General features: G+C 39.7%; 3 protein-coding genes, 1 long non-coding RNA gene and 1 pseudogene across 11 annotated transcripts; 3 read left to right on the forward strand and 2 right to left on the reverse strand.

Moving 5' to 3' along the window:
• Positions 1-15,682: 15,682 nt before the first annotated feature.
• On the reverse strand, positions 15,683-61,037 carry CUL4B (cullin 4B). Of its 4 annotated transcripts, none has more exons than XM_070365384.1 (21): positions 60,938-61,037; positions 46,997-47,542; positions 44,826-44,941; positions 35,631-35,735; positions 34,978-35,046; positions 34,111-34,184; positions 33,038-33,200; positions 32,671-32,760; positions 32,349-32,431; positions 31,660-31,727; positions 30,072-30,190; positions 29,281-29,473; positions 28,124-28,228; positions 27,522-27,632; positions 26,980-27,065; positions 25,120-25,227; positions 24,206-24,319; positions 23,423-23,528; positions 22,288-22,460; positions 20,060-20,212; positions 15,683-18,077 (listed from the first exon to the last, which is right to left on the reverse strand). In XM_070365384.1, exons 1-21 carry the CDS (start codon positions 61,014-61,016, stop codon positions 17,982-17,984), a joined length of 2,757 nt encoding a protein of 918 aa, XP_070221485.1. In that variant the 5' UTR covers positions 61,017-61,037; the 3' UTR covers positions 15,683-17,981. The 4 variants fall into 4 exon arrangements, with proteins under 4 accessions (XP_070221485.1, XP_070221484.1, XP_070221487.1 ...); XM_070365383.1 differs by having other exon boundaries at positions 26,974-27,065; XM_070365386.1 differs by lacking the exon at positions 60,938-61,037 and adding an exon at positions 48,295-48,422 and having other exon boundaries at positions 26,974-27,065.
• A 4,527-nt stretch (positions 61,038-65,564) lies between these two features.
• On the forward strand, positions 65,565-66,320 carry LOC102281231 (insulin-like growth factor-binding protein 3 receptor pseudogene; annotated as a pseudogene).
• Positions 66,321-68,675: 2,355 nt separating this feature from the next.
• On the forward strand, positions 68,676-81,822 carry LOC138986321 (uncharacterized). Its single transcript, XR_011463148.1, has 3 exons — positions 68,676-68,710; positions 81,364-81,468; positions 81,662-81,822. It is a non-coding gene; the product is annotated as an uncharacterized lncRNA (long non-coding RNA).
• Positions 81,823-82,404: 582 nt separating this feature from the next.
• Positions 82,405-90,322, forward strand: MCTS1 (MCTS1 re-initiation and release factor). 4 transcript variants are annotated; one of them, XM_070365514.1, is made up of 6 exons: positions 82,405-82,770; positions 83,924-84,115; positions 84,651-84,748; positions 86,401-86,534; positions 88,486-88,553; positions 90,089-90,321. In XM_070365514.1, exons 1-6 carry the CDS (start codon positions 82,760-82,762, stop codon positions 90,168-90,170), a joined length of 585 nt encoding a protein of 194 aa, XP_070221615.1. In that variant the 5' UTR covers positions 82,405-82,759; the 3' UTR covers positions 90,171-90,321. The 4 variants fall into 4 exon arrangements, with proteins under 4 accessions (XP_070221615.1, XP_005891587.1, XP_070221614.1 ...); XM_005891525.3 differs by having other exon boundaries at positions 82,409-82,770; positions 83,963-84,115; positions 90,089-90,315; XM_070365513.1 differs by lacking the exon at positions 82,405-82,770 and adding an exon at positions 83,099-83,414 and having other exon boundaries at positions 90,089-90,322.
• A 12,184-nt stretch (positions 90,323-102,506) lies between these two features.
• C1GALT1C1 (C1GALT1 specific chaperone 1) lies at positions 102,507-106,625 on the reverse strand. Of its 2 annotated transcripts, XM_014476926.2 has the most exons (3): positions 106,395-106,624; positions 105,640-105,760; positions 102,507-104,231 (listed from the first exon to the last, which is right to left on the reverse strand). In XM_014476926.2, exon 3 carries the CDS (start codon positions 104,224-104,226, stop codon positions 103,270-103,272), a length of 957 nt encoding a protein of 318 aa, XP_014332412.1. In that variant the 5' UTR covers positions 104,227-104,231; positions 105,640-105,760; positions 106,395-106,624; the 3' UTR covers positions 102,507-103,269. The 2 variants fall into 2 exon arrangements, with proteins under 2 accessions (XP_014332412.1, XP_005891585.1); XM_005891523.2 differs by lacking the exon at positions 105,640-105,760 and having other exon boundaries at positions 106,395-106,625.
• Between the last annotated feature and the right edge of the window lie 37,554 nt (positions 106,626-144,179).

Consider the following 144,179-nt stretch of genomic DNA (forward strand, 5'->3'; position numbering starts at 1 on the left):
AGCATTGCTCACAATAGCCAAAGTATGGAAACAATCTAAATGTCCATCAACGGATGAATGGACAAAGATATGGACAAATACATGTATATGGACATATATACATTTGTCCATATATAATGGATATATATATATATATCTCATGGAATATTATTGTTATGATTAAGAAGTAAATTTTCCCATTTGTGACAATATGGATGGTGCTTGAGGGCATTATGCCCTGAAGAGAAATAAGACAGAGAAAGGCAAATACTATATGGAATCACTAACATGGAATTTTTTTTAAAAAGTCAAACTCAGAAGCAGAGAGTAGAAAAATTGTTTCCAGGGGCTGGAATTGTTGGTAAAGGGATACAAACTTTCCATTATAAGATAAATATGGTCTGAGGATCTAATATAGAACATGGTCACTATAGTTAACACTGTATTGTATAATTAAGTAAATAATGAGGTGATGGATGTGTTGGTGGAAACTCCTTCACAATATACATATATATGAATGGCGAGATAACCCACGTCCAAGGTCAGTAGTGGTGGCCGTGAGGTGATACCCCATGTCCAAGGTAAGGAGCAGCGGCTGCGCTTTGCTGGAGCAGCTGTGAAGAGATACCCCACGTCCAACGTAAGAGAAACCCAAGTAAGACAGTAGGTGTTGTGCGAGGGCATCAGAGGGCAGACACACTGAAATCACAATCACAGACAACTAGCCAATCTGATCACACGGACCACAGCCTTGTCTAACTCAATGAAACTATGAGCCATGCCATGTAGGGCCACCCAAGATGGATGGGTCACGGTGGAGAGTTCTGATAAAATGTGGTCCACTGGAGAAGGGAATGGCAAACCACTTCAGTATCCTTGCTTTGAGAACCACATGAACAGTGTGAAAAGGCAAAAAGATAGGACATTGAAAGATGAACTCCCCAGGTCGGTAGGTGCCCAATATGCTACTAGAGATCAGTGGAGAAATAATTCCAGAAAGAATGAAGAGATGGAGCCAAAGCAAAAGCAACACCCAGTTGTGGATGTGACTGGCAATGGAAGCAAGGTCCAATGCTGTAAAGAGCAATATTGCATAGGAACCTGGAATGTCAGGTTCATGAATCAAGGCAAATTGGAAGCAGTCAAACAGGAGATGGCAAGAGTGAATATTGACATTTTAGGACTCAGTGAACTAAAATGGACTGGAATGGGTGAATTTAACTCAGATGACCATTATATCTACTACTGTGGCCAAGACTCCGTTAGAAAAAATGGAGTAGCCATCATAGTCAACAAGAGTTTGAAATGCAGTACTTGGATGCAATCTCAAAAAATGACAAAATTATCTGTTCGTTTTGAAGGCAAACCATTCAATATCAGGGTAACCCAAGTCTATGCCCCGACCAGTAACACTGAAGAAGCAGAAGTTGAATGGTTCTATGAAGACCTACAAGACCTTTTAGAACTAACACCCAAAAAAGATGTCCTTTTCATTATAGGGGACTGGAATGCAAAAGTAGAAAGTCAAGAAACACCTGGAGTAACAGGCAAATTTGGCCTTGGAATACAGAATGAAGCAGGGAAAAGGCTAACAGAGCTTTGCCAAGAGAATGCACTGGTCATAGCAAACACCCTCTTCCAACAACACAAGAGAAGACTCTATACATGGACATCACCAGATGGCCAACACCAAAATCAGATTGATTATATTCTTTGCAGCCAAAGATGGAGAAGCTCTATACAGTCAGCAAAAACAATACCGGGAGCTAACTGTGGCTCAGATCATGAACTCCTTATTGCCAAATTCAGACTTAAATTAAAGAAAATATGAAAATCACTGGACCATTCAGGTATGACCTAAATCAAATCCCTTACGATTATATAGTGGAAGTGACAAATAGATTCAAGGGATTAGATCTGATAGACAGACTGCCTGATGAACTATGGATGGAGGTTCGTGACATTGTACAGGAGACAGGGAAGAAGACCATCCCTAAGAAAAAGAAATGCAAAAAAGCAAAATGGCTGTCTGAGGACGCCTTACAAATAGCTGTGAAAAAAAGTGAAAAGCAAAGGAGAAAAGCAAAGATATACACATTTGAATGCAGAGTTCCAAAGAAAGCAAGGACAGATAAGAAAGCCTTCCTCAGTGATCAGTGCAAAGAAAGAGAGGCAAACAACAGAATGGGAAAGACTAGAGATCTCTTCAAGAAAATTAGAGATACTAAGGGAACATTTCATGCAAAGATGGACTCAATCTTTATTGACAGAAATGGTATGGACCTAACAGAAGCAGAAGATATCAAGAAGAGGTGGCAAGAATACACAGAACTGTACAAAAAAGATCTTCACGACCCAGATAATCACGATGGTGTGTTCACTCACCTAGAGCCAGACATCCTGGAATGTGAAGTCAAGTGGGCCTTAGGAAGCATCACTACGAACAAAGCTAGTGGAGGTGATGGAATTCCAGTTGAGCTATGTCAAATCCTGAAAGATGATGCTGTGAAAGTGCTGCACTCAATATGCCAGCAAATTTGGAAAACTCAGCAGTGGCCACAGGACTGGAAAAGGTCAGTTTTCATTCCAATCCCAAAGAAAGGCAATGCCAAAGAATGCTCAAACTACCACACAATTGCACTCAACACTAGTAAAGTAATGCTCAAAATTCTCCAAGCCAGGCTTCAGCAATACGTGAACCGTGAATTTCCAGATGTTCAAGCTGGTTTTAGAAAAGGCAGAGGAACCAGAGATCAAATTGCCAACATCTGCTGGATCATCGAAAAAGCAAGAGAGTTCCAGAGAAACATCTACTTCTGCTTTATTGACTATGGCAAAGCCTTTGACTGTGTGGTTCACAATTCCCTTGGTATCTCTAATTTTTCTTGAAGAGCTCTCTAGTCTTTCCCATTCTGTTGTTTTCCTCTATTTCTTTGCATTGATCACCGAGGAAGGCTTTCTTATCTCTCCTTGCTATTCTTTGGAACTCTGCATTCAAATGGGTATATCTTTCCTTTTCACTTCTCTTTTCACAGCTATTTGTAGGGCCTCCTCAGACAACCATTTTGCCTTTTTGCATTTCTTTTTCTTGGCGATGATCTTGATCACTGCATCCTGTACAATGTCAGGAATCTCTGTACATAGTTCTTCATGCACTCCATCCATCAGATCTAATCCCTTGAATCTATTTCTCACTTCCACTGTATAATTGTAAGGGATTTGATTTAGGTCATACCTGAATGGTCTAGTGGTTCTCCCTACTTTCTTCAATTTAAGTCTGAATTTGGCAATTAGAAGTTCATGATCTGAGCCATAGTCAGCTCCCAGTCTTGTTTTTGCTGACTGTATAGAGCTTCTCCATCTTTGGCTACAAAGAATATAATCAATTTGATGGCTTATCTTTTCTTTAGGGCTTCCCTCGTGGCTCAGTTGTAAAGAATCTGCCTGCCAATACAGGAGACCCAAGATTGATCTCTGGTCTGGGGAGCCCACGTGCTGTAGAGCAACTAAACTTGTGCACCACAACCACCCGCCCTAGAGCCCATGCTCTGCAACAAGGGAAGCATGGCAATGAGAAGCCTGTGGACTGCAACCAGAGAGTAACCCCCACTCTCCCCAACTAGATACAAGCCTGTGCAGCTATGAAGACTCAGCAAAGCCCAAAATAAATAATTATATAAAAAATTACATAATGTAGTATACCCTCCCTCTTATTGTTGGGTGTATTTATCCTTGAAAACAGGCAGGAGGGACTTCCTTGGTGATGCAGTAGTTAAGAATCCACCTTGCAATGCAGGGGATGCAGGTTAGATCCCTGATCAGGGAACTAAGATCCCACATCCATGGAACAACTATGCCCGAGTACTGCAACTACTGGGCCTCTGCTCTGGAGGCCGTGAACCACAACTAGAGAGTCTATGTGCTGAAACTAAGACCTGACACAGCCAAATAAATAAATAGTAATAATAAAAAAGACAAAACAGGCAGATCTAGAAAAGCAGAGAAAAATTAAAATAAACTATATGATCCAAAGCTTGAGAAATCATACAGTGATTTATTCATGGGTCCTAATTTATAACTCCTGGTTTCTTGCTAATAAACTACTTAGACAATTCAAACTATTAACTGAAAGTCTTAAAATAGTATAAAATTATATCCAGAAAATTAATTTTATTGGCTCACTTTAGAATTGTTTATAGATCAGAAACATTCTTTTTAGTGGCAAGGGATCTATACATAAAAATAAAGCCATTAAGAGACCCTCTTATTTTTACGATTTATCTAGCCACATTGGGTCTTATTCATAGCACATGGGCTCTTCCAGCTCTTGGTTGCTGGCACACAGGCTTGGTTGCCCTGCAGCACGTGAGACCTTAGTTCTCCAATCAGGGGTCAAACATGTGTCCCCTATGTTGAACGAAGATTCTTAATCACTGGACTCCCAGGGAAGTCCCGAGACTCTTCTTTTAAAGTTGAGTTGTGGAGATTATTTTCTTGTTATCACCTATTGGTTTGTAACCTAGATAAATGCTACCTGCATTAATGTTTTAAAGCAAGAAATAAATTATTCTATTAAATATTTGCCATGTTCTTGAATACTTCAAATTTGAATACACTGTATACTGAATAATCTGAATACATTGTATAGAACAATGTAGTTTATAACAGTTAAATATCAGATGTATATGATCATTGAATCATTTTATCTTAAGATGGATCCATTTGCAAATGACAGCAGTGATCCTTAACCCAAGTCTTTAACAGCTCATTTATTTTTGACCCATTTTGAAATATAAATTGAAAACTGTAATAATAAAAACTGCTTTTGAAAATAAACAAGCAACAAACAAAACTATCCAAAAGGAAATATAAAGGGACTTCCCTGGCAGTCCAGTGGTTAAGACTCAAGAGTTTTCAATGCAGGGGGTGAGGGTCTGATCCCTGGTTGGGAAACTAAAATCCTGCATACCTCATGGCCAAAAAAAAAAAAAAGGAAACAGAAAAACAAGACCAAAAAGCATAAATGAACTGTGAGACAATCTTAAATGGCCTAACTGAAGTTCATAAAGGAGGGAGAGAGCAAGAAAATTTCTGAAAAAAAGGCAAAAGAGTTTCTAAACTTTATGACTACTATAAACTCACAGATCCAAAAAGCTCAATGAACCCCAAATTACAACAGGAAGAAACACCACCACAAGGAACATCATAATGAAACAGTTCAAAACATGTGGCAAACAAAAAAACTTAAAAGCAACCAGAGAAAAAAAGAGGTTTTGTACACAAAGAATGACATCAGATTTCTCACTGGAAACCATGCAAACAAGAAGGCAGTGGAATAAAATACTGAAAGTACTAAAAGAAAAAAACTGTAAACCTAGAATTCTATATCTAATATCTTCCAAAAATGAAGGTGAAATATGTTCAGACATAAAAAAAAAAAAAAAAAAAAACAGAAGTCATTACCAACAGATCCCCCACCACAAGAAATGCTAAATGATGTCCTTCAGACAGAAGAAAAATTATGCTAGGTGGAAATCTGGATCTACATAAGGAATGAACAGCTCTGCAAATGATAACTACATGGGTAAATATGTAAGATTTAAAAAATTTTTTTTTATTTACTTATTTAGCTGTCATGATTCTTCCATCTTCGTTGTGGCTTGCAGGATCTTTCAGTGGCGGCACACAAACTCTTAGTTGTGGCATGTGGGATCTAGTTCCCTGACCAGGGACTGAACTCAGGCCCCCGCATTGGGAGTGCAGAGTCTTAGCCACTGGATCATCAGGGAAGTCCCAATATGTAACAGTTTAAAAAATCATTTAAATCTCTTTATATTTGATTTAAAACAAAAACAGTAACAGCATTTCATGTAGTTCATAAAATATGCAAATAGAATGGAAGAATACTATTGTGTGATTCTTATAGTATAAATGAAGTGGTATAGTATCACCCAAAAGTAGAACATGACAGGTTAAAAATGTGTGGCTATAAAATCTAAAGTAACCACTAAAATACCTTCAGAACAGTTAATAAACCAGTGACCGTGGTAAAAATAATGTTCAGTTAATATTAAGTCTAGTTTATCACTTTTTCCATTTATGAATCAAATCACATTTTGATTTTATCTGAGAACATTTTAGCATACGTCCCCATAGATTTTTCCCTGTTTTTTCCCAAAAGTTGTATAGTTTTACACATTAAGACCATGAGAAGATTTTAAAATTGAAACCAATTTAAGAGATCTCTGGGATAACATTAAGTGTATTGCATTTGCATTATAAGGGTCCCAGGAGGAGAGAGAAGATTGAAAATGTATTTAACGAAATTATGGCTGAAAATTTCCCAAACCTGAAAAAGGAAACATCTGTACAGGAAGCACAGACATCCCCAAACAAGATCCACACCAGGACATATCATAATTAAAATGGTAAAAGTTAAAAATAAAGAGTTCTTGGGACCTCCCTGGCGGTCCAGTGGTTAAGACTCAGTGCTTCCACTGCAGGGAGCATGGGTTCAATCCTTGTTTGGAGAAAATTCTGCATGTTACATGCAATGAGTTTTAAAGGAAGCAAGAGAAAAACGAAGAGTAATGTACAAGGGAATCCCCATAAGGCCATCAATTGATTTCTCTGCAGACACTTTGCAGGCCAGTAGGGAATGGCATGATATATTTAAAGTGCTGAAAGGGAAAAACCTCTAACCTAGGATACTCTACCCAATAAGCTTATCATTTACATGGATAACCAACAAGGTCCTACTGTCTAGCACAGGGAACTCTGCTCAATGTTATATGGCAGTCTGGATAAGAGGGGAGTTTGGAGGAGAATGGATACAGGTATACATATGGCTGAGTCCCTTCACTGTCCACCTGAAATTATCACAACATTGTTAATCAGCTATACTCCAATGTAAAATGAAAAGTTAAAAAAGATTTATCATTTAGAAAAGAAAATGAGATAAAGAACCTTCTAAGACAAGCAAAACCTAAAAGATTCATCAATACTAAACCTACCCTGAAAAAATTCTCTAAGTGGATAAAAAGAATCTACAAGAAAGGGAAAATCCCACTAAGAAAGAAGGCAATTATACAGTAAGGACTGAAAATCAACCACTTAAATAGGCCAGTATGAAGACAGAAAGACAAAAATTCATAAAAACTAACTAAAACAATTAAGAGATAAGCATGAAGATATAAAATAGGACATCAAAAATACAAAATGGGGCAGAAGGGAATAAAAAAACATGTTATCTTTTAGAATGTGTTTGAATTTAAATGACTACCAGTTTAAAATGAATAGATATACACATTATAGGTCAACATATATGAACCCTATGGTAACTATAAACTAAAAACAATGCTGCTAAGTCGCTTCAGTCGTGTCCAACTCTGTGCGACCCCATAGATAGCAGCCCACCAGGCTTCCCCGTCCCTGGGATTCTCCAGGCAAGAACACTGGAGTGGGTAGATATACAAAAACTAAAAATATACGTACTCAAATATACTACTAAAGAAAATCATCAACCACGCGGGATAAAACAGAAGAAATAAGCAGAGAACTACAAAAACAACTGGAAAACAAGTGATAAAGTGGCAATAAGTACACTGCTGTTGTTTTAGTTGCTAGGTTGTGTCCAACTTTTTTGCAACTCCATGGATCAATAATTACTTTAAGTGATAATAAATAAAGAGTTCTTAACCACATCGAGTTCTTGCCAATCAAAAGACATAGGGTGATTTGATTAAAAAAAAAAACTATATATTTCAATATGCTGCCTGCAAGAGACTCACTTCAGGACTAAGGGCTTCCCCAGTGGCTCAGATGGTAAAGAATCTGCCTGCTAATGCAGGAGACCTGGGTTCAATCCCTGGGTTGGGAAGATACCCTGGAGAAAGGCATGGCAGTATTCTTGCCTGGAGAATTCCATGGACAGAGGAACCTAGTGGGCTACAGTCCATGGGATCACCAAGAGTCAGACATGACTATAAAGACACACACAGACTGAAAGCTAATATTCCTAACCAGTAGACCACCAGGGAACACCCTATATCAAGCATTTTCCCCCCAATCATAATGGCATGAAACTAGAAACCAGGAAGAAATACAGGAAAAAATACTAGAAATACAGGAAGAAAATGGGAAAAGTACAAACAAGTGGATACCCAAAATGTTATTCAAAGAGGAAATCAGAGGGAATTCCCTGACAGTCCAGTGGTTATGACTCAGCACTTTCACTGCCATGGCCTGGGTTCAATCCCAGCTTGGGGAACTAAGATCTCGCAAGTTAAGTGAAGTGGCAAAAAAAAAAAAAAGCCCAAAACAAACAAAAATTAAAAAAAGGATAGGACAGACTATCCATAAGAAAAATGGCAAAATATTTGAACACTACAAAAGAAATCTGTATGGCTAATATATGAAAAACATGCTTAACCTTATTAGTAATCAAGAAAATGAAAATTAAAATCATAATCGGGATGATAACAAATATGCAAGGAAACAAACCACCCTCAATGAATCAGCAGAAATAATAAACAACAAGTACATATCCCTCAAGTGCTTTAGATATTGGAATTACCTGATACAGAAAACAAAGTTGCTAATGTATAAAAAATATTTAATTAAAAGAACCACAAAAATGAGCCATCAACAGCAGACTATCGAAATGATCAGGTAGATTTATAAAAGAAGCAAACAGGATTTTTAGAAATTAAAAAAATGCAAACTGTTTAAAAGTTCAGTAGATGAATTAAACAGAAGATTGGGCACTGAAGACAGAATTAGTTTACTGGAAAACAGTTCTAAAGAAATTACCAAGAATGCAGCCTTACGGTTCGAAAATATGAAAGAGAGAGAGACATGGTAAATAAAACAAGAAGCTTTATATGTCTGACTTAAGTTCGGGGGTGAAAGGAGAAAGAATGGAGGAGGCAATAGTTGAAAAACAAAATAATGGTTGAGATTTTTTCAGAACTAATTTAAGACCTGAATTCACATGCAAATGAAGCACTACTATATGCCAAGGATAAATAAAAGCAAATCCACAGTTCTCCACACTGAAACTGCAGAACATCTGCTGCAAGAGGCAATCTAAACCGTAATCAGCCTGGTAAGTCGTGATCATCTGTAAAGGAAAAAACTGAGGCTAACAGGCAGATTCTTTATCACAATAATGGAACCTAGGAGGCAGTGTGATGGTATCTTCCAAGTGCTGAGAAAAACCAACAGGCAACCAAGAACTGTGTGGCTTGAAAAATAACATTTCAAAACAGAGTTGAAACAAAAATGTTCTTGGTCAAGAAAAACCAAATTTACACAATATACCTATACCCAATACATTTCTTTCTTATTTTTATATTGTATTGGTTTTGCCATATATCAACATGAATCCGCCACAGGTATGTACGTGTTCCCCATATTGAACCCTCCTCCCTCCTCCCTCCCCATACCATCCCTCTGGGTCGTCCCACTGCACCAGCCCTAAGCATCCAGTATCGTGCATCGAACCTGGACTGGGGACTTGTTTCATATACGATATTATTCATGTTTCAATGCCATTCTCCCAAATCACCCCACCCTCTCCCTCTCCCACAGAGTCCACAAGACTGTTCTATACATCAGTGTCTCTTTTGCTGTCTCACATACAGGGTTATTGTTACCATCTTTCTAAATTCCATATATATGGGTTAGTATACTGTCACCCAATACATTTCTAAAAGATGTACTTCAAGAAGGAAAGAAAATTAACTGAGAAAGAAGCTCTGAGATGCCAGGAAAGATGGTGAAGGAAAAATCTGACAAGTATATAATCTATACTTGGTATAAAATAAATTGTTCATTTATTTAGTATGTATTACTTATCACCTATAATGAAAAGGACATCTTCTTTGGGTGTTAGTTCTAAAAGGTCTTGTAGGTCTTCATAGAACCGTTCAACTTCAGCTTCTTCAGCATTACTAGTTGGGGCATAGACTTGGATTACTGTGATACTGAATGGTTTGCCTTGGAAACGAACAGAGATCATTCTGTCGTTTTTGACACTGCATCCAAGTACTGCATTTTGGACTCTTTGTTGACCATGATGGCTACTCCATTTCTTCTTCTTTTTTTAAATAATTTCAAGATACTTTTACTTTACAATATTGTATTGGTTTTGCCATACATCAACATGAATCCGCCATGGGTGTACACGTGTTCCCCATCCTGAACGCCCCTCCCCCACCCCCCCACCCCCCGTACCATCCCTCTTGGTCATCCCAGTGCACCAGCCCCACCATCCTGTATCCTGCATCAAACCTAGACTGGCGATTCGTTTCTTGTATGATATTACACGTTTCAATGCCATTCTCCCAAATCATTCCACCCTCTTCCTCTCCCACAGAGTCCAAAAGACTGTTCTATACATCTGTGTCTCTTTTGCTGTCTCACATACAGGGTTATCATTACCATCTTTCTAAATTTCATATATATGTGTTAGTATACTGTATTGGTGTTTTTCTTTCTTCCAATTTGCCTTGATTCATGGACCTGACATTCCAGGTTCCTATGCAATATTGCTCTTTACAGCATCGGACCTTGCTTCTATCACCAGTCACATCCACAGCTGGGTATTCTTTTTGCTTTGGCTCCATCCCTTCATTCTTTCTGGAGTTATTTCTCCACTGATCTCCAGTAGCATATTGGGCACCTACTGACCTGGGGAGTTCCTCTTTCAGTATCCTATCATTTTGCCTTTTCATACTGTTCATAGGGTTCTCAAGGCAAGAATACTGAAGTGGTTTGCCATTCCCTTCTCCAGTGGACCACATTCTGTCAGACCTCTCCACCATGACCTGCCTGTGGAATGCAAAAGTAGGAAGTCAAGAAACACCTGGAGTAACAGGCAAATTTGGCCTTGGAATACGGAATGAAGCAGGGCAAAGACTAATAAGAGTTTTGCCAAGAAAATGCACTGGTCATAGCAAACACCCTCTTCCAACAACACAAGAGAAGACTCTACACATGGACATCACCAGATGGTCAACACCGAAATCAGATAGACTATATTCTTTGCAGCCAAATATATGTATAGGAGAAGCTCTATACAGTCAACAAAAACAAGACCAGGAGCTGACTGTGGCTCAGATCATGAACTCCTTATTGCCAAATTCAGACTTAAAGAAAGTAGGGAAAACCACTAGACCATTGAGGTATGACCTAAATCAAATCCCTTACGATTATACAGTGAAAGTGAGAAATAGATTTAAGGGCCTAGATCTGATAGATAAGAGTGCCTGATGAACTATGGACAGAGGTTCATGACATTGTACAGGAGACAGGGATTAAGACCATCCCCATGGAAAAGAAATGCAAAAAAGCAAAATGACTGTCTGAGGAGGCCTTATAAATAGCTGTGAAAAGAAGAGAAGCGAAAAGCAAAGGAGAAAAGGAAAGATATAAGCATCTGAATGCAGAGTTCCAAAGAATAGCAAGAAGAGATAAGAAAGCCTTCCTCAGTGATCAATGCAAAGCAATAGAGGCAAACAACAGAATGGGAAAGACTAGAGATCTCTTCAAGAAAATTAGAGATACCAAGGGAACATTTCATGCAAAGATGGACTCAATCTTTATTGACAGAAATGGTATGGACCTAACAGAAGCAGAAGATATTAAGAAGAGGTGGCAAGAATACACAGAAGAACTGTACAAAAAAGATCTTCACAACCAAGATAATCACGATGGTGTGATCACTGACCTAGAGCCAGACATCCTGGAATGTGAAGTCAAGACGGCCTTAGAAAGCATCACTACGAACACAGCTAGTGGAGGTGATGGAATTCCAGTTGAGCTATCTCAAATCCTGAAATACGATGCTGTGAAAGTGCTGCACTCAATATGCCAGCAAATTTGGAAAACTCAGCAGTGGCCACAGGAATGGAAAAAGTTAGTTTTCATTCCAATCCCAAAGAAAGGCAATGCCAAAGAACGCTCAAACTACCACACAATTGAACTCATCTCATGCGCTAGTAAAGTAATGCTCAAAATTCTCCAAGCCAGGCTTCAGCAATACGTGAACCGTGAACCTCCTGATGTTCAAGCTGGTTTTAGAAAAGGCAGAGGAACCAGAGATCAAATTGCCAACATCTGCTGGATCATGGAAAAAAGAAAGAGTGTTCCAGAAAAACATCTATTTCTGCTTTATTGACTATGCCAAAGCCTTTGACTGTGTGGATCACAATAAACTGTGGAAAATTCTGAAAGAGATGGGAATACCAGACCACCTGACCTGCCTCTTGAGAAACCTATATGCAGGTCAGGAAGCAACAGTTAGAACTGGACATGGAACAACAGACTGGTTCCAAATAGGAAATGGACTACGTCAAGGCTGTATATTGTCACCCTGCTTATTTAACTTATATGCAGAGTACATCATGAGGAACGCTGGGCTGGAAGAAGAACAAGCTGGAATCAACATTGCCAGGGAAATATCAATAACCTCAGATATGCAGATGACACCACCCTTATAGCAGAAAGTGAAGAAGAACTAAAAAGCCTCTTGATGAAAGTGAAAGTGGAGAGTGAAAAATTTGGCTTAAAGCTCAACATTCAGAAAACGAAGATCATGGCATCTGGCCCCATCACTTCATGGGAAATAGATGGGCAAACAGTGGAAACAGTGTCAGACTTTATTTTGGGGGGCTCCAAAATCACTGCAGATGGTGATTACAGCCATGAAATTAAAAGACGCTTACTCCTTGGAAGAAAAGTTATGACCAACCTAGATGGCATATTGAAAAGCAGAGACATTACTTTGCCATCAAAGGTCCGTCTAGTCAAGGCTATGGTTTTTCCAGTGGTCATGTATGGATGTGAGAGTTGGACTGTGAAGAAAGCTGAGCGCCAAAGAATTGATGCTTTTGAACTGTGGTGTTGGAGAAGACTCTTGAGAGGCCCTTGGACTGCAAGGAGATCCAACCAGTCCATTCTGAAGGAGATCAGCCCTGGGATTTCTTTGGAAGGAATGGTGTTGAAGCTGAAACTCCAGTACTTTGGCCACCTCATGCGAAGAGTTGACTCATTGGGAAAGACTCTGATGCTGGGAGGGATTGTGGGCAGGAGGAGAAGGGGACGACAGAGGATGAGATGGCTGAGATGGCTGGATGGCATCACTGACTTGATGGACGTGAATCTGAGTGAACTCCAGGAGTTGGTGATGGACAGGGAGGCCTGGCGTGCTGTGATTCATGGGGTCACAAAGAGTCGGACACGACTGAGCAACTGAACTGAACTGTACTGAACTGATCACCTACTATAGTAAGCTGAATAATGTTCACCCAAAGATATTAGGTCTTAATCCCCAGAACATGTAAAATGCCACAACTCATTTGGAAAAGGAGCTTTTACAGATGTGATTTAAGGATTTGGGGTTATCTGGGTGGGTCCAAAATGCCATAGGCTTCCCTTGTAGCTCAGTAATGAATCTGCCTGCAGTGCAGGAGACCCAGGTTCAATCCCTGGGTTGGGAAGATCCCTTGGAGAAGGAAATGGCAACCCACTCCAGTATCCTTGGCTTGGAAAATCTCATGGACAGAGGAGCCTGGTGGGCTGCAGTCCATGGGGTCACAAAGAGTCGGGCACAACTGAGTGACTAACACACACACACACAAAGAGAAATTACACACAGAAGTAAGTCATGTGATAGAAGCAGAGTCAGAGAAAAGATGCTGTGGAACCAGCTTTTAAAGTGGAAGAAAGGGATATGAGTCAGGGAATGTAGCTCCAGAGGGAGTGTGGCCCTGCCAACACCTTGATTTCAGCCCAGTAAAGCTGATTTCCAACTTTTGGCCTCTAGAACTGTGAGAGAATTAATTTCTGTTGTTGTAAGCCATGACATCTGTGGTAATTTGTTACAGCAGCCACAGGGAACTAATGCACCTACCATGGCTAGAAACTTCCCTAAGTGTTTGAACAAAACAAAGGTCTCTACCCTAACAGAGCTTAAACTCTATTCTCAACAGATACTATGCCATGAATATCATTAGCAAGTAAACTGCATAGCATGTAAAAGGTGACAAATGATACGTGAAAAAGGCAAAAAAGTAGGGTGAGTGTGGAATTGGTAGTGTGTGGTAGGGCTGGTGGGCAAGTTGAAATTTTAAATACAATGGCTATGGTAAGCTTCCCTGAGAAGGTGGTGTTTGAGCAGACTGTTTTAATTTGTAGTATTCATTTTTAAAAAAGAGGAGAAAACTAAAGCACTGGACAATACTGTGTAAGTTGGGGAAGAGGTGATCAGTACTAAAGTTTTCTAACATCTTTGTATTAATTGGGAGGAAAATTTAGACACTCATTTTAGATTTTAAGCATACATACTAAGATATCGAAGGTAATCAGTAAAAGAAAAGAAATAGAATATATAATTTCCAAATAAGTAGTGGGGAAAATGGAATAAAAAAGTATACAAACAGAACTCAATATATGTGTTTTTTTCTTAAAGCTGAGAAAGGAGAAAAAGCAAAGAAAATTCAGGTAGAGAGCAACCAGTAAGATGTTAGAAACAAATGCAAATAGATGTAATTTTCCAGTTAAAGGACAGAAATTGTCAACCATATTTCAGTAAAAAAAAAAAATTTAATGTATATTATAAAAAAAAAGGACAAAAATTGCCAGATTAGGGGAAAAAATGAGAAAATTCATCTAACATGAAGAGACTCACTAAAATATGAGAATATAAAGAAAGGCTATTAAGCAAATACTAGACAAAAGTCAGAGTAGTTATTTTACAACAAAATCTAAAACCAACTCAATAAGAAATAGAAAATCAGATAAAAAAAAAACTGCTAAATGGAGAGACTGAATCAATAATAAAAAAATTCCCCATAAAATCAAGCCCAGGACCAGATAGCTCCATTGGTGAATTCTAGTAAATATTTAAAAACACCAATCCTCAACTTTGAGGACTTCCCTGGTGGCTCAGATGGTAAAGCGTCTGCCTAGAATGTGGGAGACCTGGGTTCAATCCCTGGGTTGGGAAGATCTCTGAGAAGGAAATGGCAACCCACTCCAGTATTCTTGCCTGGAAAATCCCATGGACAGAGGAGCCTGGTGGGCTACAGTCCATGGGTCACAAACAGTCGGACATGACTGAGCAACTTGACTTTCTTTCTTTCTCAACTTTGGGGCTTCCTCAGTGGCTGAATGGTAAAGAACCTGCCTAACAATGCAGGAGATGTGGTCGGGTTCAATCTCTGGGTCAGGAAGATCCCTGGAGAAGGAAGTGACAACTCATTCCAATATTCCTGCCTGGAAAATCCCATGGACAGAGAAGCATGGTAGGCTACAGTCACTCCATGGGGTTGTAAAAGAGTCAAACATGACTTAGTGACAAAAACAACAAATAACTTTTCAACTTTAATCTAGTTTCATATTGACTTTATAAACTATTTGACTTTAAAGATTTGGATGAAACAACGTTTATACTTGTGCTTGATTTTTCTAAAACAGGACAGTTAAGAATACTCACCTTGAGGATTCCTGGAAATCACCCATTACCATCCTTTCCCCTCTACACTCCTATAACATTATCATCAAACCATCACAAAAATAAAGAGAAATTTAAAAAAATAACACTGACAACTATGAATTCATTAATCATTAGGAAGGTTTTAAGTTCTGTGGTTTTATAACATTCTTACAATATCTGAATTTTAAAGATCTTCTCCAGAAATTTTTTTTAAATAAAAAGTTTTATTGGAGAAAAATAGAACCACCACGTACACAGGGAAAAGAGCACAAAAATTCAACTGATACAGAACTGAAAGTCACAACTACCCAATGTTGTTTGCGATTACTTTTCCATTTCTTAAATGGCTTCCCTCAATTTTTAAAATAGTCTTACCAATTTTTTTCAGCTGAAATAGCATCAAAATTTCAAAACATTAAGAGCCTCAGCGAAGGGACCAGCTTTTAAGATAACAACGGTGACACACCACGAGTCTCCTAATAGGACCAATTCTACCGAAAAATTCCTGAAGCACGTAACTACTGAGTGTGGTAGAACAGTAGCTCAGAGACCATCAGGGATTAGTTAGAACACTGACTTAGATTAGACGGTCCAGTATGCAGAGAGAGCAAACAAAAAAGCTGCATTTCCCTGTCAGATGAGTTCATGTAAGAAAACCAAGGAGGTGCTAAGAAAATACAGGCAATGTCTGCTCAAAATAATTAAGGCGGCATTCTAAATACCACATATTATTCGACAACAGTGTGTAAAGTGATGCAATTAGAAAACAGCCAACTTAAAAACAAATATGGTCACAGGTCCTTGAGAACTCAAGAAAACAATCAATAGCAAACACAAGAGCTGAAAGTCTTCTCAGCTGAGGGTTAGGATCTAGGTATTCTTCCCAATAGCTTCAAATAGTCAAGGAAATAAACTGCTGCAAAAAGCATTATAGCAGTTCTGATTTTTTTAAACCAAAACAAAATTTCTGCTTCTCTTCCAAGATCAGTTCCCTTCAAAACTTCAGGAAAAACAAACAAGGAAGCAAAATAAAACCCCAAATACAAAACCAAAAACCACTGATGGTAAAGAGAAGCTTTTCACTCACATTATCAATTTGAAAAAAACAATACTTTTGCTGTTTTTCTATGTATGAACAATCCTAAGACATTCCTCTGAAAAGCAGGTGTCCAGTGGCTATGAGAACTCTTTACCTTCAAGCAACTTTGCAAAGAATAAGATCAGCATAATACAGAATTTGAAATCCCAATGAGGGGGTATGTAGGGAAAATGAGGAAGGATCTAGTTCTATCTAGGGCTTTAAGGAAGTTAAAATAAGGATGACAGGAAAGACTAATATGCCAACAAAAAGGAGAGTTGCTGCTGCTGCTAAGTTGTTTCAGTCATGTCTGACTCCTAGCAACCCCATGGACTGCAGCCTACCAGGCTCCTCCGTCCATGAGATTTGCCAGGCAAGAGTACTGGAGTGGGGTGCCATTGCCTTCTCCAAAGGAGAGTTGAGGTGCTTCCAAAAAAAACTTTGGTAGAGAAAATAGGAATGCTAAATCCCAGGAAGCCTGTAACAATCTACAATTGGTCCAAGTTAAAGACAAAACTGTCCAAACAATTTTGAAGTCTAAAGGCAGTTGAAAACTAGTTTGTGAATTTTTGCTCTTGTAAAAAGTTACAAAATGTGGGTTTGGTCTCTTTTGCAATGTTCATATTATATTCATTTTTAATATGAAGAAACAGTTGGGTTTTTCTCTCCTACCATGTTCTTCTAGCACAACTGATCAGCAATTTTCTATTTCAGCTATTTTTATAAGTACCTGTTAATCAGCACAGTAAACTCAGGGCTGAACCATATACACACATCTCATAAATCGAACATTTTAGGATATGTGTATACAAGACAATATGTAAGCAACTGTCCCTCTACTTGAAAACTTGTTTCCAAATAAAAATTTTAAAAACATCCCTTTCAGTGTAACAGAACATTACTTAGTAAAATATCAAGAGCTATGACAACGTATTTTTCTCTTCAAGGGAAATCACAAAACAGGTGAACAATCAAGTCCAGGGTGGTTTTTCTATTTGATAAATACATCCAGAACTCTGTACAGTAAATAAAGTTTGCATGCAGTTTAAGTATCTTTAAATGACATTTTAAGCAAATAAACCTTTTGCTTCATAATTAAATGGTGTATAAGAACCCCCTCCTCCTTCTTTAATAGCCATAAGGACCTCTTCCCCAGTTCCAAATAGGAATCATGAAAACCGGGTACTTTCTTAAAGAGTTTTCTGCACATCATACTAAATAACATGCAAGGAGTTCAACAACATTCTTCTTAAAGGTAAGTATTACTCTTTAAATGGGCATGTTAACCACTGAAAAGTCACTCAACTATTCCCATTACACTGCTTCATTTGGTCATTGGTAGTATAAAATAATTCAAACAACAACAGGTTAGTTTATCCACTGGCTATTGTATATGACAGCAACTGCTTCAAGGCCAACAACGTTTTATGCAATGTAATTGTACTGGTTTGGATTTTCTTTGTCTCTCTCCATGTAGTCCCGGTCAATTAGGGATTCTATTCTCTTCTTAAGATCAGCAGGCTGTAAGAGAAGGCAACTTTTCAGTGTTCATAACCCAATGGCTCAAGCCCCTTTACCAATACTCGATTTAAAAGAAAAAAAAAACAAAAAAAACAACAGCTTTGGCTCACTCAATGTATTTAATCTCCTTAATATTTTTTTTCTTTTTCAAATCTCCTTAATTTTAAAGAGGAAAGCATGATGAAAATAAATCAGGTTAAAAATGTTTTTCTACTATACCTATACTGTCATATCTTGTCCTACTGTTATATAGTACATTCTCTATTTTAAAGAGGTCTGCTAAGAACCAGCGATTCTCTGCACAAATACAAAAGACCATCATAACTTCACATGAAGAACATGTTATAGTTTAAGGAAACAGAATGCTATTTAGTTTTGCCAAGATAGTTTGAGAAGATAACTAGATCCTAAATTTGGAAAAAAGCTGGTTCTCAAAGTCAGGTTTTGTTGCTGCTGTTGTTGAGTAGCCAAGTTGTGTTCAACTCTTTGAGACCCCCATGGACTGTAGCACACCAGGCTCCTCTGTCCTCCACTATCTCCCAGAGTTTACTCAAATTCAAAGTCAGGTTGCATTTTTATAAATTACAGATATACTATGGAAATCACTATTTACAAGATTACTACAACAAATGGCTTGATAAGTGAAGTTATCATCTCATAATTCAGATCTCTGTATTTCAGGTTTAATGTAAGATTTAACTGTTACTTGCCCAAAATGATTTGAATTTTTAAACTCTACTTGTTGAAAAATCATTAAGAAAGCTTATAGCTTGTTCTCAATTGCATTCTTAGCTGTTGGGCAACAGAAGTCCACTGTCTTTTGTATCTAGCCTTAAAGAGAATATAATCTTGCTTGCTAACAGCTTTTCAGATTGTGTAAAATGCCTACTTGATCAAGAAACTTAAAGAGGGAAAGTAGTTTGATTGGGCAGTCAAAATTTCAGTGAAATGTGAATTCCAAGGTTTGAAAATCGAATGACTTGCTCTTAATTATGGCGAAAGACCAAAAATATCAGCATATTTATTATAGTGGTCCTAATAACTTCCTTAGCTAGCTAGTATCAGTGGGCTCTCTGGCTGGAGGTGAAATGATTGTTAAGGCATAGGATGAGGGTGAGAGTGTGGTCATGAGCAGACAGTATCGACAGCTAACAAGCATTTATGTGTCAGGCCCAGTGCTAAGTTTTTACAAGTATCATCTCATTTATGCTTCAAAATAATCCTATGAGGTAAGTACTATTATCATCTCCCATTTTACAAAAGAGAAAACAAGCTCAAAAGGTGAAACAGCCGAGAGTCTATCCAAAGTCTAACAAGTATTTATCATCACAAGAGTTTGGGAATCTTCTACAACATGAGATACAGTCCAGTACACCACCACATTGTCAAAGGTGCTTTATTACTGGGAATTTATATTGAAACACATCCATGTGATGACTAATTTTAGTTTGCCAGAACTATCACTAAATTTTACAAAAAGATGCCTAATGATGACATTATAGAGTTTTATTAAATTGGAATATAATTGCCTGTATGGTTTTTTTTTTTTTTTTTGCCTGTATGGTTTTTAATGGACCCTTACACAAGCTAACTAAACAGAAGACTTAAACAGAAGACTTAATTAAAATAACCACATCTATCAAATAGCAAGGTATTCTTAGGAGGAAAAAAAACTTTTTAAGTAACAAAGAAGCTAAAAAAAATTAAAGTGAATAAACTTGAAAATTTCAAGTTTCAGGTATAAGAGCTTTTATAAATTGTTTTCCCCTTTTGTCACAGCTGCCCACATATGCCAACAAAGGTTGTTTTTTTTTAATCATATATATGAGCACGAGAAATGAAAACTTTTGTCCCTCTAAATGGTCTTCAGGTTTTAGTCAATGTTTGTAAGATTTGTATCTATAAAATCTAATTTATATACATATAAAACAATATAATTTTTATATATAAGCAGCTCAGTAACAAAATACTTAAATACCTACCTTGACTGGAAATTTCAACTGGTTGTACACTTCTGAAACAAGGAGATTGTGGCTAAGTGTCTTTCTCATCTTCATAATTCGAACAATTGCAGCATCAATTTGATACTGTCTATCTTGAAATACTCTTTCTGTGGTACTAGCTTGTTCTTCAACCTAAAAAAAAAAAAGTTTTAAACTTAGAAACTATACCTGAAGTGAAACCTGATTACTTACACAAACTGTATGTTTTAGGGCCATGACACAATTAACACTTTAAATATGCTGAATTATCAAAAGAAACCTCATAAATACAGACAATGACAAAAAAAACCCCCTACAAACATAATTCCTGTTTGTCCTAGTGTCCTGTATCAATGAAGTAATGCCAATATTAGTTAATAGAAAAATACCATCTTGGTTTTTCTAGAGAGACAGCTGATGAAGAATGTATCATTTCCTTTTACTCTGTTCTCGTAATCTTAATGTGTCACAAGCAGTTGCTGACCAGATTTCTGTATAACATTAGCTTTATCTGTAAAAGTGACTGACACTGACATCTGACTCAAACAAAATATGGTACCACCCAGCTAAGCTAATTAGAGTCAAACTTCAAACTTTAAAATTTATTTTGTAATACATAAATCAGAAATGCACAGTTTAAAAAGCCAGTTAACCAATTTTAATGTTACAGCTAGCATGTTCCTCTTTAGTACTTAAATTAAGAGTAGTTTGGGCTTTTTTATTTTTTGCCACACAGTGCAGTTTGTAAATTCCCTGACCAGGGATCGAATCCATGCCCCTTGAAGTGGAAGCACAGTCTTAACCACTGGACTGCCAGGGAAGTCCCTAGTTCGGGCATTTTGTAGTCAGCTTCTTTCTGATACAGCATACATGTTTTAAAATGACACGGTAATTTAAGGGAACATCACACCTTTGATGTGAATGTTAACAAGACAGGAACTTGTCTGCAACACTGACCTTTGTGCTATGCTAAATCACTTCAGTCGTGTCCGACTCTTTGCAACCCTATGGACTACAGCCTACTAGGCTCCTCTGTCCATGGGATTCTCCAGGCAAGAACACTGGAGTGGGTTGCCATGCCCTCCCTCCAGGGGATCTTCCTGACCCAGTGATTAACCTGTGTCTCTCATGTCTCCTGCCTTGGCAGGTGGGTTCTTTATCACTAGCACCACCTGGGAAGCTTAACATGGACCTCTGAAAGTCAAAGTGAAGGTCATTCAGTCATGTCCAAGTCTTTGTGACCCCATGGACTATACAGTCCATGGAATTCTCCAGGCCAGAATACTAGAGTGGGTAGCCTTTCCCTTCTGCAGGGGATCTTCCTGACCCAGGGATCGGACCCAGGTCTCCCGCATTGCAGTGGATTCTTTACCAGCTAAGCCACAAGGGAAGCCCAAGAATACTGGAGTGGATTGCCTATCCCTTCGTCCAGCAGATCTTCCCAACCCAGGAATTGAACCAGGGTATCCTGCATTGCAGGCGGATTCTTTACCAACTGAGCTATCAGGGAAGCCCACATTGACCACTACCCCATATAAGAACTTTTTCTCCAGTACTACATTAAACCTTGTTGGGATTGAAACCAACTGGTTTCAGGAAATGCTGCAGTTGCTGGTTTCCTTAATAAAAGTCTCTTACAAACTCAAATGACAAAAAAAAAATATTTACTGTTGATCAAAAAAGTACTAACTAAATCATTTCACTTTCACCAAGGAAGCTGGCAGACAAAGAAAAAGAAAATGAAAATATAATCTTTAGTGCTGGCGAGGGCACAGTGAGACAGGCACTCATGCTATCAGTGTAAATCAGTCCAGTCTTTCTGGAACACAAAATAGCATAATAAATTAAGACTCTTAAAATGTTCACACTCTTTAACCCAAAAGATCTACTTCCATGATAAATTTATAAGGGAAGATCAGAAAGATTAAGATTTAGGTACAGAGATGTACCTTGCTGTTTTATTTATAATACTAAGAAGTTAGCCCACCAGGCTCTGCCATCCCTGGAATTCTCCAGGCAAGAACACTGGAGTGGGATGCCACTGCCTTCTCCCCTACCCCCTGCAAAACCCTGCAAAATCAAATACTGAAATACACTGAGCTAGATACAGGCCCAGATAATATTAAGGATGCTGGTGGTATTCTATGCTAAAATCTTCTTTATAAATCTTTACTGTGAACACATATAATTCCAGTACATCAGGATGAGGAGAATGCAAAAAAAAGTACCGTTTCTTTCATCTGAATTTGATTGATCTTTATCCTGAAAAGTTTGTGCTTGAAATCATCATTACAAATGAACTTGTCACCATCTTCGATATCTTTACCCTTTGGATTTTTCGCCAGAACTCTGGCTTTGCCACAAGCCAATGACTGCAATGTTCTCCTTAACTCTCCATCCTCTGAAGAAGAAAGAGTGGTTTAGCTATCTGTAACTAGCACATCAACATGGACAGCTGTAGCTCAGTCTAGCTTCTACCCTACCCATCTATTACAATTGTTTCCTTTTTCCTCAAGGTTCATGAACAACATCCTCTTTATCCCACCGAATCGCTTTTTTCCTGGTCATCCTCTAAAGGCTTCAATTATCATTCCATGTGGATAACCATCACACCTTCAGAAATGACATCCTACTTTTCCCCAGTCCCACATTTAAAGGCTACCTCCACCTGGCTTTTATATGCTCATCAATTTCAGTATGTCCAATATTTTAGTCATCATCTTCCCTATAAAAATGCATCTTCTTTCCAATTGTTAGTCATGAAGCCACCAACCTACTCTGGTGAGAAATCCTGGAATCATCTTTTAACTCTTTCCTCTCCTTCATCCTCCATGTATCTAGCAGTTGCTTCCTTAGAGATGCCTTGTCTCTCTTCTCATTGGCCTCACTGTAGTCTAAGCTCTTTGTCACTTTACGCCTGAATTACCCCACGAGCTTCTGGCCTGGAATCTCTTCAACTTCCAAGCTGCCCTACTATCTACTGATTCTAGGCAAGCTGCCCAAATGACTCCCACCGAAGGTGTGCTCATTCCTTTCTCCATACCTTTTCTCATGGTGTTTCCTCTTGCAACATAACTAAAATCTGAAGGCCCAGCTCAAACCCTACCTCCTTCATGAAGGCGTTCCCCACTGTGCCAGTCCACAGTGATCTCTTGCTTCAATGAACTAACACACTCCATCAGTACCACAGACTGGTACTCACTGGTTGTGAAATTATTTTAAGTGTCATTTCCCCTTTTCCCCATGGTTCTAAGTGCTGAGGAGAGGGATTATTTCTTTAGAGTCCCCCAGACCACTTAATCAAGTAGGGTGCACACAGTGGACACTGAATAATGCTTGCTAATCAACTGATTCAACACAAACCTATTCCAGTAGCCTGCTTGATCTCTTCTAAACTGAACTCCTCTCCCTCATTAAACATTAGCAGCACCAGTGTTTGAAAAAGAGAGACCTGGAGTTCTTTTTTACCCTGTTGGAGAAACAACAGTGTTAAGCCATCATTTTTTTAAAAAGCACATGAAAATTAATCAAGTAACTAATCTCTTACTGGAAAGCATTTTTCAATTAGTGGATTTAAAAATACAGGTTAACATTATCCAGAAAAGCCAGTGTGTTCAGTGGAGGGTTTAGGTGTGATCCTACCTAAAATAGGAGGAAGGATTGAGTGACCTTTCTACAGGTCTTTTTTAAGCCTTATAATTAAAACAGAACAACAAACTAATGAAAATTAATAACTCAGCTTTATGTGTCATTACAGATATTTATTACAAGCAGTAAGAAATCACTATTTCAATGCATTTTCAATTTGTCTGATTCAGATTAGTCATGAAAAGCTGTAGGATTTTTTGAAATTAGATATGAGAACTGTTCCCCTTAACACCCACTCTCTTCTCTAGCTCCCAGCAACAAAAAAAGAAGTTTCCTGTCAAAAGTGGCAGCTTGAATTTTGCATCCACAGGTGCAGCAGAGCCCAATCAAATGTGGAAAAGACCACAATCATATACACAGAGCTGTGACACGCTATCACTATGTCATGCGCATATATAAGACAAAGTTATAAAACACCTTAAAAACCTTCAAGTTAAGAGGGATGATCTCAGTATCAAAGATGAAGATGAAAACTAAGTTGGGGGAATATCTACTTACCTCTTTAAACTCTGCCTTTAGTACGCAGTGCCCTAGAGTTGATTGCCATTGAAGTTTCCTGCCACTATGTTTGCCAAGGTAAAATGTCTTGAAAATCTCCTGAAGTTTTACCATCTACAACAAATAATGCTTTATTTAAGCTCTGTGTCCAGTATCACATTCACTACTTTTTTATATTTACATGTGTAAAAATGTATGGAAGTTTTAAAGACTATACCCAATAGGGCCACTGATCACTTTGATGTAAGGTAATAACCACCAAATTTAATAGCATTTATCAGATTTACCCTCTCTGATCTGTCTGCAACATTTTATCATCCTCTCCTTTTTAAAAAATATTTATTTATAAACTTAGTTGCAGTATATGGTATATAGTCCCTGACCAGGGATCGAACCTGGGCCCCCTGCATTGGGAGCCGGGAGTCTTAGCCACTGGACCACCAGGGAAGTCCCATCCCCTCTTCTGAAACATTCATCTCCAATGCTTTTTGTGCCTCTGGACCTTGCTGGTTCCTTTATCTCGCTAGTGTTTCTTCATTGGTTTCCTTCTTAGGTTACCTCTTCCTACCACCTACCAATTGTGAGCCTTTTTCAAAGTGTTGCCTTAGGCCTGTTCTTGTTTCCACATTTTCTCTCTTAATGAGGGATTTACTCAAGTATCCATCACTCAGCAATCCCACCCTCTGGCCCAGGTAATATACCATCAAGAATTTTTGAGAGTTGGGCAGTGATGGGTACTAATACAATCTGGGGAACTGAAAGAAGAGTCAAGGACACTGGCCCCAAACTAAGGAACTGGCATCTTAACCTGTGCTCTAATGATACAAGAGTAATATAAATAAAAGAATAAAACATTAAAAACAGTTGACATTTGGTGTGGCTGTGTTTACACAAACTTTTAAAACAACTCTTACCTCTGGTGGTAAATGAACTTCCATAGGCACATATGTTGGCCAGTAACCCATTGTCAGGATATTCACAGTTAATTCAATATTCCCAGGTACATTCTGGTTCTGCATATACTACAATAAGATCAACACACACACTGAGATCTTAAAAAATAAAAATGCATACATTCCATACCATAAAAATGACCCATTCAAGAAGTTCCTCACTACAAAACTACAGGCGATACTGACCATCTTTAAAATAAAAGGCAAAACTATTAAAAGGACTATAAATGAAGCCTATATTAGAAGTGCCAGAGAAATACACCAGGTAACATTTTGCTACAATGTACACAAGGATCAGGTGACTCCTTCAGAGGCATTAACAACTGAAATAATTTCTCACATATGACTGGGCTGTTACAGGATTTCTTCTTCATTCTTTTCCCCATACCACCTGCAGTATCCAGTTTTGGAGACCCCTACATGGCTTGGAAAACCTGGCAGCAACCCCCCATTCCTCACCCCACCAGCCAGCCCAAGTGTCTGGTTTTTCACTTGTTCCACTGTGTGTTTGCAGGGAGTGACCTGAAATGGGGAAGGAAGAAGAAGGGGAGAGGGCAAAGCAGGTAGACCCTATTCTGTAGCTACTACAGGACCCATGATCCTACTAACCCTGATCTTTCTCGAGTCTTCCACCCTCATCTCCCATCACAGCAACATAGTGGTAAAGAAATCACTGTTAAAACCCTAGGAGAGGAAAATCTATCTTGCTATCACTATTACCTATAATCTTAAATGTTTCAAAACTAGCTTCTACCAACATCTGCGAAATATATAGATCTACCATTTCATTCCCAAGGTCCCCAAAGGCCTTATACAACCACTCTATCACCTCTTCCATCTCCATCACTAGCTCTGAACTTGCAACTCACCACCAGTGGTTAGATGCTGCTGCTGCTGCTGCTAAGTCACTTCAGTCGTGTCCGACTCTGTGTGACCCCATAGACGGCAGCCCACCAGGCTCCCCCATCCCTGGGATTCTCCAGGCAAGAACACTGGAGTGGGCTGCCATTTCCTTCTCCAACGCATGAAAGTGAAAAGTGAAAGTGAAGTCGCTCAGTCATGTCCGACTCTTCGCGACCCCATGGACTGCAGCCTACCAGGCTCCTCTGTCCATGGGATTTTCCAGGCAAGAGTACTGGAGTGGGCTACCATTTCCTTCTCCATGTTTCAGTCTTCTACATATGCGTAATAAGCCCTCCCCTATTTCTTTTCCAAACTCATCAATTATTCCAAACTCATCCTATTCCCTCTACCTCTTTCCTAGCAACAGACCACACTCCTATTCCACAAAGGAAAAAGGCAAATCCCACCAACACATGCCAGTCACTGGTGTTTAGCAACCATTCACCAACCTATCTACCCTTTCACAAACCATCCCATCCACTCACCTTTTGTCTATCATTAACCTTGTTTTCCATCCACTGGTTCCTCCATCCATCTACTTATCTTTCCTCATGTCCCGTTCGCTCACTCATCCTTCCATCTATTTGTCTACAGACTCATCTTTTGATACATCAAAAGATGCTAGAAGCCCTGTTTTCACTAGCTACAGCCTTTCCTGTCCTGACTTCTTCTGCTCAATACATTTCATCTCTATTTTTGTGTTATTTTGGGAGTATATTGAGAATACATTTTGAAGTAGGTCAAATATACTTACATTTCATTGGTGATTATTTTCTTCTACCATGACTATCATCTAAGTTGCTATGAAGTATATATAACAAATACAAGTTTCTACTTATCCTCTTCAGTACAAACCAAAATAAGAAGATAACTAAATACATTTAAGTTGGAGGAATTAAGAGTTTAACTCACTTTTACCTGTTTGAACTGAATCATGATGTCTTTAGAAAGTTCCATGTCTTTAAACATTCCTTCAAGTTTGCTGGTGAAAGCAGCTCCACATTCTAGTAAAGATGTTTGTACATTTACAATATTTTAAAGTGGTTAAAAACAAAGAATTTAGAATTGAAAACATGAAATGTAAAACATACTTTAGGATGAAATATGGTCTGTAAGTATTCATAAGAATAAAAAAAGCCTTACCCCAAAGTGTATGCCCCACTAAATCAGAGTCAAATCTTAATCCTGTAGTAACTTTATCTACTTTTTAGGCACAAGATAAATGGGAAATTTTATACAAATGATAAAAACAAGAACAATGTTTTATTGTTTAAAAAATCACGACAGCTCTCCATATGTAAATAGGTTGGAAACCTCATGAGCTTACTCAATTTACGTTTTTAATCATATGAACTTACAACGACTGACAAAAGAGGCAATTGACTGAAAGAGTAGAAATTAAGCTAATATTTTCTCTCAGAAATTAAAGAAGAAAAGGACCAGGAGAATGACAAACATACCATGTTTAAGTTTGGACAGCATTGATTTTTCAGCATCTACAGATGCACTTTTCCCAACTAAAAGGCGCTTGGCTAAATCTTTCTTATAGAAGGCCTCAAAAACATCCTTACCTATGTAAGTAATAAAACACAACTCTTATATTCCAATATAAGGTTTTGACACAATTTACTCAAAGTGCTTAATAAATCACACCATTAACCCAAGTCATTTAAATGTACACGTTTTATCCAAGTTTGCTAAATACAAGAAACATTAGAGGTAGATTTTTGTGCCAGACATTTCAAGACTTCTTTGCTGTAAAGAATTAAGACTGAATTTACTTTTCTTTAGAAAAGCTTTAGTTGACTAGTAATTTTAGCATCAATACTCCTGAGATTAAAATAAGGAGCAAAATTCAAGACTCTTAATAGTGGAAAAGTCGGAGCACAAGGCAATTAAGCAACATTCCTCAAGTACCCCAATAAATTAAATGCAAGGAATTTAATAGAATTTTAAGTATTTAACCCACAAGTAAATATACCTTATAGGTTGATTTTACTCGCCAGTTTCTCTGTTGAGTGCTTTGTTTTAAAAGAACAATATTAAAACAAAAAATACGTACCATATATAAATCTAAATATAATCATAATCTTATCCAACATTTTTTCAAGTTCTTCATCAGTAGCTTCTTTGTTGCCTGCACGAAGCTTTGAATCCACATACTTCGCTAAAATGGGGGAAAAGTTTGTTGTTCAGTGATCATCAGTACCCATGAGGTACTGGTCACTATAAATACCAAACAGGAGTATGATATATTGAGTATTTCAATGTTTTACATGTACACATGCATTTTTTAAAAGTTTCCATATATGATATTATACATGTTTCAATATTGTAAAGTAATTAACCTCCAACTAAAATAAATTTATATTAAAAAAAAAGTTGCCAAAGTCAGGGAGATCAAGCGACTTGTTCAGTGTCACAGAGTTAAAAAATATAAGAGCTTCAACTCAAACCCAAGTCTTCTGGCTCCAGACCTAATGTACTTTCTACCATACTGATGGGATAAGGAAACTCTGGTGGGGGGATGGTGGTGGACGTGTTTACAGCCTTGTGCAGGAGTCAAAGTCACTGAAAGACATGGCATATCTTCTGGAATGTTCATTTTACACTGATGCTAGGCAATCTGAAATACTACTTTTCTACTGAAACAAATCAGATACATTACAGAGAGGAGGCAAAAATTGCAAAAAATTTAAGGGTAAATAGTAAACCAACAAAATTTCATCCTTTTAGTGAAGGATCTTCTCAGGTACCTCCTCCTCTGACCCAGGTGAGGAAACCTGAGAAGAACTGCAGTACACCACACTCTACTCTAAATAGGCCCAGATTCCTAGGTTTATTTTCATCCTGAACATTCTTTCTCACTGGCAACTGTAATTTTGTGCTAGCCTTTCCTGTGTGTGGGCCTCTAGAAAAAGTACCCTGTCCCACCGCTAAATTGCTCTAGGCTTGTAAAACAGCTATCAAGCTTTTTATATATAAAAAGAAAACAGGGTTCGATGTACTGTCTTACAAAGAAAGACCATGTTTGATAATGTGGGCTTTGAGATATTCTTTAGCATGAAGGACTACTCCTTGCATCTGGCTTCTTAGAAACCACCAACTAAGCAACTAGAAATAAATTTCATTGTTATTGAAAGACATGGCACAAAGATGTTAATATACAAAGCCTTATGAAAGAAGAACATTAAATGGGAAAAGGGACTGGAAAAATACCTATAAGTTCAGCAGGCTTGTTTGGTCTTTTGTTAATGAATGTTTCAAATGCTTCTTTCATAGCATTGATAAATTTTTCATTCTTCAGGAAACAGATATCAATTATATGGTCAACCTTATCTTTAAAATCCAGCAATTCTTGAACCATGGTTTTATCCTTTTCAGGATTAATTACAATAGTGCTACCAAATGCCTAAAAAAACAAAAATGTGTTTTTACTAGAATTTAATTATCTGCAATGAAAACAATCCCCCAAATCATATTTTAAGTATATACACATACCCACATACTTTAAAATTTCAAAAAATTAAATACAATAAAGCAGGTTCTGAAATCAAGAAAAGAAAAGATAAAGTGATAAAACATCCAGACTGATGACACTCATCTATAATCACAAGGTAAGGAACAGCCACTGGGTACAAAATATCATAATGGGGTCTTATTGTAGAAGTTTCTAGGGTTTTTTTTCCCACTTTTAAAGTCAGCTTGAATTTTTAAAAAATGGCAATATGCCTTCAGCGTAAGATCAAAGGCAAGAAATTTGGATCCTAAAAAAGTCCTATTCCTTTTTCCACATTCACTACTATAATTATTGGAGGTAGAAATCACATCAGACATCAAGAAGAGAACTGTTTTATTGTTAATTAGCCACATGGCTATCATTCTCAGGTTGACTGCTCTCAAAACTCCCATTACTTGAAAAACAAAAGGATCTAACAAATAAGAAAACATTCATATGTACTCTAGGTGTACAGATTATAAGCCATCAGAGGAAAAAAAATGGTTAATACCTTAATGTATTCAATCCATTGTTGTAAGAGAACCTGAACGCCACCTCGAACTCTACTGAAGAGCTGATACAGGAGAGATAAATCTTGAATTCGGTTTTCATCAAGGAGGTTATTTAAACCTGATTTTTGAAACATTTGGTATTTAAAAAAAAAAAGTGAAGAAAAATGTCAGGTATTTTAATGAAAAAGAAGTTAAAATTATTCTGATACTGGTTTGAACTATGACTAGTCTGTGAATTTTAATATAGAGATGTGCTTTGAATTAAACTCAAAGAGATAATTACCTTTCCAAGTGAAAACTAAATATAGGGAACTTATATAAAAACAAAAATTATATAATGGTCTGTACCATTTAACATAGTAGATCACATGTATAAACCAACTTATAAAAATTGGTCTGAGTAAATATGGTATTCTTGGGCTTCCCTTGTGGCTCAGATGGTAAAAAATCCGCCTGCAATGCAGGAGACCCAGGTTTGATCCCTGGGTTGGGAAGATCCCCTGGAGAAGGGAAAGGCTACCCACTCCAGTATTCTGGCCTGAAGAATTCCATGGACTGTATAGTCCAGGGGGTTGCAAAGAGTCAGACATGACTGAGTGACTTTCACTTCACTTTCAAATACATGTTACAAATACCTTGTATGTGCAATAGCCATATTATATTTGCATTACGGTACACAGTTTTATTTCAGAGTATTGGATAAGGCCTGTGGTATATAAAAAAGGCACTGGCGCCCCACTCCAGTGCTCTTGCCTGGAAAATCCCATGGGCGGAGGAGCCTGGTAGGCTGCAGCCCATGGGGTCACTAAGAGTCGGACACAACAGAGTGACTTCACTTTCACTTTTCACTTTCATGCACTGGAGAAGGAAATGGCAACCCGCTCCAGTGTTCTTGCCTGGAGAATCCCAGGGACGGCAGAGCCTGGTGGGCTGCTGTCTATGGGGTTGCACAGAGTCGGACACGACTGAAGTGACTTAGCAGTAGCAGGCCAAGTTTAAATGAAGTCCTAAAGTATTTGATTTTCAGAATGAAATAAAAGTATAACTGCATTAAAGTTCTAAGATATTTTATACAAAAGATGGCTAGAGAGAAAGGTAAGACTTTTGCCTATTTGTAACACTGTTAAAGTAAAATTTAGGGTATACTCATATATCACTTAGGATTAATAGAAATGCTTGGTTTTATATGCTAGAAACAAAACACTTTAGTGCAAAAAGGAATGCATTTCCTTATTATTTAATATTTAATATACTTAATATTTATATACTTAATTTAATATTAAATACTTAATATTTACTATTTCCTTATTATTATTCCTTAAAAATTAAATTAAGAATCCCCAAATTCCTACTGTTTCTTTACTGGAGTTGGTTAAGACTCCTCTCATCTCACTTCTTGTATCTTTTAAGTTAAGGAAAGAGGCACCTCCTGAAAGTTTACTGTGATGAATAGGGACAAAGCCTTGTGTCCTACCTCAGGAATGCAGTAATCTGCTATCAAACCTTTAAAAAGGCAAGCTTTAAAAATGTTTCAACTTATTTGCTACTATTTTAAAAGTAATCTCTTATTTGTAAATTGCCAATTACCTTTCTGAAGAATCGCTGTTAAGTGTTCTCCTAGAAGTTGTTTTTCCACAGTAGCAATTAATGACTTCCTATAAGGAAAAAAAAAGTTTAGAACTAGACATTTGATTTTGCTGAAAATTTAGTCTCTCTTGGGGGATAAAAAATTTAACTAGCTCACTTTATTTCAATATTCCTACTCTTCTGTATAAATTTATTGTGCTCAGAGTTACTCTACTTTATGCCTAGAAGGAAAACACTGTGTATTTCAGAATTTTGGTATATCACAAAATAAATATTTAAAAGGTCTTGCCATGGCTGGCTTTTCCTAAACGTCTCTGCTTTTACTAGGAAGTATTTATCTATCTGCTTATAGGAATTCCTTGGCTGGTAATATTTAGGAAAGCAGAGAAATACTTTCTCCTATGAACACTCGCTGAATTTTAATCAGCCTGAAGATTTCAAAGATCACATTAGCTTCTAATACTATTCTTTAATTACATGCTAAACACATATGGACAACCAATAATCAAACCCTTGACTAAACTAATTAAGTAGGGAAAATAACAACCTGAAGTTTGCATTATGAAAACAACTGTTAAAGTCTCAAGTTTTACCTGAAAATACTTACTAACACTTGGGGATGCCCAAAGTGCCTTAAGTGATTCCACAGCACAGGTTTAAGGCTATTAGGCTGAGCGTGTAATACTTACTGGGTGGTCTGATCTAAGTAAGTAATAAGTCTGTCTGCTTCTTCTTCTAGACGTTTATTAACATGGTGAAGGTATTCAGGAACCTATAAAGATAAGTTTTTCATATATTGTTTTCCTCCCCATAAATCATTTAGTAAATGTCAAGTCCAAAAGATCCTGGGAGTAGCCCTGTCAAATGTGACAGGGTTGAATCATATATAAAATCACATGTAAAATTATAGCAGCATAACATCTGGAAGATAAATGAAAGGGCAGCTTACGTTCTATAAAGTAGGGACTATTATGAGACACAGTGGATTTATTCATCATGATTTTTAAATACCTCTCTTTCCTGCATTAATTTTTGGCCTTCAGCTGCGTACAGTCGGTTAGTTTCTTCCAAAAATCGTTGTTCAAAAGAATCCTGATAAATCTGGGAGGGGTAACAAAGAAGCTCAATTATTCAATAAATGCTTACTGAATGCCCTCTATGTGAATAGCATTATGAGTCTGGCTTTTTTAAAGTTTTTTTGGCCACACCACGGGGTTTGTGGGATCTTGGTTCCCTGAACAGGGATTGAACCCAGGCCCCTCAGCAGTGAGAGCATGGAGTTCTAACAACTGGACCGCCAGGAAATTCTGTGTTTGTTTTTTAAACATCAGACTAGGTATAGCAATCAGTTCTGTAGTAAGTGAAGTAGTTAACTTACTTGCAAATCAGAGAGCATGCTTAGAAGGCTTCGGAGTAAACTTCTATCGATTGCTTCACCATTCCTCTCCCTCTCAATCAAAAGAAGAATGCCATCAATTGTCTTATTCTGGACTTTCTGATCACTTATAATATGAGCCCTAAATAACTCCAGTCCCATGTCCCTAAAATAAAAAAAATACACAAAATCTAAATTAATTTAAAACAATACCACTTCTGGAGAAGCTTGCTTGACTTCTCACCACATGTTTTTTTTGTTTTTTAATCATTTATTTATTTTAATTTGGCTGCACTGGGTCTTAGTTGCTGCATGTGGGATCTAGCTCCTTGTCCAGGGATCAAACCCAGGTCCCCTGCATTGGGAGCGCAGAGTCTTAGCCACTGGACCACCAGGGAAGTCCCTCACCACATGTTAATTAGGGTTCCAGGCTTTGAAGCAACAACTGTAAAAGTACAAAACCCACATATTTAATTTTAAATAATATTATTAGATTAAAGCATACAGGAAACTCATTGTCTTTAATGAGAACTGAAGCTAAATTCCCATCTTCCTCTATAACTAAGTTTTATTGATTTATTTCCTTTGGTGGATTTCTTCCTTGGTCAAATCAAGAGAGAAAATTAGTTCAAAGCTATAAAATGGTCTTCACTGTACTCGTAATGAAGGCTTAATTGCTCATTTGTCATCTGCCTTCAGTACTCAAAAATCAGTGAATTCTGATAATTGCTGTAGGTAAACGCTAGGCACATGGTGGGGGCAACAGCTCATTATACTCTTCTATTTTTGTGTATACATGGAATTTTCCCTAATAATGTTAAAAGATAATGAGTGAACTCTTGATCGGCAACAAAATGATGCATATTCAAACAGTCCAGAGCAAACTTCAATCCTTTCGCTAACAAAAAAACTTCTTCATAAAGAAGAAGGTAAAACTGCTATAAATACAAGTCTAGAAGCTAAATGTGAGTTTTTAGACTATTCCCTGTATTACTTACTCTCTTCTATTAGTGTAATTAAGATTTGACTATGATTTGTTAACAAATCTTTTCATAATTTTTTTCTTGCATCCTTACCAAATGGATGGTAGCATTGAATTCTGAAGAACATAAGTCCTATCCAGAAACAAAAAAATGCTCCTGATCATGATCTGTCAATGAAAAAAAGAAATCAATTTTTAATATGTTGTGAAGCTGAAATATTTTATAAAATAAGACTGCACGGTTTACTTGTATATATACTAGACTACTAGGATCAAACATACAGATTAACACATCTGAGAATATGCCCATACCATTTTTAATTAAACTATTAATAAATTTTAACTCTTGCTGTAGTTTCTAGGACAAAAAAGACACTTAAAATGGTCTATGACAAATTTTAACTCTTGCTGTAGTTTGTAGGAAAAAAAAAGACACTTAAAATGGTCTATGACTTCTCTGCAACTTGAAAATTAACTAAAAATCAAAACAGAATCAAGGGGCATATAATTTTTCCTCAGCAACAGTTCTCAGGGTGAAACTGTCTTACAATTGTATACGTGGGATTTTGGGTGTGTGGGATGGATTTTAAGATTTTTAACTTGCAGAATATAAGGTTTAAAATAATACCAGATTGGGAAAAAGGAAAGGTTGTGATGTGAATAAGCTAAAGTGCAGGACCAGCAGGCACTTTGCTAGGTAACCAAATAACAGGTGGGATAGCCATTAAGACACAAAATGTAACACTTATTTATAGTGCTACAAAAATAAAAATGATTCTAAGGTATAAGTCATTCTAAAATACTGGTTTACCCATAACTTTACATTTTAAGTAGAAAACTCAACCAAAATTAGTTTTAAGTCCCCCTATTGCAAAACTTTTAAAACTAATATTCTTGTATTTGAAGAAACTTATTTTAACTACAATATTTAACTGAAATGTAATGCTTTTTTCCATCTTACCATCTGTCTACAATGGTTCTGCCAACATCTATCAATCTTCTTGAGAAAAAGAACACTATCCAAAGAGTCTGTGAGATACACGTTAAGGATATTTTAAAAATGCTTAGGACAAGTAATACATGCAATGTTTAAGAGCACATTTGTCTTAAATATGGAAAGCCCTACATACTAAATGAAACTAAATAGTACTTATAGACTATTTATCTATTAACCTATTTAACTATAGGTTAAGACTGCTTTCACTCCAGGGGCCGTGGGTTTGATCAATCTATGGTTGGGAAGGAAGAACCCACGTGCCACAAGGTCAAAACAAAACAACAAAAAGCAAGTCTTAGATATAATTGAGCCATTGTGTTTTCAGCTTATTATTTCCTGATTATCTTTCCTCAAATGGAAATTTGTTAGGACAATAAGAGTAAAGACATAAAGAAATTTTATTTACATTAGTGGTACAATGTAGATTTGGACCCTAATTAGAGGTAAAAAGTGAAATTTTGCTTTTTTGTTTCCCTAGAGGCAAAATGAACAAAAAACAACAAATCTACAAAACATAGGCTTTCCATTTTAAGCTGGTTTAAAAAGTGAGGGACGGAGGGAAGAAAAGATGAAAATACAATAAAACAAAAAAATACTTTTTTGTTTTTAAAAGGATATTCTCTGAACTGATGAATCTGTGCTTTGATGTGATCTTCACAAATCTGTCTCAGCTGTTTGTACAAGTTCGCAGAAATCTTGTAAGAACAGAGATTTTCCACAGCCTGCAAAATTAAACACATACTTTCTTAAGGAGTGAATGTGTGTGTCTGTGTATATATATTTCTTGATTATTTACATCTAATTCCTATTACTTGTTATTTCTACCATGTCAACTTATTAAAAAGGATTATTCATCCATTTAAAACACAAGGTAAAACAACCAAATATCAGTGCAATTAGTGAACTTTTTTCATAACCAGTGCAGTATACCACCCCTCCCCAAATCTGTTTATTCTGGCCGTACAGTTTAAGTATGGGGGGAATCAAGCTAAATTCTCCACTTGTAAAGACACTGAATTTATAACAACTGCTACATATAAATTCTGTCTTATTCATAAAAATGTTAATTGTTTTCATAAGCAGAATTCCATTTTGAGTTTGAGAAATAATTTCACCAATTGTTTATTAAATGGGTTTGGGAGAAGGGAAAGGCTACCTACTCCAGTATTCTGGCCTAGGGAATTCCATGGATTGTATAGTCCATGGGGTTGCAAGGAGTTGGACACGACTGAGTGACTTTCACTTTCACTGGGCAGTCCAACTACCACTTAATTTAAATTTATTTATACTTTCTTTGGTTTTCCTGAACAGAGTAATGCAGAATTTGTTGCAAGCAGTATTATAAGAATGAAATAATTATACAAGGGTTTGTCTCCAACACTGCAGCTTAAGAATATTTAAATAAAGATGTTTTAAATTTTGCACAATGGAATAAATATTAATTACTAAAGAAATACTGAATTTTTATTTCTTCTCAATTGTTGGATTGGTCTTTTATAGTCATATCCCAAAAGGACAAAACTGAGATTTCACTGAATTTCTTCTTAGGTGTATCAAAAGACTTTCAAATTTAATACAACAGGCATGGTAGAACTCTGAAATAATCTATAATTCCAACTAGTAAAGACTTAAATACTTAACACCAGGATTTCTTTCTTACCATAACAGAAGGCAAAATTTTCATTAAAATTGACTCTAAGGGACCATCCAAGTCCTGTTGGTTGGATTGGAATTTTATAAATACGTAGTTGGAAGTCATATTCCCAGCATGCAGGTCCAGCAAATAAACTCATAAATGAAAAGAAAGCTTAAATGAAAGCACTTATACCAAAGGAGGAAAGGTGCTACACCTTACCAGGAAGTAGCAGACCACTTAGATCCAGCAGCTCAAGAGGAATAAGGAAGCTAAGTTCCTGCTGGCCACCACTTACGACGGGGCCTTGGGTCAGGCCACAAATGTCTAAGAGTGCGTTTATTTCATGTGCCTGACTGGTTCACAATGTGCCCCTATGGACTCTCTCTCTTCCTCCTTTAGTAGTCTTCTTATTGTATCTTGGTGTTCCTTTTGAATGATTTTCTCAGCATTTCTTGTTTCCCTGCTTAAATTGTCTTTGTACTGAATCTTCTTCACATTTCCCACTTCAAGTACTTCTCCAAGTCCTACCTCTACCATTCCCTTCTGCTGTGATACCTTCTTCCATACATTAGTTCTCATCCCACCTATTTATCTTCTCATACGGGATACCACATTCCCTTACTACTCAGCTAGGTTCCACTTCTTCCAATAAGCTTTCCTTAACTGTCTCAGCTACCAATGACTCGTATGGCACTATCAACAATCATACCATACTGACTTGTCACTGAATCAACACTGTATCTTTTAAGGAGAGCTGGCCCCCAACTCTCCTTAATGACAGAAAGAGACCACACCATGGGCTCATGTACCTGTATGTTCTTGTACCTGGGCTCTAAACCAGGTGAATATAATATTCAAAAAACTAATGTACTTATAACTAGCAATGTGTCCCCCACACAGAAGGGGCTTACAGCATAAAGTGAAAACCGGTCAGAAGATATGTAATTACAACACACTATTAGGAGCTATGATGGGGATAAACATAGAGGTGAGGTCTCTAACTCAATCTTTATGGCAGGGAAAAGTCAGGAAAGGCTTGCTGAGCAGCAGTAATGAGGTGGAGTTCCAAAGACCCAGAGGGACGTGGATAAAGAGCTTATGGGAATAGTGAGAAACAGAGAATTGGGCCCAGGTGGAGCAATGGTAAAGAATCCACCTGCCAATGTAGGAGATGTAAGAGATGCAGGTTCGATCCCTGAGTTGGGAAGATACCCTGGAGTAGGAAATGGCAACCCGCTCCAGTACTCCTGCCTGAAGAACTCAATGGACAGAGGAGCCTGGCAGGCTACAGTCCATGGAGCTGCAAACAATTGGACACAACCGAGCAATTAATTGCATGTGCACGCACATTATATGCATACGGCTTCACGTGTGCTTAGCTGGAGAGTGGTTTAAGATTGTTCCTTGTTGTTCAGTCACCAAGTCGTGTCCGATTCTTTGCAACCCCATGGACTGCAGCACACCAGGCTTCCCTGTCCCTCACCATCTCCTGGAGTTTGCCCAAGTTCACATCCATTGCATTGGTGAAGCCATTTAACCATCTCATCCTCTGTCACCAGGCTTAAGTTATTAGAAGCAATAAAAGAAGGTAAGGCAAAGGCAGGAGGATCTAAGGTGAGTTTTGAAGATAAAGATGGAACAGAACCCCTTGCTAGTCTCTAATTTAGCCTTGACTGCTTAACATATAGACCAGATCCAGTAATTTTCCATCTTTAAGAACTTTTCCATCAAGCTCTTCAGGTACTGTTATGGAGAAATTCCCTAACAGGTATAAAAAAATACAAAGGACTGAATGGTGTGGTGCTGGATGGTGGTCAACTGTCATTTATATATATATAAAAGAAAATTGAGAAAACCTCCACAGAGCTGTTTTTGCACATATGAAACATTTCTGGAATGATACCCCTAATAACATTTGTTTGCTGGGGGAGGGAGGTTGGAGTGGAAGTGAAACTTTTCACTACATGCTCTCTAATATTTTTTTGGGTTTTGAGCCAGATGAATATATAAAATATTCAAAAAATGTAAGTACTTGCCTCCCCCAATAAAACACTATCTTTCCCACCATCATACTTTCTAGCATGGAATTCAAGGTTCAGTATTACCATTATTTACTCTCATGTCTGTTTATAATCTTCCATACACGCCGTGATCTCAATACTCTGCTTTACTCACTTTCAAGCAAGGTTTGTTTGGAACAATCATGTGTGCCTAAAACAGTGGCTTCCAAAAGTTTTTGACAAGCCACAGTTAAGAAATACATTTTATGTCACAATCCATTGCACATAAAGTAAATTTATGTAAACAAAACAATATCTTCATGAAGCTGCACTTACCATTACTATATGTGACCTACTCCGATATTTTCTATTTTACTTCTTAAAAAAAAAAAAATGCTGGTCATGAACTACTAACTTCATGAGCCTACTAGAATATAAAGACCTCAGCGGCAAGGACTAAGTGATCTCTATATGTCCATGGCATTTCTAGCTTTGCACATAGTAAACAGTCACTGACTCAAGAAGAATCGGGTGTTTACTAAGAACTCTATCCTGTTAGGTGCTGGGACAGAAATACGAATAAGAGTTAAATGACCACTTAGGAGTTTGAGGTAAACTATTTTATTCCAGATCTTTGAAAAGGAATTTTAGAAATGTATTATTTTACACTTCACTAAACACTCTGGAAATCTTTGGAAGTTTGATCTGGTATAATTATTACTAATATAACCTCATTGCACAGGTAACTATTTATATTAAACAATCTAGATAATTCTATTAGACTCTTAAATAAACCTATCTTTTTATTTAAGCTCCCAATCACTAGTTAAATATGCTGCCTTAAATCCTTTTTGCAGGTGTCAGCTATAAAATAAGAACATTTTAATAAGGTTTTAACTTTTATTGTTCCAAATCCCAGCCTCTTCCAAGTTGCATCAGAAACATGTTTATCTGAAGAAAAACAAACAAACAAAACTCCAAAGAAAATATAAATGTGTAGCAAATGAAATGCAAAACCATAGTTCCTGAAATTTGATGCTTTATGGAATACAAGATTTAAGAAACAGCAAAGGCACATAAGCTCTCATTTAGGATGCAGAGTGGAAATGAGGTTAAGAAGATTAGAATTAAAAAAGTGAGGATTAAAACAAGGATAAAAAATAAAGAATGCAAAAATTAATGGTAAGGGAGGAAATCTAGAAAATTTTCTGATTCAGCAACAAGAGACACTTAAGAAAGATTCAATTCCCTCCAGGGTGCTGAACTCTGGTCGCTAATCTAATGAGTTGGGGCTTATTTTTCAAACCATATGCTTAAATAGAAAAAGAAAAAGCACATCACAAAACTTTTCAACTGATACAGCAATAAAACCCAAATTATCTCTTTTTATGTCTAGTAAAAATGGCTAAAATAAAATGATCAAAATATATCAAAAACTGAGAACTGCAGGAAGGAAGCCAAATAATAAAACCTAAATTATTTTTCTTTTTACATCCAGTAAAAACACCCAAGACAAGTTATCAAGGACTAAGAATTTGTAATTGGGATAAATAGCAGGGATAGTATTAACAATTCAGTAAAAACAGGAGTAATAGTAATGTGACAGACTAAGCTTAAAAATATCAACAGTTAAACTTACAGAACACAATAGCTAGTGATCAATACAGAATAATGACCTCTGCTAAGACTCTACCTAGTCTCCCACATCCAATGACTGCTTAAGAAACCCATTTTACAATGGGAAATAAACTACACTTGGATGGATGCACTATTTCTTTCTAGTATTGTGGCCATCCGCTAGATTAATAAATCACTAACTGATTCATTTACAATCACTAATTGGCTCGTTATTTAATATTTATTTCAAAAGAAGCAAACCAAACCAGAGTTTCCATTATTAATGAATTATTTTCATCAGATCTGAAGTAGGAACTAAACTTATCTTCAAAGATAAGAACTAGACATTTATATTAAGAATAAATGTAACACTTTCATATAGAAATAACCAGCCAGCTCCAAAAAAGGCAGCTGATTTAAAAACACTACACAGGGGCTGCCCTGGTGGCTCAGTGGTAAAGAATTTGCCCGCCAAAGCAGGAGACACAGCTTCCATCCCGGATTCAGGAATATTCCACACGCCATGGAGCAACTAAGCCCATGCGCCACAACTACTGAGCATGTCCTCCACAAGAGAAGCCACCTTAATGAGAAGCCTGAGCACTGCAACTAGAGAGAAGCCCCTGCTCGCCCCAACTAGAGAAATACCGGCACAGCAATGAAGACCCAGCACAGCCGAAAACAAATAAATAAATAAAATTATCCAAAAAACCCCCAACAACACTACACAGCTACTCACGCAAGGCTGAGAATATGAGGAAAATAATCCCATTACTTAAAATATTACTTAGTAAAAAAAGTCACACACTAAAACCAAGATTCCAACTATTAAGATACCACATGTAAAAACAAGACACATTCTTGAGAAGTGCAGGGGGACACTGTTCCTAGACAGTTCTCTTTTTCTATTATTTTTTCAGTTTGGCTAATGAGGTTTTCTGATGTACCTTTGGAATGTAATCTATTTATCAGCCAGCTGTTCTGGCCTAGTGTGGATTTAGAATTTAAAAATGTGTGGCTTTAGAGCTGTATAATACAATGTAATCTCAAAATAAAGATATCTTTTTTTAAAGACTCAAATACTATTATCATTATCATCATCGATGACACAGACATATAGCAGGCTGTGCAGTTAAGTACTTTCTCGCAGTATTTATTTACAACCATGCTATACAGGTAGTGTTAGTCTCCCTGTTTTGCAAATGAGAAAACCAAGGCTTAGAGAAGTAACTGACCCAAAGTTATCGTGAGTTGCAGATCTCTAATCTAAGGCAGGCTGATCAACTCAAAAGTCAGTGCATTTAACCATACTCCTATCTGTCATCAACCAAAAATAAACAAGCAGAGATCTCCCTGGTGGTCCAGTGGCTAAGACTTCGTGTTTCCAATACAGAGGGCCCAAATTTCATACCTGGTCAGGGAATTATATCTCATATGCCACAACTAAGAGTTCACATGCCACAATGAAGAATAAATAAATATTAAAAAACAAATAAGCAAACAAACAAAAATATCCAAACCAAAACAACATGAACCACTGCCTCCCTCTTACAGGATTTCAAGGTTGTGGAGGAAGGATAAGTCTCACTTTGAATCACTTTTAAAGGATGACATTTACTTATTGCAAATATACTCAGAACAGCAAGTTCTTTTCTAGAAATTAAAAACTTAAGAGGAAGTATATGCAATCTACACTAGGGAAGACTTCCATGCTTAAGCTTTAAAGCAAAATGGTTTTTCATTCATAGAAAAAAGTTCTGCATAGACATATGCCAAATAAGTATTTACATCAAGGATAGAGAGAGAGGTGGGGAATGAGGAGTCTGGAGAACTTTTGTTTGATATGTTACATATTTCTATATTTTTCCAATTTTAGGACAGTACTTTTAAATTACATTTCAACCACTAAAAAATCAAACAAGCACCTGAAATCCAGATGGTATGAAATAATTTAATTTTTATCCTCTTTTTTGAACTTGAACATCTCAATATAATCTGAGAACAATCCAAAGGAACATTTACAAAATTAAGGTGGAAAACAACAAAAGAGCTAGAAACAAATGCTTTTAAATTTATTATAGCAGAAGTTGTAAAGTATTATTAAAAATGCTAATAGTGAAAAGTTGTAACTGATTTTAGGCTAAAGAAATGCAACTGAACAACACCAGATAGAAATTCTGAAGTATAAGAAAGGAAAAACACACAAAAAATGTGAGCTATGAGCTCCTGAAACATAAAGAGATTTAACAGAAACAGTTTATCAGGAAAAGGGACTTCCATGGCAGTCCAGGGGTTAAGACTCCATGCTTCCACTGTAGGGGTGCGGGTTTGACGCCTAGTCAGGGAACTAAGATCCCACAAACCACATTGCATGGCCAAAAAAAAATTACCAGGGAAAATAGTTTTTAACTCATAAGCTGCAGAAAAATATTCAAAGTAAAGTAAATAGAGTTCATTAGCAACTACAATCATCACAAAGATAAAAATAAGCATCGTATATTAAGGCACTGAACCTAGAAAAATGGTAGTGGACGAACCTAGTAGAGAAGGACCTGTGGACACAGCAGGGGAAGGCGAGGGCGGGATGAATTGGGAAAGTAGCACTGACATACGTACACTATCATGTGTAAAACAGACAGATAGTGGGAGGTTACTACATAATACAGGGAGCCCTGTCTGGCCTTCTGTATATATACACATGGATATATAATTATGACTGATTTGTGCTGTACCGCAAAAACCAACACGACCCTGTAAAGCAATTTTCCACCAATTAAAAAATAAAATTAAAAACTAGAAACTAAATGTTATAAACATGAAATATATAACACATTACTGACATTAAAGCTGTATGCCAGCATATCCAAAGAAACACCATACACATGCATGTATGAACAAAAATTACCTTCTCTGATGACAGAGTTTTTTCCCCTAAAGTAAGACTATTTATTTGCTTCAAACACTGCACTACAGAGGCATGTGGAATGCATGCACTGGACTAAAAATTTGGGCATCTCAGTTTAAGTCCCCTGCTCTGCCAATATGCTCTCCAGTGCAGAGTCCCTTTGAGATTTCATTTCCTCATAGAGTGGGGATAATAACTACTATCTTATCTAGTTCACAAAGTCTTTCTATAATGCTTAAACAAGATAACCCTACTTTGTAGGCTATCAAAGACACTATATGAAGAAAAGACACTGGACCACATTAACTGCTTCAAGTCTAACTGCAATTCTACCTTTATTATTGTACAACTCAGGATCCACATGTGTAATGTACCAACACAGCCAAATGAGGTGGGCTTATCCTCAGTAATACCTTAGTACTACTACTATTACCTGACACTTGTGTGTACCATTCAGCATTATTACTATGCAGGGGGCACCATTCTGAGAGTTTGGCATGTACTGATATATTTTATTTAAATAGCAACAGAAACTGGTGATCTCAATCGACACACTGTAAGTAAAAAAATCATACTGTGGCTTATGAAATAACTAGCGATAACATCAACTGATATTTCTATATAGTGCTTCATGGTATTTTTCACAAACATCTTATTTGAGTCTTATGGGCAACTTGGTGAAATAGATACAGCAGTTCTTCCCCCTGTTTACATAGGAGGAAACAGAAGCTGAGAGAGGTTTAATACCTTGCCCAAGATCGCAAGCTAATACAGCCAAAACTAGATCCCTTTGTCTTTTGACTCCTGATCCACTATTTGTCCATCACCATACTACTTCTACAACTAAAATGAATAGATGAAAACTACAAATTTTGATAAACTGGACCAACATAATTTTTTACAAGGTACTCATCAATACAAAAACTCAAGCCATTAGACTGTGCAGCACTTTTTAAAAATATGAAACTGTTGACACCAGAATGGAAAGTAACTTCTTGAATTGGTTGTGGCAAAACTACAGTAGGGCAAAGTATCTTGGTAACAAGAAGTCTAAATCAGTAACTGTATTTTTAAGTTAAACATTTCAATGACAGATCCATTTGTTAAGCAAAAGAAACAAATCTGAACCTTAGACCAAGTTGATGAACAACCTGCTGCTCATTTTGGGGGCTAAGGTGTGTCTTGTAGGCCAAGAGATAAGACAAACATGAAGAAGAGAAATAAATGACAAAAGCATGTTAACAGGAAAGAGGTAGAATAAAGTATATGGCATTTCTTGAGGCCTTTCCTATAGGTAACACCACTTAGCAATTAGTATCACAACAGAAAATGTCACCAGAAATTATCTTTGGGATCAAAGCTATAGGTTTCTATTACAGGTAAAACTTACTATACCAAGGTACTCCTAACTGTAAATCCTAATTAGAAGGGTCCAAGATAAGCCCAATTTATACCAATCAGACTGTAGCCACAGTTGATGCAGGAATATATGGTCTGTGTATAAAACAGTGCATGCATTAAATCAAGATAATACATTAATAATTAATTAAGGGAACCAAAAATCTACATAAGCACCCATTTCGGAAAATAAACTCCATATGCACTGCACCTCCATTTACGCTAACCAAATCTGGTTATCCACATGTATACATACCTGATAGAGTTCTTCTAAATTGTACTTAATCGAAGTACTATTCTGGATAGCTTCCACTGCTTCTTTCAGCTTCTGCCATGTTTCATCTGTGTAGTTCTCTGGTAATTTAGGCTTATCTAGATGATATATAAAAGGTTGATAATCAGAATAACATGCAAGATATACTAACAAAAGGATCCATAAACTACTAGTATTATTGCTCTCCAAACGTTAATTGTGATGTTTATAATTATCATACCTAATTATTAAAGTAACCATTATATTTAGGCTTAGTAATAAAATTTCAAATGCCAGAACACTGTGTAAGTCATTTTATCTCACCTATTAAAACTGAAGGTGAGAGTTTTTTCTATTGTCTGAATTGCCTCAAAAGATAAAAATCTGAAAATGACAGATAAAACTAATCCTGATCCTATTCTATCATATGTAAAACCTAAGTCAACATGAATTTTGTACCTGAGATTTAAAATACTGAGTGCCTGCTATATACAAAGTACTTTATAAACATCTTAATCTTCATAATAATGTCCTAAGGATGGTATTATTATCCTTATTTTGCAACTAAGGAAACTGACGCTGGAAGACTCCTTTACTAAAGTTTGCCCAAGGTCACCACAGATGGTCAATGGCAAAACTGGGATTCTAACTCAGGTCTTTTTGACTCTCATATTTATGTACCATCTACAGAAGTGGAGAGAAACATCTTAATTCATGTTTTAATTTAAACTACATTTATGAGCAGAATGAAATACAAAAAAAAATCAAAACATCCTGATAACTCCAGAACCTATGTAGCACTTTCAGAATGAACAGGAACATCTTAATCCAGGCTTTAATTTAAACTTCCTTGACCAGCAATTGTTTTTTTTTTATTAGAACATCTAGATACCTTAATAATGTGTTTCCATTTTAGGAGGGGGAGAAACAAAAACCCAAGCAAAATCTCTGAAACCAGTATACAAATGCAATTAGGATCATAGCTCATCTCTTTAAAAATCCTTGGCTATTAAATTGATATATTTAAAGTAGAACAGTGAACAAACTAGTCAATTACAATTCATATTTACTTCAGAAAGGTCTACTATTAAATCAGAAAGACTACAACACTTGAGAGCCTGGAGGTGGGAGTGGAGTGAGGAAAAGAAAAGGTTAAAAATAAACAACCCTCTGCTTGAGACAAAATAGAGCATATTCCTGATTTCTACACTAATGGTGAAAATACAAGCACGGGGAATCTAATTTTCTCAATACTAATATTTAGTCACAAGGCACTGATCTGGTCAATATTGCTTTAGTTCATTCATTTGACTTCTCCACTTAATAAACATTTTACCATTAGTTGCCAGTTAGGGTGTTGAAAAAGTCAGGCAGAGAAACCGAAACACACTCAATAGATTAAAAAGTAACTCAGCTCAATTACATTATGCAAAATTGCTGATTTTATATTTGCATCAATGCATTCATAATACTCTCAATCACATACCTCAAAAACTTGAACAAATTCTCCTAAAAGCTGCAGGTCAGTACTTTAAAACCCATTTCAGTGATTAAAAAAAAAAAATAGATGCGTTACTACTTCTGTGTATATACAGTATTTTTCACTTCCAAACCCTACCTTTGGAAAGAAATGCACAGATCATAAATACTTTTCTTCAACTACTGCTTCCATGAGTTTCAAGAATGTAGTATTCAACGTTATAAATCTAACCAAAAGTCTTCTTGAAACATGAAAAGATCACTATTGCTACCGGAATTTCTAGGGACTAGATAATATGGCCTACTGAAGGATAAAAATAAAAATCCCAGCAGTGCCAAGGTTCACTATGCACCTGAAATAATTAAACATTTTTAGAGAACAAATTTCTCACCTGTAAAATCCGGATCAATCATACCGATTGTCAATGTTATGAAGAATAACAGATCAGATACAATAGGCTGAGACAGACCTCAAAATACTGCACAGAAATACCTGGTGTATGCTTCAGCAGAAGGATACTAACCACCCCCGGAGAATGAACCCTCCACCCAAAAAGGACCTCCCTCCTCCTCATTGATTATGCATAAAACATTAGGCCACCTCTATACTGTTTAACATATTAGCATAAATAGAGCACGTGACCACTCAAGTGTCAAATCCTGAGTACGTGATCATGGATTTTAGCCCTGGTTACCTTTAAAGTTCTTGATCACTAACTTCTTAGCAGAGCCAGGCTTGCTGTTAGCAAAGCTAGAGACGGTGGTGGAAGATTTGGCCAGGCCATTTGCGTGATGCACCGAAGCCACAGTAGAGATTAATATACTCTTATTTTTAAGTTGCTGCTGCTGAGATGTTGCAGCAGTTGGTGAAGATGAGGACGAGGACGAGGATTCCTCAGCCATCTTCGCATCAAACCCTACAAACTCCAGGTTTTCTTCAAAACGTAGCTTCTTCTGTATCGGTACGTGGCTGGGAGCAGTCACTGGGACCCCCAGGCACGAGAAGGACGAGGTTGAAGGGGATGCCGAATCCCTGGGTTGTAAAGGAGGAGTGGAAGAGGAGGAAGAGGTGGAATCAAAGTCTTCTCTCTCGTTACTACTGTTACTGCCGCTACTGCTGCTGCTGCTGTTTAACTTTCTCTTCTTGGCAGAGGTGGGCGGAGTGGTGCTGGTATTACCATCAGTGGCTGATCTGACCTCTTGAGCAGCAGCAGCAGCTGAGGGATTGGGGGAAGAAAAACCTGTTGGAAACATGAAAATAGCGGGGTCAACAGGCAGACGAGCATCAAAAACCTACGTTTATATGCCTGCGTGCGTGTAGGAGAGAAGGTGGCAATGCTAGAGGGGGAAGGGAATAAAGAGAGGAGAAACACAGAGGACGAGAAGGAAAGTGAAGGGGGGGCTCCACCCGGGGAATGGGAGGGTTTGGGAAGGAGGATAGGCTGACACCAGGAGTGAGCAGAACAAGGGGGGAGAGCGAATGAGGAGGCAGACAGGTAAACGGCCGTGCCGTCCCCCTCCCCTGGTTTTCAGTCTCTCTCCCCCCTTTCTGCAGGAGCGACTCAGTAAGTCTGTGAGGCTGCAGCTCCTCCTCCTTTTCTCCCTCTCTCTGGGAGGGGAGATGCAGTGCTTGAGGGGAGGGGGGAGGGGGAGAGAACCGGAGCTTGTTATTGTCAATAGCACAGGAGGCTAAAGATGGCGCCACTTCCGGTCACGCGGCGCCGAAGGAGGCGCGGCGTCAGTCTGCGAAAGGGGGGGTGGAGAGCAACACTGCAGTCGTCCGCGGGGCGGGGGAGCTGGAGTAGGGGGAGGCGGTGGGAAAGGGGCCACTGAGGCGCCGGAGACGCTCGCGCTTCTGCCCTCGCGCTCGCTCTCCCTACCCCTCCCTCTCCAGCTCCCCTTCCTAGGCAGCACTCTCCTCCCCCGGCCCACCGATAACTCCCACCCTCTCCTAAAAGGTCCCGCGGGAAGCTTCGCACCGCAACGCCCTTACCGGAAGTGACTGGGCAGACACTTTTCATAGCGCCCAGATCCCGAAGCCCCCAGGTCTGCAGGACTTGGGGGGGGGGAGGAGAAGGGGGGGCAGAGAAGGGGGAAAGGAAGGAGGGGGCGGGCCTTCGAGACACCTTCGGAGCTCCGGATTGGAGCTTCCTGAATGCGAGGCGGGCAGGGAGGGGTGGTGGCGGGAGAAGGAGCGGGAAGGAGTCTGCAGGGGAGGGAAGGTGGTGACGGTGAGGGGCGGGGTGAGCTTGCTGGGAAAATAAGAGGGAGGGAGGGAGTAAAAGTAAAGGAACGGAGAATAGAAACTTTGAAAGAGATAAAGGAATAAGGAGGGGTTGCAAGGCCAGAGGAGTAACTCGAAATGGAGGAAAACATAGTCATGCCATTATGCCTGATGCTAGGGAGGATGTTATGATGTTAAGATAGGACAGGAAAAGAGCTTAGATACAAAGAAGACAAATGAGTTTTTCATTCAGTTGAGCTATTCATTGTTTCTCTTTCATGTCAAGGACAGCGCTGACTCAATACTGAGTTTTGATACTTTTCTCAGTAACCTAGATGCAAATCCTGTTACCTTCCTACCGGAAGCATTCTCTAAGATGGCTGGCTAGAGTTAAAAAGGGTGCATTCTAAGGCCAAGAAACAGGAAGGTAACTAACACGTCCCTCTAGCACAATTCCTAGGGCCAATCCCAGCTCCAACTCCCATCAGCCGTTAACCCGGTGATTTACAGACTAAACAAAGCCACTTCTTTTTACGAAATCCTGGTTCATGTTATTTCTCCAGACATTTTAAGAGAACAATATCGGTAAAAGTCAATGTTTTCTACCAATATAGTACACAAGCCCAAATTTTAAAACATTAATCCTAAAAACAAACCTTTAAATTTGGTTACATTAACTACAATAAGCCATGTAAATCCCCTGTTGGGAGTTTTTATTTAACCCGAGAGTATTGTGGAAGGGGAGGTAGGAGAACCTGGCAAACAAAACTAAATTTGCCAACCTGTTGCTCTTCCTAACTGCAGAAACATTCAAGGAGCGTGTGCTGAAACACTTTGTATGCCAGACACAATACCAGGTCCTGTCACTGAGAAGCAGTGGGAGAAGAGTTTCAAAAGTAGTTTCTATAACAGTACTATAACCAACGGACAAAGTTCTGTGGGAACAGGTGAAAGACATTTGAGACAAGTCTAGAATAGTTTGAGCTTCACAGAGGAATTGAAGTTTATGCTGGGTCTCAAAGAGGGAGTTGCCAAAAAAGACGAGGGCAGAGGACTGAAAGGCACCCTGGGCAGTGGAAACGGGCAAAGCGGGCAGTTGTGAAAGGACCTGGCCTGCTGGTGGAAATATGAAAAATGCAGTGAGGCTGGAAAGTAGTATGTCTGGTTGGAAGTAAGAAAGATGAGGCTCAAGGATGCCTAGCAGGTGAAGTTAAAAATTTTGGAGTCTACCCTGCAGGCCAAAGTAGACAGTATGGAGACCAAATTGGGCTTTTAAAAGCAGGGTAGTAACGGGACTGTGAGGGAATAAAAGCAGTTTGTATTGTATAGTTTGAGATAGACAAATCAGAATCCTAAGAATAAATCAGTTTTCTAATTTTGTTTACACAGTTCCACTTTTTATTTATTGTCTTAAAAAGTCCTTCATTAAAAAGCAAATCCTCCTAGAAAAGGTACCACCTTGGGCCACTATCCAGCTTTGTGCGGTTTGATGACAACAGGCTGAAAGCAAGGCTCTAATGGAACTTAGGGCCCAGGGCCACAGAGAAGAGAGATAAGAGGCCTCAAAGGGGAAAGATGGGCTCCTATTTGTTTTGAATGTGCCATGTTGTTCTTCTTGCCCAATATGAGACTTGTAAGCTCTTAAGGCCAGAGAAGGTGTCCCAAAATATTAAACCCTCCCTTATTGTGTCTCACATTTCACACGGTGCTGAACAACTGTAAACGCAGAGTAAATACTTATTGAGTTGAATTTTTCATTGAATGAGAATAAAACAACACCATGTCTTCATAAGGGAAGATTAACTGGCCAATTTTCAGGACTTAATGATAAAGGTCATTCTCATTTATGTAGTTATATTCCTTAGAAGGTTATATGGATGGGCCAACTGATAATAGCTCAAAGTAGTACCCTTTCTAGGAGGATTTGCAGTTTAACCAGGGACCTTTCAAGACAAAAAAAAAAAAAAAAAAAGGCTATGTTCCAATTCATGTAATTATATTCCTTAGAAGGATGTATGGAAGTGCTAGCTATTTAAAAAATTACAAATCTTAGTGCCATACAAAGATAAGCTTTTATGCTAACATACAGGATAGCTGAGTCCTGTTAATATTCAACTATGTGGCTGTAATAATAGCTCCCAATCTGATGTGGTTATCTAAGCCCTTCAGTCTTCCGTGTTACATGTTAGCTCTAAAAGCACAGATACTTGGCTCTTGAGCTCTAGGCTCACTTTGAATGACCCAGTACCTAACCTACTAGTTAAGTTTTCTGTGAAATATCCTTAAGTGAGATTTAGAGGAAAATATTATTTTCTTTTTGATTAATAAAAATCTTCCTTTTGACATTTTACAACCTTAATTTATTTTGTCCAGGTCAGTTCTTACATATTTAGCACATCTTATTATGGATATGTAATTTATGTAATTTAAAAAATTTAACATTTACATTTTATGGCACAAACCAACTTAGATATTACTATGTAATGTATGAAGACTAGAACTTTGTGTCTTTTTGGAACTTTGGACCAATTTAAAAGGAAGAAAAACACACATTGCTTTGTAAATATCTTTGACATCAAGAATCAACTAATTGGGGCTAACCAAAACACACAATCATGCGTGCATGTTCAGTCGTGTCCAACTCTTTGTGACTCCAATGGACTGCAGCCCACCAGGCTCCTCTGTCCATGGGGCTTCCCAAGCAAGAATACTGGAGTGGGTTGCCATTTCCTCCTCCAGGGGATCTTCTCGACCCAGGGCTCAAACCCTTGTCTCCTGTGTCGCCTGTATTGGCAGGTGGATTCTTTACCTCTAGCGCCACCTGGGTGTCTACCGAAATGTTTGTCAACAAATATTAAAGACATTCTCAGCAGTAAAATACATTTTTCATGGTTAACTCAATGAAACCACAATAATAAAGTTGTGCAATGTAGACACCATACATTTATGGCATTATCAGATTAAACCCAAGTGGGCACTGTACACATATTCCATACACAGAATCTTTCAATTGTGAGTTCAACTCATACCTTAGAAACATTAATTAAACTTAATACCGCCAGATGAAGTATAGTTATTACTGGCCTTCTTTTAATCAAGTAAATAAATAAATCTGTAGCTATTTATAAAGGTAAATATATGCATAAAGGAAGAGATACAAATAAAGACAGGACTATCTAATGTCCATCCCTCTTTCTCTGTAGGCATCTCTCTAAAAAGGCAGAGTGTAAGCAGTTTTCCTTTTTTGATCACGGGGATTCCCCAGGGTGCTTGGTTTGGGTTCTTCTCTTCTCTGAGGAGGGGCTTGTCAGTGAATAGTCACTCTTTGAAGCCTTGTTATTCATGGGTGGGATTTTCCTTAAAAACAGCAGACAGTGCTTGCTCAGAAACATGTTTCTGCAGCAAGCCTTGTTTAAGAATATCTCCAGAAAAGACAACTTCTGGGGAAAAGGTGGTGCATGTTCTCTATCTATTTTTCTGAAGGACAATCTTTGAAGGAGAGAAATACAAATGCGTCAAACCAAGCAGTGGTGACATAGTAAAAATTTTATCATAATAAGGGCTTTGTTATGCTATCAGCAACAAGGGACTGCTGGGGGATGACTGAGGAGGCCAAAGCTTAAGCAATGATGCTCCAACTATACATTGTGTGTTCACCCTTTGCCCATCCTGGAATTGCTTTATAAAGCAAGGAACTTAATTACAAATGCTGAATCTATGATGTCCAGTAAAATGTAAATAAATGACACAGATCTCATTTTTAAAAACAAGATCATTTCTATGTTATATCATTTCTAAAGTTATCAACTGAAGATTTACTGACTTGGGTATAGCAACCATTAGAGTATTTATCCCCTTGTTTCAGAAATTTTATGTACTGTCCTACCTGTGAACCATCTGGAAAGCAGATTTAAGGACTAACAGAGCCAGGCAGTATCCCCTGGGGGTTTGGGAGTGGGGGAAAATCAGTCACAGACTACTTCTTCCTCTGATGCTACCAGACACTTGCTTATTATGGAGTTGAGTCTTTCTACCTCCATCCTACTTTAAGGTTTAATCTTCCAATGGCATTCAGCTTTTCCTTCTCTCAAAAGCAGGGCCAATTTAGGTTTAAATCAGAGGTTCCCAAAAAACACCTATGCCCACGTCTGAACCTAGTCCTTAGGAAGCATCACTATGAACAAAGTTAGTGGAGTTGATGTAACTCCAGCTGAGCTATTGAAAATCCTAAAAGATGATGCTGTTAAAGTGCAGTACTCAATATGCCAGTAAATTTGGAAAACTCAGCAATGGCCACAGGACTGAAAAAGGTCAGTTTTCATTCAAATCCCAAAGAAAGGCAATGCCAAAGAATGTTCAAACTACTGCACAATTACACTTATCTCACATGCTAGCAAAGTAATGCTCAAAATTCTCCAAGACAGGCTTTAACAGTATGTGAACCAAGAACTTCCAGATGTTCAAGCTGGATTTAGAAAAGGCAGAGGAACCAGAGATCAAATTGCAAACATCCATTGGATCATTAAAAAAGCAAGAGAATTCCAGACAAACATCTACTTCTGCTTTATTGACTATGTTAAAGCTTTTGACTGTGTGGATCACAACAAACTGTGGAAAATTCTGAAAGAGATGGGCATACCACACCACCTGCCCTGCCTCCTAATACATCTGTATGAGGTCAAGAAGCAACAGTTAGAACTGGACATGGAACAACAGACTGGTTCCAAATTGGGAAAGCAGTACATGGAGGCTATATATTGTCACCTTGCTTATTTAACTTGTATGCAGAGTACATCATGCAAAATGCCAGGCTGGATGAAGCACAAGCTGGAATCAAGACTGCCAGGAGAAATATCAATAACCTCAGATACGCAGATGACACCACCCTTATGGTAGAAAACAAAGAGGGACGAAAGGGCCTCTTGATGAAAGTGAAAGAGGAGAGTGAAACAGCTGGCTTAAAATTCAACATTCAAAAAACGAAGATCATGGCATCTGGTCCCATCACTTCATGGCAAATAGATAGGGCAACAATGGAAAACAGTGACAGACTTTATTTTCTTGGGCTCCAAAATCACTGCAGATGGTGACTGCAGCCATGAAATGAAAAGACGCTTGCTCCTTGGAAGAAAAGCTATGACCAACCTAGATAGCATATTAAAAAGCAGAGACAGTCCTTTGCTGACAAAGGTCTGTCTAGTCAAAGCTATGATTTTTCCAGTAGTCATGTGGTGGCTCAGCTGGTGAAGAATCCGCCTGCAATGTGGGAGACCTGGGTTCGATCCCTGGGTTGGGAAGATCCCCTGGAGAAAGGAAAGGCTACCCAGTCCAGTATTCTGGCCTGGAGAATTCCATGGACTGTGTAGTCCATGGGGTTGCAAAGAGTCGGACACAACTGAGTGACTTTCACTTTCACTTTTCATGTTTGGAAGCTGAGTGCAGAAGAATTGATGCTTTTGAACTGTGGTGTTGGAGAAGACTCTTCAGAGTCCCTTGGACTGCAAGGAGATCAAACCAGTCAATCCTAAAGGCAATCAATCCTGAAATTTCATTGGAAGGACCGATGCTGAAGCTGAAGCTCCAATACTTTGGCTACGTGATGCGAAGAAGTGACTCACTGGAAAAGACCCTGAAGCTGGGAAAGATTGAAAGCAGGAGGAGAAGGGGACCACAGACAATGAGATGGTTGGTTGGCATTGCTGACTCAATGGACATGAGTTTGAGCAAGTTCTCGGAGTTGGTGATGGACAGGGAGGCCTGGTGTGCTACAATCCATGGGGTCGCAAAGAGTCAGACACAACTGAGCAACTGGACTGACTGAACCTAGTCCAATGGAATTAAATCGCAATTATTAGTATTTTTAAGAAGTTCTCTGGGTGATTCTGAACAACTCCAGGATTGAGACCACAGCAGTAGGTGAAATAAATACCATGGTGATCTGAATGAGGCTGATAACCCTTTGTATTTCTTTTAATGCCTGAAATTTCACAACTATTTATTCATTCCTTTTGATAAAAATAGTCGCCATCTCTAGGAATCCTTCTTTCAAATGCAAATTAACCAGAGAGACTTAGTTCCTGACCCTTTTAGGTGAATGCTTCTTAGAAACAAAGGATAATACAAAAGTCTTCAGTGCTTGGAGGTAAACAGAACTTTGTCCAGGCCCTGCAGTGTGAGTAGTGGGAAAAGTTACCATCAAGGGAGGAAAGATTTCTGAGAGTACATTTTGCTGACCTCACAGTATTGCCTGGGGCCAACCCTGCTTTGAAAGGACTGCATATTTAGCGTCAAGTGAAATTTAACAACTTATCTCAGCTGCCAAAGTCATGTTAGAAGAAAATTCATCTTTTTTAAATAAGCAAAACAAAGAGCAGACATTGGGAATGTGGGTTTGGAGCTATCCATAAATGCCCAACTTCTGAATTATCACTCACCATATGGATGTTTCTATTGCCAAATGATCTGTTTTCCCTGATTCTATTAAATGTCCTTTATTCCCACAGATAGCATCATCTCTCTTGCCAATTCATTTGGTCATTCAACAAAAATGTATTGAGCAAACTACTCTGGGCAAGGCATGGTGCTAGATGTCAGAAGGGAATACAGAACTAATACAAAATTCCATTTGCAGTTGATTTTACAGTTTTCCAAAGCACTTTCACACACAATCTTATTTTATCCTCATAACCACACTGTGAGATAGGTCAAGTGCCATCTGAATTTTACAGATGAGAAACAGGCTTGTGGAAGGAGGTTAAAATGACTTGCCAAAGTCACAAACATTTGAATACTGACATTTAAGTCTCTCAGTCATGTGCGACTCTTTGTGACCCCATGGACTATAGCCTACCAGGTTCCTCTGTCCATGGAATTCTCCAGGCAAGAATACTGGAGTGGGAGCCATTCTCTTCTCCAGCAGATCTTCTCAACCCATGGATCCAACCCAGGTCTCCTGTACTGCAGGTGGATTCTTTACCATCTGAGCCACCAGGGAAGCCCCAAAAAGCATAGACTTAACCAAATCCAGCTTTTCTCTAACTCCAAATACAGTACTTCCCATAGTTTATAATTTAGTAAGGAGATATGCCGTAAAATTGTTTCAAGTATAGACAAGTTAGGAAAAAATGTCCAGAGCCCCACTCACCAGGAGAAAAAAATGAGGAATAATGAAACAACGCCTTTACTGAGATGAGCCAAGTCCAAAAGGAGAACAAGCTTCTTGGATTTAGTGCAGGCTATCATCAAGTACACAGGACACAGCAGCAAGCAGTGCACATTCAAGGAGAGAGTGGCAATTTGGCTGTAGAAAGTCAGTCCATCCCCTGGCTGGACCCTCAGCCAGTGGTGATCTTCACTGGAGGGTGAATCCGGCTCCTTCTCCTAGTCAAATCCAGGCAAACACTGAACAAACCTTGTCTCAGGACCGGTTATGATCCAGTCACTGAGTATACAAAGACAACCCTTGCCCTCAAACAGTTCTCAGCTGCCCTAGTGGGTGAGGAAGACGATTATAGGACAGAGTGGATAAAGGCTGGTAATAGGAACACTGTCCTGTACAATTATACAGTGGAAGTGACAAAGATTCAAGGGATTAGATCTGATAGAGTCCCTTGAAAAAATATGGATGGAGGTTTGTGACAATGTACAGGAGGCAGTGATCAAAACCATCCCCAAGAAAAAGAAATGCAAAAAGGCAAAATGGTTGTCTAAGGAGGCCTTACAAATAGCTGAGAAAAGAAGAGAAGCAAAAGGCAAGGAGAAAAAGGAAAGATATATCCATCTGAATGCAGAGTTCCAAATAGCAAGGAGAGATAAGAAAGCCTTCCTAAGTGATCAATGCAAAGAAACAGAGGGAAACAATAGATTGGGAAAGACTAGAGATCTCTTCAAGAAAATTAGAGATACCAAGGGAACATTTTATGCAAAGATGGGCACAATAAAGGACAGAAATGATATGGACCTAACAGAAGCAGAAGATATTAAGAAGAGGTGGCAAGAATACACAAAAGAATTGTACAATAAAGATCTTCATGACCCAGATAACCACGATGGTGTGATCACTCACCTAGAGCCAGACATCCTGGAATGTGAAGTCAAGTGGGCCTTAGAAAGCATCACTGCAAACAAAGCTAGTGGAGGTGATGGAATTCCAGCTGAGCTGCTGCTGCTAAGTCGCTTCAGTTGTGTCTGACTCTGTGCAACCCCAGAGACAGCAGCCCACCAGGCTCCCCCGTCCCTGGGATTCTCCAGAGAAGAACACTGGAGTGGGTTGCCATTTCCTTCTCCAATGCATGAAAGTGAAAAGTGAGATGAGTAAAAGATGATGCTGTTAAAGTGCTGCACTCAATATGCCAGCAAAATTTGGAAAACTCAGCAGTGGCCACAGGACTGGAAAACACCAGTTTTCATTCCAATCCCAAAGAAAGGCAATGCCAAAGAATGTTCAAACTACTGCACAACTGCATTCATCGAACACTCTAGCAAGGTAATGCTCAGAATTCTCCAATCTAGGCTTCAACAGTACATGAACCAAGAACTTCTAGATGTTCAAGCTGGTTTTAGAAAAGGCAGAAGAACCAGAGATCAAATTGCCAACATCCATTGGATCAGAGAAAAAAGCAAGAGAATTCCATACTGGACCTTACTTCTGTACCCTACTTGCTGTTGCAGCTGTGGCTATTGATAATAATTCTTGCTTTGAGTCACCCTCATTTCGGAATTGGACTTAAAAGTTGGCCTCATCATTAGCTACAGGAGCTCAGAATCACAAAGGGCAGGATGAGGGTGTGATATGGCATGGGAAATAAGATAATGAAAAAGAAATGCGATGATACAGATGCACATTATGACCTGATAGTGGACAATGCTACAGGAATTCAGATGAACTTGAGCAGGGTTTGGGAAATGATGGCCAGTGGACCAAACTCAGCCAGCTGCCTGTCTTTATAAAGAACGTTTTATTGGAACACTGCCATACTCATTCATCTACATATTTTCTGTGGCTGCTTTTATGCTAAGACTACAGAGTTCAGTAGCTGCAACAGACCATATGGCCCGCAGAGCCTGAAATATTTCCTACCTAGTCCTTTACAGAAAAAAAAATTGCTGACCCTTGCTCCTAAATATGCTAAGTGCTAAAAAAGAGGCATATGGAGAATGTTTAGTGGTGGCACAAAGAACAAAATGATTTAAAACATGCTAAGGATTTTCTGTTCCTAGTCTGTATCACCTGTGACACAGATTTCAAAGAATGGCAAGGGAATATTCTTCAACAGAGTGACTAAATGTGGTATATTCACACAAGAAAATACTACAGTGTTAAAAAATAAATTGTAGCTACATCCATAAATCACAGGAATGTTACATGAAAAGAAGAAAATCATACATATAATTTGATACTTTTTTTAAAGCTCAAAAATAAGAAAACTCATGGATATATAATGTGATAAAAATAAAATATGGAAAGGAAATAATAAACATAAAATCCATGATATGGGATTGCTTTAGGGGAAGCAAGAGGGTGGAGAATCTAGATAGATTCAAAAGCATTCGTAATGTTCTAGTAGGAACTTCCCAGGCTGTCTAGTGGTTAAGATTTCCACAATTACTGAGCCTGGTCTGGAGTCCCCAAGCCACAACTACTGAAACCCGAGGGCCCTAGAGCCTGTGCCCTGCAACAAGAGAAGCCACTGTGGTGAGAAGCCCATGCCCCTCAACTAGAGAGTAGCCCCAGTTCTCCTCAACTAGAGAAAACCCAGACTCAGCAACAAAGACCCAGCACAGCCAAAAATAAATATTTATTTTAAAAAAAGTCCTGTTTAAAAAAAAAAGCAGTGGTAGTGTTCTAGTTCTTAAGCTGATGATGGGTTCTTGGATGTTTGTTTTATTACACTCCATAAATTACATGTCACACATATTCTTTTGTATATATTAAAATTATATATAAAAAGTTTTAAAAAGTATAAAGACAGCAAGCAGTGATCAGTTGAATGCTAGCATAGCAGTTTAGAGAATGAATACCTGGCAGAGATGACAAATGACAACTAGGACTGATTTTTTGAATATTTATGCATTACTGGAGGATTCCCCAAAATTACTCCAGAGCTTGAGGAATCGCCCTCCAACCTGCTGGAAGAATAGACTTTCCATAAGTCCACAAGATGGGGACTTGGAATTGTTATTATACAAATCTGCACTTAATTTGTCATATCAGGATGGTGCCATCTAGAAACCTACAGGTTAACTGAAAAAGGCAACAATGCATACAGAGACATGGAAGTATGAGGAAAAGCGTGGTGCATTTAAGCAAATGCAAGCATGATATGCTGTGCAACTGGCATGCAATAGGATGGTAGGAGATGAAGACAATCAGGTAGGGTTCGGATCACGGTGAACTTTGTACATCATGCTCCAGGATTTGGATTCAATCCATTAGGTCATGGGTAACCCACTGAAGGGCTTCAAGCAGGGAAGAGAGTAATACGATCAGTTGTACATTTAGAGATGTCCAAGTCTCAACAATCTTTGACTACAAAAAAAGGTGACACCTTCTTCCAATCCCCAAAGGTAACTTCAGTTAACGGTTTTCTAATTAAATGTTTTTCGATATATTTAGCTATTTACAGAGTTTTTACTTTTTAAAAAAATAGATCACACTGTGTGAATTGTTCTGTGACTTTATGTCACTTAATATTATACCATGGACATTTTTTGTGTCAGTACTCACAGAATTCACCTTACCATTTTTACGGGCAGCGTAGTACATTCAGCCCTCCATATCTGCCAGTTCACATTAGCATATGTGGAGTTCAGACTGTACTACAACATTTTACATGAGACTTACACAATTTTAATAAGAGACTTGAACATCTGGGGATTCCAGAGGTAGTAGGTGGGGGAGGGAGGGGGTGCGGAGACAGGATTGTGCAACCAATCCCCAGTGGATACCAAGGCACAACTGTTTATGGATGTACATATTCCTGTCATTTAAGAAAAAAATTCTAATCATCACACTTCATTGTTTCTTTTTCCCCTTTCCTTATTTTTGCTGGACTGACTGAATTTCCTTTTTCCTTTTTTTTTTTTTAGCTATTAGTGGTTGGGAAGTTCTATGAACTATTTCTATTCTATTGATGCTTATCTTTCAGTTTTGTTTATTTATACAAATGACACACAAACGTTTTGTAAATACAAAGTATAGAAGAATATAGGATAAAAAGTGGAAGTGTCTGTTCACTAAGTGTTGTGTATAGCTTTCCTCAGTATTTATGTATATATATATATATTTATACAAATAGAAAGCTTTAGTGTTTTTTTAAAATGGTATCATTACTATATGTATAGCTCTACAATTTGCTTTTTAAGCCTAATATACACTGGAGATCTTTTCATAACAGTACATGAAGGTCTATCTAATTCTTTTTAAGGGCTGTGTACTATTTTGTAATAAAAACATACCACATTTTATGTAACCATTCCCCTATTTTGGAACATTTGGTTACTTCCAATTGTTGATACAACAAACAATGAATATCTTGTAACACAGACCTTTGTGTCTGTGTAGAAGTATTTCTGGGGATATATTAGAAATAGAATTGGTCAGACAAAAGGTATATTTAAATTTTGATAGACAGCTATATTAGTATTAAGGAATGTTGCAGATACACACCCACCATCAGAATGACCACCGACTGTGCACACCATTAGCAACACTAAATATGATCAAACTTTATTATAAAGTTTTTGTAAAATTACATGAGTTCATTCTCACTAAAACAACCACAACAAAGTAAAACCAGAAATGCCCACTTGATCACCATCCCCTGATCCCGCTGCTGCTGCTGCTGCTAAGTCGCTTCAGTCGTGTCCGACTCTGTGTGACCCCATGGGCTGCAGCCTACCAGGCTCCTCCATCCATGGAGTTTTCTAGGCAAGAGTACTGGAGTGGGTTGCCATTGCCTTCCCCACCTGATCCCTCTGCTGCTGCTGCTACTGCTAAGTCGCTTCAGTCGTGTCCGACTCTATGCGATCCCATAGACGGCAGCCCACCAGGCTCCCCGGTTCCTGGGATTCTCCAGGCAAGAACACTGGAGTGGGTTGCCATTTCCTTCTCCAATGCAGGAAAGTGAAAAGTGAAAGTGAAGTCGCTTAGTCGTGTCCAACTCTTAGCGACCCCATGGACTGCAGCCCTCCAGGCTCCTCCGTCCATGGGATTTTCCAGGCAAGAGTACTGGAGTGGGGTGATCCCTCTAGGGGAAACTAATTTCCACCTTTAATAAAAAAATAATAATTTTTTATTAAAGGTTTCATTATACTTGATCTTCTCAGGAATAACTTGGTAATTGACTCAAGCTTCCTAGACATATTCTTAACAATTATTTGGACTTAAAGTGTTATAAGTTCATTTACTCACCAGAAAATGCTTCACCTTTACTGCCTTCTGGGACGGCTTCATTGTCACTTCCATCCAATGATCCAGGTGACTGTGACATCGTCTATACTTGGGAGCTAGGTTAAAGAACAGAGAATTCAGTTTTACAGCTGCCCTCTCCCATATCTCTATGGCCTTATGGATTCAATGACTCTGGTTTCCCAACTAATTTTACCATATTCGTTTCCTATCTTCAAGAAAATCCTCACAATTTCCACCCACTATTCATACCCTTCCCTTGTGATTCCCTATGGCTATGGATCTATTCTTATTTCTCTTCATTCATTGAAAGCTAGTTTGGGGGAGAAAAAACACATCTGTTCAAACATCTTCAACTGGAAGTCTGACGTAGCCCTTCAAATCCTACCTCAAATTACGATGGCTTAGTGAAAGCGGGAAGGTAAAAAAAAAAAACACCTTTTTTCCCTATGGCTTGAGCCCCCCGCTGGCTTGAATGCATAGGACTAGGCTCCTCTCCAACTGTCCTGCAACTCTCTTGAGGGCTCTCCAAACTGTGAGCTCACTTGTGATTTGAGCCAGGTCTCTAAAGATTCTATTGTGACCTCATCAGGGCTACTGACCTATGGGAGGCAGTTTTCTAACAGATACTTTCTAACATACTTTGCCTTTAATTCTCCATCCTGCATGTTAATAAAAGCTGTAACTCTATAATCTCCCTCTTTTAAAAGTTTGAGAGTAACGAACGAAAGGACAGCATATAGAATAATTGAAAACTTGACTAAAGATGTGGCACCACTTAGGGTCTCTTGGCCGAAAAAGTAGGTCCATGTCAGTAAATTCAGACATGAAACCCCTCCCCGCGTTACCCAATCTCAAAGGAGTCACTTCACTCTCTGTCCTAGGGGCACGTACAGGATTGGTTGTTGTTTGTTGTTTTATCTACTTCTATCTCAAAACCTCAGGGCTCACAAGGTCGCGCTAAGCGGCAAGTGCCAAACCTTCGAGTTAAGTCCTGCCTACCAAGGTTGGATTTCCCGTGGACTTATTGGGTTTCAAGGATAATTGACAACAAATCTGACCTATCCCTTCAGGGGAAACCCCTCTTGGCTAGTGAGCGCCAAAAAAGGAACACCTCAAAAGATCTACTGTCGATGGATATGTTTGTTCCCCTAAGTCTGAGTTATTCACTTTTATAATAATACCTATGGGACATTGGCAGGTCAACCAAAGTTGCTCTATTTCAAGACCAGTGCACTTCCTGAACTAACACTAATGAGTGGGAAAGTTCTGACTCCCCTCAGGGTCTCCTTGCACACCATCCCAGTGGAGAGGGAGGGGCGGCAGGCTCTTCACGTGGTCTCCACTGAGCGCCGGGTGGAAGAAATGAGATGGCAGCCTCGAGGTAGCCTGCCCAGGGTGGCATAGCTGAGGGGTGGGACGCAGTTTTTCTGTGGCATTTGGCTAGAGTACACCAGTTTTCCTAAAATGTTCTGTCTTGCTAGGTTGCTCCTTTCCTGATCCTTTGTCTAGGGACAGCTGAATTTGGGGAGTCCTTATTTGTCTTGCTGGTTGATGTTTCACACATACCTTTTCCACTATTGTGAATGGGATACTTCTTTTTCCTGTTTCTATTTCTAGTACTGTTAGAATACAATAAAGCTATTAGAATATAACAATAGAATGTTAATTGTACAATCTACCTGGGGGGTATATTGGTGATTATTGTGAAATTCATTACACTTTTCTATGTGTTTAAAGGGTTTCCCAGGTGATGCTAATGGTAAAGAACCTGCCTGCTGATGCAGGAGACAAAAAAAGACTTGGTTTCTATCCTAGTGGTGGGAAGATCCCCTGGAGGAGGAAATGGCAACCCACTCCGGTATTCTTTCCTGGAGAATTCCATGGACAGAGGAGCTTGGTGGGCTACAGCCTATGAGGTCACAAAAAAAGAGTCAGATGCAGCTGAGCACGCATGCACATACCATACAATTTACACCTTCAAGGTGTAAAATTCAATGATTTTAGCGAATTCCAGATACATGTAACCATTACTAGTCAGTTTCAGAACATTTCTGAAACCCGTGAAAGACACCTCATACCCTTAAGGTATTGTCCCCTCTACCTCTGCATCCTGTGGGTGGGAAGATTCCCTGAAGAAGGAAATGGCAACCCAATCTAGTATCCTTGCCTGGAAAATCCCAGGAGGAGCCTGGAAGTCTATAGTCCATGGGGTCGCAAAGAGTCAGACATGACTTATAGACTAAACAACAACAACAACCCAAAGGAGTGCCTTTTTCTAATCAGCTCACCGAAAGGGGGCACTTTTTTTGTGTACAGTTTTTCTGCTCTGAGATCATGCCTGCTATTTGTCACCTTGGTGCTCTCAGAAGCACTGACATGCAGATAACTGGATTTCTCAATCTTAATGCACCCTTATTAGAAGTCTTGACTAATCAGAAGCCAGAACTGGAACAGGCCTTTTCCCCTGGTCTCTCAGAGTGAGCCACTATCATTGCCTCGGTCAAACTGACGGAAGAAAATGACTTTGTTCAGATTAGATCAAGATGGCGGCCTAACTGCTTGTAACTTTCTCTCCATCCTCTCTTCTCCAAATCTCTTAAAACATCAGAATAGCAAAAGGACAAAGACTGGTATAATTAAAGCAAACTGTTCCATCAGCAGTTCAGAAATTGTGAAGATCCCTTGAGGATAGAAATTGAATATGATCATAGTGATAAAAGAGAAGGAGGAGTCCAGTTAAAAACCTGCAAGGGAAAATTACTGGATTAAATCCAGAGAAAATAAAATTCCAGAATGAATAAATGCAAAGAGGAGGGGAGGCTCTCCTGTCAATTAAAGAATTGCATTCTGGAAAGAAGGATCAGTTGGGCCCCCTTGTGATCAGTCCTACACCCCCTTCCCCAGCCAATTCCAAGGTTAAAGCCTAAAATTTCACACTAAAGAAAGTAAGCTATTTGCTTCCAAAAACTTGCTAGTGGAAAATCCCATGGATGGAGGAGCCTGGTAGGCTCCAGTCCATGGGGTCTCTAGGAGTTGGGCACGACTGAATGACTTCACTTTCACTTTTCACTTTCATGCATTGGAGAAGGAAATGGCAACCCACTCCAGTGTTCTTGCCTGGAGAATCCCAGGGACAGAGGAGCCTGGTGGGCTGCCGTCTATGGGGTCGCACAGACTCGGACACGACTGAAGTGACTTAGCAGCAGCAGCAGCAGCAGGAAAAAAAAAAAAAAACTACAGAGCAGACTTGGTGTAATCTGGACTTCCACAAGATATATGGAAAAACAAAAAGAGAGAAGCAACTTTGGACAGGAGAGAAATACAGTAAAGTTCTCCACTGCCAGAGTAAAACTGTTTTGGCAATTTGCAGGGAGTAAGGAGAATGGCCCTTTCTGACTCTGGCAGAAGCACTTACCTTAAAGGGGAGCCTGACAGTTCAACACACACAACCCATTTATACAAAGTCCTTCTGCTAAGGAGAGGGGACAGAGACACACAGCTGCAGAGGGAACCCAGGCAACCTATCTTTGCTAATCAATTTGTCCCTTATTCACTAATATGCACAGACAACAAAAGATTACCAGAAGTAGTTGGAGAAAGCGTACAACATAAAAAGAAGAATCAAGGCCTTCGATAGAAAATAATCCAGAAAGTTCTGAAAAGCAAAACATGAATTTGCAGAGCTGGCAACTATATATATAGCATTTACATTGTATTTACAACTATTTACATAGCATTGACATGTATTAGGTATTATCAGTAACCCAGAGATGATTTAAAGTATCATGGGAGTTTTAATAATAACTCTAAATGGTACATAACCTTTAAAAATGTGAATCACTGTATTGTATACCTGTAACATATAATACTGTAAATCAACCATGCTTCAGTTTTTTTTAAGTTTATTTATTTTGTTTTGATTTTTGTTTGTTTTTTATATTCCGTACATGAGTATAAATCATACAGTATTTGTCTTTCTCCCATTTAACTTGTTTCACTTAGCACAAAAACCTCAAAGTTCATCCATGTTGTTGCAAAATGGCAAGATTTCTCTTTTATGGCTGAGTATATTCCATTGCAACAATATAAATGAACAAATCAAACCAAAACAAAGACATAGACACAGAGAATAGACTAGTGGTTACCAGAAGAAGGTGGGGAGGATGAAATGGAGATCAACTGTAAGGTTATGGATGGAAACTAAATTTTTGGTGGTGAGCATGTTGTAGGGTATACAGAAGTAGAAATATAATATACATATGAAGCTTATTTAATATTATAAATCAACATTACCTCAATAAAAATAAATACACTCCAAATATAATAATAAAGTACAGGGAAGGATGTGCATAGGTCATATGCAAATACCATGCCATTTTATAGGAGAGTTGAGCATCTGAGGATTTTGGCATCCATTGGGGTCCTGGAACCAATCCTCTGTGGATCCCGAGGGATGACTGTAAATAGAATGACTGGGAGGCTGGGTGGGGCGACTGGGTGGGAGCACGGACCCTGCCCCTTCGCAACTCCACCCGTGATGTCCCGGGGCGGGGGGGCGGCGGGGGGGTCGCCGGTCTCAGACCGGCTGCAAGCACAGGCTCTGAAGGCTCAGACCCCTCTGCTCTCCATGGGCATCTGCCAGGCAGGGCACTACCTGCATCTCTTCCTGGCCCACCACCCACCTCTGGTCTGTGCCACTTTGATCCTGCTGCTTCTTGGCCTTTCTGGCCTGGGTCTTGGTGGCTTCCTCCTCACCCACAGAACTGACCTGCACAGCCCTGACATCTCCCAGGACTGGGTCTCCTTGAGATCTTTTGGCCAGCTGGCCCTGTGCCCAGTGAATGGGACAGTCACAAGGAAGGGGCGTGGATCTCATGTCGTGGGCTTACTGGCCACCTTGAACTTTGGAGATGGTCCAGACAGGAACAAGACCCAGACATTCCAAGCCCAGGTCCAGGGTAGCCCGATGGGATTGAAAGGATCTTTTGCAGGAAAGCTGGTGCTCGTTACGGCCAGGGTGACCACAGAAAGGACCCCAGGAATCTGCCTGTAGTTTAGTGCTACTCCAGAAATCCTGCCCTCCAGCCAGCCACCGATACCCTGCTCAGAGGAGGGAGCAAGAAATGCCACCCTGAGCCCTAGAATGGCTGAGGAGTGTGTCAGTGTCTGGAGCCACAAAGGTCTCGTGCTCATCAAGTTGCTCACCTCGGAGGAGCTGATTCTGTGTGGCTCTCAGCTGCTGGCTTTGGGCTTCTCCCTGATTCTGTTCTGTGGCCTCTGCTGTCTCACTGCAGCGTGCTTCCATCCGCGCCGGGAGTCCCACTGGTCTAGAACCCAGCTCTGAGGGCTCTGGCCTAGTTTCCGTCTCGCTCTCAGGTGTGGATCAACTTCTTGGGCCTTGATTCTGAGTTGGAAGAGATGTTACAAAAAGTGGAGAGCTGAAATGTGGGAGGAAATAAAAGACTTTTTTGCTCAAAAAATAAATAAATAAATAGAATGACTGGCCCTGAGTGGGGAAGGATGAGGAGTGAAGTAATACAAGGAACAAAGCTCCAATTTGCAGATTCTAATTTTTTGATATATTCAGAACACATTGTAGGCATATTCAGAACCTTTATGAATTACTCAGGTAAGTATTATAGCAAGTGAAAGTGTTAGTCGCTGAGTCGTGTCCGACACTTTGTGACCCCATGGACTGTAGCCCACCAGGCCCCTCTGTCCATGGGATTCTCCTGGCAAGAATACTGGAGTGGGTTGCCATTCCCTTCTCCAGCGACTCTTCTCCACCCAGGGATTGAACTTGTGTCTCCTGCACTGAAGGCAGATTCTTTACTGTCTGAGCCAACACGGAAGCCCAACTACAGTAAAATGAAATAAATGAATCTGAAAAAGAGGATGATGTGAAATAGAAATAGCGGTGAGCAAAGAAACAGTAAAAAAAAAAAAAAAAAAAAGTTAAATGGAACGGGATGAGGGTAGACAGTTGTATGTTGTATGTTTGGTACCAGGCAGATGAAGGCAATCCAATCTTCCTTTGTATCTTATATATAAAGTAGGATGTGATGGTTAGGGGAAGGGTGGCAAAACTTTGAGAAACATGGAGAAGGTTTGAAATAGTTCAGAATAACTTAATAAGACATAAGTACTGGGGTTGCTGGGCAGACTTTCAGACATATTTGAAGTGAGGTATTTCTCTAAGAAATCATCAGATCATGTGAATAAGTAAGGATATAGAGAAGCTCATACCACTACTTAACAAGGTTGAGTATATATATGTGTGTACATATATATGAGATTCAGTTCAGTTCAGTTCAGTCACTCAGTCGTGTCCGACTCTTTGCGACCCCGTGAACTGCAGCACGCCAGGCCTCCCTGTCCATCACCAATTCCCGGAGTTCACCCAAACCCATGTCCATTGAGTCAGTGATGCCATCCAACCATCTTATCCTCTGTCGTCCCCTTCTCCTCCTGTCCTCAATATTTCCCAGCATCAGGGTCTTTTCAAATGAGTCAGCTCTTCACATCAGGTGGCCAAAGTATTGGAGTTTCAGCTTCAACATCAGTCCTTCCAATGAATATTCAGGACTGATTTCCTTTAGGATGGACCGGTTAGATCTCCTTGCAGTCCAAGGGACTCTCAAGAGTCTTCCCCAACACCACAGTTCAAAAGCACCAATTCTTCGGTGCTCAGCTTTCTTTATAGTCCAACTCTCGCATCCATATGTGACCACTGGAAAAACCATAGCCTTGACTAGATAGACCTTTGTTGGCAAAGTAATGTCTCTGCTTTTCAGTATGCTGTCTAGGTTGGTCATAACTTTCCTTCCAAGGAGTAAGCGTCTTTTAATTTCATGGCTGCAAACACCATCTGCAGTGATTTTGGAGCCCCCCAAAATAAAATCTGACACTGTTTCCACTGTTTCCCCGTCTATTTCCCATGAAGTGATGGGACCAGATGCCATGATCTTCGTTTTCTGAATGTTGAGCTTTATGCCAACTTTTTCACTCTCCTCTTTCACTTTTATCAAGAGGCTTTTTAGTTCTTCTTCACTTTCTGCCATAAGGGTGGTGTCATCTGCATATCTGAGGTTATTGATATTTCTCCCGGCAATCTTGATTCCAGCCTGTGCTTCATCCAGCCCACCATTTCTCATGATGTACTCTGCATATAAGTTAAATAAGCAGGGTGACAATATACAGCCTTGACGTACTCCTTTCCCTATTTGGAAACAGTCTGTTGTTCCATGTCCAGTTCTAACTGTTGCTTCCTGACCTGCATACAGATTTCTCAAGAGGCAGATCAGGTGGTCTGATATTCCCATCTCTTTCAGAATTTTCCACAATATATGAGATTGCCTTGTACAAATATAAAATGCATTTATTTTTGCAAATACCCATAAGAACGTTTTCAGAAATAACTCATTTATTAGTCTGCAAAAATTCAGAAATCATAGGAATGACATTCTCTGATCACAATACAATAACATTAGAAATTAAAAACAGAAAAAGGGCCCCCTGAATTAACACACTTTAGAATTCTTTTCTGGTTCAAGTCCCTTGGATAACAGCTTTCTCCAGATAGAATTTATAGGCCATGAAATTCACCCTTTTAAAGCGCACAATTCAATGGTTTTAGTATATTTACAGAGTTGTGCAACCATTGTCACATTCTAATTTTAGAACACAGTCACCACCCCATAAAGACATCCTGTCCCTTTCCTCAGCTGCCTCTAAAGTGATCGGTCCTTCTGAGGAAGCTAAGGCAGTGTTGAGGTGAGGCCCTGACTTCATCCAGCCACTATAACCATTTCAGGCAGCCCCTGCTTAGCATTCACCTGCAGCATGGCCTCTGAGCTCACCTGCATCTGCTTGGCCTTCATCCTGCTCAGCAGTGAAGTGACAGTCCCGGAGGATAAGATCGATGCCCTCATTAAAGCAGCCGGTGTAAATGTTGAGCCTTTCTGCCCAGGCTTGTTTGCAAAGGCTTTGGCCAATGTCAACATCTGAAGCCTCATCTGCAATGTGGGGGCTGGTGGATCTGCCGTGGCAGGAGGTCTTGTCCCCTCCCCCACTGTTGCCCCAGCTGAGGAGAAAAAAGTAGAAGCAAATAAAGAAGAATCTGACGAGTCTCTTGATGACACGGGCTTTGGCTTTTTTGACTAAACCTTTTTGGTAACATGTTTAATAAAAAACTGAGCTCTTTGCTGCAGGAAAAAAAAAAGACTCCTGTATGCATTAGCTGACACATCCTATTCCCACCTTTCCCCGTACCCTGGCAACCACTGATCTACTTTCTGTCTCTATGTACTTGTCTATTCTGGACATTTCATATAATGGAGCTATATAATATGTGGCTTTTGTGATTGGCTTCTCTTACTTAGCCTAATATTTTCAAAGCTCATCCATGTAGTAACATGTCTCAGAATTCTTCATTTTTATGGCTGAATCATATTCTGTTGTATGGGTAAGTCAGATTTGTTTATTTCACCAGCTGAAGGATATTTGGGTTGTTTCTACTTTTTAACTATTATGAATAATGTTGCTATGAACATTCATGTACAAGCTTTTGTGTGGGGCTATGTTTTCATTTCTTGGGTAGATGCCTAGGAGTGGAATTGCTGGACCATTTGGTAACTCCATAGTTAACATTGGGCTTCCATGGTGGCTCAGATGATAAAGAATCTGCCTCAAGTGCAGGAGACCCAGGTTTGATCCCTGGGTGGGGAAGCTCCCCTGGAGAAGGGAATGGCAACCCACTCCAGTGTTCTTCCTTAGAGAATGCCATGGACAGAGGAGCCTGGCAGGCTACGGTCCATGGGGTCATAAAGAGTTGGACATGACTGAGCGACTAACACTTTTAAACTAATTAACACTACGTGGAACAGCTAAATTGTTTTCCAAAGTTGTACTATTTTGTCTTCCCACAGTGATGTGTGAGGGTGCCAGTGTCTCCATATCCTTGCCAACACATGATATTTTTTTGTATTTTTAATTATAGCCATCCTGATAGGGTATTTTCTAAACATTTAACAAGCTCTTTTAGTATAGTTTCAGATTGACAGAAAAGACATAAGAATATTACAGAGAGCTCATATATATACCCTGTATCCAGTTTTTTCTATTTTTAATATTACTATGGTACATTTATCACAACTAGTTAACTCATGTTGTTCACTTGCTCAATCGTGTCTGACACTTTGCGACCCCATGGACTGCAGCACACCAGGCCTCCCTGTCCTTCACCATCTCCTGGAGTTTGCTCAAACTCATGTCCGTTGAGTCGGTGATGCCATCCAATAATGAGCCAATATTGATACACTATTATTAACTATATGTCCATATTTTTTTTCAGTTTTCCTTAGTTTTTACCAAAATGCCCCCTTTTCTCTTTCAGGACCCCACCCAAAATCCACATTATCTTTAGTGATCATATCACTTACGGCTGTTCTTGGCTGTGACCATTTCTTAGACCTTCCTTGTTTTTGACGACCTTGACAGTTCTAAGGAGTCTGGTCAGATATTTTGTAGAATATCCTTCAGTTTGTGTTTGTCTAATGCATTTTCCATAATTATACATCACAGCAAGGGTACATGTTCTCAACTTGACTTATCATTGATGAGTGAACCTTGAGTGCCTGGCTGAGGCAGTGTTTGGCTTGTTTTTCTATTGCAACACTCCTCTTTTTCTCTTTTTACAAACTCCACTGTTTATAAGGAAGTTATTATGCACATCCTACACTTAAGGAGTGGGCAGTTATGCTCCCCTGGCTTGAGAAACTATCTACATAAATTATTTGGAATTCTTCTGTACAGGAGATTTATCTACTCTCCTTTTATTTATTTATTCGATCATTTGTTAATATCAGTATGGATTTGTTAATATTTATTCTATACTTTGAATTATAATCCAATGATATTTAATTTTATTACTCAAATTGTTTCAAATTTGGCCATTGAAAGCTCTTTCAGTTGGCTCCTGTATCCCTTTGACATACATCTATAAAGGGTTTTTTTTTTTATCTGCTTGTTCAGTTTTATATAATAAAAAAAAGTACGGTGCTCCTGCTCTTGGCTCATTTTATATTTTCCCTGCCCCAGTCTTAGAGTCAGCCATTTTTCCATGGAGCCCTGGCTCCTTCTATTGGAGAACGGAGACAATTTGGTGCTATCTACTAAATTAAATATCCACTTAGGCCTCAACTTTACTATTCTACTAGGTATATAGCTCAAAGAAATATTGGCATTTGTTTGTAAGGGATATATGCAGGCAATTTTTGTGTGTAAGCATTTAAAATATGATAGTCTGTGTATGAGCAATTCACTTAAATATTTATTGCACGCTGATTATGAGTTCAGCACCAATCTAGGCCTTGGTAATATAGCAGGGATTCTTGGCATTTACCATTTAGTGGGGGAAACAATCAACAAAAAGATAGGTAAGTAACATCAGGCAGTCCTGTCAGTCAGGGTACTGGCAGAAAAGAGAGGTACATTTAAAATGAAGGATTGATATGGTTTAATCATTAAAATCTACTGCAGGGCACAGAGCAGGGTGGAAAGGGGGAAAGTGGATACGGATAGGCAAAGCAAGAATATTCAGGGAAGGGGTGATAGTACTATGGGGAAAGGTAAAGAAGAGTAAAAGAGAGAGTGTAAAATGGGGCATTCTTTTAGATAGTGTTAGGATGAGGTGCAGAGAAGGCAACGGCACCCCACCGCAGTACCCTTGCTTGGAAAATCCCATGGACGGAGGAGCCTGGTGGGCTGCAGTCCATGGGATCGCGAAGAGTCAGACACAACTGAGCGACTTCACTTTCACTTTTCACTCTCGTGCATTGGAGAAGGAAATGGCAACCCACTCCAGTGTTCTTGCCTGGAGAATCCCAGGGACAGCAGAGCCTGGCGGGCTGCTGTCTATGGGGTCACACAGAGTCGGACACGACTGAAGCGACTTAGCAGCAGCAGCAGGAGCAGGATGAGGTGGCCTTTGAATAATGGCATGAGTGAAGGGAGGGAGAGAGACAAGTAGATATCTAAGAGAAGTCGTTCTAGGAAAAGGGGAAAAGTGGCAAGACCCTGAAGTGTTATTCACACAATGAAATATTATACATCAATCAAAATGAATGAACTATAGTAATATGCAAAGATACACAGATGAATCTTAGAAAAGTAAATATTAAGGAGGAAAAATTAGGTTCTGAAAGAGTACATACAGCTACAACCTAATAACCTTTCTATAAAGTTAAAATAAGTTATAATAAATAACATACTTTAAGATGAGCTTCCCTGGAGGTCCAATGGTTAAGTTTGTGCACTTCCAACACAGAGGGCTCAGGTTCAATCCCTGGTGGGGGAACTAAGATTCCACATGCTGTACCATGCCACCAGAAAGTTTTTTATATATATATATATATATATATATATATATATATATATATATACACTTATATATATATAAATATATATAATATAAAAATATAAATATATATACTTATATATATAAACATATATAATATAAAATATAAAAATATATACTTATATATATAAATATATATAATATAAAATATAAATATATACACTTATATATATAAATATATAATATAAAAATATAAATACATATACTTATATATATAAAATATATATATATACTTTAAGAAAGAAAGACTCATATCCACATATGTATGCATACACACATGTATATAACATATATTTATGTTTTATATATATATCATGTATGTTTGTGAATATATGGGTGGGCTTCCCTGGCTCAGTGGTAAAGAATACGCCTGCAATGCAGAAGATGCAGGTTTGATCCCTGGGTAGGGAAGATCTCCTGGAGAAGGGAATGGTAACACTCCAGTATTCTTGTCTGGAGAATCCCATGGACAGGGGAGCCTGGCAGGCTACAGTCCATGGGGTCACAAAGAGTCAGACAGAACTTAGCGACTAAACAACAACAACATGTATGTATAAAGTAAAACTGTATTAAATAGAGCACCACAAAATGATGAACACAAGATTCAGGATGATGATCCTTTGCCAGGTGCTGAGGGGAGGCAGACGAATGAGATTGGGGGCCATATAGTCAGATTTAGTTATTAAGTTCATGGATGCTTGTTACATTATTAAAAACAACTAACTAAAAGTGAATATGCTTGGATTAATAAGAGAATGTAAGCGAGACAGCAAAAGAGACACAGAAATATCGAACAGTCTTTTGGACTCTGTGGGAGAGGGAGAGAGTGGGAAGATTTGGGAGAATGGCATTGAAACATGTATAATATCATATATGAAACGAGTTGCCAGTCCAGGTTCGATGCACGATACTGGATGCTTGGGGCTGGTGCACTGGGACGACCCAGAGGGATGGTACGGGGAGGGTGGAGGGAGAGGGGTTCAGGATGGGGAACACATGTATACCTGTGGTGGATTCATGTTGATGTATGACAAAACCAATACAATATTGTAAAGTAATTAACCTCCAGTTAAAATAAATAAATTTATATTAAAAAATAAGAGACTGTGCCATCAATAAAAGATTTGATTAATTTATTTCTATTCATCCAAGGCCCAATGGAAAAAAAATAAGACTCTGAGAAGCAAGGGACCATACTTGGCATACTTGTAAAGTAGCAAAAAAGCCAGTGTGGCTGGAGCAGAGGGAGGGAAGGGGAGAGTAATAGTAGATGGAGGGGTGGAGGGGGCTGAACCGTGTAGGGCCTTCAGGGCAGGAGGACCTTGGATCTTGTTATAACTGAGATGGGAAGCCGCTGAAGGTTTTGAGCAAGAGAGTCAGAGGATCTGACTTATGTTTTAAAAGGTTCATCCTACCTACTGTGTAAAAAATAGATTGTAAGGGGGCAGGCATAAGAAATGAAAGCAAAAAGGCAAAACAAGTAAGAGACAAGTATGATAGTCAAGGTGACAGACGATAGTGATTTTGACTAAAGTCATACTGTTGGAGGTATGTGAGAAGTGATCAGATTTTGGATAAGTTTTGAAAGTAAAAATATTTGATAGAGATAGTATTTTGTAATGGACTAAGTGAAGGATGTGTGAGAAAGAGAGGGCTTCATGGATATTTGACACAAGAAAATATGAGGATGGAACTCCCATTTATTGAGATGAGGATGACTGCATGTTGGGGAAGGGGCTGAAATTAAGAATTCTATTTTGGATATGAATTGTTTTCCAACGTCTGCTATTCAAGTGGAGATATTAACTTTGGATAGTCTGAAGTGTAGAGGAGATTTCCAGATTGGAGATTTAAAACTGGACATAAAAGGTATACAGATGGTATTTATAGGTATGAAACTGGCTTTTTAGTGTAACCAAGGGAAAAAACATGGACAAGAGAGTCACAGACTGAGTCCTAGAGCAATCCAATAAGAAAATGCTGAATAGAGGAGGAGAATTAACAACCAAAAGGATGTCCTTTTCCTTATAGGGGACTGGAATGCAAAAGTAGAAAGTCAAGAAACACCTGGAGTAACAGGAAAATTTGGCCTTGGAATACGGAATGAAGCAGGACAAAGGCTAAAAGAGTTTTGCCAAGAGAACGCACTGGTCATAGCAAACACCCTCTTCCAACAACACAAGACTCCACACATGAACATCACCAGATGGTCAACACTGAAATCAGATTGATTATATTCTTTGCAGCCAAAGATGGAGAAGCTCTATACAATCAGCAAAAACAAGACCAGGCACTGACTGTGGCTCAGATCATGAACTCCTTATTGCCAAATTCAGACTTAAATTGAAGAAGGTAGGGAAAACCACTGGACCATTCAGGTATGACCTAAATCAAATCCCTGATGATTATACAGTGGAAGTGAGAAATAGACTTAAGGGACTAGATCTGATAGAAAGAGTGCCTGATGAACTATGGACGGAGGTTCATGACATTGTACAGGAGACAGAGAGCAAGACCATCCCCAAGAAAAAGAAATGCAAAAAAGCAAGATGGCTGTCTGGGGAGGCCTTACAAATAGCCGTGAAAAGAAGAGAAGTGAAAAGCAAAGGAGAAAAGGAAATGATCTACCCATTTGAATGCAGAGTTCCAAAGAATAGCAAGGAGAGATAAGAAAGCCTTCCTCAGTGATCAATGCAAAGAAATAGAGGAAAACAATAGAATGGGAAAGACTAGAGATCTCTTCAAGAAAATTAGAGATACCAAGGAAACGTTTCATGAAAAGATGGGCAAAATAAAGGACAGAAATAGTATGGACCTAACAGAAGCAGAAGATATTAAGAAGAGGTGGCAAGAATACACAGAAGAACTGTACAAAAAAGATCTTCATTACCCAGATAATCACAATGGTGTGATCACTCATCTAGAGCCAGACATCCTGGAATGTGAAGTCAAATGGGCCTTAGGAAGCATCACTACAAACAAAGCTAGTGGAGGTGATGAAATTCTAGTTGAGCTATTTCAAATCCTGAAAGATGATGCTGTGAAAGTGCTGCACTCAGTATGGCAGCAAATTTGGAAAACTCAGCAGTGGCCACAGGACTGGAAAAGGTCAGTTTTCATTCCAGTCCCTAAAAAGGCAATGCCAAAGAATGCTCAAACTACTGCACAACTGCATCCATCTCACACGCTAGTAAAGTAATGCTCAAAATTCTCCAAGCCAGGCTTCAACAATACGTGTACCATGTACTTCCAGATGTTCAAGCTGGTTTTAGAAAAGGCAGAGGAACCAGAGACCAAATTGCCCACATCCGCTGGATCATCAAAAAAGCAAGAGAGTTCCAGAAAAACATCTACTTCTGCTTTATTGACTATGCCAAAGCCTTTGACTGTGTGGATCACAATAAACTGTAAAATTCTGAAAGAGATGAGAATACCAGACCACCTGACCCGCCTCTTGAGAAATCTGTATGCAGGTCAGGAAGCAACAGTTAGAACTGGACATGGAAAAACAGACTGGTTCCAAATAGGAAAAGGAATACCTCAAGGCTGTATACTGTCACCCTGCTTATTTAACTTATATGAAAAGTACATCATGAGAAATGCTAGGCTGGAAGAAGCACAAGCTGGAATCAAGATTGCCGGGAGAAATACCAATAACTTCAGATACGCAGATGACACCACCCTTATGGCAGAAAGCGAAGAAGAACTAAAGAACCTCTTGATGAAAGTGAAAGAGGAGAGTGAAAAAGTTGGCTTAAAGCTCAACATTCAGAAAACAAAGATAATGGTATCCGGTTCCATCATTTCATGGCAAATAGATACAGAAACAGTGGAAATAGTGACAGACTTTATTTTTTGGAGCTCCAAAATCACTGCAGATGGTGATTGCAGCCATGAAATAAAACGAGGGTTACTCCTTGGAAGAAAAGTTATGACCAACCTAGACAGCATATTAAAAAGCAGAGACATTCCTTTGCCAACAAAGGTTCATCTAGTCAAGGCTATGGTTTTTTCAGTAGTCATGTATGGATGTGAGATTTGGACTATAAAGAAATCTGAGCACCGAAGAATTGATGCTTTTGAACTGTGGTGTTGGGGAAGACTCTTGAGAGTCCCTTGGACTGCAAGGAGATCCAACCAGTCCATTCTAAAGGAAATCAGTCCTGAATGTTCATTGTAAGGACTGATGCTGAAACTGAAACTCCAATACTTTGGCTACCTGATTCGAAGAGCTGACTCATTGGAAAAGACCCTGATGCTGGGAAAGATTGAGGGCAGGAGGAGAAGAGGACTACAGTGGATGATGGTTGGATGGCATCACCAACTCAATGGAGATGAGTTTGAGTGAACTCCGGGAGTTGGTGATGGACAGGGAGGCCTGGTGTGCTGCAGTTCTTGGGGTTGCAAAGAGTCAGATAGGACTGAGCGACTGAACTGAACCACTGTGGGATAAATAGAATCAGGAGAGGGTTGTGTTAAGGAAGTTAAGGTACCAAACTGTTTCAAAAAGGAGATCATGGTCAACTCAAGTACTACTGAGAGTTTGGGCAAAATCAGAACTGGGAATGATGTGTGGTTTTGGCAAGATAGAGGTCACTGGTAACCTTGATCAATGAGAGGTGTTTCAGTGGCACAGTGGTGACAAAAGCCTGACTGGAGCAGGCTCAGGAAAAAATAGGAGGAGATGAATTAGAGATGGTGAGTAGAGGCAACTTAATCAAAGATTGTTGCCATAGTGAGGAACAGTGAAATTTCGTGGTAGCCAGAGTGGTATTTCATTTGCTCATTCAATGAGTATTTATTGAATGTCTACCTTGTGCCAAGAACTTGGATATAAAAGTGAACAAAAAAATAGACAAATCCTTGTCTTTGTGGAGCTTACAATTTAGCAGAGAAGCATAATAAATAATAATATAATAAATTTTATAGTATGTTAGAAAGTGAGACATGCTATAGAAAAATTGAACTAAGGAAAGGAATGGGGGGTGAGTGGATGACATTTTTAAATGGAAAGATTAGGGAAATACTTTACCGAGAAGGTAACATTTGAGCCAAGGTCTGAAGGAGGTGAGAATTATATGGTGATCTGAGGTAGAATTTTCCAGGTAGACCAGATGGCTCAGCAGTAAAGACTCCGCCTGCCATGCAGCAGGCACAGGAGATGTGAATTTGATCCCTGAGTTGGGATAATCCCCTGGAGGAGGAAATGAGGAACTGGGTGGGCTACAGTTCATAGGGTTGCATAGAGTCAGACATGACAGAGCATGCATGCAGACACAGACAGCTTCCAGGTAGAAGGACCAACCAGTGAGAAGACCTAACATGTGAGCAAACAGTGCAAAAACCCTAGGATGTGGTGTGTTGGAAAATAGCATGGTGGTCAGTGTAATTGGGGAAGATTAAGAGAAGGAGACAAAGAGTAGTAGAAAATGAAATGAACCAGGATCTTCAATGAACGAATGAGTGTGTGTGTGCTCAGTTGCTTCAGTCGTGTCTGACTCTTTACGATCCTATGGACTCTAGCCTGCCAGGCTCCTCTGTCCATGGGGATTCTCCAGCCAAAAATACAGGAGTGGGCTGCCATGCACTCCTCCAGGGGAACTTCCTGACCCGGGGATTGGACCTTCATCTCCTGCATTGCAGGCGGATTCTTTACGGCTGAGGCACAGGAGAAGCCTTCAACGAACCGTGAGTAGAGGACAACACAGAGGAAGTCGAGACGTAACCAGATGGTCTGAAGCTTAGAGGAAGAAGAATCAGGGTTGTGTTGTGTGTTTTACCTGAGGGTGAAGGAGGAATCGTTTGGAAGTTGTAGTGTGGCTGGAAGAGGATGCCGGGTCACCTCCTGACTCCCCAGTAAATGCAGTGTCTTGATGAGAATCACTTTCACTGGAAAGGGCTGAAAGGGAATTTCCAACCTCAGGGGAAAGCCAGGAGTATCAGTGGACACTCAGGGATGAGTTGGAGGATGGGTAGGAGAGTTTGTTAATCTTGGGATGGTGTTCCAGGGAGGCTTCGGAAGCACCTGGAAGTTAAGGTAGAAATGAGAGCACAGGTGGCAGGAGGAGAAGCACAGAGGAATGTAGGAATGAAGTTAGAGAAGCAGAATAACAACAACAGTAGTTTAATAACAACAATACAAATAATTTAACAACGCTTTGCATGGATTCTCTCATTTAATTCTCATAACAGCCTCAGAAAGTAGAGCCTTTATTTTGTAGCTGAGAAGAAAGGCACAAGGGTTCCAGCCACTTGCCCAAGATCACATAGCAAAAACACTGAACTGGGTGCTTACATACTGAAAGTGAAAGTGAAAGTTGCTCAGTCGTGTCCAACTCTTTGCAAACCCATGGACTATACAGTCCATGGCATTTTCCAGGCCAGACTACTGGAGTGGGTAGCCTTTCCCTTCTCCAGCAGATCTTCCCGACCCAGGAATCAAACTGGAATCTCCCTGCAGTGCAGGCGGATTCTTTACCAACTGAGCTATCAGGGAAGCCCCTTGGACAATGACAAAAGAGATAAGGGATTTGAGTGAGGCACAGTGGGTTTGGCTTACTATAAATTTGGCAAGATGATTAGTTCTGACAGTTCTGATAAACAGGGGTCTCTCAGCTTTCCCCAGATTTAACTGTATTTGGGACTGGAGGTAGGAGAGGCTGTTTTGTTGGTGTTCCTTATATTGTTCTGTATGGAAAGATCCAGGCAGTGGCTGGGCCAGTGTATTTTCTCACTTGTGGTCTGCAGAGTGATTGATAGGTGGGGGTAGTGGTGTGATTCTTAGGTATGTCTTGATCTTGTGGGGGATATAAAGCCAGGCTGCAGGGGGCTCTAAAGTATATGGCTGAGGGGCAGTTTGTGGGAAAAGTGACCTTAAGGGAAGACTACACAGGCTGCAGATTCTGAGATGAGAGATCCAGTGGTCCAATTCTTTCTTGCATTGAAAGTACCTCCCACAGTGTTCAAAGCTATGGCCCACCTCCTAAAGAAACCATTTTTTACTGGACACTCTAAAGGGTTTCCTGGTGACCCGGCTGGTAAAGAATCCACCTGCAATGCGGGAGACCTGGGTTCGAACCCTGGGTTGGGAAGATCCCCTGGAGAAGGGATAGGCTACCCACTCCAGTATTCTGGCCTGGAAAATTTCATGGACTGTATAGACCATCATGGGGTCGCAAAGAATCAGACACGACTGAGCGACTTGCACTCACTGAAGGGTTTTGGTGCCTTGCTTGTTGCTTGAGGAAGTTGAAGAAGAAAAGGAGGCCTCGCTGTAAGCTTCCTTGGGCAGCATTTTTGAGCCTCATGTCAAGATGCCCCTACAAAATTCTTTCAAAATTCTAAGACGACAAATACAATCCTGCAATGTTTAAAGCTTATTATAGCTAGGTTACTTGTTTTAGTAAAATGTATGCTAGAGTTGGGTTTTCTGTGTCCTGTGCTGCATGTACATTGAGGTCTCTTGTAAAATAAACTGCGTAGAACATTTCTGCATCAAATATAGTAGAGACAGCATATATGTCTAAAACATCAAGGTCCTTTACAACTATTGTGTGAATAAATGAAGTTCATTGTTTCAGTTTTTGAAGAGGTTTATTTTGAGATATTTCTTCTTTTATGACACGCTGTTTGTTGTAGCAGTGATTTATTTTGAAGATGAGTTCTGTCAGGAGTAAACCCCCAATTGTAGTCTTGGAAAAACAGAAGCCACTTTACAATGATCCTCTGAACAACGCAAAACCAGAAACACACTGCAGTGAAAAGTGGACCCTGCTTATGTATCTGTGTAGGTGGGTTATGAATAAAGGTGTTCATGCACGCATACAGAACTAAATACCTCCCTCATTAATACTAATGACCTAACTTGGCGTTTGTTATATTAATACTTCAGATTTGGTCTCTGTGATTATCAGAGTATATGAAAGTGGATTAAAATATGTATGCACATATAGCTATATGTCTATTCCATGCATGTGGGATTTGTTATAATTTAGAGTATGTATAATTTCTTTTTCCTTTTTTACTTTCTGGCTGTGACTGGAGGCAAGCAGGATCTTAGTTCCCTAACCAGAAATCAGACCTGCAACCCCCTGCAGTGGAAACGCTGAATCTTAACAGCTGGACAACCAGGGGAAGTCCCCTAGAGTACGTATAATTTTTATAGAATTAAACGTTGGCTATTATTTCTAGCACTGCAAATACTCAGCATAATACTTTTTAATAAGTCTAAAATTAGTTTCTGGCTATCCAGTGGTTAAGACTCTGAACTTCCAAGGCGGGGGGCCCGGGTTCCACCAATGGTTCAGGAACAGCTGTGCAGCAGCCAAAAAGTAAAATTAAAAGAAATTAAGAAGTTCAAGAAATTAGGAACTTCATCAAGGTGTTACTAGTTTGTGCTGTGTACTAAGTCGCTTCAGTCCTGTCCGACTCTGTGTGACCCCATGGACTGTAGCCCGCCAGGCTTCTCTGTCCATGGGATTCTCCAGGCAAGTATACTGGAGTGGTCTGCCATGCCCTCCTCCAGGCGATCTTCCAACCCATGGTTGGAACTGGTGTCTCTTATGTCTAATCTGCATTAGCAGGTGGGTTCTTTACCACTAACACCACCTGGGAAGTTTTTAGTTTGGGAGTTCATCAAGTTAAAATTTATTTGCTAGTGGAATACATTGTTATTACTATGGTGTTACCATGTTTAGATTGGATGCAAAACATCTGCTTTCCCCCACCTCAAACTGCTTAATAATAACTGTTTATGGCTGTTATGATGTATTAGCTGTTCCATGGCAGGCTTCTAGGATGATGTGAGAGTTGCCAGTAATATTCTCCTGCTTTGTAAGAAGTGTTAGCAGTATAGCACTAACCACAGCTGGGGTCTGGGCTTCAGTTTTGCATGTTCCTAAACAATATTTTCAATGTTAAAGAGTCGACTAATGCTGGGAAAGCAGATTAATGCTAAAGTCATTTACAAGAAACTGAGCTATAAACCGAATGACAATTTATTAATTTACAGTTGTTCATGTGGATATGATTTGAAAACAGAGTTCCTTCTGGGCAGAGCTTCATGGGAAGCTAAATTATAATCAGAAGATTGTTGCTACCATAGAATCAAGGCAAGGTGAGTTGTTAGTTGTACAATTCAAACACATAATGCTATTTGCTGTGATTGCTCCAAGCGTCCATTTCCCCAGCAGAGTATTTGCTCCTGGAAGAGACTGCTGTATTTGTTTTACAGATCAATGCACCCTACCCCACCGCCTGGGTAGAGCTTATTCAGGTTTTGTATTTTTCTATGCTTTCTCTTGGAGAAGAAAATGGCAACCCACTCCCGTATTCTTGCTTGAAGAATTCCATGGAAGAGAAGCCCGGAGGGCTACAGTCCATGGGGTCGCAGAGTCGACACGGCTGAGCGGCTAACGCACGCATGCTTTCTCTGCTGATCAAAACCCTTGATTTGCTCTCCTTTTTAAAATTACAGGTAAAACGTGTTTAATCTGTTATCTCTTCAATTAGATTAGTCTAGTATTGATCGCCTAGAGGCCATTCTACCATTCAAGGGAGGTACCTCTTTAGGTTTATAGCTCAACTCCTATGAAGGTGAGGCAGGGGACAGTAACCTCGTGAATAATTCTTTGGGGGCACCTCACTGTGGTCAGTGAACACGGCTGCCAGATTAAAATACAGGATGCCAAATTAAATTCAGATAGCAAGTTTTTTTTTTTTTTTTTTTTTAGTGTTAAATATGTTTGAGGTATAGCTATACCTCAAAAAACAAAAACAAAAAAAACCCAAAAAGTATTCATCATTTATCTGAAATCCAAATGTCCTGTACAGGGCGTCCTGTATTTTTATTTGCTAAATTTGGCAAGGCCACGAGTACGTTAACATAATGTCAAGCGGTTTGCCCGGGTTCAAGCTGGTCGGTAAGCACCAATCCATTCGGTTGTTTCAGGGAACAAGACCCCTTCCCACTAAAAAGTAAACAGCAGGTAGCAATGAAACTCGGAAGAATCTTGACCCTTTGAGGAACCCGTAGTGACACACCGGCCTTAACCACGGCTTTGATTGATTGCCCCATGTGCTCCGTTCTTCTCTTTCTGCTACTGGAATGATGTCTCTATCTCGTTTTCCTTTTCTAGTCCCGCCCTTTCAGCTACCGGCTCTGGATGGGGATCGGTAACCCAGAAAGGGCCAGCAAAAGCGCGGACGTGTTTAGAGGAGCGGAAGTAGTGAAATGTCTCTGAACACCGTAAAGTGCAGCTGCCTGTCTCCCTTTCCGGATAAAGACAATAGTTCCGACAGTCAGTGCCGGCCTTCCTCCTGTAAGGGGATCTGTCGGACACTTGCTAATTCAGTTTTTCTTCCCCACTCCGGGCCCTTCCCTATCGTCGCCCCCTTCACCTTGGATCATGTTCAAGAAGTAAGGACATGCCGTGGCCTCCCTCGGCTGCTCACGAAGGTGGTGGGGGTGGGTGGTGGGGAAGAGGACAAGAGCAAAGCTTCTCTTTCTCTTTCCCCCACCCCTGCCATCCTTACTCTTTAAGGTTTTTCTGTAGTACCATGCTTTCAACACTATATGTCTCTGTCTCAGTACTATGCTTGTAACGTTTTTTTAAGCTTTTCGCCCCTAATCTTCAATCAGGTTGGGTCCTCCCACTCTCATTTTCTATCTCGTTACCCCTCTTTCTCATTTGCCCTCTTTCCCAGTCCTAGCTCCATTCCTAGGATTCTACCAATCACATCCTTGCACTGTGATTTAGGGACATGCCCTCTTTAGCAAGAGGACAGCCCTGCTCTCTCTGCCATGTGGTTACTAGTTAGGAACTGAACAAGGGAAGGCTTGACTTCCTGGGTCATGGGAGTGAAGGAGTCTGGGTGACAGGAAGCTAGCGGACTGTCATACCTATTGCCTAGCTGCCAGATTAACCTTGTCTTGAAAATAACGTGATTGCTCCATAGGCTATTCAGTTGAGGAAGAAAAAAATTCTTTGCAACGTACCTAGTGGCTTTGCCTTGCAGATTTGGTAGACGCAAAAAGCAAAGGGGGAATATGGGCAAAGGAAGGTGGGTTTTGTGCATGACATTTTGAGCAAAAATAATTAGGGATGTTAAATACCGTCATTATTACTTCAAAAAAATCTCAACAGATTACATAGCGTAGGAGGGGCTGCTTTTCTGTGTTAATGTTTGGGTTGGTCATTTGTATCCTAATGCTTGAGGGTATTTTCATTTTGTTTTGTTTTTCACAGATTTTGTTATAGGTGGGAATCTGTTTCTTTCTGGGTAGAACTGAGTAAGATTTTCCAGGAAAGGCATTTGTGTAGCTGATTTCAGTTTATTGTGTTATATATGCCTCATATCCTTTCCCCTTCCCTGCCCCTCTCCAGCTAATTGTGTGTATATGACAGTTTAATATTGTATTAAGACACTGGTTTTGTGCTGGACAGAATAAAAGGGAAATTGTATTTTAAAAAGCAATTTCTTCCATAATTATTTTCAACATCTAAATATTTGCTTGGGAATAGGTAAATAATTTAAAAAATACCTTTAGCTATTCTGTTATGTCTTTTTAGAAATGCTTTTTGTTTTTCCTTGCAAAAATCATTTGGCAGATTTGATGAAAAAGAAAATGTGTCCAATTGCATCCAGTTGAAAACCTCAGTTATAAAGGGTATTAAGAATCAATTGATAGAACAGTTTCCAGGTATTGAACCATGGCTTAATCAAATCATGCCTAAGAAAGATCCTGTCAAAATAGTGCGATGGTAAGTCTTTGTTTTTTTTTCCATGTAAAACTCAGAGAAGCTGAATATAATATAATTAGACTGCACTCATAATAACTGATTATCTTTATATTAACTATTTATCTACTCTAAATGAGTAACCCTAAAACATCAATATTTATATTTTCACATGCTTTTCTATGTGAAAAATGCGGCATTGTGTACTGATTGTTTTATTAAAGAGTTAATTAAATGTTTTTATTCAGAGTCAGATTTATTTCAGCTTGTGCTTTAGAGATTTGTTTTATTAATTATCTACCAAGGAAATTAAAATATGTAATAAAATGTGAAATAAAATTGTAGCAGATCATATTTTTCTCTACTGGACTGGTGTTAATTTAAGTAGTGTTTTGTGGGGGTTTTTTTGGGCCTGGATCTTTACTGAAAATTTTTTTTTAAACCTTACTGTATTTCTATATATGCATACTTCATATTATACATTGTTTAAAGGATGTTTGGCATATTCATTTTTGAAAGAAAATATCTAACTTGGTACTTTGTGATGTTTGTTTTACAGCCATGAACATATAGAAATCCTTACAGTAAATGGAGAGTTACTATTTTTTAGACAAAGAGAAGGGCCTTTTTATCCAACCCTAAGACTACTTCACAAATGTAAGTCTTGTTAGAAAATATGTATTTGGGGATATGAAAAGACACAAAGGAGTTGAAAGTGACTTCTGGTAGTTAACTTATTGAAAGAAAAGTGAAAGTGAAGTCACTGAATCGTGTTTGACTCTCTGCAACCCTATGGACTGTAGCCCGCCAGGCTTCTCTGTCCATGGGATTTTCCAGACAAGAATACTGGAGTGGTTGCCATTTTCTTCTCCAGGGGATCTTCCCGACCCAGGGATCGAACTCAGGTCTCCTGCATTGCTGGCAAACTCTTTACCCTCTGAGCCACCAGGGACTCCCACAGTTAACTTACTAGTACTAGGTTATATGGAATATAAAACTCAAAAGATTGCCCCTTCTCCGTCTTGTGGTAAATCTGAAAAATGCATATTCTCTCATTATGCATTCCAAAAGCCCAAGAAAGAACATTTATTCATTCATTCAAAAAATATTTATAGTTTTTGAACTTATTCTGTGCCAGGCACTGAGCTAGGTATTGAGAATGTGATAGGAAGCAAAGACAGACACGGTCCCTGTGCCTAGGAAGCTAACAGTCTAGTGGGGAGAATAGACAACAGTTAGATAATTACACACATACACATTCACAAAGCGTGTAATAAGTGCTGTAAACATTTGCTTTTACATCTGTACCCAGATTTGCTTCATAGAGAGAATTCTATATAAGAGAAAGCATGGAGTCCCAGTTCTTAGTAGTGTCAAGACCAGGTGTTAAGAAACAAAATAATGTTTGTTGCTGCTGCTGCTGCTAAGTCACTTCAATCGTGTCCGACTCTGATTCCATAGATGGCAGCCCACCAGGCTCCCCTGGCCCTGGGATTCTCCAGGCAAGAACACTGGAGTGGGCTGCCATTTCCTTCTCCAGTGCATGAAAGTGAAAAGTGAAGTCGCTGCAGTCCATGGGTCACAAAGAGTCAGACATGACTGATGTGACTGAGCAGGCACTGTATCCACTGTTATAATATCTTACAGAATAGTTTCACTGCCCTAAATATCCCCTCTTTTCTACCTACTCACCCCTCCCACCTCTTCCCCTCCTCCAACCCTTAGCAACCACTGATCTTTTTGGCAATTTTTATTGTTTTTTTTTTTCACTTGTCATATATTATGAATATTTCCCAAGGTATTACATATTCTCCAAAAACATGGTTCTATTATACGGATATTATAGATATACTTTAAGTCATTTATCTCTTAATTGTTGGACATTTAGGTTGATTCCAGTTTATTTCTAATATAAATATTAGTGCTATAATGAGCATCTTTCTACCTAAATATATTGCGCATTCCTCCTTTATTTCTTAGGATAAGGTCCTAGAAGTAGAATTACTAAATCAAAGAGTTTAGTTTAGGCTATTTGTACATATTGCCTAGTAGTCCTAAAGAAAGCCTGTACCTATTTATAAGCCTTTTAGCAGTAAATGGGAATGCCAGTTTTCTGACATTCTTGCTAGCACTGGTAATTACTTTTCTCAAAAATATATGCCAATTTGATAAGTGAAGGAATGTGTTTCAGTTTTATTTCTCATCTGTCAAAGTACTGTAATTTCGGGAAGTATTTGTTCATGTCATTTGCCTTTTTCTGTTGAGTCTTTAGTTTTATTAATGGGTGTAATGTATTTCTTTTCTTCTAGATCCTTTTATCCTGCCACATCAGCAGGTTGACAAAGGAGCCATCAAATTTGTACTCAGTGGAGCAAATATAATGTGTCCAGGTTTAACTTCTCCCGGAGCTAAACTTTACCCTGCTGCAGTAGATACGATTGTTGTATCCTTCCCAGGCTCTGTTGAAAAATGTGTTCATTGTATTCTTGTTATCACTGAAAGAACTAACATCCAAGAGAGCATTAGATATATCTTTTGGAAGTTACTGTTATATCTTTCTGCTTACATTTGAAGATGTGGGAAGCAACATTATTTTGTGTTAGAAGTTAAGTGAGAACAAGTAATAAAAAGAGTCCCAGCTGCATTTCAGCTGTGTTAGGGCCCAGTGTTATGAGACTTGGGACACAGTATAAAACTCCTGATTATTAATAGAGAGGTTGTATATGATATGATTGGATCACTTATTTGAACATCATCTTGCTACTTTTACATTTGAATTACCCTGGGAAAAAAGCATTCAAAAGGGAAAAGAATTTAGGCACCAGGTGGAATTTTGGTGACTAGTAGGAACCATGGGCCAGAGAAGGCAAGGGCACCCCACTCCAGTACTCTTGCCTGGAAAATCCCATGGATGGAGGAGCCTGGTGGGCTGCAGTCCATGGGGTCGCTAAGAGTCGGACACGACTGAGCGACTTCACTTTCACTTTTCACTTTCATGCATTGGAGAAGGAAATGGCAACCCACTCCAGTGTTCTTGCCTGGAGAATCCCAGGGATGGCGGAGCCTGCTGGGCTGCTGTCTATGGGGTCGCACAGAGTCGGACACGACTGAAGTGACTTAGCAGCAGCAGCAGCAGCAGCAGCAGGAACCATTGGCCATTCCTATTGCTTTATTTTGAAGTCCCTATTAACTTTTATTTAAAAATTCATTTTTAACTTGGTTGTTTGGGCCTCGGAACATGTTTTCTCAAAGAGAAACGTTGACGTCAGAGATAGCCCTTAAGAATCTATTCAACTCATGACATAGCTGAATAATTCTGCATTCCTTCCATTTCTCTGGTGTTGTTTCAGCCATATTCTAGATTAGTTTTTTGTCAACTAGTCTGGACAAGATGATATCTTCTGTTTTGTCATAGATAAAATGACCATTTGCCTCAGGTTGAGGAAAGGAACCATATTTGGTGGGAAATCACTGGAATGGGACAGCCGTTGGAATGGGTTTAAGAGTGCTCAGAAGAGGGTGTCCTCTCTTGTGGAAGTTATATCTAAGGGGTAATGTAAGTTGTATATCTTAGGAACAGCTTGTATTGACATAGATACTGGTCATGTAATAGGTGTTCAAATATCTGTGGAACATTGAAGAAATGAATGAATGAATTGAAAACCAATGGAGAAAAATATTCTCTGAGGACAGGTTATCCTTTTATGTTTATGATTGCTCTAAGTTTTTAAAGTTTATAAAGTTCTGGAGTTTCCCCTAAATGGAAAATTTTCCTAGTGTCTGGCCTTTACTTTTTAAATTACTTTTATTTTGAAATAATTATAGACTGTTGGAAAGCTGCAAAACTAGTACAGAGAGGTGTTGTGTACACTTGAAACTTTGAAAATATGGACTGTAATCTTTACCACTTTAGACACTTCAAATGAACCAAGAACATTCTGTTTGTTCTGGAGAGATTGCAAGTTACATTGGGCTCTTAAAGATAGATAGGGGATATAGTTATTGTTTTAATGTATCCTTTATATAAAACCACCATTTAGTGATTAAAGCACTAGAACAATGGATATTTATTTCTTTTTAATATTTTTATGCAAAAAATGTTATCTCCTTTTTTTGCATGATTTCTTTTTCTTCTTCTCCTCCTTCTTTTGTTAGCATTGGGTTATAGTATTAGCATTTGACCCAAAACCTGAGAATGATTATTAGATTCCATTCATTTAGCATTTATTGAATATTTGCAGTGTGCCCATAAATGATGCTAGGTCCTTGCCTTCAAGGAGTTAATGGACTAGGTGAAAATGCAAGTTGGGTTCCCAGCGGCTTAAGCAGTAATGTGACACCCCCCTCGAAGGTATTTTGATATATAAATGGTTTTCTTAGCTGTGTGTTTTCAGGCAATCATGGCAGAAGGAAAACAGCATGCTCTGTGTGTTGGAGTCATGAAGATGTCTGCAGAAGATATGTAAGTCTCCTGTTAGTCCCCCTTAGTTTTTCAGATATAGGTAACCTATGCAGTAAGGGGCTTCCCAGATGGCAGTAGTGGTAAAGAACGTGCCCACCAATGCAGGTTAGACATAAGAGACACTGGTTCGATCCCTGGGTTGGGAAGATCCCCTAGAGAAGGAAATGGCAGCCCACTCTAGTATTCTTGCCTGGAGAATCCCATGTATAGAGGAGCCTGGGGATAGAGAAGTCCATAGGGTCACAGAGAGTCGGACACAACTGTAGTGACTTAGTGCACACGCAGGAGGAATCAGAGTTACAGGTGAGCTTTGCTCTCGTTCATACCATGTCTTACAAATGTTTATGCACAGAAGCCTCATTTCTGATTTTTCCTAAGACTTAGGAAGCCATTGAAAGTTATTTCCTCTCTGAGATTGCATTCTTTCTTTAGCACTCTGAAAAGAACCTGTGTGCCAACACAGCTGTATTATATGTATGTGTGTGGTATTTTAGGAATTTTTGTATTTAGTGTGATTTCACTTAGGTGTGGGGAAAGGTATTTTGCTGCTAGTTTTTAAAAACAGTGACATAATTTAGTGCCACACAGTATTTATCTTGTATTTTTACCTGGTGGCATAAAATATTAAGGAAATATTAGCGGTACATTACCAAAACATGGGCTTCCCTGGTGGCTCAGCTGGTAAAGTCTCTGCTTGCAGTGCAGGATACCTGAGTTTGATCCCTGGGTTGGGAAGATCCCCTGGAGAAGGGAAAGACTACCCTTTCCCAATCCAGTATTTTTCCAGTATATATATTTTCCAGTATTCTAGCCTGGAGAATTCCATGGACCGCATAGTCCATGGTGTAGCAAAGAGTTGGACATGACTGAGTGACTTTCACTTTCAGTTTATCAAAATATAGTCAATATACTTAAAAATGTTGGAACTCATTTGATGACCAAATTATTCCTATTACTTTTGTTTCAGGGTTAATTATAACACTTTGATGTTCTCCTGGTCTGGCAACATCATTACTCTGTTTCTGTGATCCTACTAGTTAGATCACTAGAATTTCTTTAAGACATGAATGAACTTCAGCAGAGTAATGTATTTTAATGTAGATGATCATGTTGCTGCTGCTGCTGCTAAGTCGATTCAGTCGTGTCCGACTCTGTGCGACCCCATAGACGGCAGCCCACCAGGCTCCCCCATCCCTGGGATTCTCCAGGCAAGAATACTGGAGTGGGTTGCCATTTCCTTCTCCAATGCATGAAAGTGAAAAGTGAAAGTGAAGTCGCTCAGTCGTGTCCGACTCTTAGCGACCCCATGGACTGCAGCCTACCAGGCTCCTCTGTCCATGGGATTTTCCAGGCAAGAGTATTGGAGTGGGGTGCCATTGCCTTCTCCAAGATGATCATGTTAGTGTAATATAAATAAATTCCCTATATATGGCTCAATAATTGCAAAAAAGAGCAATGCACCCTGAATTACATTTACCATGAGTAAGCTGTAAAAGTACTTAACAACATGTTTATGTGCTTTATTCCTTCTGCAGTGAGAAAGTCAACAAAGGAATTGGCATTGAAAATATCCATTATTTAAATGATGGGCTGTGGCATATGAAGACATATAAATGAGCCTCAGAAGAAATACACTTGGGCTAAAAATGGATATTGTGCTGTATCTGTATCTGTGTTTGTGTTTATGTGTGACAGCATGAAGACAATACCTCTGTGGTTATGCTGAATAAATTCAACAGATGCTAAAATTCTGTTAGCTTCAAAAATTATTTTAATTTTTCTTAAACTTAAGTTAAATTTGGGTTACAAAGTTGGACATTAAAAGGTAGCTGGTAAGTAACCAAACTTAATTAAGACAACTTAATGTCCTTTCTTAGGCTAATGATGCAAGATGAAGGGCAAGACTTGGTAAATGAACTTGCTAGTATATGGCTGATGCCTCAGAAAATCTGACCAATTAATGGGGCTGGAGCTAGACTGGTTTTTAAAAACATTTTATTTTTTTTAATTGGAGGATGACTGCTTTAAAATGTTGTATTTGTTTGTGCTGTACAACAGTGTCGATCAGCCATAAATATACATAATCCCCTCCCTCTGGAGCCTCCCTCCCACCTCCCCCCATCCCACCCCTCTAGGTTGTCATGAGCACCAGGCTGGGCTCTATGTGCTATACAGTATCTTCTCACTAGCTATATATTTTACACATTATAGTGTATATATTAAACTTGGATTTTTATCCCATTACCCAAGGGCACCTAGAAGTACCCCTTCTCTTTTGTGTGTGTTTTTTTTGTTGCTATTTCCATTTTTAAACTTTTCATTATGGAAAATTCTGAGCATAGAAAAGTATGGGTAGATAGTATATTGGATTTTCTAATCCATCACCCAGCTTCAATTCATGTCCAATATTGTTTTGTCTCTGTCTCACTCCCTCCCACTGCACTCGCCAATTATTTTGAAGCAAATCTCAGATATATCATTTCATCCATAGTTTCTTTAATATGTATTTTTAAAAGATATGTTTTCTTTTAAAAATATAACCACAATATCATTATCACACCTAAACATTTAGCTATTTCTTCAGATATATGACAAATGGACTTAATTGTTTCTCTTTTTATTTTTTTTAACCATTGGTTTGCTTGAAGTTGGTATCTGCCAAGGTTCTTATATTGCATTTGGTTGCTATTTATTTGTCTCTTTTAATCTATAAGCTCCCCCTCTTTTGTTTTCCCTTTAATTATTTAAGAAATCTAGTTGTTTTGTCTTATAGTTTCCTGTCACATTCTGGATTTTGTTGATTGTATCACTGTAAAGTAATTTAACTTGTTTTTATATTCCTCATATAGCCCGTAAACAGATAGGCTTGATCAGATTTTGGTTCAATTTATTTAATGCCGTCTCTTGAAGCTGGGTGAAATCATACTCCACAGATGCCCAGAACTTCCAGATTTGAGTCCCTACTGTATTCCCCAAAGAATGTGTGTCTCTTATCATAAGTGGCATGTGAAGACTATCAACCTACTTCAGTAAGAACAGTAAGCTGTTTTGAGAATTAAACAGCAGCTGTGAATTTATATAGTGATAACAGGTCTTTCTTCCTAACAGCATTGCTGTTATACTATGTTTCAGCCATCTTCATTTGGTTGTAGACAAATATAGTACATGTGATTTTATTTTTCAGATGGATACAGACATTTACAAGATTGTGGTGACCTGTGTTACAGTTAGAAGTTGGTGAGAAAGGTGAGGGTGGATAGTAAAAAGAGAGATACCATTGGGCTGGCTGTTGCAGCTGGGCTTTCACAACGTAGGTGAAGCGTACAGATCCAGGGTCTGACTCAGACTGAGAAACTATTTCCCACAAAACCTGTAAGACTTGGCGAATCCCATGTTAGAATGTAAGTGTATTAATTTATAGTAGTAAGTCTGCTTAGGGTAAACAGTTAGTAAACAGGCGGTTTCTTGGTGAAGATGGATTAGAGTAAAGGAAGGTTGATAATTTGGGGGAGTCTTTCATCTGGGCTGGGGTAGGGCTTGGAGAATTTTTCCTCCTTCATCATTAATTAGAATGCTTATGACTGCCAAAATCTTTTCTTTCTTAGCCCATAGAGGTGCCCTGATATTTTTCTTCCTATATCCTTTTTAAGTCCTATGTATTGACCTTTGTTATGACAGTTATATTCTACAACTTGCTATATTTTTAATATTTTATTATTTATTCCTGGTGGATAAAAGTGTAAATAATCTAATCAGTGGCATAATTATAAATGTATTTTCAGGGTAGGTTTCTTCAACAGATAGTCTCATTTCATGCTGACTTACTAGTTTCAAATTCAGACGTCTCCCCATTTGGGAGACAGGCAGCCTATTTGAGGTCTATAGTTCCTTATATGCTTAAAAAGAAAATAAGTTATTTATGTCAAAACCAAACTTTGAATCTTTATTCTTGGTACTAAGATAATGTTAATTGACTAAAATTGCCTATGGAGTGTTAGTGATGAAAAACAAAGCACACACACATATTAGAGAAGTTTTAATTGTGAGGTTTCAGAAATAATTGATCCATGTTTCAGACCACGGTTACAGTGGGTATCGGGAACACTTTTAAAATATTCAACATCATCTGTGCTTGTTTTTCTACTATGTTCAGGTACATTGACTTTGTTGCCTTGGTGATGTGGGCTAAATATGTACCTTTCCTACTTTCCCCGGGTCTGAGGCCTCAGGTCATGGAGTTAATCGGGGGTGTGATTCCACAGGTGGGAGCCTAGTGAACCGATTCAAAGAGGTTGAACTAGCAGGTATATCAACCTCTTGATGCACTGTGCATAAAGAAAACAGTTTACCCACATTCCTGAGAGTAGGAATATGGGGAGAGCCTGTTTTCTCATGTGTAATGTGGCTTCAGTTCACTTTTAGTTTGATAATTACTTTTGTGTCAGGCAACCTACAGTCTAGTCATTTTTGTGTACTTTTCCTCAGCCAAGGTCAGTTCAGCTCACTGGACATTTATTGAATATCCACTAGGTTCTAGGTGTGTGGCACAAAGATGAATAATAGACAAGTTGCCCTTGCCCTTAAGGAGCTTCAAGGCTAGTGAGTAAAGTTACATTTTTAAAAATCTGAGTAATGGTGACAGCCCAGTACCAATTTATAAAGCTAGTAGGAAGTTACTAATACATTTCCAATTTCAGTCATCAAAACTTATAAATTATACATGAACCAAATATAAACATATTCCTTAGATTGTATCCAATATGAGGTTAAAAAAATCCAGGTATCTTGGAGTTGCAACAGTTCAGCATTCCAACTCAGGTGGTTGTCTCATTTTGCCGTAGACCTGGTCAGCCCTCTTCTAGCAGACTATTATAATGGTTTGGTGGTGTTCGGTTGGCAGCTGCATTTTTCCTTTTCTTAATGTTCTGGACTCAAAACAAGCAGCTGGATTTAGCTAAAGGACAGCCATGAACATTTCCAATTGGAGAGATTTGATAGTCCCCAAACATAAAGTCAGATGGCATTTGTCAAATAATGATTATATCCAGCCCAGTTCCCCCTGCACATACAAATCAGCTACCAAGGATACAGTATCTCTAAGCAAAGTACTTCAGAAGATATAAGAATGGTAAATGACTAAATTTACAGAGGTTACAGAGGTATTTCATTACAATAAGTATTTCACCCTTTTGTTGTTCATGAGACTATTAATTATGTAGCAATTATATATTAATGGGAATATGAAATGAATGTATGCCCAAACAAAATGTGGTAAATATTTTAACTTTGTTTATCTAGGTTCATTAATTTTGAGAATACATTTCTCAAGGCTCTTCAGGAAACTCAAAATGTTCCAATTTCTAAAGGAACATCTACTGAAACTGACTTATGATGAGAGAAAAAACAGAAAATGTATGTATGCATCCTGTGTCAAATATAACCATCACTTTTGAGGTCTCAAGCAATCAGAAATTTACTGAGTTATTCAATAACCTGTAAGACTTAGGCCATTAAAATATATTTTGAAAGCCCTTCAGAACGCTTATGTTTAGTATGTCATTAATTGTATTAAGGCAGTAAAAATTACACTAAATATAATTATATTCTTAATATCCTAGTCTCTCAGCAATACTCCTAAAGAAGTCTTGCCTGTCAACGTGGAGATTGATGCATGGAAATGTATATTTGTATTCTATTTTTATGCATCATGTGTGTACTTTATTATGCTTTGTTTTATAGCAGGTAAAAGCATGAGTAGATATAATGAACTATAATGATAATTTATCTAATATTATATTAAAACTAATTAAGTACTTGTAAAGGACTACAACTCCACCAGAACAGGAGTGAATGAGCAGGATTGAAAACCAGTTTTAAAATCTATGTTGAGACTATCAGGCTGGTTGGTCAGTTGGTGTAGGAGCTGGCTTCCTGGAGAATATAATTTATATATGGAAAAGGACGTGGAGATGATTCACAGGAATTTCTACCAATAATATCATGTTCATTAGAACAGGTCATGGGGAGGAAAAATAGATAAAAACATCCAAACTAATTGTACTATTAAAGATTTGCCTCTTGGAGTGAAAAGTTAAAGTACACCAAATTTTGTCCCTGAACATTTTGAGAAATAAAAGGATTAGTGAAATAATTGTTTATATTTATTCGTTTATTTGGCTGTGTCAGGTCTTAGTTGTGGCACGTGAGATCTTCCTTGTGTCACCTGGGACCTTGTGCTGCAGCATGTCGACTCCCATTGTGGCGCATGGGCTCCAGAGCACGCGGGCTCAGTAGCTGCAATGTGCAGGCTTAGCTGCTCTGCAGCATGTGGGCTCTTAGTTCCCTGCCCAGGGATTGAACCCACATGCCACATTGGAAGGTGGATTCTTAACCACTGGACCACCAGGGAAGTCCCAAGACAACTTTTAAAAGCTGCATGCACTTAACTTCTACTTTTGTTTCCCTATCTGTGAGGCATGGAATGTCTGTCTTATCATATTGATGTTTTAACAGATTTTTAGTTTTTCATCATCTGAAAGATTTTGTATGTACCTGTTAATCTGGATACTGTTCTCATTAGTTCTACTGCTGCCCCATCCAGAATTCATTTTTTAAAGCCAAAATTCACTGTTCACTTAAGCATCTGGATTAAATTGGGCAGGGTGAGGAGGATGGGTGGTGGTGGTTTAGTCGCTAAGTTGAGTCTGACTCTTGCAACCCCATGGACTGTAGCCTGCCAGGCTCCTCTGTCCATCTGATTCTCCAGGCAAGAATACTGGAGTGGGTTGCCATTTCCTTCTCCAGGGGATCTTCCTGACCCAGGAATTGAACCCAGGTCTCCTGCATTGTAGGCAGATTCTTTACTGACTGAGGGGTCTTTTTACTGACTGAGGGGTCTTTTTTGCCCTGTAGGCTGTGGACAGCTTTCTTAGAGAGTTGGCTTATCCAGGATGAGGAAAAAGTATGCTTTTGCATGACTAAAGTCTTTCTAAAGTTTGCTTATGTAAGCATTTTGGGTTTCAGAGAGTTCAACCTTGGAATTCCCCATTGGTCCAATGGTTAGGACTCCATGCTTCCATTGCAGAGGGCACGAGTTCAGTCCCTGGTCAGGAAACTAAAGTCCTATAAAAAGCTCAACTGAACTGTATTTGAATATAGAGTACAAACATTTTCATTTAGTGGGATAACAGCAGTCTCTAATCCATCAAATTAACCTCTATCTCCTAAATAGCTTTCAAAAAAGCACATGACTGGAAGATAATTTATGGCTGGCAATGCTTTATTCTGCTTCAAAAATAGTAGGGGCTAAACTGTCATAAAAACTTGTAAGCTTACACTGCACTTATTTTATGTTTTACAGGGTAAAAAATCTTATGTTTTGTAAAATGTTTTTAAAGGAGTCCACAAAGTAATTCTGCTTTCTTGCTCCCAAATGCAGAGGTCTGAGAGAAGGCACATGGCCTCATGAGCTTCTTGGTATTGTCAAATCCATTTCTCTTTCAAGTACCAACTGCCCAGATGCTTTTACTGTGGATGGAAGAGTCTTACTAAAGCAGTAGTTTTTTTTTTTTTTTTTTTATATAGAGAAGCATCTTCCCTGGCGGTCCAGTGGTTAGGACTCCGCCTTCTAGTGTTGAGGGGTGGTTTGATCCCCTCGGGGAGCTAAGATCCTACGTGCCTCATGGTCAAAAAACTAAAACAAAAGAGACAAAGAGAGAGAAGTATCTTGATTAAAGTGTGAGGAGATAGAAATCATATTGATTTGGGTAATTTTGGCTCCAATAATGTCTAATTTGCTGTGAAAGGGGAACATGTATTAGCTTAATGTTCTTAAAAGGAACTTCCAATTTTCTCCTTAAAAAATATTTACTTTATTAAAAAGCTGCTCAAGGAAGAGCTATTTTATTGCATGGCACAGATTCAGTGTATAGATGTTATCTTAAAACTATTAATGAAGGAGTTCCCTTGTGACTTTGAATATTCAGTACCAGCTGTTATTCACATCAATATTTTAATATTTTACCAGAAAGATACTTAATAAAAAGGATTGATACATATTTAACTGTGTAAAGTGCTAGTTAAACTTGTTCAAATGGGCCAGAGGGAAAGGGAAATAACATTACTTGAGTACCTACTGTATATATAAGCTCTATTTATATATCTTGCTTAATCTTTATGACTGCTCCATGAGGTAGATTTTATTTATTTTTATAGATTTATTTGACTGTGCCAGGTCTTAGTTGTGCCACACAGGATCTTTAGTCGTGGCATGTGGGATCTAGTTCCCCGACCAGGGATTGAACCTGGGCCCCCTGCATTGGGAACAGAGTCTTAGCGACTGGACCTACCAGGGAAGTCCCTCCATGAGGTAGATTTTAATTCTCATTTTGCAAACGAGGAAAGAAGGGTTAACTTTCCTGAGGACACATTGCTAATAAATGGCAGAGTTGGGATTTGAACCTAATTTCAACTTGATTGCTAAGCCTGTTTTGCAGAAAATCTCCCCTCATATTTCATAAAATGTTAGTCTTGGCCCTCAGTTGCATCGCCATCTTTGTTTATGGGCTACTGGAGATAAGTGTAAGTTGGCCGAGCCTGTATACCACAGTGGGAAAATATGAGTAGGATTAGAATGAGGTAACAGTAGGTGGCTGCCAAGCCTGGGTGGCTAAGATAGTAAAGAATCTGCCTGCAGGGGCTTCCCTGGTGGTCCAGTGATTAAGAATATTAAGAATCCACCTTAGAATCCAGGGGACATGGGTTGATTCCTGATATGAGATCTCACAGGCCTAAGGGCAACGAAGCCTGGGTGCTATAACTACTTTGCGCCCTAGAGCCATGCTCTGCCACAAGAGAAGCCACTGGAGTGAGAAGCCCGGGTACCACAGCTAGAGAGTAGCCCTCTCTCGCCACAACTAGAGTAAGCCCACAAGCAGCAACAAAGACCCAGCACAGCCATAAATAAATACATACTTAAAAAAAAAGAATCTCCCTAAAAGCAGGAGACATGGCTACAGTCATGGGCTACAGTCCTGGGTCAAAAATTTCCCCTGGAGGAGGGCACAGCACCCCACTCCAGTATTCTTGCCTGGAGAATCCCATGGACAAGGAGCCTAATGGGCTACAGTCCCTGGGGTCACAAAAGAGTTGGACACAACTGAAACCACTAAATAACAGCAACAATATAAGGGAAAAGGCTGAGGGGTCTAATCTATATTTCACTCCAGATCTACTGAGTTAATTTTGAGAAGTGAAGTGAAGTGAAAGACATGGTCGCTCGGTCATGTCTTACTCTTTGCGACCCCATGGACTGTAGCCTACCAGGCTCCTCCATCCATGGGATTTTCCAGGCAAGAATACTGGAGTGGGGTGCCATTTCCTACTCCAGGAGATCTTCCCAACCCAAGGACTGAAGCCGGGTCTCCTGCATTATAGGCAGACGCTTTACCGTCTGAGCCACCAGGGAAGAGTTAATTTAGAGAAGGAGTATTCGGTGATACTTCCTTGTGAGAAGGGAGACCCAGTAATGGAGCTGGTACAAGGAGATGGCCTGGGGCCTGCTACAAGTCAGCTTGTAATTTCCATAGCGTTCAAGACAAAAAATAAACAGCTCTTTAAGAAGAAACTTCAAGTTTTCTCCATTCACATGTCAGCCCCAGGGTGGGATGTTGTCTCACACTTCTGGAATTGGTTAGACCCGTGTTGTAACTGTAAAATACACACTGGGTTTCAAAGACTTAATAAAATACTGTAAAGTATCCCATTTTTCTGTCACTTATACATTGAAATGACAATATTTTAGATATATTGGGTTAAATAAAATATAATATTAAAAGTAATTTCACCTTTTTAAATGTGGCGAATATTAGTGGAAATTTTTAAACTACACATGTGGCTTTCATTTCTATTGGATGGCACTGGGATGGAGAATGGGCAGTGTTCCTTGAAGTTTCCTTCTAGAGGTGAATACCTTAGAGCGGTAAATAGGGAAAAGAAGACTCTCAGCGCCAGTATTTAAAGTCTTCCATCAGTGGGAGGGGTAAATTGGGAGACTGCGATTGACATACACACACCACTATGTACACTAATAAGGACCTACTATATAGCACAGGAAACTCTACTCAATACTCTGTAATAACCTATGTGCGAAAATAATCTAAAAGAATGGATATATGTATACGTGTAACTGACTCACTTTGCCGTACACTGAAACTAACACAACATAGTGAATCAACTCTTCGTCAATAAAAATTAAAAAAAATAGTCTTCCATCAAGTTAGGACTGGACTGTAGCCAGCCAGGTTCCTCTGTCTATGGAATTCTCCAGGCAAGAATACTGGAGTGGGTTGCCATTTCCTTCTCCAGGGGATCTTCCTGACCCAGGGATCAAACCCAGGTCTCCTGCATTGCAGGCGGATTCTTTACTGCCACCAGGGAAGCCCCAAGTTAGGACCACTTTTTCCTGCTGATGGTATGGGCCTGGTGTTTTGACTATTAAAACATCCCCATTCTACACTTTGAGTACCTTTGTAGATGTCTCTTATCACTCATTCATTAGAAGCACTGCTTACTTTTTTTTCCAAATGTAAGCCTGTCACATAATTAAGGGCATCCTTCCTCACTCCTGTACTTCCCTGGTGGCTCAGTGGTAAAGAATTTGCCTGCAGTGCAGAAGTGAAGTGAAAGTCGCTCAGTGGTGTCCAACTCTTTGCCACCCCATGGACTATACAGTCCAATTCTCCAGGCCAGAATACTGGAGTGGGTAGTCTTTCCCTTCTCTAGGGGATCTTCCCAACCCAGGGATCGAACCCAGGTCTCCTGCATTGCAGGTGTATTCTACACCAGCTGAGCCACCAGAGGAGACCTGGGTTCAATCCCTAGGTCAGAAAGATCCCTGAAGGGGATGGCCACCCACTCCAGTATTCTTGCCTGGAGAACCCCATGGACAGAGAAGCCTGGAAGGCTACAGTCCATGGGGTCACAAAGAGTCAGACACAAGTGAACACATGCAGCTTCTCACTCCATCCATCCATCCATTCATAGAAAATCTTAGTTTTATTTTTAGGCCCTGCTCTTCCTCCCAGGTCTTTCACTAAATTGCCAAAGCAATGGCAAAACCAGCATGGCCATTCTTGCACAGAATCAGTGAAAGTTATCAAAGAAATGGGGATTATGTGGGTTAAGAGAAACGGCACTTATCAAAATGATTTTTAAGGAAAAGGGGACCACCATATTCTAATAGTAAACAATGGCTTGTTTTTTTGCTCATGCAAATCTTATATGAAATGATTGTTTGACTGCCTGTATGAATCATGTGTTTGGGCCTTTTTGCTTTCCACAAAATAACCAGGTCTAGTGTTGAGCTAATGGGTATTCAATATATGCAAGGAATAGTATAGCGTATAGATTCCACACTAATAAAAGTGGACTTTTCTATTATGCTAGAGACCCCAGATACACACCATCATTTCATTTCACCATTTCATACTTTCTAAATAAGTCATTTCCTCCATTTTCCTTTGAATACAGTATTTTACCTTTGATTATATTGGAATTGAGTTATTATTCTTTCATTAGACTTTGGGGATTCCTTTGTGGGAAAGTTGGCAAAAATTTCTGAATTTTTTTTCTATGCCAAAAGAAAGCTAAACTACTACAAGCAGGCTCTTCACATATCCACTCAGACATGCAGCGAATGCATCAATCCAAGTGAGCTGGCACTAAAAGGAACAGAACATTTTAAACGAGTAGAAAATTAGTGGTACATCATTACTAAACTGTGCTTTCAGTAACTTTTCTAATATAGGTGTTCCCTGCTTTAAGCCCAATAGATGGGTTTGTTTAAATGCATTACAGAAAAATCTGGGCATTATAAATCAGATTTGATACACAAGCAATCTTCTAGCTACATGAAGAAAAAAGCCAAGAGATCTAATCTATATTTTGCTCCAAATCCAGTGTTTTGAAAAAGAAGGTCTAGTGACTGAACTTGTGCAAGGAGATGGCCTGGGACCTAATTAAAGTCAAGGTGCAGTTTCCACTGCCTTCAAGAAAACCAGAAAGATAAATATAACTTTTAGAAGAAACTTAGTTTTCTCTCATTTACATTCAGCCAGTGGGTCTCACACTTGGGGAACTGGTTTAGACCTGTGTTGTCCAATATAGTAGGCATTAGCCAGCCATATGTAAAATATATTCACAATCATGATCAATTCTCATTAGATGTCCATTCTTCCCAACTCTCTTCCCAATAAGACTGTAGTTAGGGTTACAGTTTTTGACTACTGAATGCATGATCAAATCTGTACCATGACCTCTATAGCACAATTTTCTGTGTTACTGATTCGTTTTATCTACAAGACTAGGTACAAATATGTTCAAAGAGACAGTATATTATTTAAGACAACTAACATTTTATAAAGGAATTCTCCAGGCCAGAATACTGGAGTGGGTAGCCATTCCCTTCTCCAGGGGATCTTCCTAACCCAGGGATTGAACCCGGGTCTCCCGCATTGCAGGTGGATTCTTTACTAGCTGAGCTACCAGGGAAGCCCAAGCAGACTGGAGTGGGTAGCCTATCCCTTCTCCAGCAGATCTTCCCAACCTAGGAATTGAACCAGGGTCTTCTGCATTGCAGGTGGATTCTTTACCAGCGGAGCTACCAGGAAAAGTCCCTTTTATAAAGGAATACTCGTATAAAAATACAATCAAGAGCATCAATTTGGTTTAAAAAGCAATTGTTACCTTAGTACCCACTAGGAAATCAAACACTGGAATGCATTCTCTAATATATTTATTTCAACAATATTTTGATACCCTAATGTAATTGAAGGTGATAATACACTAGAAAAAATTTTAATATATTGGTGTTGGGGGCAAGGTGATACTTGTAAACTGGGTGTCACACTCAGTGAGATACTGTGCATCATTATACTCACTGAATATGATTTGGTTTGTAGTAATTACATCTGAGACCACATATTAGGGTGCTTGATTTATTACTTTTCTAAATTAATAACCTTTCATCTTAACCAAGAGCCCCAATGAGGAAGATCGTACAAATTAAAACATAGGGTTTTACACACTACTCTGATGATTGATAATTTGTAGCCCAAGGCCTTCTTAAGGAAATTCTCTTTCTGGCTTACAAAAGCTGTGGTAGACTATTAACATCATGAGGCCAGTTACAAGAAAAATTGATCTCTGAAATGTCATGGTCTCGCACCCTGTGGAGGCTTATGGATCTGACTTATATGGCATGTGCAGGCCTAATAAGAGGGCAAATCAGCTCCAAGTATTTCACAAATTTATGAAGACAGAAGTTATTGTATCTACCATCCTTAAGGCTTCTAGGTAGCCACTGAAATCAGGCAAATGGCATAGTAATCCGAGGTGAATGGTGAGGTTAAGGCCTCCACACCAAACAGGTGCAATCAACATATGATACAATCAAGAACATGCAAAAAAAAAAATCTCAAAATTTGAACAGGTAAACAAAAACCAGGGCAGATTCAACCCAGGTAAATGAAACTGCCAGACTACCAAAAGGAGTTCTTTAAATGAGATTTAAAGGGGCTTCCCTGGAGAAGGGCATGGCAACCCACTCCAGTATTCTTGCCTGGAGAATTCCATGGACAGAGGAGCCTGGTGGGCTACAGTCCATGGGGTCGCAAAGAGTTGGACACGACTGAGACTAAGCACAAAGGGGCTTCCCTGGTGGCTCAGCAGTAAAGAATTCGCCTGTAATGCAGGAAACTTGGGTTTGATCCCTGGGTTGGAAGATCCCCTGAAGAAAATGGCAACCCATTCCAGTATTCTTGCCTGGGAACTCCCACAGACAGAGGAGCTTAGTGGGCTACAGTCCATGAGGTCTCAGAACAGTTGGTCACAACTTAGCGATTAAACAACAACAAAGGAGATTTCCACAGAACTCACTTGCTCTGCAGGAGTAAATCAATCTCAACTGGTATATTTTTATTCAAGCCATAGCTGAGAGCTTGATTAACTGGGAAACAATGAAGTTAAATGACATTACATTCTTTACGGTCACCACTCCAATTTCAATATATGCATAGAGAAATTGTATATGCCGAGGAATAAACTAGCTCCCAGGAAAATTATTAACCTTTGTAAGTAATCTTCACTTTCATGGACAGATTTCAACTTTCACTTTAACAGGGGTTGGGAACATTCTTTTGGTTGCTTGGTTGTGTATTCTGAGAAAGCAAATCCATTGGCACTTATGAGGGCTTAGAACATAAACCAACATTAGAAGTAACAGAAACACATAGCTAAAAGTTTTACTTTAATCACAGATTCGAAATTAGAGATTTCATTTGCATATCTTAGCAAGCTAAAAAGACATGTTAAATTTTTAACCAATCAGCAAAAAAATGTGCCACAGATTTAATGTTCATAATTTAGAATTTATCACATATATTACTTATAAATATATCCTTTATTTGTAAAATTATTATTCTTAGGACATTTCTTTCCAACACAGTTGAAATTATCATATTTTTTAAGAAAAAAAAATCCACCCTATTTAAAAATGTACTACTAAACTTCAATGTGGGAATTCATCAGTGCCACCAAATTGAAAAAGAAAACAAAAAAAGAAACATACTGCTGTGTTGGATATATATGCAGTTGTTACTACAAATAACAACAATACACGTCCTGTACGGTGATCATATACATGCTCTTGTTTCACTTCTCAGTCATTGTCAGAACCATTTGGAGGTAGGAAAACCAATGCATCATTGAAAACATGCCCAAATGCCCTAAGACGGTATACCCCATACATCATTACATGCATCTGATTAGGTGTCAGTCCATTAAAAGTAACAGCCATATCTGAACAACATCCTTCTACTACCTGGTTTGGGTGATTAGTCATTGCCTCTTTAATAAAAAGCCCAACAGATTTGGTGTTAAATATATCTTTTCCTTCAGAATCTTCTGCATTTTCTGCAAACACTCCAGCATATTTCAGGCAGACAGCAAGCTGCTTATCTTCAGATATCTTCCAAATCATCCCTCCCTGTTCAGGACACTTCTCAGGAATACTGAGAAGGCTGTTAAGTCTCTTCATTGATTCTATACTTAAGACAATTCCTCCTTCCATACTCACATACTCCAGATCTCCAGATTTTACAGTGTGACCTAGATAGAAAGGTTGTGATGGATCCTTTTTTAACAAAAAGTACTTTAAGTTTTCAATAATAGCAAACGTAGTGGGGCGTGCAAGGAAGAACCAGTTGTATTGGTCTCTATATTTATCAAAGGCGTATTTGTAAGCTTTTCTCATCATTAACCACATGTCATTTGTTTCCATGTTAATTGACTCAAACACTTTAACATTTTCAGAACTGAAGAAGTCTACTTTGTCACAGTGATTGGTCCAAGTTTCTTTCACTGCAGCCCAGAGGCTCACATCTTTGGGTCTGACAAGGAGGATACAGTATACCCGAAAGCTCTTACTGAGTTCCATGCGTTCATCCTCTGAAATTTTCAAGATGTCTTCTTTATTGGGAGCTTGGAGATGATGATGCTCATGGTGGTGCATTCTACTTCCATGACCAATCCTAATGTGTCCTAGCATAGTGATCAAGGCACAGAAAATGCTTCCAAGCATTACACCCTTCAAAAATGAACTGCTTTCAGAAAGCATTTTTCCTATAAAGAAGAAAAAGAACTTTAGGATACTTAATAGAAAAGGATTAGTCTAATGATTTGATAGTTCCCCTATACTTACATTTGGCTCTTAATGTTAAGGAAAAAAAGGCTCCCAGGTTTGACATGGAATCAGTTGCAAATAGTACAAGAGAATCTTAAGAATTTTTTGCTTCCAATGGTATCTTACTGCTCGGTATAAACTGGAACTTTGCAGAAATACCTCGCAGCCGTAGAATTTTCTGGGAGGCTATTTCTGCACTTCATCTATGGGGATTTAATTAACTAAGTACTGAATTAAAAGTACAGACTCCAGAAACCAATGTTACAGAGGTAGTCTGTCCATCATTCTCTTGAAAGGAATTTTGTTTCACAAGCTTGCATTATATTATTTAAATACCTCTGCAGCTATAAATGGACTTTTACAAGAAAATCTTCAGTTCAGTTCAGTTCAGTCGCTCAGTCGTGTCCGACTCTTTGCGACCTCATGAATCGCAGCACGCCAGGCCATCACCAACTCCCGGAGTTCACTCAAATTCACGTCCATTGAGTCGGTGATTAAACTGAACAAATAAAACCACTTACAGTTGCTATATCATCACTGGTATCTGTGCTGGCTTTTGTTCTCAATCTAAAGCTTTATTTAACCGATGGCTGCTACCAGATGTTTTGAGTACATCTAAAGCAAATTTCTTGGAATTGATACCATATTTGTTAATATTTACCCTCTTGTTCCTAAGACTAAATGACTTTCAACACAGTATCTCAACTAACTGATGTAATAAAATCCCATAATGAAAAGAGTTAAATTATTTGGATGAGAACTGAGTCAATATAAGGCATATCTGGGGACCATTAATGAACATTTTTATTTCCTCCAAAGGCATCTGTTTATTCTTTGGGGAAGTAAAAAGTCTACACTTTGATTTCAATTAGAAATTAAAAGAAAAGTCAACATTAAATACAACTGTTGAAAATTTCCCAATCTCCTTTCCATCTCCACAAGGAATGTTCTGAGCTACTTAGATTTTTTCCCTTTGTTTCTTAAAGTTGAAAGTGGCCTTAGAAGATACTTAATGTCGCTTTTCTCTTTTTACAAATAGGGAAATAGAGGGTCCACAGAGGTTAGGTAACTGACCCAAAGTCACAGTCAGTAGTAGAAATGAACTAGAAATCAGATATCCTGACATCAGTTTAATGTTTTTTCTGGTACAGAATAATGACCTCAACAGTGCTTCTATCCATATTATTGATAATAAACAAGTTACTGAATAACCCTGTTTTCCTATAAATGAAGAAACATGTAAGATCTGTTAATCATAATTTAACAGATCTTGCATCTAACACCACCATACTGCCTCAAGGACACCATCCCTCGGTTTTAGAGGAAATGGACTTTGACTTCCATTACCTTTGAAGGACCAGGTGTGGAATAGCTTGACAGACGTAATTCTCAAGCAGGGGTGGGGGAGTGGGGAAAGAGGCAGGACAGTTTTTCTGTCACTCACAGAACTCGGTCAACAAACACAGCTCTAATAAGGAAAAGAGAATTGACAGGAAACAAGCAGAATTGTCAGATGCACTGCAAAATGAATTCTTTTACATAGGTCTTTGGCATTTCATATTATTCCTGGTCAATATATGATAATTCAGTAGTGTTTCTTAGCTTGATAATGGCATATGGATGTCAGGATTCTTCCTGATGGGGATACTACTTGTAAGTCATTTGCACGAATTTTCCTAAGGAGTAGCACATGATATGTGATGCGCATGATAGGATATTTGGTGCAGAGGGGAGGGAAACTTAAAACTGCACACGGGCACAAACAAGGCAGAAACTACCAGAGTGGTTTTCCATACGAGTCTCTTTAGATGAAGGTGGTTGGGGCGGAGTATGGAAAAGGGAGGAGGATGAAATGGAGAACGTAAGTGAGGGGGAGAACACGGTCAACCCAAGACCCCAAGGAGGGGCAGAGGGAGCGCTTCTAGGAAGCTGGCGCTCAATCTCTCCCCCTCACTGTTCCTCCCACTGGACCTGCCTGGGCACCTCGCGTAGAGCATGCTGGGAGTGAGCCAGGGCCGAGGCCTACCCTGGAGAGGGGCGGGGTCGTTCCGGGAGCTGCTCCGCGGGCAGCTCCAGGTGCGGGCCGAAGCCCCAGCACTCACCCGCGTCTAGAACGGTTCAGGGGCGGGAAAGCGCAGCCGCGCACAGCTTTCCTCTCACGTTCGCGCGCCACTCGGTTACGTTCCTGGTTGGGCTGCTCTAGATGCAGGCGGTGTCCTCTCGTTGGTTTCGCAAAAGCTGGGGAGGGCCAGGAAGTGGCCGCCACGACGGCGCGGGAAGGGGGCGGGGCAAAGAGGCCCTCGGTCGGGCGGAGCCTCCCGCCGCACCGACGTCGGAGGGGCCGGCGCGCACGCAGCGCGCCTTTTCTCCCCGCCCCCTGCCGAGTTCCGAGAAGCACGTCGGGCTGGCGTGACCCGCACGCTGGCCCATACCAAAGGGGACGCCGAGAGAGGCGTGCGTGTGCACGTACGACCCGTCAACACCTCCCACCGCCTCACCTTCCGGGCGTGGAAACTGCGAGAGCGGAGTAGAGCGTTCCATCCGAGTGTCAGGTCTCTCATTGGTTTCTCTGACGAACCCTTGAGACGTTGCACCAAGAGGGTGCTCCATCCAGTACCCCTGGGCTGAGGTTAAATGCAGACCACTGAAACAGTCACCAAATTATGAGGGCAAGGAGTCGCTAAGGTTATTGGAACGGTATCTGAAGCCCCACTGTCCAGAGTTCAGTGCTGTCTTCACCGCGTCATTTGGTATGCTGGGGACGTTACTTCACCTCGCTATGCCTCACTTTCCCCCTCTGTAAAGTACAGAAAGTATCACGGTAGTGCTATCTCATAGAAGATTAAATGAGATAGTGCCTTTGACTCTTATTAGCAAAAGACCAAGCCTAGAGTAAGCATTCCCTAGCTATTAGCTGTTATGCTACTCACCCCTGTATCACTAGCCTTAGTTATCAGCACGCCGTGGACAGTATATATTTGTGGAATTAATGAATGTTAGAACAACAGATGAGGAATCAGGACCGGAAAGGAAGGGTAAGGAACTTTCTAAAGATCACAGAGTAATTAACTGCAGAAGAGGAACTAGAACTCAGGTCTAATTACAAGTGTAGAGCTCGCTTTCTGCTAAACATGCGAGCTGTCTTAAAATTCATTTTTGTGACATAAAGGGGTTTTTGCTAAAAAGCACAAAATCTTACACATTTTTAAAATGTACTGTCACCAGGTTCCATCCAAATAACTTTAAGTGGTGATTTACCCAGCCCTGAGTTCCTAAAGACACGTATATTTGAGTATTGGCAGTGACCCAGTTTAAGTGGACTGAAAGTTTCAGGAAGCACTGAAACAATGAACAAATAGATTTTAGGCACTCACTGTCCTGGCTATGCTAAGTCACTTCAGTCATGTCCGACTCTGTGTGACCCCATAGACGGCAGCCCACCAGGCTCCCCCGTCCCTGGGATTCTCCACGCCAGAACACTGGAGTGTGTTGCCATTTCCTTCTCCAATGCATGAAAGTGAAAAGTGAAAGTGAAGTCGCTCAGTCATGTCCGACTCTTAGTGACCCCATGGACTGCAGCCTAACAGGCTCCTCCGTCCATGGGATTTCCCAAGCAAGAGTACTGGAGTGGGGTGCCATTGCCTTCTCCGAACTCTCCTGGCAGCACTACCCTAAATTCTGGAGATACAGTGGTGAACAAAATTAGCCCCCTGCCTTTAAGGAACTCTCAGTGTAGCTGGGAATAAAGATATTAAATAATCCATTACAAATACATGGTGGTACGTTCTCCAGAGGAATACAAAAATAAATTTTAGAACTGGGAAAGAGCTTAAGACGGCAGAGTATTTCCACTATATTTTGTTAAATGACATACATTGTCTATTGTCACATATATATTAATACATGTGTACTGACTAAACCACAACCACCTCGTGTATGTGTGTGTGAGGTGTGTGTATGTCCGACTCTGCAACCCCATGGACTGTAGCCCACCAGGCTCCTCTGTCCATGGAATTCTCAGGCAAGAATATTGGAGTGGGTTGCCATTTCTTTCTTCAGGGGATCTTGCCAACCCAGGGATTGAACCTAGGTCTCCCGCATTGCAGGCAGACTCTTTACCCACTGAGCCACCAGCGATGACCTATATCTATACACACACACACACACACACACACACACACACACACACACACTTAGTTAAGTGAAACAAGTTGCAGAATAATGTGTATGGTGTGATTATGCTTTGCAGAAAAGAAACCGTTTTATATATGTGCACATATGTTTGATCTGTTGGTAATGAGCAAAGGGAGTTGTGGAAGGCTCCTCAGCAGCCTGTTAATATTGATCACATCAGGAGGTCGAGGTGTGAATGATTAGCCTTGTCTTTATACATTCTTCAATTGCATTCTTTGCATTGTTTCACTGGTCATAACAAGCATTTGTTATTTTTGAATTTGAAGAACAGCAAATAAAGGGATCTTTAAGATTAGAAGGAGAAAAAGAATGAGGGAAAGATACCAATAAAAATACTTTCAGAGTGCAGACAATCAAGCTCTCCTTGCAAAAAGGGACCAAGGAAAGACAGATAAAAGTGGCACTCAGAATTCAGAGACAGTGGCACAGAGTCAATTTAAACCACTGCTTCTTTCTAGTATAGGAGGGAATACCAAACTGAAAATACTGATACAGGATGCTCTGAAACAATAAACCACAGAATTTTCAACATCAAAAGCACTGCCAATGAGAGATTAAGAACCCAGTTCTCTACTTAAAGCAGTGTTTAAGGATACTTAGCATTTGAAGTGAAATTAGTGAGATGGTTGACTTGTAGTTAGGTGATTTTATTTTTAAAACATCATTCCTCATTGTAGTCCTAATTGAAAAATTACATGCAAGTAGTTTCTGCTAAAATTAAGAATATTTATAAATATTCTTTGGCCCAGCTAACCCACTTCTTGTAATCTCTCCCCTAGAAATTAAAGCATCAGAATGTAAGGCTAAATGTATATGGTCAAAAGCATTGTTGTTTGTAATAGTGGGAAATATCTATCAATGGTTGAACTAATTAAAGTGCATCCATATAGTGTAATATTGAGCATAAAATAAACAGCTTATCTCTCCTGCACTAAAGACTTCACTAAACACACTAACCTGCACCTTGTCAGGGTGGAGGGGGTTGCTTTTAAATTTGGTTGCCTTCATGTGCCCAGGAGGTAAGGCAAGACTGCATTCAAAACTGACAACACTGCGTTATTGTTAAAGTCCTCCTGCTAAGTGCATGCATTATTCAGCATGAGAAGTCATTAATTTTTAGTAATTGGCAATCACTTGCATTTGAACATTCAAATTTTTGAAATCTGTCCAAAAGCCTTTGGGAAATTAACATGATTTTCCACAACAGTTCACTGGAATAGTAAATACTGAAGAAAATCTAAGGTGGATTGTTCTCTGCATAACATCTTTTTGGAGGGTTAAAGGTGTCTTCTGTGTTTACCAAAATTAATACCTGTAATATATGTAACCTCTGCTGCCTAGAATTTCACAGATGTTCATCTTTAATAAATTCCCTGTCTGAGCAAATTCATTATTGTTTCCATTTGAGTATAGTTGGTCCATAAATGAATCTCATTTGTGTTTTCAGGCATATTCATGCTTGCAATCTCATTTAAGTTTTAATTCTTTTTTGGAGCTAAGTAACCAGAGGTTTTTTTTTTAAGTTTATTTATTTTTTTATTGAAGGATAATTGCTTTACAGAATTTTGTTGTTTTCTCTCAAACATCAGCATGAATCAGCCATAGGTATACATATATCCCCTCTGTTCTGAACCTCCCTCCCATCTCTCTCCCCATCCCACCCCTCTAGGTTGATCCAGAACACCTGTTTTGAGTTTCCTGAGCCATACAGCAAATTCCTGTTGGCTGTCTATTTTACATATAATAATGTAAGTTTCCATGTTACTCTTTACACGCATTTCACCCTCTCCTCCCGTCTCCCCATGTCCATAAGTCTATTCTGTATGTCTATTTCTCCATTCAGTTCAGTTCAGTCATCAGTCCTGGGTGTTCTTTGGAAGGAATGATGCTAAAGCTGAAACTCCAATACTTTGGCCACCTGATGGGAAGAGTTGATTCATTGGAAAAGACTCTGATGATGGGAGGGATTGGGGGCAGGAGGAGAAGGGGCCGACAGAGGATGAGATGGGTGGATGGCATCACCGACTCGATGCACATGAGTTTGGGTGAACTCCGGGAGTTGGTGATGGACAGGGAGGCCTGGTATGCTGCAATTCATGGGGTCGCAAAGAGTCGGACACGACTTGCTGCCCTGTAAATAAATTCTTCAGTACCATTTTTATAGATTCTGTATATATGCGTTAGAATATGATATTTATTTTTCTTTTTCTGACTTACTTCACTCTGTTTAATAGGTTCTAGGTTCATCCACCTCATTAGAACTGACTCAAATGCATTCCTTTTTATGACTGACTAATATTCCATTGTGTGTATGTACCACAACTTCTTTTTTTTTTAATTTTTATTTTAATTAGAGGCTAATTACTTTACAATATTGTGGTGGTTTTGCCATACATTCACATGAATCAGCCATGGGTGTACATGTGTTCCCCATCCTGACCCTCCCTCCCACCTCCCTCCCCATCCCATCTCTCAGGGTCATCCCAGTGCACCAGCCCTGAGCACCCTGTCTCATACATCGAACATGGACTGGTGATCTATTTCACATATGATTATGTACATGTTTAAATACTATTCTCTCAAATCATCCCACTCTTGCCTTCTCCCATAGAGTCCAAAAGACTGTTCTTTATATCTGTGTCTCTTTTGCTGTCTTGCGTATAGGGTCATCGTTACCATCTTTCTAAATTCCATATATATGCGTTAATTTACTGTATTGGTGTTTTTCTTTATGACTTACTTCACTCTGTATAATAGGCTTAAGTTTCACCCACCTCATTAGAACTGATTCAAATACATTCTTTTTAGTAGCTGAGTAATATTCCATCGTGTATATGTACCACAGCTTTCTTATCCATTTGTCTGCCGACGGACATCTAGGTTGCTTCCAAGTTCTAGCTGTTGTGAATAGTGCTGCAATGAACAATGGGATACACATGTGTCATTTTCAATTTTGGTTTCCTCAGGGTTTATGCCTAGGAGTGGGATTGTTGGGTCATATGGTGGTTTTATTCCCAGTTTTTTAAGGAATCTCCATACCGTCTTCCATAGTGGCTGTATCAATTTACATTCCCACCAACAGTGCAAGAGGGGTCCCTTTTCTCCACACCCTCTCCAGCATTTATTGTTTGTAGACTTTTTGATGATGGCCATTCTGACTGGTGTGAAGTGATATCTCATTGTAGTTTTGATTTGCATTTCTCTAATAATGAGCAATGTTGAGCATCTTTTCATATGTTTGTTAGCCATCTATATGTCTTCTTTAGATAAATGTCTATTTAGGTCTTTTTCCCACTTTTTGATTGGGTTGTTTGTTTTTCTGGTATTGAGTTCTATGAGCTGCTTGTATATTTTGGAAATCAATCCCTTGTCAGTTGTTTCATTTGCTAATTTCTCCCATTCTGAGGGTTGTCTTTTCACCTTGCTTATAGTTTCCTTTGCTGTGGAAAAGCTTTTAAGTTTAATCAGGTCCCACTTGTTTACTTTTGTTTTTATTTCCGTTATTCTAAGAGGTGGGTCATAGAGGATCTTGCTTTGATTTATGTCATCGAGTGTTCTGCCTATGTTTTCCTCTAAGAGTTTTATAGCTTCTGATCTTACATTTAGGTCTTTAATCCATTTTGAGTTTATCTTTGTGTATGGTGTTAAGAAGTGTTCTAATTTCATCCTTTTATATGCAGCTGTCCAGTTTTCAAAACACCATTTATTGAGGAGGCTGTCTTTGCCCCATTGTATATTCTTGCCTCCTTTGTCAAAAATAAGTTACCCATAGGTGCATGGTTTATTTCTGGGCTTTCTATCTGGTTCCATGGGTCTATGTTTCTGTTTCTGTGCCAGTACCATACTATCTTGATGACTGTAGCTTTGAAGTATAACCTGAAGTCAAGAAGGTTGGTTCCTCCAGCTCCATTCTTCTTCCTCAAGACTGTTCTGGTTCTTCAGGGTCTTTTGTGTTTACATATGAATTGTGAATTTTTTTGTTCTAGTTCTGTGAAAAATGCCATTGGTAATTTGATAGGGATTGCATTGAATCTGTAGATTGCATTTGGTGGTATAGTCATTTTCACAATATTGATTCTTCCTAGCCAGGAACATGGACTATCTCTCTATCTGTTGTCTTTTATTTATGTTGTCTTTTATTTCTTTCATTAATGTCTTATAATTTTCTGCCATGAAGTGATGGGCCCAGATGCCATGATCTTAGTTTTTTGAATGTTGAGCTTTAAGCCAACTTTTTCACTCTCCTCTTTCACTTTCATCAAGAGGCTCTTTAGTTCTTCTTTGCTTTCTGCCATAAGGATTGTGTCATCTGCATATCTGAGGTTATTGATATTTCTGCTGGCAATCTTGATTCCAGCTTGTGCTTCACCCAGCCCAGCGTTTCTCATGATGTACTCTGCATATAAGTTAAATAAGCAGGGTGACAATATACAGTCTTGACGTACTCCTTTTCCTATTTGGATCCAGTCTGTTGTTCCATGTCCAGTTCTAACTGTTGCTTCCTGACCTGCATACTAATTTCTCAAGAGGCAGGTCAGGTGGTCTGGTATTCCCATCTCTTTCAGAATTTTCCACAGTTTATTGTGATCCACACAGTCAAAGGCTTTGGCATAGTCAATAAAGCAGAAATAGATGTTTTCTGGAACTCTCTTGTTTTTTCCATGATCCAGCGGATGTTGGCAATTTGATCTCTGGTTCCTCTGCCTTTTCTAAAACCAGCTTGAACATCTAGAAGTTCACGATTCATGTACTGCTGAAGCCTGGCTTGGAGAATTTTGAGCATTACTTTACTAGCGTGTGAGATAAGTGCAATTGTGCAGTAGTTTGAACATTCTTTGGCATTGCCTTTCTTTGGGATTTGAATGAAAACTGACCTTTTCCAGTCCTGTGGCCACTGCTGAGTTTTCCAAATTTGCTGGCATATTGAATGCAACACTTTCACAGCATCATCTTTCAGGATTTGAAATAGCTCAACTGGAATTCCATCACCTCCACTAGCTTTGTTTGTAGTGATGCTTCCTAAGGCCCACTTGACTTCACATTCCAGGATGTCTGGCTCTAGGTCAGTGATCACACCATCATGATTATCTGGGTCATGAAGATCTTTTTTGATTAGTTCTTCTGTGTATTCTTGCCACCTCTTCTTAATATCTTCTGCTTCTGTTAGGTCCATACCATTTCTGTCCTTTATTGTGCCCATCTTTCTTTGAAATATTCCCTTGGTATCTCTAGGTTTCTTGAAGAGATCTCTAGTGTTTCCCATTCTATTGTTTTCCTCTATTTTTTTGCATTGATCGCTGAGGAAGGCTTTCTTATCTCTCCTTGCTGTTCTTTGGAACTCTGCATTCAAATGGGTAGATCTTTCCTTTTCTCCTTTGCTTTTCGCTTCTCTTCTTTTCTCAGCTATTTGTAAAGCCTCCTCAGACAGCCATTTTGCTTTTTTGCATTTCTTTTTCTTGGGGATGGTCTTGATCCCTGTCTCCTGTACAATGTCATGAACCTCCGTCCATAGTTCATCATGCACTCTGCCTATCAGATCTAGTCCCTTAAATCTATTTCTCACTTCCACTGTATAGTCATAAGGGATTTGATTTATTTCATACCTGAATGGTCTAGTGGTTTTCCCCACTTTCTTCAATTTCAGTCTGAATTTGGCAATAAGGAGTTCATGATCTGAGCCCACAGTCCGCTCCCAGTCTTGTTTTTGCTGACTGTATAGAGTGTCTCCATCTTTGGCTGCAAAGAATATAATCAGTCTGATTTCGTTGTTGACCGTCTGGTGATGTCCATGTGTAAAGTCTTCTGTGTTGTTGGAAGAGGGTGTTTGCTGTGACCAGTGCATTCTCTTGGCTGATGCCATTTAAGTTGCCTCTTAATTTCTTGAGAAATTGAAAGCAACTATCCTTATCTTACAGATCTTTGTAAAACCAGAAATGTGACTGCAGAAAAAATGCAGAGCTCACCTATCCTTTTTACCTTGTTATCCCCAAACCTCCTCTATTTATCTCAGGAAGCTTGTACATATTGTAAAAATTCTGGTCTTTAAAGAACAAAAGTCCTTCTTGGAGGAAATTGCATTATTTCCCCTGTCTTTGATATCTAATTGTTTTACCTAGTCTTTCTCTGGCAACTCTTATGTAGACCATTCTCAATTCCTGAGATCGAAATGAAAAAGTAGGGGGAAGGCTTTAAAAATTTTTTTCATATTGTATCAGCATATAGCCAATTAACAATGTTGTGATAGTTTCAGGTGTACAGCAAAGGGATTCAACCATACATACACATGTATCCATTCTCCCCCAAATGGGGGGAAGCCTTTTAAAAATACAAACTGCTATAAAAGCTCTCTTGCCCAATGGATTAAAGACCTAAATGTAAGACTGGACAATATAAAACTCTTAGAGGAAAACATAGGAAAAACATTCTTTGACATAAGTCACAGCAAGATCTTTTTTGACTCACCTTCAAGAGTAATGAAAATACAAACAAATAAGAAAACAAATGGGACTTAATTAAACTTAAAGTCTTCTGCAGAGCAAATAAGCCATAAACAGGATGAAAAGACAACCGTCAGAGTGGGAGAAAATATTTGCAAATGAAGCAACCGACAAGGGATTAATCTCCAAAATATACAAACAACTCACTCAGCTCAATATCAAAAGACCAACTCAATCAAAAAATGAGTGGAAGACCTAAATAGACCTTTCTCCAAAGAAGACATACAGATGACCAAGAGGCACATGAAAACATGCTCAATACTACTAGTTATTAGAGAAATGCAAGTCAAAACTGTGAGGTATCACCTCACAATGATCAGAATGGCCATCATCAAAAAATCTGTAAATAAATGCTGGAGAGGGTGTGTAGGAAAGGGAACCCTCCCACATTGTTGGTGGGAATGTAAATTGATACAGCCACTGTAGAGAACAGTATGGATATTCCTTAAAAAATTAAAAATAGAACTACCAAATGACCCAGCAGTTCTACTACTGGACATATACCCTAAGAAAACCATAATTCAAAAAGACATATGTAACCCAATATTCATTGCAGCACTGTTTACAACAGCCAGGAAATGGACGCAGTCTAAATGTCCATTAACAGATGAATAGATAAGGGAGATGTGGTACATATATACAATGGAATATTAATTACTTAGCCATGAAAAGGAACAAAATTGGGTCATTTGTAGAGATGTGGATGGACGTAGAGTCTGTCATACAGAGTGAAGTAAGTCAGAAAAAAACAAACATCGTATATTGAGACATACATATGGAATCTAGAAAAATGGTATAGATGAACGTCTTCTCAGGGCAGGAGTAGAGATGCAGATGTAGAGAATGGACATGTGGACACAGTGCGGGAAGAGGAGAGTGGGACGATTTGGGAGATTAGGCTCAATATACGTACACTTCCATGTGTAAAATAGCTAGCTGGTGGGAAGCTGCTGTATAGCACGTGGAGCTCAACTCGGTGCCTGTGATTACCTAGAGGGGCGGGGTGAGGGGGGAGGAAGGCCCACAAGGGAGGGGATGTGTGTATCCATATAGTGGATTCACTTTGTTGTACAGCAGAAACTAATAAAACACTGTATATTAAGTATACTCCATTAAAAAAAGAACTGGGAAAGTTAAAGTTTACTTGTTAAGGACAAATACAAATCTAAAGTGTTTTCTCCACAAATATTAGTAGAATAGAAAAGGCTTTAGCCATAGACATTGGAGCAGGTATACTTATTTCAATTGTTTTTTAAGCTGGTAAGTTTTACATTGTCTTACCTCCCTCATGGTTAAAATTTTAGAACAAGAACTACAAAATCTTAACTATAGTTTGGCTCAGCGTTTTTTTGGTGTGTTTCTGTATATGTTGTAGATGTGTTGTATTTTTTTTTTTTTACCTCCAGATGGTTTTGTCAAAATTAATTTGTAAAAACAGAATAGAGTTCTGTATAATTGGCTTAAAGAAAAAGAATGCCTATGTGAATTTAGTATTTATACAATTTCAAAAAATATAACAGAAACTAACCCAAATGCTTTTCAGGTTCATGTGATCTAAGAAAATATTTGGTATTAAAGCTAATTCAAATCTGTTCAGTTCAGTTCAGTTCAGTCGCTCAGTCGTGTCCGACTCTTTGTGACCCCATGAACCGCAGCACGCCAGGCCTCCCTGTCCATCACCAACTCCCGGAGTTCACTCAGACTCACGTCCATCGAGTCCATGATGCCATCCAGCCATCTCATCCTCTGTCATCCCCTTCTCCTCCTGCCCCCAATCCCTCCCAGCATCAGAGTCTTTTCCAATGAGTCAACTCTTCGCATGAGGTGGCCAGAGTACTGGAGTTTGAGCTTTAGCATCAGTCCTTCCAAAGAAATCCCAGGACTGATCTCCTTTAGAATGGACTGGTTGAATCTCCTTGCAGTCCATGGGACTCTCAAGAGTCTTCTCCAACACCACAGTTCAAAAGCATCAATTCTCTGGCGCTCAGCTTTCTTCACAGTCCAACTCTCACATCCGTACATGACTACTGGAAAAACCATAGCCTTGACTAGATGGACCTTTGTTGGCAAAGTAATGCCTCTGTTTTTCAATAGGCTATCTAGGTTTGTCATAACTTTCCTTCCAAGGAGTAAGTGTCTTTTAATTTAATGGCTGCAATCACCATCTGCAGTGATTTTGGAGCCCAAAAAATAAAGTCTGACATTGTTTCCACTGTTTCCCCATCTATTTCCCATGAAGTGATGGGACCAGATGCCATGATCTTACTTTTATGAATGTTGAGCTTTAAGCCAACTTTTTCACTCTCCTCTTTCACTTTCATCAAATCTGTTAGTTTAATTAAAATAGGCATGTTTTTAGTGTTATAAACAGTGAATATAATGCAGACATACAACTTTCATTCTATCTAGGTTTATTAGTCAAATAAGTTTATGTTATCTCTGTTATAAAACTTGTCAGCAAGAAATATAACCTGGTATGATGAAGTAAGCTAAGCACAATTGTTGAAATCCAGTGATTTAAATAGATGTGAAGTTAGAGTTTTTAGGTGAAGTTTTTAGCAATAATTATGTTTCACAATATGTCTCCTTAAGCAGTTTCCACAATCTTTTTGGTAACCTGAAATCTTAAAGTTTTGCTTAGTTAAATTTAGTGATGGATAGTCATTAAATATCTAGATAATTTCCAAATATGAAATACAAAAACACTAATTACTAAATGTAAGTTTATTTACTTTTAGTTTCATTTTATAGAGGAAAAAAATATTTGGGTTTATTAGTAAACACATTTTGTGCCACACTGAAAAAAATCACTATGAAAAAGCATATGTTTCTAGAAAATATAAAATGTTTATAAATTTGCCACAAAATGCTAATGTTTAAAATAGTTCACAATTGTTTATTTATTTTCACTAGTAATTAAGGTTTTTAAGGGTTAACAATTATATATGTAATTAAAACTACTAGAAATAATAAGGGAAATATTTCCACATGCAAGGAAAGTAGGGTGTATGTTTTCAGTAAAAGAAGGTATGAGGAATAGAAATGCATTTTTGTTGAGGGGAAGGAAAGTATTAATAGCTTTGTCCTGAGGCTGGTTATTTCAGAATAGGAAAGAGGAAAAATATATGACAAAATCTGAATGTAAAAAAGACAGTTGTAAAATGTTTGTGGGAAAGGAATCTTGGGAAAATAATTTTATGCATGGTTAAGCTGGCTAAGATTAAAATGAATTGATTTGAGTGAAAAATGGATTTTAATATCAAAAGTAGCTGGTACAATATTAGAATTTGATTTTCCCTCTGCTTTAAAAGGGCTAAGTTTTTGTGCACTATTGATCTGCTCTTGTAAGAGATTATAAACGGTTTTTATCTTTTAAGTAATTTGCTTAGAAGACAAAGATTTTGTGTCTTATCAAAATAATTTCCTGTGTTTCACATTGTCTTTATCAAGTCTTTGATTACTTAAGAAAATTGAGTCTTCTCTATTAAAATAGCTAAGGTATTCTGTTTTTTTTTTTTCCAAATTTTTTACAATTATTTACTTTCTGTATTTGCCTGTGAAGTCTTTGTCACTATGGCTAAACAGAGAATTGTTGTTTCAGTGACCTATGATCCTATTTGACCAAATGTTTTAGAAGCCTTTTGATATTTTTGACAACTCTCTCCCCACCCCCCTGCCAAAAAAAATCAAATCAACATGAAATCTTTTTGACCTGGAAGTAACTTTGAAATTTTTCCAGAAGGTCTCTAGAAAGTCACAGAAAAATGACTCTCTTTAGAAAAAGAGAGATGTTTAACTTATTAGGTATGTTTGATATGCTAGATTACATGGGAAGCACTGTCAAATAAGTTGTACTAAACCTTCTTTATGTTGTATTTGTATAAATATATAGATGTTCCAGAAACTGGATGAAATTCCTGGGAATTTAAAGTATCCTGGTATGTTTTCAGTAGTAATTCCAGTTATTACCAAAATAACCAAAATTTCTCATCAATTCCATTGTAATTAACTCTCATCAGATCTTTAACAACAAGCATTTTTAAGTCTTTATACAGTTACTGAGCTTCCCAGGTGGCTTGGTGGTAAAAAACAAACAAAAAAAAATCTGCCTGCTAATGCAGGAGACACAGCAGACGCGGATATCCCTGGGTCAGGAAGATCCCCTGGAGGAGGAAATGGCAACATGCTCCAGTATTCTTGCCTGGAAAATCCCATGGGCAGAAGAGCCTGGTGGGCTACAATTCATGGAGTCTCAGAGTTGGACATGACAGAGCACACATGTACATTGTTTTACTCTGATACTTTTGCAAAATTCTTCCTGCAAAGTACTTTCATCTTCAAGAGATTCACGGAAAGAACTTTGACAAGTACAGGTTTCTGATAACTTTAAGATCATAAAACTGAACTGGGTAAGAGTTTCCAGAACTAATGGAAAAACTGGATTCAAGCAGAACAAATATTAATTACGTGGGTCTGAATGAATTGAGGAGGATGATTATAATTTTTAATGACTTTGATCGAAACATTGCTGGTTCTTTAATGTTTTGTTTTTCCAGATATAAGAAAAGATTTTCTCTTAAGCTAGCTGTGACATGGAGCAATTTGGTTAAGTATCCCTTTGTAAGCAAAGAGGCAGCATGTACTTTTTCTCCCTACCTGATCCCTCCATAATTGAGAAACTCTTAGGTATTCTTTTCATGGCAATATCGTTAGTTATTTGCCTAAGTTCAGTAAGGATCTGTTTGTTCTCCTTTTAACAGAACACAGAAACATTGGCTGTATTACCAAGGCTTTGATAGGAACGATGTATTTGAGAGAGATGTGCATAGACTCAGATATGACCAGATAGCTTTAAGGTATTAAAGTTGACTTCATGGAGCCAATAAAGCCTCTTGGAAAATTGACCTAGTACCTTGCTTACTGGATTCCTGGCAACCTTACCAGGTGAGTAAGGAAGGTAACTTCCTGGCAGGCTCATAAAGCTAGGATGTTTTGAGGATCTCAAGAAGAGAGGAATTCACACAAGCTCTAGGCAAAATGTAGGCTAGACTTCCTCTTCTCAGAGGCTTTTAAGAGTTTAAGCTGAGATTTCTTATGCAAAGTTCCAGCAAATGTATCTTAAAAAGAACTTAAACTTAAGTTCAGTTTAAGACTGAACTTAAAAATAACAGTCACTGTTCTTGCTGCACTTATATAAATAGCAAGCCCAATTTTAATACAAACAAATTAGTTTTACTGTGATAATCTTGGTTAAAATAATGGGGGTGAGTGTAGAGAGAAAAATTATGTTTGCACCTTTGTAGCTACTAGATTTTAGTCTGTTAACTGTCTTTGATCTTTGAAGTTTTGTTATATACTTGTAAACTGGACTGGATCCTCAGTTCTTTTAGTTTCCTCAAATATCTGGCTATAACTCTCTGAACTAATGTTTCCAGTTTTCTCCCACCCTTCTGATTTGGAATCCACAAGAATAAATCTACTCTTAAGTTTTCTTGCAAGGGACTATACCAGGTATTCTATAAAAGGACTATACCATTTATCCAGATGGCAACCAAACTTCAGGAACTTAAACCTTGAGTAGACATCTCACAGCTAAAGAAGGCTCCGTCTGACAGCTGGTCCTGTGTAGACACTGGAGGGCTTCCCTGGTTGCTCAGATGGTAAAGAACCCACCTGCCAATGCAGGAGACATAATAGACCTGGGTTTGATCCCTGGGTTGGGAAGATCCCCTGGAGGAGGGCATGGCAACCCCACTCCAGTATTCTTGCTTGGAGAATCCCCATGGACAGAGGAGCCTGACAGGCTACAGTCCATGGAGTCGCAAAGAGTCAGACACGACTAAGCACAGCATAGCACAGACACTGGAGACCTCCAAATCAGAGGAAGAGATGTAGCTAACATTGATGTAGACTGCTAAGATGCCAAATCAAAATTTCATACTTTAGCCAAACATGAAACCCTCTCTCCTCTTTCTTTCCTTTACTCTGGTATTGCCTTGGAAAATTAATGCCATCATCCTTATCTTCCAGGCCATTGCTAATAGAGTTTACCTTTCAGACTGCTGGATTTGTCATCATAAATGCCTGTCTATGATGCTAGAGACATTACTTTGCCAGCAAAGGTCTGTATAGTCAAAGCTATGGTTTTTCCAGTAATCATGTATGGATATGAGAGTTGGCCCATAAAGAAGGCTGAGCATCAAAGGTTTGATGCTTTTGAAATGTGGTGTTGGAGAAGACTCTTGAAGAATCCCTGCAAGGAGATCAAACCAGTTAATCCTAAAGGAAATCAGTCCTGAATATTCATTGGGAGGACTGATGCTGATGCTCCAATACTTTGGCCACCTGATGCAAAGAGCTGACTCATTAGAAAAGACCCTGATGCTGAGAAAGATTGAAGGCAGGAGGAGGAGGGGGCGCCAGAAGATTGAGATGGTTGGATGGAATCACCGACTCAGTGGACATGAGTTTGAGCAAGCTCTGGGAGATGGTGAAGGACAGACAAGCCTGGCGGTCTGCAGTCCATGAGATCACAAAGAGTCAGACACGACTGAGGGACCAAACAACAACATGATGCTAGAGACCCCTTGGTCCTCCCTGTGACCAATTTCGATTTTTGACTGATTCCCTGTCTTAGGAATCACTTAGAGTTTGACTTTTATGCCCAGAACATCCTGTGCCTTGTTTTACTTTTCTTCAGTCATAATGCATTTGCCCAATTATATACAAATATCTATGTAAATCGTAGTACATTTGCACCCCCATACTTATGATTATCTATATCACATCTCCCCTAGTCATGAAAAGGTCTCACCAGCAGCACAGATCTTTGCAAGGAATTTAGAGCAACTTTTTATTTGGAGTTAGGAGGTTTAGTTTCCAGTTGTCCTGAAAACCTAACCGACCCCTGGCTTGAGTGGATACATGCAACAATCCATTAACAGTGCCACCTTGGTGGGAATGGCTTTGTGCCCTGACAGGATTTATCTTTGTCTGTGATATTTGTCATTCTCCTTGGGCCTATGTATGCCCAGATGGCTGGTGCATAACTGTGCAACCAGTGCCTCTTAGGTTAGCTAACTGTGCTCCTAACTGTCCACAGTCAAACTGAGGCACCTCATTAAGGTGTTCATGATTCAGGACTCACTTCCCCTGGCAGGTCCCTACTTCCCTGGTTAGGAGTGAAGACAAGTGAGGCTATGATCAGGAATCTCAAACTCCTGAAAATACTACAGAATCTACTGCAAAAGCCATAGCCATCCAATAGAAATCCTTAGACTCGTCAAGGTTGCTCTTGATAAAAAGATAACCCTTGATTATCTTTTAGCTGATCAAGGAGTTGTTTGTGCTGTGACCAGAACCACTTGCTGCACCTGGATTAACACTTCTGAAGTTGAAACTCAGCTGCATAAGATCACTGAATAAGCCACTGGTTTGAGAAAGTAACTTCTTCAACAGGTTCCTTCTTTGATGTGTTTGATTTTGATTGGTTTGGGTCTTGGAAACCATGACTCCAAAGTGCACTCCAGACTTTGGGAATCGTCCTGCTTATCATAGTCACAGTAGTCCCCCTGGTGTGCTGTGTTCTTTCAGAATCGTAAAATGAATGGTGGTGGCTGCTCACCACCAAGCAAATGTTCTAAGACTAGAATGTCAGAAAAGAATGAAGGGAATGACCAGCTAAAAATTGTGAAGCAGAAGTCATGACCTGTGAATGCCACAGAAATGCAGCAAAGGAAGTCATGACCTGTGAATACCGCACAGAGGATCAGCAAAAAACTGTGGGAACTTCAGAGTGATAGGTGGAAGTGACACTAATGCCTTAAATTTTGATCACATCTCCTAGTTAAGCTGAGAGTCTGATCAGAAGGGGGGAATTGTTAAGAAACACAAGAGGCTCCAACTGGAGTCACTCGTACTAAGCCCACATCACCAAACTGAGACTTAATACCCAACCTAATTGCAGTTTCATCCTCTCCTAGAAATGTAATTTCCAGTCTGTCTGCAATTGTTTGGTCAGCAGTAGTGAAGTAATCCACCTCATAGACCCCTGCAGTCCCCCAAAGGAAGATGACCTTGCCTGAAACAATTCACTCATCACTAGTAATTTCTTTGGCACCCCACTCCAGTACTCTTGCCTGGAAAATCCCATGGACAGAGGAGCCTGGTAGGCTGCAGTCCATGGGGGTCGCTAAGAGTCTGACACGACTGAGCGACCTCACTTTCCCTTTTCACTTTCATGCATTGGAGAAGGAAATAGCAACCCACTCCAGTATTCTTGATTGGAGAATCCCAGGGATGGTGGAGCCTGGTGGGCTGTCGTCTATGGGGTCACACAGAGTCAGACACGACTGAAGCAACTTAGCAGCAGCAGCAGCAGCAGTAATTTCTTTGTCCCTCTGCCTTCTGCTTATTAAAAGGCTTCCATTTTGTACAGCTCTTCAGAGCTCCTTTCTATATGCTAGATGGGATGCCACCCAATTTATGAATTGTTAAATAAAATCATTAAGATCTTTCAAACTTAAATTTTGTTATTTAGCAGGTATATTGTACATTTGTTTTTGTTGCCTTAAAAAAAACCTTACTACATTTTAGAGGGTTTTCCATGTTGGTAAATATAAATTAGTTCAGTTCCACTGTATAGAAGTTCCATGTTCTATTTAACCAAATCCTGTTGTTGGGTGTCTAAGGAATCTCGTTTTTCATTATTACATGTGATGCACATTGAATATCAATACAGTTGAGTGGCAATTGAATCAGTGTGAAGCCCTTCACAGGGCACTCGGCAAATAGTAAACTCTATTTAATGTTATTTTTATATTGTCAAATTGCCCTGTATAAAGGTGAGCTAATTTACATTCCTGACAGCAGGGTGAGAGGGCTTAGTTTCCCTAAATTCTTGCCAATTCTTTCCATTTTTGCCTTTTGTATTTCTTTCTCTGTGAATGGCCTTTTCATGCTCTTTGATGGTTCTAATGTTGGATTCCTCATGCTTTAAAATTTTTAGTGGGTTTCTGTACTGGAGCTATTAATCCTTGTAATATGAATAAAAAGGTACCTTTTCTTCCAGTTTCTTTGTTTGGTGTTTGGTTTTGTTTGCTTTATTGTTTTAAAGTTTAATACAGTTAAGTCTGTATTTTCCTTTAGAATTTTGGTCTTCACTGTCTTTTTTTGGCCATGCCACACAGCTTGTGGGGGGTCTCAGTTCTCCGACCAGGGATTGAACGCGTGCCCCCTGCAGTGGAAGTGCAGAGTCCAAAGCCCTGGACCACCAGGGACGTTCCTTGCTGTATCCCTTTAGAAAGTCTTTCCTACTTTAGGTCTACCAGATTTCCTCTGAGGCTTCATTCTTTTGGGGTTTGGTGTTCCAAATTCTACAGTGGAATTCACAACCCTAGAATACTTGAAACATACATGGGACAGGGGAATACTTTTATTAACTTTGAATCTACATGTGAAGATATAAGATATATTAAGAATGAGTGTCTTCTACCTTCTACCCATCCATAAACTATTTTTGCCTTTTCATATTTTCTGTCTTTTTTTGCTTTCTTCTCTCTCTCTCTCTTTTTTTGGCCGTACCATACAGCTTGTGGGATCTTAGTTTCCCAACCAAGGATTGAACCTGGGTCCTCAGCATGAAAACGTGGAGTCCTGATCACTGGACCACCAGGGAATTCCCTGCCTTGCTTTGCATTCTAAAGAGAGGTTGTCTTTATCAGAGCTGTTCTTTTGGGGATCAAGCCAAAGAGAAATTGAGTTGCATATACATTTATTTGGGCTTAATGGGATATACTTATGTGGTTTGCTATGACTTCTGCATATAGTTAAGTTATTGCTGGCTGTATTCGTGTAGGAATGACTTGCAGAAGCATTTCTGAAGTGGTAAATCTAAAGCTTATTTAAGATTAGTTATTACTTTAAAAACTTGACATGTAAAATCTTACAGCTCACATATAAAAGAAATGATAGAGGTTTTCCTCAAGTTTACAACAACCCAGAAAATTAACATGATATTAACCAGAGGTGGTGAATTGTGAAGCTGAAGAAGATTTCTCCGAACTCTCAGAAACCCATGGCTCAGTGGTAAAGAAACTACCTGCTGATGCAGGAGTGCAGGAGACACAGGTTCGATCCCTGGGTCAGGAAGATCTCCTGGAGGAGGAAATGGCAACCTACTCCAGTATTCTTGCTTGGAAAATCCCATGGACAAAGGAGCCTGGTGGGCTATGGTTGATGGGGTTGCAAAGAGTCAGACGGCAACTGAGCATGCATGCAAACTCTCAGAAAAAACTGAATTGTTTTTCTACTCTATAGAAATTGTACTACAAAAGGTATATTGGATGAAGAGGTGATCAAAAGTTATGAGCCAGAAAATATAGGTAAAAGGGTAGCATGGAGATGTGTTAATTTAATTAGAGTTAATTATATGAAAAAATAAATACTTTCAAAATTTTATGATGTTTGTGATGTTTGTCAGTTTTTAAAATGTGTGTTTCTTATGATTTATTGTCTGATTCTAAATAAATGTTTAAGATTGTATCTAATTTTGTACTTAAAGGAAGCCAATTTAACCCAAATGATATAAGCTTTAGGCCCCACAAAACCTGGATCTGCCATGCTTGTGAGGTAAATATTGATGGTCATTTGGAGTGTCCCTTGTTACAGATGATACCGGCTTGCTCAAACTAGCACAGGTAGTTTTAGAGCCAGGATCCAACCCTGAGTCTGACTTCAAAGCTTGTTTTTTCCCACTATCTAAAACTGTCTTCTTTCAGATGAAAATGTATAATCATCAAGCCAAATAATAATATACTGAGTTCTTAGTGTCAGACACTGATATTTCATTTAAACTGTACAGTAATCCTATTATGTAAATATTATCATCCTTATTTTACAGGTGGGATTACTACAATTCAGAGAAGTGATTTAAATTGCCCAGGCTCACACTAATAAGTGTACAGCTAATAAGTGGTAAAGACAATATTTGAATTCATGTGTAAAGAAGTCTAAAATCTCGACTATGTTATTAACTGCTAGGGGAGAATACTCAGGAGTCACTAGCAAGGAAGACCTACTTGTCAGTTCTTTCCATCAACCTCCAGATGGGTATAGAAGAGGATAGGTAATGCCTTCTCCAATTCAGATGTGAGTAGAGGGTCAATTCCTTCCCTCGCAGATCTTGGTTCAACATCAGGATACCCCACATGCCTCTTTCTGCAAATCCCAGACAGTGTTCAGTCACTCACTGTGTTTGCCCTCTTTCATCTTCTCTGATCTCAGCTTCTCAGTTGTGGTGTTCCTGATAGAGCAAAGACGTGAGCATGCCCCATCAAGGAGCTTTCTGACCTCTTCTTCAGGGTCTTATCACAGCTACTGCTGCGGGCCCAGTGCATTTACTGTAGCAACCCTGCCCTGCCTTCCATCTTTTTCGACTATTTAGTTGATGTCAAAAATGGTTGCAAACACCTGGGCTTCCATGGTCCCTTTTTCTTTGACCCTAGGTATATACCTGGATCATGTCACTTCTCACCTCACTTCTCAGCTTGGAAGTGAGCAGGGACCTCTGGGTCATAGCCTTTCCACATTCCAATATGAGATTTCAATCTGCCCCTCTCAGTAGGGCAGGCTGAAGCTGAAACAAGCACTTTGAGGGCCTGTGAAAAAATGTGAGGCTGGTTGCGCCTTCTCCAAATAGAGCTTATTTGACTCACGCAAGCTGAGGGAAAGCATTTTGCAGGTGTCTTCTCAATTCCACAGACTGAGGCTATACTTCCTTGACTCCTTCCTCCCCACGATCCCTAACTAGCTCATAGTTCACCTCTCTAGTGCAAAGGAGATGTCCTTTCCTCAGTCAGCCCAGGTCTGTGGTCCTTGCCTCCAGGGCACGAAATACTTGAAAACGTTGTCTGTATTGACGACTTTGTGCTACAGACTCAAATTTTTGAATTGGATCTTAAATCTCACCAGCTGACAGACTCCACTTGGCAAAAAGCTGTGATGATCTTTGCCCATGTGTCTTTCTGACATAGCACAGATCCCAAGTTCTCAAACCAGGCCTTGGTAGTGGGGGACACCACAGGCTAGAACCGTAAGCCAGGCAGCATTCCCATCTCCAAACGTTCAAGAGGAAGGGCACATGAGAAATGTTGGCCCAGGCAAAAACTAAACTTGGTTTGTTTGCTCTCGAGGGGTCCTCCAACAAGGGCAGCTTTATTTTGAGATACAGCATCGTTGAACCACAAGCACAAGTCTTCCTGACGGACAGACCCTGGTATTTTGTACAAGCCTTCCCCTCCTTCTTTAACTGTGCTCTGCTTCTGATCTCAGGCACCAACTCACCGAGGTGTTTTGCAATCTTTGAATAGTTCTTCAACCAGCTGCTGTAGTGTCTACAGAATCCCCTCAGTGTTTAAAAATGTTGGGCCCTGGCCATTCCAGTCATTTTTCCACAGTCTGTGTCCAGCCTCTGATGTGATTTTATATGTCCAAAGCATTTTATTGACGTCTGGCAGGACTGGCATTTGTCAAGGGACAGTTTTAGGCTGTCTCCCAGGTGATTCAGTAATAGTAATATAAGGAGCCATTGTTCCTTCCCTCCAAAGCTCTGCCAAATGTAATTATGCCATCTAAACAAATAAGCACCTCCAGGCAATTTATATCACCAATTGCTTTTTCCATCAAATTCCTCAAGGTGTCTGGGGCTCCAGAGATGTGTGGGGCAGCCTTTCAAACTCTGTGGGACAGATGAAACTGGCTTTACTTTGCCCTAGTCCGACACAGGAATTCAACAATAGCACTTTTCAAACGCAGCACTAGAAATGACTGGTCCTCTACCATGCAGTCTAGAGGTTAATCTGGACACAGAACTCACTCTTTCGAGCAGGAAAAGCTAATAAAGCATCTTATCCCCATCTATGTCCTGAGTCTGCCCTCTCCTATCATGAGCTTTTGTTCTTCTCCTTTAAATAATCATTATTCAGCTAAATAGTAGTTCTCAACCTTGACTGCCTATTATAATCCATGGAGTTTCTTCTAGAACATCTATCCCTGGACCCCACCCACCCCTAGAGATGGTAACATTTCCTAAACACCTACTAGGTCCAGTGCCCTGCCATGGAAGCAGAAGCAATTCAGTCATGATCCTTGCCTCCATGTAGCACACAGTCGAGGGACAGAGACAGACAAAATCAAAAATACAATTCAGCGAGAAATCAGTGTAACTCCATGTTTTTTTCTTTATCTTGTTTCACGTAGAACTGTGCCAGTACACCTAAGGTAAACATGGATTTTGTTAAAAAACAAGTCCTAGTATACAGGAGAAGAGGGCTTTCTTGAGTTCTTGGGTGACATAAATTGAGAATTAAAAAAATACCAAAATGTACACAAATGCCCATAGAAATTTTATTTGTAATAGCCAAAAACTGGAAGCAGTGCAGCTGTCCCTCAGTGGCTGAATGGTTGCACATACTGTCACATCCATACTTTGGAATACTACTTAGCAAAAAAAGTAATGAACTATGAATACATATGACAACCTGGATGAATCACCAAATTACAGTGAGTAAGGCCAGGGGCGACAGGCGGGAGGAGCTACCCCACGCCCCTAAGGCCGAGGCCAAGGGCGGCAGTGGGGAGGAGCAACCACAGGACCGAGGCCAGGGGCAGTGGCCGGGAGGACCAACCCCACATCTAAGGAGCCGTGGCTGTGCGGGTGCAGGAGGGCCTAGAGGAGCTATCCCACATTGAAGGTCAGGAAGGGCGGCGATTAGGAGATACCCCTTGTCCAAGGTAAGGAGCAATGGCTGCGCTTTGCTGGAGCAGCTGTGAAGAGATACCCCACGCCCAAGGTAAGAGAAACCCAACTAAGATGGTAGGTGTTGCAAGAGGGCATCAGAGGGCAAACACACTGAAACCATACTCACAGAAAGCTAGTCAATCTAATCACACTAGGACCATAGCCTTGTCTAACTCAATGAAACTAAGCCATGCCCGTGGGGCAACCCAAGACGGGCGGGTCATGGTGGAGAGATTTGACAGAATGTGGTCCACTGGAGAAGGGAATGGCAAACCACTTCAGTATTCTTACCTTGAGAACCCCATGAACAGTATGAAAAGGCAAAATGATAGGATACTGAAAGAGGAACTCCCCGGGTCAGTAGGTGCCCAATATGCTACTGGAGATCAGTGGAGAAATAACTCCAGAAAGAATGAAGGGATGGAGCCAAAGCAAAAACAATACCCAGCTGTGGATGTGACTGGTGATAGAAGCAAGGTCCGATGCTGTAAAGAGCAATATTGCATAGGAACCTGGAATGTCAGGTCCATGTATCAAGGCAAATTGGAAGTGGTCAAACAAGAGATGGCAAGAGTGAATGTCGACATTCTAGGAATCAGTGAACTGAAATGGGCTGTAATGGGTGAATTTAACTCAGATGACCATTATATCTACTACTGTGGGCAGGAATCCCTCAGAAGAAATGGAGTGGCCATCATGGTCAACAAAAGAGTCTGAAATGCAGTACTTGGATGCAATCTCAAAAACGACAGGATGATCTCTGTTCGTTTCCATGGCAAACCATTCAATATCACAGTAATCCAAGTCTATGCCCCAACCAGTAATGCTGAAGAAGCTGAAGTTGAACGGTTCTAAGAAGACCTACAAGACCTTTTAGAACTAACACCCAAAAAAGATGTCCTTTTCATTATAGGGGACTGGAATGCAAAAGTAGGAAGTCAGGAAACACCTGGAGTAATAGGCAAATTTGGCCTTGGAATACAGAATGAAGCAGGGCAAAGACTAATAGAGTTTTGCCAAGAAAATGCACTGGTCATAACAAACACCCACTTCCAACAACACAAGAGAAGACTCTATACATGGACATCACCAGATGGTCAACACCGAAATCAGATTGATTATATTCTTTGCAGCCAAAGATGGAGAAGCTCTATACAGTCAGCAAAAACAAGACCAGGAGCTGACTGTGGCTCAGACCATGAACTCCTTATTGCCAAATTCAGACTGAAATTGAAGAAAGTAGGGAAAACCACTAGACCATTTAGGTATGACCTAAATCAAATCCCTTATGATTGTACAGTGGAAGTGAGAAATAGATTTAAGGGCCTAGATCTGATAGATAGAGTGCCTGATGAACTGTGGAATGAGGTTCGTGACATTGTACAGGAGACAGGGATCAAGACCATCCCCAAGAAAAAGAAATGCAAAAAAGCAAAATGGCTGTCTGGGGAGGCCTTACAAATAGCTGTGAAAAGAAGAGAAGCAAAGGAGAAAAGGAAAGATATAAACATCTGAATGCAGAGTTCCAAAGAATAGCAAGAAGAGATAAGAAAGCCTTCTTCAGCGATCAATGCAAAGAAATAGATGAAAACAACAGAATGGGAAAGACTAGGGATATCTTCAAGAAAATCAGAGATACTAAAGGAACATTTCATGCAAAGATGGGCTCAATAAAGGACAGAAATGGTATGGACCTAACAGAAGCAGAAGATATTAAGAAGAGATGGCAAGAATACACAGAAGAACTGTACAAAAAAGATCTTCACGACCCAGATAATCACGATGGTGTGATCACTGACCTAGAGCCAGACATCCTGGAATGTGAAGTCCAGTGGGCCTTAGAAAGGATCACTACGAACAAAGCTAGTGGAGGTGATGGAATTCCAGTTGAGCTATTTCAAATCCTGAAAGATGATGCTGTGAAAGTGCTGCACTCAGTAGGCCAGCAAATTTGGAAAACTCAGCAGTGGCCACAGAACTGGAAAAGGTCAGTTTTCATTCCAATCCCAAAGAAAGGCAAAGCCAAAGAATGTTCAAACTACCTCACAATTGCACTCATTTCACATGCTAGTAAAGTAATGCTCAAAATTCTCCAAGCCAGGCTTCAGCAATATGTGAACCGTGAAATTCCTGACATTCAAGCTGGTTTTAGAAAAGGCAGAGGAACCAGAGATCAAATTGCCAATATCCGCTGGATCATGGAAAAAGCAAGAGAGTTCCAGAAAAACATCTAGTTCTGCTTTATTGACTATGCCAAAGCCTTTGACTGTGTGGATCACAATAAACTGTGGAAAATTCTGAAAGAGATGGGAATACCAGACCACCTGATCTGCCTCTTGAGAAATCTGTATGCAGGTCAGGAAGCAACAGTTAGAACTGGACATGGAACAACAGACTGGTTCCAAATAGGAAAAGGAGTTCGTCAAGGCTGTATATTGTCACCCTGTTTATTTAACTTATATGCAGAGTACATCATGAGAAACCCTGCACTGGAGGAAACATAAACTGGAGTCAAGATTGCCGGGAGAAATATCAATAACCTCAGACATGCAGATGACACCACCCTTATGGCAGAAAGTGAAGAGGAACTCAAAAGCCTCTTGATGAAAGTGAAAGTGGAGAGTGAAGAAGTTGGCTTAAAGCTCAACACTCAGAAAACGAAGATCATGGCATCCGGTCCCACCACTTCATGGGAAGTAAATGGGGAAACAGTGGAAACAGTGTCAGACTTTATTTTTCTGGGCTCCAAAATCACTACAGATGGTGACTGCAGCCATGAAATTAAAAGATGCTTACTCCTTGGAAGGAAAGTTATGACCAACCTAGATAGCATATTCAAAAGCAAAGACATTACTTTGCCAACAAAGGTTCGTCTAGTCAAGGCTATGGTTTTTCCTGTGGTCATGTATGGATGTGAGAGTTGGACTGTGAAGAAGGCTGAGCACCGAAGAATTGATGCTTTTGAACTGTGGTGTTGGAGAAGACTCTTGAGAGTCCCTTGGACTGAAGGAGATCCAACCAGTCCATTCTGAAGGAGATCAGCCCTGGGATTTCTTTGGAAGGAATGATGTTAAAGCTGAAACTCCAGTAGTTTGGCCACCTCATGCGAAGAGTTGACTCACTGGAAAAGACTCTGATGCTGGGAGGGACTGGGGGCAAGAGGAGAAGGGGACAACAGAGGATGAGATGGCTGGACGGCATCACTGACTTGATGGACGTGAGTCTGAGTGAACTCCGGGAGTTGGTGATGGACAGGGAGGCCTGGCGTGCTGTGATTCATGGGGTCCCAAAGAGTCGGACAGGACTGAGCGACTGATCTGATCTGAAGAAAGTCTGATCCCAAAAGGTTACATCCTGTGTGATTCCATTTATATAACATTTTTGAAGGGACAAAATTATAGAGATGGACAAATGTTTAGTGGTTGCTGGAGGTTAGAGAATTGGAGAGGGAGGCACGAAGTATCCCTGCAGTAATTAAAATATTCTATATCTTCATTGTGGTGGTGGTTTTGCAAGGCTATACATGTGATAAAATTATATAGAGCTAAACACTCATCCGTACACACACTCAGACACGAATACATGTATAATTGGTGAAATCTGAATAAGCACCGTGAATTATATCAATGTCAATTTCCAGTTTTGATGTTGCATTATAGTTATATAAAATGCTAACATTGGGGATACTGAAGAAACAGTGCAGGGGACTTTCCCATACATTTCATGTAACCTTCTTTGAATGTACAGTGATTAAAAAAATAATACAAGAAATTACTAACCAGAAATCAAAAGGATTAAAAATGTTAGCCACATTTATAAATGCAAAACCATTAAATGGCTACAATAGAAGCTGGGACTTTACTCTTTGATGTTATAAGGAAGACAAACAGTCCTTCTCAGGGAATGTGAAATTTAAAAACCATAAGTTTTATTGTTTTTTATAGTTACAAAATGTTTCTTCAGGAAAATTTAGATCATGTAGCTCAAAAAAGGTCATTAGTAATCCTGTCATTCTGACATAATCATTTTTTTTCAACATTTAGGGTATATATCTTTTTAATCTTTTTTCTATGCATAAAATTTAAAAAATTTCACAATCAGCAGTGAATAGATTTTTCCTGTCTTTAAAGAGTCTTGAATTAATATAACTTTAATGTATATGCAATTTTCTATCATGTGGTGCAGAATGAATTATTTGCCCAGTCCTCTATTTTGGATAGATTCCTTTCAAGTTTTTGGTATTATAAATAATCCTGCAATACACATCATTGTGCTTGCATCTTTGTATATATCTCTGATTATTTCTTTAGAAAAAATTCTTAGGAGCAAAATTCCTGGGTCAAGGATTATATACAATTTTAAAGCTTTTGCTATGTTTGGCTAAATTGCCAGCCAGAAAGTTTGTGTGAATGTTTTGCCTCTGCTTTTTCCTGAGCATATTCTTCATTGCTAATGTTAGTAACTGGGTAGTAGGCTGGATTGACCCACTGTGGCAATTCTTCTGTTCCTTGTACAGTGTTATAGGATGTAGCACAATGCTGGGTGCACACTAAACCCTCAAAAATATTTGTTGATCTAATATCCTCCATAATGCACTCTTTGAAACTCTTATTTGTGGTTGATGGGAAACAAAATCATCAAAATATTAGTATTTTAACTCCAAATTATATCACTGACATCTAGTAAAGAGTAGGAACTTGAGGGAGCAAATAGGTACATTTTGATAGAGGGGAAGGACTTGGGGAAAGGCTGGAGGTTCTAAAGTCGAAAGCAGAAACCATCTGAGCTTTCTGGGAGCAGACTGAAGGGGTCTGAACGACAGAGTTTTGAGGTTTGCTAAAAAGCGTAGTTGTTGGGAGAGGGGGGTGTCTGTTATGTCCATCCCACAACTTCACTCCTTTAAGTCCTCAGGGTGTCAGTAGACCTGGTGGCCTTTATGTAAAGCAGTGTGCAAACTTCTCCCAGCAGAAGTCTGGTGATAATTATTCTGAATTGTGCTTTTATTGTTCACGTGTAGTGGGGAGGTCACAGGTTTCATCTAAGTTTCCCTCTTTGTGTCTTCCATGTGGCTCTTACCCATGAAGTGGGACCAGTGGCCAGAGGCCTGGTCTTCCCATTATTGCTGCTTCTTCCACCCTCTGCTTGAAATACAAACAGGGTGGACCACCTCCCAGGCCTCAGGGCTCTCTGGGAAGAACCCACCGCCCTTTCAGAAAAGACTAGGACATGGTCACTTCTATTTAATCAGCAGATATGATTAAATAATAAAAATATGTAAGCACTCAAAAAATTAAAACAGATTCTTCTTGGACGACTTTATGTCATCTTATTTAACAACCTGGTAAGGTAGATCCTTATTATGCTCATTTAACAGTTGAGGAAGTGGACTTAATTAATTTACCTGGATCACCCAGATAGTATGTTATAGATCTAGGATTTGAAATTGAATTTGAAATCCCATCTATTTAGTTCTAAACACCTGCTCCTAGCCACTGCCTGATTGAAGCAGACAGAGTGATGTGTTCTTCCTGAGTCTGTTTACTGCTTTGCATGTCTTACTTAGATTCCACCATTGGAGATTCAATCCCTTGCCTCATGAAGGCTTTTCCTACCCCAAGATCCTTTTTAAAAAGGTATCTACTCAAAGGAGTAGCAGTGGCTTAAGCACATCAGATAACATTAGAGTGGAGGAAAATGGGCTGTTAGCTAATTCTCCCAAACTAAGGACATGGGAAATTAATTCTGTTTCCTCAAAGTAATCAGGGAGTTATGGAGAGTTAGGGACACAGAAGTCCAAAGAAGGATAGATTAGATCAAGTGTATTATATTGGTACCCTCAGAGGTTTGCTACCATTTAGAAAGCCAGCCCGTTGGGACCGACTCCATTGTTTCTGCATGCCAGATGATGCTATTATCATGTTAAGTAAACAATACATTTTAACCTTCAGAAGCCCCATTCAATGTTCTGTAGCTTTCTCACCTTCTTCAAAGTTCCCTTTATTTCTCAAGATTACAGGAAGATTCAATCATGTTTATATATCATGAGGGCATTTTCTCCCCAGCAGTCTGAGACACCATGTTGTCACAGGCCCTTTGATATTCTGGTTTTGCTGTACATTTTAATAGGTACTTGTTCAGACTAATCAATGATCTATTTGTAAGATGTAACAGTAATATTGGTGAGTGCATGTTATATTCCAGACACTGTACTAAGCACTTTCCACGTGTGATCTCATTAAAGTGTCATGAGTCTTAGAACAAACTCTGTCCCAGAAAAGGCCAATTTGTTCAAAGTAGCAAAGGGTAGCAGAATGAGGACTAAGTTCTAGTCTGAGTTCAGAGTCTCATAACTCCGCCTGTGGTAACTAGTTATATTATAATAAGTGATACATATAATAATATATAGGGGCTCTGAAAAAAGGTGGTAGGATATTTACTGATCAACAATGTTGATTTTGCTTAGGCTCCAAATGGAGTCATTTATGCTAACCCCCACACCAGCAAACCAAGACTTAATACTTAACCTAACTACAGTTTCAACTTCTCCCCACAATAGAACCTGTAACCAGTCAATCTGGAATTACCTGGTCAGCACTAGTGAGGTTGCTGCTGCTGCTGCTGCTGCTAAGTCACTTCAGTCGTGTCGGACTCTGTGCGACCCCAGAGACGGCAGCCCACCAGGCTCCCCCGTCCCTGGGATTCTCCAAGCAAGAATACTGGAGTGGGTTGCCATTTCCTTCTCCAATGCATGAAAGTGAAAAGTGAAAGTGAAGTCACTTCCATCCATGGGATTTTCTAAGCAAGAGTACTGGAGTGGGTTGCCATTGCCTTCTCCGACTAGTGAGGTTATTTTCCCAATAGACCCCCACCGCTCCCCTTAGGGATGTGATCTTGCCTGACATGATCCACTCTCTTCTAGTAACTTCCTTCCTTCCCCACCCCTTCCTGCCTTTAAAAACCTTGCTTTTTCCACAGCTTTTTGGAGCTCCTGTTTGCTAGATGGGATGCTGTCTGATTCATGAATCATTGACTAGAGCCAGTTTGATCTTTAAATTTATTCAGTTGAATTTTGTTTTTTAAAAGTTGGTCCCTGGAGGAATAACTACCAGTGAAATAGCACATTAATAATAGTAACAATATTTAATATAATTAAATAATTACTGTTATTTTTATTTGTAGCAGTAGTTAACATTACCGTCATTCAACAAATACTCATTGAGTGCTTCCTATATATCAAGCATTGGGTGAAGTTCTGTGAATGTAAAAGGAAGCAAAAAATACACATTCCTTGCTTTCTTGGTTCTTATAGTTTAGTGGCAGAAACAGACATGAAACAGTCATGTTGACTATATAATTACAGAGAGAAGTGATCAGAAGGGAAATAATATGGTTCTCAGTCGGCAAATAACAAAAGAACCTGAAATAGATGGTGAATGGGATCGGGAACAGCTTCCCTGAAGAGAAGGATGGATGAACTGGAATAAACCAGGTGAGGGGATGGGACTTGAGCTGAAATGCACATCTCAGGGAGAGGAATGGCATTCACATATATCTTATGGATTTGGTCTCTTAAGAGCAGTGACAAGTCATTGACAGGTTATAAGCGAATGTGTCATGATCAGATTCACATTTTAGTAAGATTACTGAAGCTGCTGCAGGGATAATGGAGTGGAGGGGAGCAAAGGTAGAAGTTAGGGGACCAGTTAGCAATAGCCCAGGCTAGATGTGGTGACTTGGAGATGTGAATGAAAAACTGGCCTGCCACATCAGCAGAGTAAGGATGCTGTGGCCATCAAACCAACAGCCACTAGCCTGCTCCATGGTGAGCCCTGAGGGAACTCAGGATGGAGACAAAACAGGCTGCCAAACCCTCAGCCACTGCAGCCACCACACAATGGTAGACGCTGAGGGGACTGAGCATTTGGAAGAACAGGATAGTAGCCCCAGATAACTGAGGTGCATATCAAAGGAATGATTTCAATGGGCCCAAGATTCAGTGAGCTTGCATCTTCCCATACAAGAAGAGCAAGTTCAGTTCAGCTCAGTTCAGTAGCTCAGTCGTGTCCGACTCTTTGTGACCCCATGAATCACAGCGTGCCAGGCCTCCCTGTCCATCACCAACTCCCGGAGTTCACCCAGACTCACGTCCATTGAGTCAGTGATGCCATCCAGCCATCTCATCCTCTGTCGTCCCCCTTCTCCTCTTGCCCCCAGTCCCTCCCAGCATCAGAGTCTTTTCCAATGAGTCAACTCTTCGCATGAGATGGCCAAAGTACTGGAGTTTCAGCTTTAGCATCATTCCTTCCAAAGAAATCCCAGGGCCGATCTCCTTCAGAATGGACTGGTTGGATCCTTGCAGTCCAAGGGACTCTCAAGAGTCTTCTCCAACACGACAGTTCAAAAGCATCAATTCTTTGGCGCTCAGCTTTCTTCACAGTCCAACTCTCACATCCATACATGACCACTGGAAAAACCATAGCCTTGACTAGGCGGACCTTTGTTGGCAAAGTAACGCCTCTGTTTTTCAATATGCTATCTAGGTTTGTCATAACTTTCCTTCCAAGGAGTAAGGGTCTTTAATTTCATGGCTGCAATCACCATCTACAGTGATTTTGGAGCCCCCAAAATAAAGTCTGACACTGTTTCCACTGTTTCCCCATCTATTTGCCATGAAGTGATGGGACCAGATGCCATGATCTTTGTTTTCTGAATGTTGAGCTTTAAGCCAACTTCTTCACTCTCCTCTTTCACTTTCATCAAGAGGCTTTTTAGTTCCTCTTCACTTTCTGCCATAAGGGTGGTGTCATCTGCATATCTGAGGTTATTGATATTTCTCCTCGCAATCTTGATTCCATCTTGTGCTTCTTCCAGCCCAGCATTTCTCATGATGTACTCTGCATATAAGTTAAATAAGCAGGGTGACAATATACAGCCTTCACCTACTCCTTTTCCTATTTGGAACCAGTCTGTTGTTCCATGTCCAGTTCTAACTGTTGCTTCCTGACCTGCATACAGGTTTCTCAAGAGTCAGGTCAGGTGGTCCAGTATTCCCATCTCTTTCAGAATTTTCCACAGTTGATTGTGATCCACAATCAAAGGCTTTGGCATAGTCAATAAAGCAGAACTAGATGTTTTTCTGGAACTCTCTTGCTTTTCTGATGATCCAGTGGATGTTGGCAATTTGATCTCCGATTCCTCTGCCTTTTCTAAAACCAGCTTGAACATCTGGAAGTTCATGGTTCACGTATTGCTGAAGCCTGGCTTGGAGAATTTTGAGCATTACTTTCCTAGCGTGTGAGATGAGTGCAATTGTGTGGTAGTTTGAGCATTCTTTGGCATTGCCTTTCTTTGGGATTGGAATGAAAACTGACCTTCTCCAGTCCTGTGGCCACTGCTGAGTTTTCCAAATTTGGTGGCATATTGAGTGCAGCACTTTCAAAGCAGCATCTTTCAGGATTTGGAATAGCTCAACTGGAATTCCATCACCTCCACTAGGTTTGCTCGTAGTGATGCTTTCTAAGGCCCACTTGACTTCACATTCCAGGATGTCTTGCTCCTGGAATGTGAGTGATCACACCATCATGATTATCTTAGTCATGAAGATCTTTTTTGTACAGTTCTTCTGTGTATTCTTGCCACCTCTTCTTAATATCTTCTGCTTCTGTTAGGTCCATACCATTTCTGTCCTTTATCGAGCCCATCTTTGTATGAAATGTTCCCTTGATATCTCTAATTTTCTTGAAGAGATCTCTAGTCTTTCCCATTCTGTTGTTTTCCTCTATTTCTTTGCATTGATTGCTGAGGAAGGCTTTCTTATCTCTTCTTGCTATTCTTTGGAACTCTGCATTCCGATGCTTATATCTTTCCTTTTTTCCTTTGCTTTTCGCTTCTCTTCTTTTCACAGCTATTTGTAAGGCCTCCTGAGACAGCCATTTTGCTTTTTTGCATTTCTTTTCCACGGGGATGGTCTTGATCCCTGTCTACTGTACAATGTCACGAACCTCTGTCCACAGTTCATCAGGCACTCTATCTATCAGATCTAGTCCCTTAAATCTATTTCTCACTTCTACTGTATAATCATAAAGGATTTGATTTAGGTCATACCTGAATGGTCTAGTGGTTTTCTCTACTTTCTTCAATTTAAGAAGAGCAAGAAAAGCACTAAATTCATTAACTTCAGATGTCTAGTTTTAACAGTAATCTTTAGATGTTCTAACTACTTGTTTTTCATTGCAAAACTATTTATTTATCCTGGCTCCTCCTTTACCTCTTTGAAGCTGTCCCTCAGAGCTATTTGAGAGGCTGTCTTCTGGATTTAAGTCCTCAGAAATTCCTTCAAATAAAATAATATCCTCAACTTATAGGTTGTGCATTTTTTTTCAGTTGTCGGGGGTGACAAATTTCTGGGAGATAGTGCTGATCAAACTTGGTGACAGATTCAGTAGGGAGGTACAGGATGGGAGAGGGCAGTGGTGTGGTGCCCTTTAATCTTCACAGCTACCCTATGATGGAGGTGTAGTATTTCCCCGCTTTTGCAAATAAAGAAACAGACTTCTCACTTGCTTCAGCATTAGGTCTACAGTCTTCATGGGCTTCCCTAGTGATTCATCAGTAAAGAACCTGTAACTGGGAAGGGTTAATTTTGAATTTACACTGGATCTGCTTCTGTGACTTTAACCTGTTTTTGTTATTATAAGCATACATAATGGCCTGCTTCACATCTACTTCTTCATTCACTACGCTAAGGCCTTTGACTGTATGGATCACAACAAACTGGAAAATTCTTCAAGAGATGGGAATGAAGGAGTAAACAAAACAGGCTCTATCTTGAAAGCAGGACTCCAGCTTGGGCTGGACTGTGGACTTTGAGCTTTATGCCCAGTATCTATGGAAACTTACCAACTGGGAAACCAGGCCTCCTGGAATGAAGAGCCCCAAGGTTCTTCCTTTGCTAAAAAGAATACCCTAATTATCTGTGTAACCAAATAGAATCATACATTCTATTATGCTTATTGGGGTATGACCACAGGCCTATTGATAATTGTCCACTGTTAACTACCTAGGCTTAAGGCATATGAATCATGGGTTAACCTTGATTGTCAGGGAATTTGGGGAGGTGGGTTTGTGCACTTACACTTAGGGTATATAAGGTTTTCATAAAAACTGGTTGGGGTCCTTGGCTAAGAGGAGACTCTACCTTGGGACCACTGGTGTAATAAACTGCACTCCACTATTTTCATTGTCCTTCTGAGTGAGTTTGTTTCCTGGAACGCGTGGCTACAACAGGAATACCAGACCACCTGACCTGCCTCCTGAGAAATTTGTACGCAAGTCAAGAAGTGACGGTTAGAACCTGACATGGAACAACGGACTGGTTCCAAATTGGGAAAGGCGTACGTCAAGGCTGTAAGGTATAGTTCAGGCCGAGGCAGAAAATGGAAAGACGACCTCAAAGAAGTAGGTTACCTTTATTCAGGCAAGGAGGGGTGACAGTTGGCCTATGACCAGGCTGAGCGTGGAGAGGGATCAGGGAGGCTCCATATTTATAAGGAGGTTTGTGGAAGCGATAAGGGAAACGTTAATCAGGCGGGATGTTTTGGGTATTCTTTAGTTGAGATGGCATTTGTAGTTGGGCAGGGGGTGATAAGTCTTCTGGGCAGGTGTAGAGGGTGGAAGGTTTTCGGACAGGGGGTGATAAGTCCCAGATAGATGCAACCGGCCTGGAGCATCAGGGTGGGACCTAAAGTTCTGTTTTGTTTTCTCCGAAGTTAGATGATTCAGCAAGGGCCTTTGAGACTGTTGTTTTCTTTTCTAGGCCCAAAAGACTCCTTCATTCCAGACCCTGAAATCATTAAAAAAATGGGAAAAAGGGCACCGTATCTCTCTGGCTACTTCCTGCTGGATAGGGGCGACGATTTTGGGTCTGGAATGGAGGATCATCCTAGGGCCAAGGGTCTCCTTTTTCTAAGCTTGGGGTGAGGCTCTCAAGAAGAAGAATTGTCTTGATGTGATCTTGAGAGATGGCCTGAATCCGTTCTTGGAGAAACTTTTGAAAGAGATTGAAGAGACAGGGTCCAAATAAGAGGAATAGAATGATAAGCACCAGTGGTCCCAGGAAAGGGAGCAACCAAGGGAGGACCTGTTGGAACAGGTTTTCGGGACTGTAAAGGTTTTGTAACTCTTTTCTGTGGCATTCAATTCTGTCTCTAAGTTCTTTGACTCTTTTCTGAACTACGCCCATTTCAAAGGCAGGTCCCTCCCTTTTCTGCGGTGAGAAGGTCCAGGGCTCGCCTATTTTGTAGGGCCACAGAAGCTAATTAGTTAATTTGTCTTTGGATTGAAACAAAGGACTCCACTACCTGCTCCATGTCTTCATTAAGTTCTTGGGACTGCTTGTAGTAGAAATGGGCAGAGGTCGAGATGCTTCCAATCCCTGTGTCTAGGGCTGCTGCTATGCCAGTCCCAATCAGGAGGGGGCCTATGACAGCTCATCTTTTCCTGTGGGAAAGTTCCCCTTGAGGGTAGACTATTTGTTCTACCTCTTCTTCTTTGAGGAATGTTAGGCCTGGGGTCAGGAAGACCAAGATGCAAGGTCCAGGGGGTTCCAAGGGGAGACATGAATATGCATAGGTCCCACAGAGAATGAAGATTTCTGGATTGATGCAATTATTTGTGCTGTTCCAGAGAACCCAAGTGGAACAGAAGGAGGGAGTGGAGTTTGTAAGACCAGTGTAGTTGGGACTAGAGTAGTTAATACAGGTTAGGTTTGAAGAGGCTGAGAGCAGGACACTGTCAGAGTGGCCCAATGAGTTGTGTAGTTTTTTATTGGGGAGGGGAGGTATAGTTGCCCTGTAACAGCCAGGTTGAAGGTAAAGGAATTGCTGTGTGCGGTGAGGGAGACAGTGACATGCATATCCAACACTGGGATGTGTGTTGTGTGTGCTGGAAGAATTGGAAGGAAGAGTTGAGAAGGCGGGTAAGGTGTTGGTTGCCAGAAGGAGGTTTTAGGAGAGGCCGTAATTGGGAAAGGAGGTCTAGGCGTTTATAAGGCTCAGGGGTCGCCTGTAACTGGGAAATTATGTTCTTTATGGCTTGTTCTTGTTTCTTTTCCTGATTTTGATCTAGTACCCCACTCCCATCTGAGTACCCCCAGTGGGTAATAGGATAGAAACATGTTTCTTCCATTTGGCTTATGGCAGGTATTCACGAAACTCCCTCTCTTTTGTACTTTAACAATGAGTAGGGATTTGGACTTCCCGCCCCCAAGGTTCATGGTGCATGGTTTTGGAGCTGTATTATAACATGAGGAATGTACAGAGGAATAAATGTCAGAGTAGGGGCAGGGAGTAGCCAGAAGGCTGGGGAGTGCAGCAAGGATAAGGAACAGAGGAGTTATCAGGCTGTTAGTTAGGCAGTGCAGAGGAAATAGCACCCAGGAGTGTAGAACACAGCAACGTAGGCGATACCCACGGAAAGATGAAGGCTAGGTGGCCAGTCCTGAGGGGAGACAGTTACTAGGCCTATAGCAAGGATTAAGATTAAGAGTGCTATTATAGTTAGAGAGACAGGGAGAGGCCAGTCAGGGCGAGGGGAAAAGGCCCCAAGTTGGTGGTGGTTTGAATCTGAGGCGGAACAGTGTTCATTAGGATGTAGAATGATGTAGAGAATGAGAGTAAAGAAATCAATTTCGTCTGGAGTCAGGCTGTAGAAGGTTCCCTGGAGCCACAGTTGAGACACCAGTGTAGTCTGGTCTTTGAAGAAGGTTCCTGTCGGGGCGCTGGTCCAGAGGTCTTGTAGTAGTTGGGTCAGGAACGGTTGTAGGTTGGAGAGAGTCTAGGTCATTTAGTGTCTTCTTGGACAGTCGACAGAGGTTTTCACCGGGTGAATTTTAAGGAGGTAGGTCCTGTGAGGGAGACCTGATAGGGGTCAGTTAAGGAGGGTAGCGCAGGATCGGAGGTGACCCGTTTTAGGCGAGAGAGGTGTACCCAGGAGGTGACCTTCTCGAGTTTAGCTGCAGTTGGGGTAAGGAGGATGATTTTGAATGGTCCCTGCCACTTTGGGGTTAGATCACCCTGGGGATTATCAGACAGATAGACCATGTCCCCAATTTGCAAAGGGGGCAGGGGGGCTTAGGGGTCAGGGGCAGGCAAGTTGTGGTTGACGTATTTCCAGAGGGCACTGCGGACTTCCACCAGCAGAGGGGAGAGTAAGGAGCTTGGTATGGGAGGAGGTTCAGGGGTGAGTCCAGGAGGGAGCGTGGGCCTTCCATACATCACCTCAAAGGGGCTCAGCCCCAGGGGCTTTCTGGGCAAAGCCCGTATTCTGAGGATAACAACTGGCAAAAGTTTAGTCCAATCCAGGTGTACTTCAAGGGTTAGTTTGGTAAGGGTTTCTTTGATTATTCTATTCATCCTATCTACCTTTCCTGAGGACTGGGGACGGTATGGAATATGAAATTTCCAGGGTATCTGTAAGAATTGGACAAGTTGTTGGGTGACCTTGGATGTAAATTCCAGGCCATTATCAGACTGTAGGGATGAAAGCAGGCCAAACCTGGGGATAATTTCTGTGAGGAGGATTTGGGCCACGGTGTGGGCTCTTTTATTTGTAGTGGGAAATGCTTCTACCCATTCCAAAAAGGTGTCCACAAGGACCAGGAGGTATCCGACTCTTCAGACCAGGGGCGTATGAGTAAAGTCTATCTGCCAGTCCTGTGCTGGGAGGCTGCCTCGCATTTGATGGGTTGGAAACGATGTTGGTTTAAGGTTGGATTTGGGGTTAGTATGTTGACATGTTTGACAGGAGCGGGTAGGGTTATCTAAATATTGTTGGTCAGCATTGGATATGGGGAAGTGGTTACAGAGGAACTGTTGCAGTGTCTTGGATGAGGGATGAAAAAATGAATGTAGATAAGAGAGGATTTCTCTGGTGGTGGGAGGGTCGGGTGGAGTCAGAGCTAAGATGACAGGGGACTGGAGAGAAGGATGGGACAGGACTATATCTCTTGCCTTCTGGTCTGCAGCATTGTTGCAGGCTGATATGAGACTTCCCTTTGGATGCCCCCTACAGTGGAGGATGGCGGCTTTGTTTGGTAAGAGTGCTGCCTCTAGAAGTTTGTGGATCAGGTCTGAACTAATAATGGGGGATCCCTTTTGGGTTAGGAAACCTCTTTCTCTCCATATTAGGATGTTTGAGTGAAGTATGTTATAGGCATATTTGGAGTCTTTGTGGATGTTAACCCTTAGATTTTTAGCCAGAGTTAAAGCTCTGGTGAGAGCTATCAGTTCTGCCTGTTGGGAGGTGGTGTGAAGTGGCAGAGGTGAAGCTTCAGTTGTCTGGGTTCCGTGATTGTGACAAAGATCCCCCTGGATGATGGCATATCCTGCTGCAAAGGGTGG

This window comes from Bos mutus, chromosome X (genome assembly GCF_027580195.1).
Source record: "Bos mutus isolate GX-2022 chromosome X, NWIPB_WYAK_1.1, whole genome shotgun sequence".
NCBI classification, from domain to species: Eukaryota; Metazoa; Chordata; class Mammalia; order Artiodactyla; family Bovidae; genus Bos; species Bos mutus.

What these genes read in the sequence shown, in the direction of transcription:
- CUL4B (XM_070365383.1), bottom strand. Translation starts at nt 61,016, where the DNA reads ATGTCACAGTCACCTGGATCATTGGATGGAAGTGACAATGAAGCCGTC. An exon ending in AGTGATCAAGAACTTTAAAG is followed by an intron (nt 44,942 to 46,996) that starts GTAACCAGGGCT and finishes TATATCATCTAG; the next exon opens with ATAAGCCTAAATTACCAGAG. An exon ending in AGATTCATCAGTTCAGAGAA is followed by an intron (nt 35,047 to 35,630) that starts TATCCTTTTAAA and finishes GTGTATCTCACA; the next exon opens with GACTCTTTGGATAGTGTTCT.
- MCTS1 (XM_070365513.1), top strand. An exon ending in CCTAAGACTACTTCACAAAT is followed by an intron (nt 84,749 to 86,400) that starts GTAAGTCTTGTT and finishes CTTTTCTTCTAG; the next exon opens with ATCCTTTTATCCTGCCACAT. An exon ending in CTGCAGTAGATACGATTGTT is followed by an intron (nt 86,535 to 88,485) that starts GTATCCTTCCCA and finishes GTGTGTTTTCAG; the next exon opens with GCAATCATGGCAGAAGGAAA.
- C1GALT1C1 (XM_005891523.2), bottom strand. Translation starts at nt 104,226, where the DNA reads ATGCTTTCTGAAAGCAGTTCATTTTTGAAGGGTGTAATGCTTGGAAGC.